The 116,892-nt window shown below is 47.2% G+C and overlaps 1 protein-coding gene across 1 annotated transcript; it reads right to left on the bottom strand.

The window, feature by feature from the left end:
* Nucleotides 1–69,558: 69,558 nt before the first annotated feature.
* On the bottom strand, nucleotides 69,559–115,828 carry NOSIP (nitric oxide synthase interacting protein). The gene is made up of 4 exons (XM_063941718.1): nucleotides 115,691–115,828; nucleotides 103,651–103,838; nucleotides 70,331–70,439; nucleotides 69,559–69,941 (listed from the first exon to the last, which is right to left on the bottom strand). Exons 1-4 carry the CDS (start codon nucleotides 115,826–115,828, stop codon nucleotides 69,870–69,872), a joined length of 507 nt encoding a protein of 168 aa, XP_063797788.1. The 3' UTR covers nucleotides 69,559–69,869.
* Between the last annotated feature and the right edge of the window lie 1,064 nt (nucleotides 115,829–116,892).

Here is a 116,892-nt window from a genome sequence, read left to right as displayed (position 1 = left end):
TCCACAAAAAAAAAATGCAGATGCACACTCTATAGTACTAAGCACTGCTAATCAGAATAATTATAATAAACTCTGCATCCTAACATAGAGCAAAATTGAGGGGCTTACCATAATTTCTCATACGTCCTAGAGGATGCTGGGGATGCTTCAAGAACGATGGGGTATAGATGGGATCCGCAGGAGACATGGGCACACTATAAGACTTTGAATGGGTGTGAACTGGCTCCTCCCCCTATGCCCCTCCTCCAGACCCCAGTTAGATTCTGTGCCCAGCGAGACTGGAGGCACACTGAGGAGCTCTCCTGAGTTTCTCAGAAAAAGACTTGATTTAGGTTTTTTATTTTCAGGGAGACCTGCTGGCTACAGGCTCCCTGCAGCGTGGGAGTGAGGATAGAGAAGCAGACCTACTTCTTTAGAGTTCAAGGGCTCTGCTTCTTAGGCTACTGGACACCATTAGCTCCAGAGGGTTCGATCACTATGGTACGCCTAGCTGCTTGTTCCCGGAGCCGCGCCGTCATGGGGGGCCGCAAATACACTGGCAAGCAATATAACAGTGCCGCAGGCACTCGTTAGGGACCCCCGCCAGTATAAAGATTTTTGAGCGGGACCTAAGCGCGCCATGTCGGGGGCGGGGCTTAGCCGCATAGCTCTCACCAGCGCCATTTTTTCTCTTCACAGAAGGCTGCAGAGACGCTGGCCCTGATCCGCCACACTGCTGTGCAAGTAACAGGGTGCAAAACGGGGGGGGCACTCATAATTGGTGAATTATATATATTGATAAAAGCGCTAGCAGGTCTGGGCATTATTATTGCTGACTTCAGAACCGGGATAGGCGCTGGGTGTGAGCTGGCAGAACTCTCTCTGTGTCTCTCTAACAAGCTCTGCTGTGGGTCTGTCGCCTATAGCCCAGTGTGTTTGTGGCTGTCGGTACGTGTGTGTGTCGACATGTCTGAGGCTGAATGCTCTTCCCAGGAGGAGGGTGGCGTGGGGACTGACAGTTCTGTGAGAGTGACAGTGTCGGCACCGCCGACAGATGATTGGGTCAATATGCTGAGTGTTTTGAATACGAATGTGACTAAGTTGGCTAAGAGGTTTGATAAATCTGAGTCTAAGAACCAGTCATGGAGGAAATCCATGGAGGATGCTTTGTCACAGGTCCAGACCCCCTTGGGGTCGCAGAAACGTGCATTTGCCCAAATAGCAGATATGGATACCGACATGGATTCTGATTCCAGTGTCGACTATAGTGATGCCAGATTACATCCAAAACTGGCTAAGAGTATTCAGTACATGATTGTGGCGATAAAAGACGTTTCTTTTTCATCCACTAGGGGTCACTGGAGTACTCTTGGGATATGGACGGCTTAGCAGAAACAAAGGCACTGAATATTTAAATTTAGAACTCTCCACCCCTCCATATCCCCGAGTACCTCAGTGTAGTATCTCAGTGTTTTTTCTGTGCTCACAGCACTAACAAGGCTTGTGTGGAGTTCCCACACTTGGTGGAAGATTTTATTAATTTTTCATTTTTACTTTTACATTTTACTTTTTTTCACTTAGCACATCCCTTCCCAGTTTCTGGAAAAACATGGGTCCGGGATAGTGCCGCTGCACGGACAGCGCATGGCGTGTCGGTCCTCACAAAGAGCACCCTCACAGCCACAGGCAGCCCACTGTCTCCTGCAACAGCTGGACGGGGCTTACAGATAGAAGCCCCGTCGCAGCTGTCAAAGTCAAAAATATTACATAGAGAGAACATACAAACCACACACACATTTAAGTCGCTATACTTGCAAATATGCGCAGCGAGCACAGCAATATATGGAAACGCACGCATTTGCTCGGACATGGCACGGAGATGGATTCGGCGCTTGTTTCATACAGTACATGGTTATAATAATGTCAAGCACCAGACATCATGGAGATTTAGAATTGGCTGATGAATTGATGTCATGAATATGTATTATCTGAACAGAACCAGATGCGCCCATCATGTTTGGTATTGAAGCAAGCAGAATGATGTGTGGGTTAGTTTGATGCTGGTTGTGAAGTTGTGGGACATTGCAGCGGATAGATATGATTATATGTATAAAAGCTGAGATCACTTTGTTGAGAACAATGGATGATCAAGCCAACCTTTTACTAAGATTTTCAGGGCTGAACCTGATTAACATATACAAAGGAGAGAGAGAGACCCCTCCCCTAGGAACAGACACAGGAGAATAGTTCCTGTCTGGGGGGGGGTTGGGGTCAGTGTTGTTGGTTGCCTCAGAGAGCAGATGTGATGTGGCTGCACTCAGAACAGAGGTCTCAGAAGCATGGCTGGATCATCGCCAGGCATCAAAGGCTAAGTACCATAATCTCAATATCTCATGGCTGATTGGCATAGAGTAGTTTTAAATGTGTGTTTTGTGGTGGGGTAGTTGTGGAATGATGGGTAAGCATAGAGTGGTTGGTTTGGAGAAACAAATGGCTTGGGGATGGTGAGGCTTGCGCAGCTGTGTGATTGTAACTTGTTTGTGCTGAATACTCTGTGAAGTCTGTGATGAAGTGGAACATTAGACAACCTGTAGCATAGCATTTGTGGTATTTGTTTGCCTATGGAGATTTAATAAGATGGTTCTAGGAAGTTGGATTGAAATTGTGAAAGGTGATTTAGATTGTTTGGAATTGTAAAATCAGAACATATGCATTGTTTTGAGGCTTGGACATTTTGGAATAAAATGGAGTCTTGTGTTTTCTGCTATGTGATTGTGGTGTAGTAGAGAGTGCCATGTGTTTGGACCTGCAAATCTAAAATGGCTGCTGCCGGGTATTTTCCCCTCCCCCTTTCAGCCATGTGGTGTAGTCTTTGGAATCAAGTGGAGTTTTCCCAAAATGGAGTCTAGCTTCTGCCCCATGCGGCATTGTAGGGACAATTGTGTTGCTGGGTGTTGTGTATATAGGGACAGGCAGCATGGGTAAGCTCAAGTACTTTCTAAACAAAGATTCTCAGCATTGACTGACTGCGCAGCGATTGTTCCTCACATGTGTAAGCTTTCTCTGCAATCATATTTGTCTTCTTGTTATTGTGAGCCATTTCTTTCTCTCTCTCTCTCTTCTCCTCTTCCCCTCTTATTTTCCCTTAAACGTAATTGTATTGTATTGTATTTCCCATGTAGTTATCTGGTTAGGTAGTCTATGTTATATTGTAGTGTATGACTTGTATTGTGTTAAATTCTTTTGCAAGTATATCATTCATAATATATATTTAGGCGTTGGACCCTGAGCACGGTATCTGTGTATTTCTTATAGTATTAAGTAATCTCAGAGCGTCAGTGACGCTCGAACAGCTTTAAAGGTAATAAGGTTATACTGTGTTGCATCTACACTCTCCCACTACACAGAGGTTTACAGTATAAGTACATTCCTTAAGGTATAGTTAAGGGAGTACCCTTGCGGTACTTTTTACGCCAATTGCGTACTGTGTTCTTTAACCTTTAACGTGTTTTTAATAGGACAAATATTATAGACATTGTCACAGCCATGACCTGAAGGGCTGGACGGAGCTTACAAATAGAAGCCCCGTCGCAGCCATGACCGGAAGAGCTCGGAGCTTAGAAGCCCGTCGCAGGCCTCCCTACAACAAGGTATGCTGGGGAAACGGGGCGGTCAGCGCAGGCTGCCGCCCCGCTGTGTGGGGTCACTGTTGTAATGCCGCCGCTCCCGCCGCTCATACAGCCGCCCGCCCCAGCCGCTCCGTCCGGCCGCCCCAGCCGATCCGTCCGGCCGCCCAGCCGCTCCGTCCGGCCGCCCCAGCACCGTCCGCCCGGCCAGACGCTCCGTCAGTGCTGTCTTGGTGCCAGCGCTGAGAGGGGGAGAACCGCCGCAGCTCGGCTAGCGACGCCGGAAGCCGCTACGCGCCGCTCCGGCCAGCCGACCTCCGCTGCTCGGCAAGAAGTGTCCCTCGCCTCCCTGCAACTTCCCGGCGCTCCCCGCGGAGACACAGCGCTACAGGGAGTACAGGGGGAAGGGGGGGGGGGAATCTGGCTGATTACAGCGGCAAGGGAATGTAAAGGGCTGCCATACCTATATAAACAGCAGGCAGGGTTAATGTATAATAGGCTATTGAGCCTATATTAATACTGGATCCATGTATTGTAGACTGCCTGTGATTTTCACTGTGTAATAGACTATTGAGCCTATATTAACACTACAGCATGTATTGTGGTCTGCCTGTGATTATCACTGTATAATAGGCTATTGAGCCTATATTAACACTACAGCATGTATTGTAACCTGCTTGTGATTTTCACTGTATAATAGGCTATTCAGCCTATATTAACACTGTAGCAATTGTAACTGTGATTATCAGTGTAAGCATGGCATGGGGGCCATTTTAACCATGCTTCCTGTTTCTTCCAGTTTGTAATTCCAGAACATTCCTGCCCTACATCACTACTCCACCGGAGGCGCAGGGGTGTTAGTGGGAATTTTGGTTCAGGTTTCACATAGGCTGGCCATGTGAACTGCATTTCGGCCATAAATAGATAGATAGATATTATACACCTTAAGTAATAATTTTACTGAGTCGTGCAAGTGTCTGTCCTTTGCCTATTGTGTTGTCTGTCGGCATAAGGAGTAATAGGCCCTACACACTTGGCGATATTCTGAAAGATATGAACGATCTCGTTCATAAATGAACGAGAACTCGTTCATATCTTTCAGTGTGGAGACTTAAGCGATGAACGATGCGCGTCCCCGGGCTCGTTCATCGCTGGTCTCCCGTCGGCTGTGCATGCAGGCCAATATGGACGATCTCGTCCATATTTGCCTGCACTTCAATGCAGCCGGGTGACGGGGGGAGTGAAGAAACTTCACTCCCCCCGTCACTGCCCCCCCGCCGCCGGGTCGCTCGTCGGCCGTATCGGCCGTCGGGCACCTCGGCGGCACATCGCCAAGTGAGTAGGGCCCATATGGCTCCAGCACAGACTAAAAATACTTTTAAACAAAAGTCTGGACATAAATCTACCACATGTTCAGTATGTTTTGTAGGTTTCCACTCCGGAAGCCGGTTCATCCCAGATCCTATGTTAAGCATTGGCAATTCAAATTGACTCCGCTCGACAGGAGCGGTAAGATCGGAGTCTCGGAAGTTACTCCGCCAGCTTTAACGGAGGAGTCTCAGTCCAATTTCACTTTGGATACCAGGGTGTTAATTTAACTGGTCTTATAATTTAAACATTTCTTCTATGTTGCAGTCCTGACAATTCTATGTCAAACCTCACAGCGCTAAATACGAGTGAGGAGGGCACATTAGACAGTCAGATAGTGCAGGTTTTGACAACCATACATTGCTAATGACCAGTGAGTCAGTCTCTGAAATTTACAGAGAATAAGGAGGCTCTAACATCTAAATTTACAGAGAATAAGGAGCCTCTAACATCTAATCCGTTGTATTTACTAAACGACAGATCTTCAATGGTTTTCTTATTTAGGATATCTTACTAAGATTTAAGGCTATTTACCCGTTTCCACACACTGACATCTAAATTGGAGAATCCGCCATTGGTGAATTCGTCTGTGTCAAACCTTATAAAGACCCAAGATACATATGGGTCATTAGGGCGCTCTGTGTATGGAAACAATGACGATCACGTTATACTTATCGTTAATGAGAAGCTGCTGAGTATCTCGGTACAGCGTCTGCTGCCGCCTGGTACCTTGCTTCTCGTTTTTCATCGTCGCTAGTTTCAGCACGACAAGGCCAGAAGTTGTTTGGTCCTAAATTTGACAAAATGGCCTCCTCCGGTATCAAGCCGGAAATACTCTGGTCCGGCGTTTAAAGCCTTTAGACTTCAGTCTTTTCAAGGCTGTGGTACAAAAACAGTCACGCCTTGTAACGCTAGGGCGCTAAAGTCACAACAAGCCAGTGGCTTGACGGGCTCTCAGCCCATCTCGAATTTCCAATTGTGGGAGTGCGCCTTACACGTTACATTTGCCGGGTTTCCAGCCATCCACTCATGGATGTATCCGCTATTTAGGGTTAAAAGACAGGACTGCCTCTGTCGGACGAAATAAGGCGTTTTGGCAGGTTGCCATTCAGTCTCTGCTGGTTTCAGCAGTTTTTATTTCCAGGCCTGGTACACCAACAGAGTCAGGGTTATTATTCCCGTCTGTTTGTGGTACCGAAGCCGGAGGGCTCCGTCGCAGTCTCAATCAGCAAGTCACTTACTACAGATTGAAGATGGATTTTCTGCGGTTAGTATTTGCATATTTGGAGCCACAAGATTGTATGATTGTGCTTGATCTCCAGGATGCGTACTTACACATTCCGGTTTGGTCACCTCATCACAGGTTCTTGCGTTTTGCAATACGCCACAACCATTAACCGTTTCAGGTTCTACCGTTTGGCCTCTTGTCAGCGCCTCGGGTATTCACCAAAGTGATGTTTGTGATGATAGCTCATCTCAGATCCCTGGCAGTGACAATCGTTCCATACTTAGACGATCTGCTCATAAGAGCTCCGTCTCAACAGATGCTCCTCCTACTTGCGCTGCTAACGTACACCACGGTTGCAGTGTCAACTTCAAAAACAATCGCATCTAATTCCGTCTTAACGACTTCAATTCCTAGGTATGATTCCAGATACGGTAAATCAAAGAATTTACCTACTACACCAGAAAGAACAGATTATACGCCATCTGGTACAATTAGTGCTCAAGCCACGCACACTATCGGTACATTGGTGTATTCGCCTATTAGGAACAATGATGGGCTTTCGAAGCGCTTCAGTTCGGAGGTTTTCACTCGCGTATCCCACAGGGGGGCGAGGGTGTCTCTACTCTGGGCGAGAGTCTCAGAGGTTGGGGAGTTGTAGTTTAAAATGGTCAGTGACAGGGTTTCTAAACGGATCACGACAGATTGCTGTCTATAAAGGTCCTGGAACTCCGTGCAATTTACTATGCACTACATGCTTCGCTCTCAGACTGTCCAAGGCCAGTCACACAACGCGACGGCAGTCGCATACACAACAACCAGGGAGGAACGAGAAGCCGCATGGCAATGCGGGAAGTAGCTCGAATCCTCAATTGCCCAGAATACCACAAGGTGATATTGTAGACTGGGTTCATTCCGGGAGTGGACATCTGTTAGACAGATGATCTCAGCCGTCGGGATTTTCATCCAGGAGACTGGGCATTAAATCCAGAGGTGTTTCACAGGTTGGTCCACAGGTGGGGTTACCCTCAGGTGGACATGATGGCATCTCGCCACAATTACAAACGCCCAGTATGTGTCCAGAACGACAGTTCCCAAGGGCAGTGGCGGTGGATGCTCTCACAATCGCGTGGCCGTACAGCCTCGTGTATCTGTTTCCACCGTTTTCCGCTGTTCTCTCCGTTGCTAAAACGGATCATAAGAGAGTCCGTCACAGTCATACTAGTGATATCTCATGGGTCTCTGAGAGTTTGGTTCTCGAATCTCCGAGGACTACTCGCAGACGATCCTTGGCCGCTCGTACTACGTCCAACCCGTTACAACAGGGGCCGTTCTTTTACCCCTATTTAGCGCGGCTGCGGTTGACGAGGTGGTTGTTGAGACCGCCCTCTTCAGAAGAAAGAGAGGGCATTACAGTATCGGTTATACCAACCATGTTACGAGCTAGGAAGCCGGTTACGGCAGCTCATTATTACAGAATTTGGCGTGCCTATATAGGTTGGTGTGAAGCTCGGAAGTTTCCGACATCATTTTTCAAGTTACCCGTATTCTGTTATTTTTACAGACGGGGTTGGATGGAGGACTGCGTTTATCTACACTGAAGGTGCAGGTATCTGTGTTGTCAATTTATTTTCAAAGACGATTGGTTCTATTGCCGTCGGTACACATTTTTCTGCAGGGTGTCCTCAGAGTACAGCCTCCATTTATCCCACCTACAGCGCCATGGGACTTGAATTTGGGTTCAGATTTCTTACAGTCTTCATATTTTGAACCCTTACAGCAAGTGGATATTAAGTTTCTGACTTGGAAAACGTTTTTTCTTCTAGCCTTAGCTTCGGCAAGGCGTTTTTCAAATTTGGGTGCCTTGTCTTGCAAGCCACCGTATTTGGTGTTTCCTGATGACAGAGCGTAACTTCGGACGATTTCCGATTTCTTACCAAAGCTAGTGTCATCTTTTCACATCAATCAACCAATAGTGGTTCCTCTGTTGACAGTACATTCTAGAATTCTGAATGTGGTACGCGCATTACGCGTTTATATGTCCCGAACGTCTACAGTTCGTAATACGGATACGTTGTTTGTTCTCTATGATGCTGCCAAGTGGGGTTGGCCAGCTTCTCAGCAGACCTTATCCAGATGGATAAAACTGACTATACGTCAGGCTTACCTTAAGGCTAAGTTACAGTCGCCTACATCAGTAATAGCTCATCCCACAGGTTCTGTGGGAACGTCATGGCCAGCTGGTCGTGGAGCTTCTACGACACAGCTTGACCGTGCGGCTACATGGTCTTCAGTGCACACGTTTGTGCGCTTTTACAAGTTTGATACGTTTGCGGCATCAGCATCTAGCTTTGGCCGCCTAGTGTTACAGGTGTCAAACATCTCTCCCGCCTACGGGGGAAGCTTTGGTACGTCCCAAGAGTACTCCAGTGACCCCTAGTGGATGAAAAAGAAAATAGGATTTTGGTACTTACCAGGTAAATCCTTTTCTTTGAATCCATAGGGGGCACTGGACGCCCACCCAGAGTAGTTTTACCTTGGTTGTATTAAGCTCAGGGGATCTTATGGTAACACATTTTCACCGACTGGTTCAATTATAAGGTTCTATCGGTTATGGTGTCAACTGTTTCGTTGTCAGTAACGTTATGTGTCAACTTTGTTGTTGTCCGTTATGTTATAGGAATTCTCCATTGTCAACCTCTCTATAGTTCCTGTTCGGCTCAGTAAAAAACACTGAGATACTACACTGAGGTACTCGGGGATATGGAGGGGTGGAGAGTTCTAAATTTAAATATTCAGTGCTTTTGTTTCTGCTAAGCCGTCCATATCCCAAGAGTACTCCAGTGCCCCCTATGGATTCAAAGAAAAGGATTTACCTGGTAAGTACCAAAATCCTATTTTTACATATCACTGAGGACCCTGCTGTTCCTGATACGAGGGTCTGTATGTTTAAAGGCAAGAAACCTACGATAACGTTTCCTTCCTCTCATGAACTGAATGCACTTTTTGAAAAAGCTTGGGAAAATCCTGACAAAAGGGTACATATTCCCAAAAGAATTCCAATGGCTTATCCGTTTCCCTCTGGGGACAGGGACAGCTGGGAGTCAATCCCCATGGTAGATAAAGCTTTGTCGCGTTTATCCAAGAAGGTAGCGCTTCCGTCCCCTGACACGGCAGCCCTGAAGGATCCTGCGGATCGTAAGCAGGAAAATACCTTGAAGTCCATTTATGTCACTACATGGTCGCTACTCAGACCCGCGGTTGCTGCGGCATGGGTGAGTAGCACTATTGAAAAGTGGACGGATAACTTGTCCTCTGAGGTAGATTCCCTAGACAGGGATAGTGTGCTTTTGACCTTGGGTCATATCAAGGACGCTGCAGCGTATTTAAAAGAAGCAGTAAGGAAGGGGCGTGGCCTGGACGGGCATGGAGTAGCACTTGCAGTGTGCAGCTCTCCAGCCACTTGATCCTGTATTATCATCCTATATTCCCCCCCTGGGTCTAAAGTTGAGACCATCGATTTGTGAATGTCTCCTGCCCCCCCTGGAGTGAGATTGAGCCGGCTGCAGCTGTTGCCCGATGCCCTGGAGCCCTGTTTACCCGGCGGGCCCTGATCCGTGCTGAGCCGGCGCTGCCTCGTGTCTCCCTGTACCCGGAAGTCCGGCTCCTGTGGTGCTCCGTCGCCCGCTACGGCCAGCCGTTCCCGCTGGGGGACGGGAGTGTGGGACTCTCCTCTGCCGCCCTATCGATCTGCGGGTACACCCGGGTCCAGTGTGGGCTGCCCGGCTGCCGTGGACTCTCGCCGCCCAGGAAACCGGAAGTGCGGCTCCCGCTATCCGCCGCCGCCCGCTGCAGCTGACAGGGGACTCGGTTGCCGGAGCTGCGAGGCCACATCACCCGGCCCTCTAGCTGTGGGGGAACCTTAGAGGACGCGCAGTGCAGCCGCCCTGTGTCATAACCCCTGCCTGTCTTCGCGGCCATTTTCCGGACTCCTGGCTCCTGTGTGTCCCCCTCCAGACTGGGACCCGGATATATGAGACACGAGCCACTACTGTGGGGACTATTGTTACTATTAATATTTGGAGCCGTGTCAGTGAGGTGCATATAACCTATCCTCCCTCCTCCTGCTTCGTTCCTCTGGCTTGTCGACCCTGCCTCCATTATATGTGACGTGAGTGGATCTGCTGCGCCTGAGGGTTGGCGTCGGGGGACTGATCCCTTGCAACCCACGGTTCTGTTTGAGGGGGACGGTCCCTGCCCCCCTGATACCTTCAGCGGACACTTTGCTTTCCTCTTGGAATCTCTGACCCTGCTGCCTATTTATACATATCTATATCCTCTTTCACGCCCGCTGGTCGGTTTGTGGGGTGGTGGAGCGGGCGCCCCCCCCTGCCTGTATTTGCTTTGATATACCCGGCTGACTGGAGGGAGTGACACCGTGCTGTCCAAAATGGTGAAAGGCCGCCAGACTGGAGCGGCGGCGGGAGCGATGGATAAATTTGTCCGTAATCCTGGTTCTCAGCAACAGAGGGGAGAGACTGTAAGATCTGAGGCATCACCCCCATCTCCTGCGTATAGTTCCGCCTCCTCTGACCCTCCAGATGCCGCATTACAGAGAGTGTTGGATGCAGTGACCGCCAGCGAGGCACGTCTGGCTGACAAAATTGGGCAGGTGCAGTCGGACCTCTCCATTATTCATCAGGACCTTCAGCGGGTTAGGGAGAGAGTGGGAGAGGCTGAGACCCGTATATCCAATGTTGAAGACTCTGTCGGTCCGCTGGGCCGTCGCACCGATGCTTTGGAATCTCATATGACTGATGTGCGCAAAAAGCTGACAGACATGGAGGGACGTCTGCGGCGTAATAATGTCCGCTTCGTTGGCCTGCCCGAGAAGGAGGAGGGCTCCGCTCTCGAGGAGTTTCTCGTAAAATGGCTCCGGGATGCATTTGGATCTGAGGAGTTCTCGCCATACTTCTCGGTTGAACGGGCTCATAGAGTTCCACTGCGCCCAATGCCCCCAGGGGCTCCACCCCGCACCTTTATTGCTAAGTTCCTTCATTTTCGTGACCGTGACATAGTGTTACGGCTGGCTCGTACCAAAGGCCCTTTGAAATGGAATGGGACGCCCATATCGGTGTTCCCAGACTTTGCGGTGGATGTACAAAAAGATAGGGCTCAATTCCTGCCTGTTAAGAGGAGACTCCGTGAACTTGACCTGCCGTATGCCATGCTCTTCCCATCTCGGCTGCGGGTGGTGGCTGATGGGGAAACAAAGTTTTTCGCAACTCCTCGTGAGGCCATGGTATGGCTGGACAGACGGTTCCCGGTGAGACGGGCCCTTGCGGATCCTTGAACACCCGTCCTAACTCTGGAGGCAGACTTTCTCCAGTTCCCCCCCTTTTTTTTTCCCTTGCTGTATATTTTACCTGTTGTGCTCATATAAGCTATGATAAAGCTGAATATTTATCTTATATAAAACCCTTTATGAGGTCTAAGAACACTGTACGCTATTTACGTATGGAGTACCGTAAGGGTACGCACGTTGCGTAGCAATCGCTTAGCCGTAGTCGAGACGCTCAAGCGTCACGTTCGCTCACGGCCAAGAGATCACAGGCAGGCACGCTATTGGCTGCTGACTAACGTAATGATTCGCTATAGCGTAGCGGACGCTCGGGACCAAGAGGAGATCACCAGCGGCGCTGACGCTAACAATGTTAAACCTTTGTATCTAAACCATAAACAGTGTATTGTGCAGTAAAACCTTAGTGTAATGATAGAGTGTAAATGCAACACAGTATAACCTTATTAACTCAAAAGCTGTTTGAGCGTCACCGACGCTCTGAGAATACTAAACACTATAAGAAATACACAGATACCTGGGCTTAGGGTCCAACGCCTAATAAATATATATTATGAATGATATACTTGCAAAAGAATTAACACAATACAAGTCATACACTACAATATAACATAGACTACCTAACCAGATAACTACACAGGAAATACAATACAATACAATACAATTACGTTTTAAGGGAAAAATAAGAGAGAGAGGAGAAGAGAGAGAGAGAGAGAGAGAAATGGCCCACAATAACAGTAAGAACAATATGGTTGCGGAGAAACACTTACGCACAAGGGGAAACGATCGCATGCGCCACTGGACATCCAGCTCCCGATTTTCAGCAATGATAACCGTTGAAGAGTGAGAGCTGGATGTGATCGGCTTGTCTATTTATGCCCCACACACAATACAATTCAATGGTCCCTACAATCTCATTGTTCATTGGACACAGGAATTCCTCCTCGCACTATAACAAAAGGTCATAGGTTGATTCATACAGGTGGGCTGTGACTATTTCCAACAGCTCAGGTGGGTGGGATACTGGGTTTCCCGCCGCATGACTAAGTAAGAGCAAATAATAGTAAATGGACATAAACTTCTTATGTCCATAACTATTCGCACGAGCGATTAATCCGCTCCAAACCAACACCGGAATATTGCTATTTAAATACTCTTCCGATGGGTACCAAACACCACTGTATGACCCCTGTTAGACCCTTCGTACAATACAAAGAGGGATCCCTCTGTCCAGGAACATGCTATATTAACTAAACTTTCAGAATCTATTAAAGGGACCATGATCTACAAAATACATTATATAGTGAAAATATGTAACGATTGAGTCGCACGCTACGATCACATAAACTCTACCGTAAATACGCATACCGTGCGCCTGCGGGTGCCCGCGACTGTGAGTATGCGCACGTACGGGAGAGCGTACGCATGCGCAGCACGGACCTGTGTGAGGTGCAAATATGGTAGTGTGCATAGAGATATTTTTCTGACTTTGACAGTCCACCCTTTGGCAGTCAATAATAACTGCCACTTCCTAAAACATTTCAAAAAGAGAAAAATATATGTCAGGGGTTAATACATTTCCATGGTTGGGTAGGGAGGAGAGAGGAGAAGGTGTGAAGAGGGTATGACCTAGTGAGATAGTAGAAGCATGTGTGTATGAATCCATGTTTGGGGGGGTCATGTATCATCGTGCCGTACGTGTTGTACATCAAGCTTCGAGGCATTGCGAAGTATACATTTGAATTCCTTCTTATCCCGTGGTACGGGTCTGTGGATGGGCTGTCAAACTTTACCGAGCTCTTTTCGGCTTAGGTTGTAACAAAATGGTGGAGCACATTTTAGTTGATGATACATGAATGGGGGGATATGTGATTGCTGATATCTGTGCCTGGATTCCCTATCGACTATGTGTGTCATTACCTGAGGGTTGTAGAAATGAAGATAAAGAACACTTATGGTAAATGCTGTGGTATTCTATGTCAGGTTAATGTACATTTGTCGGTTGAAGTCTTGTTCGGTGTCTGTTGGTTGCAGTCTTCTTTGTGCTTTTGCCCATAAGGTGCGAGCAAAAGCTGTCAATGTCCATAGATTTACAAAAGTGTTGGGCTAGCGTAATTTTAAAATTTCTAGGGAAACTGGGGATCTATGGCAAAGTTCATCAAAAATCTGTGCATCAGGTTGTCAAAACTTCTTCTTTAATCCATCTGTTGTCTGTATATCGGCTCATCAAATTCCTCGTCCAAGTGGGTCTTTTTACCTTGGAGGAAACGGAAAAACAGGTGAAAGAAACGGACCGTAGAAATCGCATTTTCATCACATCATTGTTTCTACATTTGGGTCATAAATCAGATCCATGGGAATTACAGTTTCCTCACTCCTTAAACTCATTACCCTAGTACGACGATTGCACTTCATTAAAGCCTGACCGCATCTAAATATCAAACCAATTGATATGACAACACCTAAGATACATAGGAGAAACTTCCCAACATCCATTATGACTCCTTGAGCCCACTCTCCTAAACCAGAGAACCAATTTCGCGGGTTCAACCATGACACCCAACCAGTCAGCTCATTACCTACAGCAGCAAGAGTGAGATTGTGTCTCCTGCGAAATTCCCACTTCAGTTGGAGAATATCGTCCATCTTTTGGTCTATGACCTCGACCGGGTCCTCGGTGCTATTCGTAATATATGTGCAACATTTCACGCCGTATTGTGTTGCCAGTGTGACACAATATCCGCCTGTCACTGCTGTGAGGTAATTAAGAACCATTCTATGCTGTACCAGTTCTGTTTTATAAGCTTGAAGTTCTCTTCCAGTATACCTAAACGTGTCATCATACATTTCAGTGATATTATCTAACAAATTTGCAAGCGCAGATATGTTTTTATAATTCAACACTCCTCTGGCGGTGCGAGTGATGTCTAACGCGATTAGAAACTGAATCCCGGTGAATTCATGGATCATGTCAGAGGCCGGATGCTCTGTTCTTTCTATCAGGTGCCGTTTAACTACGTGCTCGTAATGGGTGTGAGTATAAGGAGTTTGGGCAACACGGTGTATGTCTTTCATTTTGTCATGTGATACAGTCATTACTTCAGGCAGTACTTTTCCAATATAACACAATCCTTCAGAGTTTGGGGCAAGCCACTTATACGCCTTTCTCCCGCATATGAAATATGCATCATCGGGGAGAACATATGGGACGGAGTAGGACATAACCATATTACACACCTTCCATGTGAAATCTCCTAACCCTAATTCTTCCATCTGCTTAGTACACGTATCAGGTTGTACGATATGTGCACAGTATCCTGGTGATACCTCTCCAACTCTCGTAATCCTATTTCCTAAGGTATACCTATATCGGAAAGATTTTCCTCTACTGGCTATGTGGCGTATAAGCTCTGTATCTGTAGGCATTCTATCTGCTCTATGCGAAAAGGTCATGGTTTGGTTACTCCATGACACTTCCCAATTTCCCGGCTTTCGGGGATTGGAGATGTTAAAACATAATAGGGACCTATCCACATGGTATTGGTGGAGCTTCAAACTAGGAGGGCTGGAGATATTAAACCTCCTGTCCACCGGTCTCCCACCACTTAACTCAAGTACCTCCCCTAACGTTAAAGGAAATGGTACTAGCCCTGATTTGCTATGACCTTGAGGTACTTGAGAGCATACCCAACAATCTGTTTTATTTAACACACTACCCACTAAGGAGTTATAGTCACTCAATGGATGCCGGTCCATATGGATATTAAAACTGGATTGGCATTTCTTAATGCACCCATCCTCCACTACGTTGTCACAAAGCCTACAGATACAGTTTTCTTCAGCTAACAATCCTTCACAATTCCTTCTATGGTCAATGCTATCGGATCGTTTTCTGATACTCGCCTTTACTTGTTGGTTAAGTTGTTCTTGGAAAACTACGCCTCCATCTTTATCATCAGAACCCATTCCAGAACCTCTCTCGACCTCCATGGTACTCTCGCCGGAACAGACTGCTCTGGTCAACATCATGGTCAACAGGAAAATCCGGATCACAGTCTCTTGGGGCAAGTCCATCTTGTAGGAGGAAACAAAGAAGAATGAGAAGGGGGGAAAAAATAATTTGAGGGAGAGGGGATGGGAAGTTGGAGAAAAACAATAAAAGGGAACAGGGGATCGACAACTGCTTTTGGTCTTGTGATTTTCAATGCTCAGGTGCCGCCTCAATCCTCCTGGAACAGACACTCCAGTGATACAACCTCTACCGTCTGTTCCTTATCACGGGACCTCTCTGGATCAGCAACCTTCTTACAGTGGGACGAATGAACCCAAGTCTCTCTCTCAGCAACCTTCAATGCTGTAGTGCTAGTCAATTAGACCTGGTATGGTCCTTCCCATCTGTCAATAAGGCAACCTGAGCGTAGAAAATTCCGTATCATTACATAATCCCCAGGTTCAATGTCATGACAATTACTATCTGGTAAATCAGGAATCACCAACTTCAGATTATCATTTTGATTCCTTAACTGTTTACTCATGTTAATCAAGTATTTTACAGTCACTTCATTGTTACACTTCAAATCATCCTGAGGGTTAATCATAACATGCGGTTGTCGACCAAACAAGATTTCAAAGGGAGACAGATTAAGAGGGGACCTGGGAGTGGTTCTGATGCTGTACAGTACAATGGGTAAAGCTTCTGGCCATGTCAATCCTGTCTCTGCCATCACTTTACTCAGTTTATTTTTAATAGTGCTGTTCACTCTTTCCACTTTCGCACTCGCCTGTGGACGGTATGGAGTGTGCAGCTTGCTATCAATTCCCATCAATTTACACATTCCTTGAAAGACATCACCTGTAAAATGGGTACCCCTATCACTTTCGATAATTCTAGGGATACCATATCTACATACAAATTCCTGCACAATTTTCTTAGCAGTAAACATAGCGGTATTTGTGGCCGCAGGAAATGCTTCGACCCAATTTGAGAAAACATCTATACAAACAAGTACATATTTCAAATTTCGACAAGGGGGTAATTGAATAAAGTCAATCTGTATTACCTGGAAAGGGCCGCCGGCAGGTGGGATATGAGATGGTTCTGTAGGTATTGCCTTTCCGATGTTCTTTCTCAAACAGGTAAGGCATGACATTGCTCTTTTACTCGCATGAGATGAAAATCCTGGGGCACACCAATATGCTCTTACCAACTTGCACATCCCTTCCTTGCCCAGATGAGTCAGCCCGTGAGCTGCCTCAGCTAAACATGGAAGGTATGCTCTGGGGGCCACTGGTTTACCGTGTCCATCCGTCCAGAGTCCTGAGGACTCCTGGCCATATCCTTTTGCCTTCCAGACTGCCTTTTCCTGTGTGGAACACAAATTTTGCATCTCACACAACTTCTGTGTGTTGATGGTATTAAATACCATCAGTTGTGTGGTGTCTGTCTTGTCAAAGTCAGAAAAATGTCTCAATGCACGTTGCCATATTTGCACCGCACACTGGTCCGCGCTGCGCGTGCGTACGCTCTCCCGTGGAGGCGCATACCCGCAATAGCGTGCACTCGCAGGCGCGGTATGCGTATTTACGGTAGAGTTTATGTGGTCGTAGCGTGCGACTCATTCGTTACATATTTTCACAATTAATGTAGTTTATAGATCATGGTCCCTTTGATAGATTCTGAAAGTTTGGTTAAAATACAATGTCCCAGAGCTGAGGAATCCCTCTTTATATCGTACGAAGGGTCTAACAGGAATCATACAGCAGTGTTTGGTACCCATCGGAAGAGTATTTAATTAGCAATATTCCGGTGTTGGTTTGGAGCGTATTAATCGCTCGTGCGAATAGTTATGGACATAAGAAGTTTATGTCCATTTCTATTATTTACTCATACTCAGGTATGCGGCGGGAAACCCAGTTTCCCACCCACCTGAGCTGTTGGAAATCGTCACAGCCCACCTGTATGAATCACCCTATGACCTTTTGTTATGATGCAGGGCCGAATTCCTTCGGCCAATGGACAATGGGATTGTAGGACCATGAGATTGCATTGTGTGTGGGGCATAAATAGGCAGGCCGACCACATCCAGCTCTCACTCTCTCATCAACGGTTATCTGCTGATAGCCGGGAGCTGGATATCGAGGCGCAGGCGATCATACCCTTTGTGCGTAAGTTTCTCTCCGTAATCATTGTCTTTCTGTGAGCCAATTTCTCTCATCTCTCTCTCTCTCTCTCTCTCTCTCTCCCTGTTCTGTTCTCTCATATCTCCCCTAGACTAGGCTAGTATTGTATTGTATTAGATAGTATGGTATTGTATTGCATTTAGGTCAGTGTAGTATTGTCCTTTTGTATTTATTGTTTAGTTCTGTGGTTAGGAAGTCTCTGTTATATTGTAGTGTATCATTTGTACTGCTATCCCCTTTTTACAAGTATATTAGATATAATACAGTTAATAGGCTTTGGAACCTAAACCAGTATCTGTGTATTTTCTATAGTGTTAAGTGTTCACTTGAGCGTCGGTGACGCTCAAGCAGCTTTGTAGTTAGTCAGGTTACACAAGGTTGCACTTACACCCTGTACTCACATTAAGGTATTCAGTGTATTTCATTGGTATAAGGTTTTAACATAAAGGTATAGTGTTGTGAGCGTCTGCATCGCTGGTGATCTCCTCGTGGTCTCGAGCGTATGCTACGCCATAGCGAATCATTCCCCTAGACATAGCCAATAACGTGTCCTGTGATCACTGGGCCGTGAGCGAACGTGACGCTTGAGCGTCTCGCCTACGGCTGAGCGATCGCTACGCCAATAGCGTACCATTACGGTACTTCTTAAGTAAACAGCGTACAGTGTTCTTAGCTTCATAAAGGGTTGTTTATACGACAAGGAATTTAGCATTGTCAATTGGGGACTCGTCCTATACTTCTCACATCTGCACTAGGTAGATCAGCAGACATTATCCCCCAGCAAAGGGTGGGAGATTGTCTCATAGTGCTGGCGGGATAAGCGTCTGCTTCGCTTAGATAAAGAGTGCTGAAGGAATCCGGGAACCGGAAGTAAGAACAAAACGCTTGTGTCTTTTTAAAACTGTTTATTTTTCTCTTGTCTTGCGTACGCACGCATATATCTGCATTTCTGTTTCATTTTCGTATATCACTATTCCTGTATGCCAATTTTATAGTTGATAGAAAGTGCTAAAAAGAGATTTGCTGTTATTTCATAGTAAAGGTAATAGTTAAAGTATAGAACAACACACGATCTGCCTGGGAGATAAGGCAGTCAGTGTGGATTGCGGTAGATGATCAGGGATCATTTACATTGATAAAAGTATATATTGTGTTACGGTGGATCTTTGCATTGCGTACACGTGTCACTAACAAAGACTAGCGTACGCAATCCAAAGGCAGACGCACGCAGCGTTCATTACGCAACGTAGCGTCCGGTTACGCCCACGTAGCTCAAGTTGTGATAAAGTGAAGTAACGCAAAGGCGATAATTAACGCACAGCGGTAGATAACGCGACGCGGTAAATAACGCAAATCTATTTTTGGAAAAATCTGAAATTTAGTTTAACAGATCCTGCTCCTAATTGGTAACACTTTTGGCCTAAAGACAATTTCTGCGCAGAAATAGATATAGAAACAAAGTGTACATGTGTTGAGTGAGTGTGTTTTGTATACAAAAGTTTATACAATTTTAAAGGTGGAACCACAAGGAAAGCCGAGTACTCGTCAAGGGACATACGTGTAAGTGACATATACGGTGGCTAGGGAGGCATCCCTGGTTAAATAATATTTGAGCATTAGAGTATAGCGGACCATAAGGTAACAAGACCAGGAGGTCATAAGGTAACAAGACCAGGAGGTCATAAGGTAACAAGACCAGGAGGTCATAAGGTAACAAGACCAGGAGGTCATAAGGTAACAAGACCAGGAGGTCGTAAGGTAAAAGGTCCGCTATAAAAGTCCAGTGGCACAACGCCTGGGGTGTTGGTGCAGAACCCATATAGGCCATAAGCTCTTGCTGAAGGAATCGCGGCCGGAAACATCGATTCCATTGATCTTTCAGTACATGACAAGTAGTGCTCGTGTACTGAACGATTGGACCGCACGTAATTGTGTGCAGTAGTTAGTAATCTGACCTAATACCATTAGAGTAAAGTGGTCACAAACGCTATTTGTACATTCTGACGTGATTTGTGTAATTTTTTATTTTTGGAAGGGAAGTTCGCTGGTCACTCAGGAACTATCCAACAACCGATACTTGCTGGGGAACGCGCCCCAGTAAATAAAGGTTCACAGGGGCCCTGGGTTGGGTACCGCAGCTCTGGATACAGTGATTGCAGTACTGGCCAACGTGGGCGAGAAGTAAGTGGGGTACTTGATAAACCACCACCGCCGGCCTGCCCAAGGACATCTTGGTTTGTTTGTAAGGGTTCGCTGAAAACCTTGAGATAAAGATCCAAGGAGGAATAAGCAACGCCTGCAGATTATGGGGGCCATTTGTTCCGGTAGGGGGCGATCAACCTCGGTTCGGGTTGATTCAGAGAACCGACCAGTTGGGTCGGCACGATATGTAATGTGTGAAAAATACGGTAGTCACACAGAGGTTTTATGTGATGAATGGGAGAGAATGACTGTACAAGACAGGGACAAATTCCCAAGAATAGGTAGCTTCAGTCCAGAAGTGTTACAAAATTTAAGGAGGAGGATATGTCTCGTAAAATCAACAAAGAGACGAATTCAGCATCATGATTGTTTACAGTTATGGCACCAGGAAGGTGAGATACAGAGAGGTTTGGCTCTGGCGGCAGGATCTGGGGCAGTCAGGAAGTTGATTGCCACAGCTCCTCCCCCACCATACATTGCAGGAGAGAAGTTGATTGCGGAGAGAAACGCACTGGGTTGTAAAACACAAACTCTTAGTAACACTGTAAATGTTAATGATGTTAACCAAATAACTCATGCAAGTATTAACCCGTGCAAGTTGTACCCTGTTTTGAACCTTCCTCAGGAGTGTGATCAAGAAGACGATTCAGCAACAATTTCAGCTCTCTCTCTTGCGGCCACCATAGCAGAGACCACAGTAGGCACAGCAACACCCACGAGATTAGTGAAAGCCCCTAGCGGAGGGATAGGTGAGGTCGTGTCAACGGGTAAGTACGGCACCATGCACTACACTGAAACAATTGTACCACAACAAGCTGTAGAATCTACACAGGAAGAGGCTGTTAGAATTGCTCCTGTAAGGGTAATAGCAGTTCCCAATGGAAAAACAGATGTGTCTGGAGCCACTCCCATAAGGAACATTGCCATGTACACTCCATTTTCCCGAATGGAATTAAGAACAATAGTGTCCGAATTTCCTGACCCCAGGAAGGATTTAGTTGCTAGCCAAAAATACATCAGGGATTTAGGTAACACTGTAGAACCCAACAACAAGGATTGGCAGATACTGCTAAGAGCTTGTTTACCTTCCAATGTTGATGCAACTCAGTTTTTAGCTGATTGTGCATTGGATAAAGATGTACCGCTTACAGACGTGTACAACAAGGATAATGTAAAAAGGATAAATTTACAGCTAAAAGAGTATTTCCCAGCCGTTGTTAAATGGAATAAAATATTTTCCATTAAGCAAAAGGAGTCCGAAACGGCAATAGAATATTTCCACCGGGCACTATTAGAAATGGCAAAGTACACTGGTATAGAAGACATTAAGACCAACCCAAACCATCGAGAAGTAGCAGTATCTGTACTGATGGATGGTTTAAAGGAAACATTAAAGACTAGGGTTCAGACCACGCAACCATGCTGGCGAGGTCTGTCAGTGTCCACATTGAGAGAGGCTGCTATTGATCACGACAGAAACATCACTAGGCACAGAGAGTCGCAAAGTGATAAGTTGATGTCCGTAAGTATACAGGCGCTGACCACAAGGCAGCCTGCGTATGTACCACCGAATCCTGTGGGTAAGGCAAGTGTAATAACATGTTTTTCTTGTAACAGACCGGGACACTATGCACGAGAATGTAGAACAAAGAATGTACAAAGATCTTTTCAACCCCCTAGACAACAACACAACACATGACATTGGGAGCAGGGTCCACAGAGGCGGAGTTTTGAGCCACATACAGGGGAAACAAAAAGATACCCCCCGAACAGAGATTGGCATGCCTCTGGTAGTTCCCAGCTAACTCCCCCACAAGTAGTTGCTGCCAATGGGATTCAGGGAGGTCAGCATACCCAATAGGGGTGTGGCCATACCTGTAATCTGCAGCCAGTTAAGTTGATTGCCAGTCTTGGAAGCGAACCAGAGATTGCAATCAATGTAGCTGGTAAAACTTTAAACTTTCTTGTAGACACAGGGGCGGCCAAGTCAGTGTTAAATTCGACAGTGGGCATGAGAACCACTGGTAGGACAATTCCAGCCATGGGAGTAACAGGAGTAGTCCAGCACTACCCTGTTAGCAAACCAGCCGAGATTACAATAGGGCCTTTGCATACCAAGCATTCCTTTTTGCTGGCTGCATCTGCACCAACTAATCTCCTGGGAAGAGACTTACTATGTAAAATGGGTTGCGTCATTTATTGTACTCCTGAAGGTGTATTCTTGGACATTCCTGAGAATCACGCTCAGGAAGTACGAGACATGTTAGACTCCCCATCAAAATTAATGTCACATTCCATTATGACAAATAGGAATCCATCCCAAGTAGAAGAGATGACATCTCAGATACCAGAGTCGCTTTGGACAAAAGATGGACAGGACACTGGATTAATGGCAAACGTAGCTCAAGTAGTTGTACAAGTAAAAGATGGTAGGATAGCTCCAAAAATCCCACAGTATCCTCTGAAGCCAGAGGTGGAGTTAGGAGTTTTTCCCGTAATAGAGCGCTTGCTACAACAGGGCATTCTAGTAAGAACGTCCAGCACAGCAAATAGTCCCATCTTCCCTGTTAAAAAGAGTGGGGGGAGGGGTTACAGGCTAGTGCAGGATCTAAGGGGGATTAACAAAATAGTTGAGAGTCAGTTCCCCGTAGTGCCTAATCCAGCTGTCATCCTAATGCAAATTCCTCCCACTGCCAAATTTTTCACTGTTATTGACCTCTGCTCCGCATTCTTTTCGGTACCTCTGCACCCTGACAGCCAATATTTGTTTGCATTCACATACAGAGGAGTCCAATACACGTGGACTCGGTTACCCCAAGGTTTCATAGATAGTCCAAGTATATTTTCTCAGGCTTTGCATGATTGTTTACAGTCTTTCCAACCGGAAAGTGGATCAGTGTTGATACAGTACGTGGATGATCTACTACTGTGTTCTGATTCATTGGAGGCATCCCTGAAGGATACGAAACAGCTCCTGTTTCATCTTTCAGACACAGGTCACAAGGTTTCCAAAGACAAGTTGCAATTATGCCAAGCTAAGGTAAAATATTTGGGACACTGTCTAACACAAGGACTGAGACACCTGACCGCTGATAGAATCCAAGCCATTAGAGACATGACACTGCCACAAACCCAGCAACAGATCAGGACGTTTTTAGGAATGTGTGGGTATTGCCGTAATTGGATCCCAGGGTTTTCCATATTGGCGCTACCTTTGCAGGAAATGGTCTCTTCAAACAAACCTGATCGGATTTCGCATACAGACGAATCCGAAACAGCATTTGAGAGACTCAAACAGTGTCTAACGCAGGCACCAGCACTAGGTATGCCAGACTATGGGAAACCCTTTGAACTATACGGAACAGAAAGTGCTGGGTGCGCAGCAGGTGTACTAACACAAAAACACGGTGATGCCAGCAGGCCAATTGCATACTACAGCGCTCAGCTAGACACGGTAGCGCGATCCCTCCCCACATGCTTGCGTAGCGTTGCGGCAATAGCATTGCTAGTGACGAAAAGCGAAGATGTCGTGCTAGGCCACAATCTCACAATCCATACACCGCATGCGGTATCTGCCTTATTGAATTCTGCCCAAACCAGACACGTCTCATCAGCAAGGTTTACAAGATGGGAATTGGCATTAATGGCCCCAGTAAACATCACCATAAGGAGATGCAGTGCATTAAATCCTGCAACATTTCTCCCAGGTGTGCCTGGTCAGACACAAAGGGTGGGAGGTGAGAGTGATGGGGAAGGAGGATTTAATGCAAAGGAAGATACACATGATTGTATGGAATATTTGACCCAAAATTTTACCGCAAGACCTGACATCAGTGACAATCCACTAGAAGATGCAGAACTCACGTTCTACACGGACGGTAGTTGTCACAGACAGTCAGACTCGGGAGACTTGTGTACTGGATACGCAGTCGTAGATGACCAAGACACCATAGAAGCGGAACCGCTAGGCCCACCTCACTCAGCCCAGGTTGCTGAACTGGTCGCCCTAACCAGAGCATGTGAATTGGCTAAGGGTAAGTCTGCCAATATCTACACCGATTCTAGATACGCGTTCGGGGTAGTACATGATTTCGGAGCGCTATGGCGTCTCAGAAATTTCATGACGGCGGCTGGTACACCGATAGCGCATGCAGCTTACATAAAAAGGCTTCTAACAGCGATACAGGAACCCGACAGAGTGGCTGTTATCAAATGTAAAGCACATACATATAGTCAAGACCCAGTATCCCTTGGTAACAGCCGAGCAGACGAAGCCGCAAAGCTTGCAGCTGCTACCCCCACACGGACAAACACCACACAGTTGATGGTATTTAATACCATCAACACACAGAAGTTGTGTGAGATGCAGAATTTGTGTTCCACACAGGAAAGAGCAGTCTGGAAGGCAAAGGGATATGGCCAGGAGTCCTCAGGGCTCTGGACGGATGGACATGGTAAACCAGTGGCCCCCAGGGCATACCTTCCATGTCTGGCTGAAGCAGCTCACGGGCTGACTCATCTAGGCAAGGAGGGGATGTGCAAATTGGTAAGAGCATACTGGTGCGCCCCAGGATTCTCCTCTCATGCGGGTAAAAGAGCAATGTCATGCCTTACCTGTCTGAGAAAGAATATTGGAAAAGCAATACCTACAGAACCATCCCATATCCCACCTGCCGGCGGCCCTTTCCAAGTAATACAAATTGACTTCATTCAATTACCCCCATGTAGAAATTTGAAGTATGTACTTGTCTGTATAGATGTTTTCTCGAATTGGGTCGAAGCTTTTCCAGCAGCTACAAATACCGCTATGTTTACAGCTAAGAAAATTGTGCAGGAATTTGTATGTAGATATGGTATCCCTAGAATCATTGAAAGTGATAGGGGTACCCATTTTACAGGTGATGTCTTTCAAGGAATGTGTAAGTTGATGGGAATTGATAGCAAGCTGCACACTCCGTACCGTCCACAGGCGAGTGCGAAGGTCGAAAGAGTGAACAGCACTATTAAAAATAAATTGAGTAAAGTAATGGCAGAGACAGGATTGACGTGGCCAGAAGCTTTACCCATTGTTTTGTATAGCATCAGAACCACTCCCAGGTCCCCTCTTAACCTGTCCCCTTTTGAAATTCTGTTTGGTCGACAACCGCATGTCATGATAAACCCTCAGGATGATTTGAAATGTAACAATGAAGTAACTGTAAAATACTTGATTAACATGAGTAAGCAGTTGAGGAATCAAAATGATAATCTGAAGTTGGTGATTCCTGATTTACCAGATAGTAATTGTCATGACATTGAACCTGGGGATTATGTAATGATACGAAATTTTCTACGCTCAGGTTGTCTTATTGATAGATGGGAAGGACCATACCAGGTCTTATTGACTAGCACCACAGCATTGAAGGTTGCTGAGAGAGAGACTTGGGTCCATTCATCCCACTGCAAGAAGGTTGCTGATCCCGAGAAGTCCCGTGACAAGGAACAGACGGTAGAGGTTGTATCACTGGAGTGTCTGTTCCAGGAGGACTGAGGCGGCACCTGAGCCTTGAAGATCGAAAGCAGCTGTTGACTCCCCTCTCCCTTTTATTGTTTTCTTCACTTCCCATCCCCTCTCCCTTAAAATTTATTTTTCCCCCTTCTCATTCTTCTCTATTTCCTCCTCAAAGATGGACTTGCCCCAAGAGACTGTGATCCGGATTTTGATGTTAACCATGATGTTGACCAGAGCAGTCTGTTCCGGCGAGAGTACCATAGAGGTCGAGAGAGGTTCTGGAATGGGTTCCGATTATGATGATGGAGGCGTAGTTTTCCAAGATCAACCAAACCAACAAGCAAAGGCGAGTATCAGAAAACGATCCGATAGAAGAAATTGTGATGGATTGTTAGCTGAAGAAAATTGTATCTGTAGGTTCTGTGATAATCTGGTTGAAGATGGATGCATAAAGAAATGCCAATCTAGTTTTAATATCCATATGGACCGGCATCCATTGAGTGACTATCACTCTCTAGTGGGTAACGTGTTAAACCAAACAGATTGTTGGGTATGCTCTCAAGTACCTCAGGGTCACAGTAAATCAGGGCTAGTACCATTTCCTTTAACGTTAGGGGAGGTACTTGAGCTAAGTGGTGGGAGACCGGTGGACCGGAGGTTTAACATCTCCAGCCCTCCTAGTTTGAAGCTCCACCAATACCATGTGGATAGGTCCCTCTTATGTTTTAACATCTCCAATCCCAGAAAACCGGGAAATTGGGAAGTGTCATGGAGCAACCTTACCATGACCTTTTCACACAGAGCAGATAGAATGCCTACAGATACAGAGCTCGTACGCCACATAGCCAGTAGAGGAAAATCTTTCCGGTATCGATATACCTTAGGAAATAGGATTACTAGAGTTGGAGAGGTATCACCAGGATACTGTGCACATATCGTACAAACCGATACGTGCATTAGGCAGATGGAAGAATTAGGGTCAGGAGATTTCACCTGGAAGGTTTGTAACATGGTCATGTCCTTCTCCGTCCCATATGTTCTCCCCGATGATGCATATTTCATATGCGGGAGAAAGGCGTACAAGTGGCTTGCCCCAAACTCTGAAGGATTGTGTTATATTGGAAAAGTATTGCCTGAAGTGATGACTGTTACACATGACAAAATGAAGGACATACACCGTGGTGCCCAAGCTCCTTATACTCACACTCATTACGAGCACCGAGTTAAAAGACAACTGTCAGAAAGGTTAGAGCATCCGGCCTCTGATCTTATCCATGAATCCACCGGGATTCAGGTTCTGGTAGCGTTAGATTTCACTCGCACCGCTCGAGGTGTGATGAATTATAGATACATTTCCGCACTCGCCAATTTGTTAGATAATATCACTGAAATGTATGATGACACGTTTAGATACACTGGAAGAGAACTTCAAGCTTACAAAACAGAACTAGTTCAGCATAGGATGGTTCTTAATTATCTTACAGCAGTAACAGGCGGATATTGTGTTACATTGGCAACACAGTACGGCATAAAGTGTTGCACGTATATCACAAATAGCACCGAGGATCCGGTAGAGGTCATAGACCAAAAGATGGATGATATTCTCCAATTGAAGTGGGAATTTCGTCGAAAACACAATCTCACCCTTGCTGCTGTAGGTAATGAGCTGACTGGTTGGGTGTCATGGTTGAACCCGCGAAATTGGTTCTCTGGTTTAGGAGACTGGGCTCAAGGAGTCATAATGGATGTTGGAAAGTTTCTCCTATGTATCTTGGGTGTCGTTATATCGATTGGATTGATATTTAGATGCGGGCAGGCTTTAATGAGGTGCAAACAAAGTACAAAAGTGATGAGCTTGAGGAGCGAGGAAACTGTAATTAACCTGGATTTGATTTATGACCCAATGATAGAAACCAGAATGTGATGAAAATGCGATTATACGGTCCGTTTCTTTCACCTGTTTTTCTGCTTTTCTCCAAGATACAAAGACCCCCTTGGACGAGGAAGTTGACGAGACGCTATACAGACAACAGACAAGCACCAAAGAAGAAGATTTGACAACTTTAAATATGGACACTTGATGAACTTTGCCATGGATCCCCAGTTTCCCTAGTACTTTTAAACTCACGCTAGCCCAACATTTTTTGTAAATCTGATGGCTCAGACAAAGCTATTTGCTCATGCCCAAGGAGCAATACAGCGCAAAGAAGACGACTCTCAACAGATACCGAACACAACTTCAACAACAGATGTACATTTCCCTGACATAGAATATCATTGCATTTTTCGTAAGTGTTCTTTATCTTCATCTCTACAACCCCCAGGTAACGACACACATAGACGATAGGGAATACAGGCACAGATAGCAGCAACCACATACCTCCCCCATTCATGTATCATCAACTAAAATGTGCATCCCCATTTTGTTACAACCACAGCCGAAATGAGCTCGGTAGAGTTTGACAGCCCATCCACAGACCTGTACCACAGGACAAGAAGGAATTCAAATGTATACTTCGCAATACCTCGAAGCTTGATTTACCACACGTACGGCACGATGATACATGACCCTCCAAACATGGACTCATACACACATGCTTCTACTTTCTCACTAGGTCATACCCTCTTCACACCTACTCCACTCTTCTCCCCTACCCAACCATGGAAATCAATTAACCCCTGACTTACATTTTTCTCCTTAAATGTTTTGTGGCAGTTATTATTGACTGCCAAAGGGTGGACTGTCAAAGTCAGAAAAATGTCTCAATGCACGTTGCCATATTTGCACCGCACACTGGTCCGCGCTGCGCGTGCGTACGCTCTCCCGTGGAGGCGCATACCCGCAATAGCGTGCACTCGCAGGCGCGGTATGCGTATTTACGGTAGAGTTTATGTGGTCGTAGCGTGCGACTCATTCGTTACATATTTTCACAATTAATGTAGTTTATAGATCATGGTCCCTTTGATAGATTCTGAAAGTTTGGTTAAAATACAATGTCCCAGAGCTGAGGAATCCCTCTTTATATCGTACGAAGGGTCTAACAGGAATCATACAGCAGTGTTTGGTACCCATCGGAAGAGTATTTAATTAGCAATATTCCGGTGTTGGTTTGGAGCGTATTAATCGCTCGTGCGAATAGTTATGGACATAAGAAGTTTATGTCCATTTCTATTATTTACTCATACTCAGGTATGCGGCGGGAAACCCAGTTTCCCACCCACCTGAGCTGTTGGAAATCGTCACAGCCCACCTGTATGAATCACCCTATGACCTTTTGTTATGATGCAGGGCCGAATTCCTTCGGCCAATGGACAATGGGATTGTAGGACCATGAGATTGCATTGTGTGTGGGGCATAAATAGGCAGGCCGACCACATCCAGCTCTCACTCTCTCATCAACGGTTATCTGCTGATAGCCGGGAGCTGGATATCGAGGCGCAGGCGATCATACCCTTTGTGCGTAAGTTTCTCTCCGTAATCATTGTCTTTCTGTGAGCCAATTTCTCTCATCTCTCTCTCTCTCTCTCTCTCTCTCTCTCTCTCCCTGTTCTGTTCTCTCATATCTCCCCTAGACTAGGCTAGTATTGTATTGTATTAGATAGTATTGTATTGTATTGCATTTAGGTCAGTGTAGTATTGTCCTTTTGTATTTATTGTTTAGTTCTGTGGTTAGGAAGTCTCTGTTATATTGTAGTGTATCATTTGTACTGCTATCCCCTTTTTACAAGTATATTAGATATAATACAGTTAATAGGCTTTGGAACCTAAACCAGTATCTGTGTATTTTCTATAGTGTTAAGTGTTCACTTGAGCGTCGGTGACGCTCAAGCAGCTTTGTAGTTAGTCAGGTTACACAAGGTTGCACTTACACCCTGTACTCACATTAAGGTATTCAGTGTATTTCATTGGTATAAGGTTTTAACATAAAGGTATAGTGTTGTGAGCGTCTGCATCGCTGGTGACCTCCTCGTGGTCTCGAGCGTATGCTACGCCATAGCGAATCATTCCCCTAGACATAGCCAATAACGTGTCCTGTGATCACTGGGCCGTGAGCGAACGTGACGCTTGAGCGTCTCGCCTACGGCTGAGCGATCGCTACGCCAATAGCGTACCATTACGGTACTTCTTAAGTAAACAGCGTACAGTGTTCTTAGCTTCATAAAGGGTTGTTTATACGACAAGGAATTTAGCATTGTCAGTCTGTCTGGGGGTAGCAGCTGCTAACTTAGCAGCTTCGTCTGCTCGGCTGTTACCAAGTGATACTGGGTCTTGGCTATATGTGTGTGCTTTACATTTGATAACAGCCACTCTGTCGGGTTCCTGTATCGCTGTTAGAAGCCTTTTTATGTGAGCTGCATGCGCTACCGGTGTACCAGCTGCCGTCATGAAATTTCTGAGGCGCCATAGGGCTCCGAAATCATGGACTACCCCGAATGCGTATCTAGAGTCGGTGTAGATATTGGCTGATTTGCCCTTAGCCAATTCACATGCTCTGGTTAGGGCGACCAGTTCAGCAACCTGGGCTGAGTGAGGTGGGCCTAGCGGTTCCGCTTCTATGGTGCCTTGGTCATCTACGACTGCGTATCCAGTACACAAGTCTCCCGAGTCTGACTGTCTATGACAACTACCGTCCGTGTAGAACGTAAGTTCTACATCTTCCAGTGGGTTGTCACTGATGTCAGGCCTTGCGGTAAAATTTTGGGTCAAATATTCCATACAATCATGTGTGTCTTCCTTTGTATTAAATCCTCCTTCCCCACCACTCTCATCCTCCACCCTTTGTGCCTGTCCAGGCACACCTGGGAGATATGTTGCAGGATTTAATGCACTGCATCTCCTTATGGTGATGTTTACGGGGGCCATTAGTGCCAATTCCCATCTTGTAAACCGCGCTGATGAGACGTGCCTGGTTTGGGCAGAATTCAGCAAGGCTGACACTGCATGTGGTGTATGAATTGTGAGGTTGTGACCTAGCACGACATCTTCGCTTTTCGTTACTAGCAATGCTATCGCAGCAACGCTTCGCAAGCATGTGGGGAGGGATCGCGCTACCGTGTCTAGCTGAGCGCTGTAATATGCTACTGGCCTGCTGGCATCACCGTGCTTTTGGGTTAGTACGCCTGCCGCGCAACCAGCACTTTCTGTTCCGTATAGTTCAAAGGGTTTCCCATAGTCTGGCATACCTAATGCTGGTGCCTGCGTTAGGCACTGTTTAAGTCTCTCAAATGCTGTCTCAGACTCGTCTGTATGCGAAATCCGATCAGGTTTGTTTGAGGAGACCATCTCCTGCAAGGGTAACGCTAGAATGGAAAACCCTGGGATCCAGTTACGGCAATACCCACACATTCCTAAATTCGTTCTGATCTGTTGCTGGGTTTGTGGCAGAGTCATGTCTCTAATTGCTTGAATTCTATCAGCGGTCAGGTGTCTCAGTCCTTGTGTTAGACAGTGTCCCAAATATTTTACCTTAGTTTGGCATAATTGCAACTTGTCTTTGGAAACCTTGTGTCCTGTGTCTGAAAGATGAAACAGGAGCTGTTTCGTATCCTTCAGGGATGCTTCCAATGAATCAGAACACAGTAGTAGATCATCCACGTACTGTATTAATACTGATCCACTCTCTGGTTGGAAAGACTGTAAACAATCATGCAAAGCCTGGGAAAATATACTTGGACTATCTATGAATCCTTGTGGTAATCGAGTCCATGTGTATTGGACTCCTCTGTATGTAAATGCAAACAAATATTGGCTGTCAGGGTGCAGAGGTACCGAAAAGAAAGCGGAGCAGAGGTCAATAACAGTGAAAAATTTCGCAGTGGGAGGGATTTGCATTAGGATGACAGCTGGATTTGGCACTACGGGGAACTGACTCTCAACTATTTTGTTAATCCCCCTTAGATCCTGCACTAGCCGGTAACCCCTCCCCCCACTCTTTTTCACAGGGAAGATGGGACTATTGGCAGTGCTGGACGTTCTTACCAGAATGCCCTGTTGTAGCAAGCGCTCTATTACTGGGTAAACTCCTAACTCCACCTCTGGCTTCAGAGGGTACTGTGGGATTTTTGGAGCTATCCTACCATCTTTTACTTGTACAACTACCGGAGCTACGTTTGCCATTAATCCAGTGTCCTGTCCATCTTTAGTCCAAAGTGACTCTGGTATCTGAGATGTCATTTCTTCTACTTGGGATGGAGTCCTATTTGTCATAATGGTATGTGACATTAATTTTGATGGGGAGTCTAACATGTCTCGCACTTCCTGAGCGTGATTCTCAGGTATGTCCAAGAATACACCTTCAGGAGTACAATAAATGACGCACCCCATTTTACACAGTAAGTCTCTACCCAGGAGATTGGTCGGTGCCGATGCAGCCAGCAAAAAGGAATGCTTGGTATGTAACGGCCCTACTGTAATCTCGGCTGGTTTGCTAACAGGGTAATGCTGGACTACTCCCGTTACCCCTATGGCTGGAATTGTCTTACCAGTGGTTCTCATGCCCACTGTCGAATTTATCACTGATTTGGCCGCCCCTGTATCTACAAGAAAGTTTAATGATTTACCAGCTACATTAATTGCAACTTCGGGTTCACTTCCAAGGCTTGCAATCAATTTTACTGGCTGCAGATTACAAGTATGGCCACACCCCTATTGGGTATGGTGACCTCCCTGAATCCCGCTGGCAGCAACTACTTGTGATGGAGTTAATTGGGAGCTACCAGAGGCTTGCCAGTCTCTGTTCGGGGGATATCTTTTTGTTTCCCCTGCATGTGGCTCATAACTCCGTTTCTGCGGACCCTGATCCCAATGTCGTGTATCGTGTCGTTGTCTAGGGGGTTGATAAGATTTTTGTATATTTCTCGATCTACAGTCTCGTGCAAAGTGTCCCTGTTTGTGACAAAAATAACATGTTACCACATTTGACTTACCCACAGGGTTTGGTGATATTAACACAGGCTGTTTTGTGGTCAAGGCCTGTATACTTACTGCCATTAACTTATCACCTTGTTGTTCCCTGTGTCTGGTGATGTTCCTGTCGTGATCAATAGCAGCCTCTCTCAAAGTAGCCACAGACAGACCTCGCCAACATGGTTGTGTGGTCTGTACCCTAGTCTTTAATGACTCTTTTAAACCATCCATCAGTACCGATACTGCTACTTCTCGATGGTTTATGTTTGTTTTAATGTCCTCTATGCCTGTGTATTTTGCCATCTCTAATAATGCTCTGTGAAAATACTCTGTAGCTGTTTCTGACTCCTTTTGTTTAATGGAGAATATCTTGTTCCATTTAACTACCGCTGGGAAATACTCTTTTAACTGTAAGCTTATTCTTTTTACATTGTCTTTGTTGTACACTTCTGTAAGAGGTACATCCTGATCTAATCCACAGTCAGCTAAAAATTGAGTTGCGTCAACATTGGGGGGTAAACATGCTCTCAGCAATATCTGCCAGTCTTTGTTGTTGGGCTCTAACGTGTTACCTAGGTCTCTGATGTATTTTTGGCTGGCAACTAAGTCTTTTCTAGGGTCAGGGAATTCAGACACTATGGTCCTTAATTCCATTCGGGAAAATGGGCTATACATGGCAATGTTCCTAACAGGAGTGACTCCTGAAGTGTCTGTTTTCCCATTTGGAACTACTATTACCTTAAAAGGATTAACTCTAACAACCTCATTCTGTGTAGATTCTACAGGCTGTGGTGAAATAGTTTCAGCATAGTGTATGGTGCCGTACTTACCCGTTGATACGACCTCACCTATCCCTCCGCTAGGGGCCTTTGTTACTAATCTCGGGGGTGGAGCTGTGCCTACTGTGGTCTCTGCTATGGTGGCTGCTAGAGAGAGCGCTGAAATTGTTGCCGATTCGTCCTCTTGATCACACTCCTGAGGAAAGTTCAAAACAGGGTACAACTTGCACGGGTTAATACTTGCATTGGTTAATTGGTTAACATTATCTTTAACATTTACACAGTTGCTAAGTGTTTGTTTGTTACACCCTAGTGCGTCATTCTCCGCAACCAATTTCTCTCCTGATATGTATGGTGGCGGTGGGGCCGTGGCTATCAGTTTCCTGATCGAGCCAGATCCCGCCGCCTGAGCCAATCCTCTCTGTATGTCACCCTCCTGTTGCCACAACTGCAAATAATCATAATGCTTGATTCGTCTCTTTGCTGATTTAATGAGACATATCCTTTTCCTTAAATTCGTTAACACTTCTGAGCTGAAGCTACCTACTCTTGGGAATTTCTCCCCGTCATGTACTGTCATTCTCTCCCATTCATCACATAAAGCTTCTGTGTGACTTCCGTACTTTTCACACATTACGTACCTTGCCGACCCGACTGGTCGGTTTATGGAATCAACCCGAACCGAGGTTGATCACCCCCTTCCTGAACAACTGGCCCCCATAATTTGCAGGTGTTACGGACCCTTACAAAAACCCAAGATATTCACGATAGGTTGACGGTAAGGTTTACCGAGCACCTTACTCACTCTGCCCACGCCGACCAATACGACCTGATCACACCGATATGGTGCTGGCGTACTCGACCCAGGGCACCTATTAACCTTTGTTTACTGGAACATGCGAGGGATATCCGCAGAACACTTACTCTTTCCAGTAAAGGTGAGGTTGTTGGATAATTCCTGAGTGACCAGCGAACTTCCCTTTGTAAAAATAAAAAATTACACAAATCACGTCAGAATGTACAAATAGCGTTTATGACCTTCGTACACAAATAGTACTGGTCAGGTTTACTAATGCACACAATTACGTGCGGTACAATCGTTCAGCACATAAGCAACTAATCTTATGTACGGAGCGACCAGCGGAATCGAAAATTGCGGCTGCGAATTCCTTCAGCAAGAGCTTGTATGGCCTATATGGGTGTTGCACCAACCCTTTTAGGTGTTGTGCCTGTGGACTGTATAGCGGACTTCCTTGTCTGCTGTACCTGAACCTGCTGGTCTGCTATGACCTCCTGGTCTGTTACAGTATGACCTCCTGGTCTGCTATACTCTAATGCTCAATTTTTTTATGTTTAACCAAGGATGCCTCCCTAGCCACCGTGCATGTCACTTACACGTATGTACCTCACGAGAACTCGATGATTTCTTTTGGTTCAACCTCAAAATTGTATAAATGTATGTAAAAACACTCACTCACCACATGTACACTTTTGTTTCTATTTCTATTTCTGCGCAGAAATTTCTCTTTAGACCAGATGTGTTACAAATTAGGAGAAGGATCTGTTAATTTAAATTTCGAATTTAAAATAGATTTGCGCTACTTATCGCCTGTTGCGTTATTTATCGCTTGTTGCGTTACTCAAAAATCAACACTATCGTGTGACTTGAGTTACGTGGGCGTACCCAGACGCTCCGTTGCGTAATTTACGCTGCGTGCGTAGGCCTTTGCGTACGCGAGTCTCCCTTTGTTAGAGACACGTGTACACCAGTCTTTGTCCACCGTAACACAACTAACACGTTTTATCAATGTAGATGATCCTCGATCATCTACCGCACACCACACCAATCTCTCCTTTTACCTTTAGGTAGAGCTGTGTGTATTTCTATACCTTAACTGTATTACCTTTACTCTTTAACTATGAAATAGCGGCAAATCTCTCTTAGTACGTTTATCAATTATACAATGGCTAACAGGAGAGTGATATATGAAAATACACGAATGAAAAGAAATGCAGATATGCGTGCGTGTGTACGCAAGACAGAAATAAACAGTTTTAAAAAGACACTATCGTTTTGTTCTTACCTCCGGTCCCGGATTCCTTCAGCACCCTTTACTAAGCGAAGCAGACGCTTATCCAAACAGCACTACGAGGAATATGACCTCCCGCCCTTTGCTGCTGGATAATGTCTGCTGAAATTACCTAGTGCAGATATGTGAAGGACGGGCGAGCCGCCAATTGATAAAGCTGAATATTTATCTTATATAAAACCCTTTATGAGGTCTAAGAACACTGTACGCTATTTACGTATGGAGTACCGTAAGGGTACGCATGTTGCGTAGCAATCGCTTAGCCGTAGTCGAGACGCTCAAGCGTCACGTTCGCTCACGGCCAAGAGATCACAGGCAGGCACGCTATTGGCTGCTGACTAACGTAATGATTCGCTATAGCGTAGCGGACGCTCGGGACCAAGAGGAGATCACCAGCGGCGCTGACGCTAACAATGTTAAACCTTTGTATCTAAACCATAAACAGTGTATTGTGCAGTAAAACCTTAGTGTAATGATAGAGTGTAAATGCAACACAGTATAACCGTATTAACTCAAAAGCTGTTTGAGCGTCACCGACGCTCTGAGAATACTAAACACTATAAGAAATACACAGATACCTGGGCTTAGGGTCCAACGCCTAATAAATATATATTATGAATGATATACTTGCAAAAGAATTAACACAATACAAGTCATACACTACAATATAACATAGACTACCTAACCAGATAACTACACAGGAAATACAATACAATACAATTACGTTTTAAGGGAAAAATAAGAGAGAGAGGAGAAGAGAGAGAGAGAGAAATGGCCCACAATAACAGTAAGAACAATATGGTTGCGGAGAAACACTTACGCACAAGGGGAAACGATCGCATGCGCCACTGGACATCCAGCTCCCGATTTTCAGCAATGATAACCGTTGAAGAGTGAGAGCTGGATGTGATCGGCTTGTCTATTTATGCCCCACACACAATACAATTCAATGGTCCCTACAATCTCATTGTTCATTGGACACAGGAATTCCTCCTCGCACTATAACAAAAGGTCATAGGTTGATTCATACAGGTGGGCTGTGACTATTTCCAACAGCTCAGGTGGGTGGGATACTGGGTTTCCCGCCGCATGACTAAGTAAGAGCAAATAATAGTAAATGGACATAAACTTCTTATGTCCATAACTATTCGCACGAGCGATTAATCCGCTCCAAACCAACACCGGAATATTGCTATTTAAATACTCTTCCGATGGGTACCAAACACCACTGTATGACCCCTGTTAGACCCTTCGTACAATACAAAGAGGGATCCCTCTGTCCAGGAACATGCTATATTAACTAAACTTTCAGAATCTATCAAAGGGACCATGATCTACAAAATACATTATATAGTGAAAATATGTAACGATTGAGTCGCACGCTACGATCACATAAACTCTACCGTAAATACGCATACCGTGCGCCTGCGGGTGCCCGCGACTGTGAGTATGCGCACGTACGGGAGAGCGTACGCATGCGCAGCACGGACCTGTGTGAGGTGCAAATATGGTAGTGTGCATAGAGATATTTTTCTGACTTTGACAGCTAGTTACTGCAAGGCGGTAGGAGGTGGGAGGGTCTGATTGATACTGATGACCATTTTATTCCCCGCTATTCTGATCCGAAATAGGGACGGGTTATGTGGTTGTTCATTTGCCTGCTCGGATATCTCTGTTAGGTGTTTTTTTTATTTTTATTTATTTATTTAGTTTTTTGTTTTTATGCTCGTCTCTCCCAGGGGGGGGAGGGTGGGAGAGGGCTGCATATATGGTTTGATATGTTTGGTTCTTTGATATCCGTATATGTTTCGCTTTCTGTATTAGGTTGACCCAGGGGGTGGACCTCTATGATTTCCCCTCAATTTTATGGGAGGGGCGGTAATCGGTGGCTGGTGGCTACCTCTATTTTTTTTTTCTCTCCCGAGGGTCATTATATTCTTGGCCCCGATTGCGGTGCGTTTGCACTAGCTAATGGTGCTACGGAGTATTGTTTATTTTTCTCTTTAGGTGTTTGTATTTTGTTTTGGGATCCAAGTATGCTGCATGTTGGGGGTGGTATACAGGGAGGGGGGCAGGGAATAGTTTCGGGTTGTACTTATTTTATGTGTGGTAGTTTATGTTTTGGATGTATATGGATCGCAGCTGTACTATTTAAGCATTGGCACGCGGCGACTGCACTTCTGCGTGGCGGGCGTGGCCGGCCGCGGGGGGTTGCGCTCATTACGCTTCTGACGTCCTATGGCTGAGCTTAAAATGCTATCATGGAATGTGAGAGGGCTCAATGATAAAGTTAAGAGGTCCCTGGTACTCCGACAGATTAAACATTATGCCGCTGATATTGTCTGCCTCATGGAGACTCACCTGGTGGGTAGTAAGATTTTATCCTTGAAAAGACCCTGGGTGGGATGGGCGTACCACTCCACGCACACTTCTGCCTCTCGTGGTGTTTCAGTCCTTATTAGGCGGACCGTCCCCTTTGTGCTGGAGTCTATACAAACGGATCCCTGGGGGAGATATGTGTTTTTGAAATGTAGACTATTTTATGTCCCTGTCCTCCTTCTAGCTGTATATGTGCCCCCTCCTTATTCCCCTGATGTTCTTACGAAAGCTGCTGGGTTCATGGCCTCATCCCCCGGGATCTCCGTTATTTGCCTGGGGGACTTCAATAATGTGTTAGATGCGGCGAAGGACAGGCTCTCTATGTCTTCATTCGTAGCATGTCCTGGGAACTCCGTTTTTGCAAATGTGGTGTCGGGGTTGGGCCTGGTTGATCCTTGGAGATTGAGACACCCGTCTCTTAAACAATACTCCTGTTTCTCTCACTCTCATTCTTCGTTCTCCAGGATTGACCTGGCCCTCCTCTCGAGCGACATGGTGCCCCGGGTTAGTGGTATTAGGTACGAGACTAGGGGTATCTCTGACCACTCCCCCTTGTCCTTTACCTTAGACTTTAACTGCTCTAGAGGCCAAGCTGTATGGAAATTTAATCCATTCTGGCTTGTACATATGGGGGACGGCTCGGACTTGGAGGCTGCATGGCGGGAATTCTTTGAACTAAATAGTGCTGAAAAATCTATCTCTATTCTATGGGACACGTTTAAGGCCTTTCTGAGGGGGAGTTTGATTAAAAGGGTGTCTAGTCTGAAGTCATTTTATAGGCGGCGGGAGGTTGAGCTGGAGGCCCGGAGTGTCGCTGCAGAATTACAATATTTACAAGATTCTTTGAACAGTTCCAAGCTAGCCTGGTTGTCGGCTCAGAGGGAATGGAAAGATTATCTAATGGAAAAGACTCAGCATAGACTCCTTTTCTCCTCCCATACATTTTACGCTACTGGTGATAGGCCCGGGTCATACCTGGCCTCCCTGGCCCTGGGTGATAGACCTACTGGTGTTGTGCTAGAGATTGTGAACTCTGTTGGTGTTCCCCTGACTCAGACTCCGCAAATGGCGGCTGAATTTGTATCTTACTATAGCCGTTTATATGAATCCAAACTGGATTGTACTTTGTCACAACTGAATGATTATCTAGACGGGGTTTGCTTCCCCACTTTGTCCAGTGAGGCTTGTGCTATGTTAGAGGCGCCTATCTCCTCTGATGAAATTGTGGCCGCCGTGAGGGCCTCCCCTGGTGGGAAAGCCTCAGGTTTGGATGGCATACCTTCTGAGGTCTATAAGCATCACTTGGATTTCTTTGTCCCTCGTTTACTTGAGTTGTATAGCCAAATCTTCACACAGGAATCTCTCCCTCCGTCCATGGCGGAGGCAGTGATTGTGGTTCTCCCCAAACCTGACAAGGATCTTAGGAAAGTCGAGTCCTATCGCCCTATATCCCTCTTACCCACTGATACTAAAATTTTGGCCAAGGTGCTGGCGGGCAGATTAAATGCAGTTATTTCCCATATAATACACCCGGATCAGACTGGATTTATGCCCACTAAATCGACTTCCATTAATCTTAGACGTCTGTATACCCTCCTACAGATTCCCCATAGGGACCCCTCTTCCTCCATAGTCGTTTGTTTGGATGCCGCTAAGGCTTTTGATTTTGTGGAGTGGGATTATTTGTGGGAAGTTATGCGCAGATTTGGCATAGGCCCAAACTTTATTAAATATGTTCAATTACTGTATTCCTCTCCTTCGGCGAGGGTTGCGGTAAATGGCTTTGTATCCCACTCCTTTCCCCTATCTAGGGGTACACGACAGGGTTGCCCACTGTCTCCTACTCTGTTTGCCATGGCCATTGAGCCCCTTGCGTGCCTCCTGAGGGCGGATGTGGGGATCTATGGCTTTAAAGTGGGTGCCCGTGAGGATAAGGTGGCCTTATACGCCGATGATATTTTGATGTTTGTGGATCGCTATGCTGAGTCTATGCCTAAGATTTTAGAAGTTATTACTGGATTCGGGCGATACTCTGGGCTCCTGATTAATTGGGAGAAATCCTCTATTACCCCACTTCAGGGCGAAGTTCCCTCCGCCCCGTTAGTAGCTCTCCCGCTGCGGTGGGTGGACTCAATCAAATATCTGGGCATCTGGGTGTCTAATGATCCTCAGAAATTCTCCTCCCTGAATATCACTCCTCAAATTACGTATCTCCGTACCCGGGTGAAGGCCTGGGGGAAGTTACCTTTAACGGTTACGGGAAGGGTTAACATGGTTAAAATGGTTTTTCAGCCCAAACTTCTGTATGTTTTGCAGCACTCTCCCGTTTATATTCCGCAGAAGATTTTTAAACAAATAAATGGGTTGCTTTCCTCCCTGGTGTGGGCTAGCAGGCGGGCACGTCTGAGACTGGATACCCTGACCAGGTCACGGGAACTGGGGGGTCTGGCTCTTCCCAACTTCCGTTTTTATTACTATGCAGCACAGCTGGCACATGTCTGGGAGTGGGTTAACGACCTCGATGCCCTGGCCTTGCACTCGCTGATGATGCGCCATGACTATCCCGGTGGCTCCCCATTACAGCTACTCCTTTGCGGTAGCGTCAAAATGTCCTCATTGCCACTGATTAAACAATCCATCCTAATATGGAAATTGGTGCACTCTGTGATGCGAGGTCACGGTGTTGATCCTGATGCCCCACTGGATAATGCTCATGGGCTGCCAGAGCTGTGCCGGCTTCAGGTCCGGGAGGTCTGGGGACACTGGGGAGTGTATTCTTTAGGCCATTTATATAGCGATGGGACCCTTAACTCATTCCAACAACTCCAACGGGCACACAATGTCCCCTCTGGGTTTTTCTTTCGTTTCCTTCAGCTGAGACACGCTCTGGCCGCCCAATTTCCAAATGGCCATCCGGTCTTTGTTGATTCCCCGGTCAAATTAATGCTGCGAACACTGGACTCGGGACACTTGGTCTCGAAGATATATGGTCGCATTCTTCAGATGCACCATGGCGACCCTCTGACTTGTCTCCGGGGTAGATGGGAGTCGGATGTAGGTGTGCTATCCGATGACGCGTGGAACACTGCCTTGGGATCCCATCGGATCTCCACTTCCTCTGTCAGATACCAGCAAATACAACTATATATTCTGCATAGGGTGTATATGACCCCGGTGAGGCTAACACACATTGGGGGATCTCATAGCTCACGGTGCCCTAAGTGTGGAGCCATGGGTGCTGACTTTTGGCATCTGCTTTGGGTGTGCCCTAGCGTGTCTCTGTTCTGGAAGGTTGTTATACGCACCATAATTGATACCGGTATTCCCTCTTCTATATGTACGCCTGTGCTGTGTACATTGCTGGTTGTGGACGAGGAGGCTCTAGATCCGTCCAGCAGGCGATATGTCATCAATCTATGCGCCCTGGCTAGGGTCTGCATAGCCCGGCTGTGGCTGGCTGCTGAGGCTCCGGCACCTAAGGCTTGGATATCCCTGGTCAATGAAACTATTGCACACGACAAATTTGTGTTCCTGGCTAGGAAGGTGGAGAAGAAATTATTCACAATATGGGGCAGGTGGTTGGAATCTAAATATTTTCGGGATAGATAATGTTTAGACTTGTATCCCTTTTCTTTTTTCTTTTGGTCTGGGATGTTTTGGGGGTGGGTGCCCTCGCGGCCGGCCTTGCTACGCTATGTTTCAATATACTGCGCTTACTGTGCTATGCTTCTGCTACTATGGATAGTGATGTGTTTGGGTATGCCACGCCCAGACACCGACGAGCTGCGACTGTGTGTTTTATGCAATATGTTATCCACTGGTTGTTCCATGTGCCCTGTGAATGTACAGCTGTTTCTGTGTAATGTGGGTATGTTTGTAGTCTTAGGTTTGTTTTGTATGTAAGTTGTTAATGCAAAATCAAAACTCAAATAAAAAATTATTGAATTTAAAAAGAAGCAGTAAGGGATATTGGCCTTTTGGGATCAAGGGCCAATGCCATGGCAGTCTCTGCTAGGAGAGCATTGTGGATTCATCAATGGAATGCTGATGCGGACTCTAAGAAGGCGATGAAGTCTTTACCGTTTAACGGTAAGGTTTTGTTTGGTGACGGACTCACTGACCTGGTCTCTGCGGCTACAGCGGGTAAGTCGTCTTTTTTACCTTATGTTCCTGCACAGCAGAAGAAATCGCCTCACTATCAGATGCAATCCTTTCGGCCCAACAAATTCACAAAAGGACGTGGGTCCTCCTTCCTCGCTGCGAGGGGGAGAGGAAGAGGAAAAAGGTCACAGGCTGTGGCAAGTTCCCAGGAGCAGAAGTCTTCTCCGGCTTCTACCAAATCCACCGCATGACGCTGGGGCTCCGTTGCGGGAGTCCGCTCCAGTGGGGGCACGTCTCAAGCTCTTCAGTCAGGTCTGGGTGCACTCGGACCTGGATCCTTGGATAGTAGACATAGTATCCCAAGGGTACAAGTTAGAGTTTCAAGACGTGCCCCCTCACCGATTTTTCAAATCGGCCTTACCAGCTTCTCTTCCGGACAGGGAGATAGTAAGCGCTGCGATACTAACGTTGTGTCAAAATCAAGTAATTGTCGCGGTACCCCCGTCTCAGCAGGGGGAAGGGTTTTATTCGAGCCTGTTCGTGGTCCTGAAGCCGGATGGCTCAGTCAGACCGATTCTAAACTTAAAATCCCTCATTTTATTTCTGAAAAAATTCAAGTTCAAGATGGAGTCCCTACGAGCAGTGATCTCCAGTCTGGAGGAGGGGGATTTTATGGTGTCGGTCGACATAAAAGATGCCTACTTACATGTCCCCATATATCCTCCACATCAGGCTTACCTGAGATTTGCGGTGCAGGATTGTCATTACCAATTTCAGACGTTGCTGTTTGGTCTGTCCACGGCTCCGAGGATTTTCACCAAAGTAATGGCGGAACTGATGGTTCTCCTGCGCAAGCAGGGAATCACAATTATCCCGTACTTGGACGATCTCCTCATAAAGGCGAGATCTCGGGAGAAGTTGCTGGACAGCGTGTCGCTGTCGGCGAGGATGTTGCAGGGGCACGGCTGGATTCTCAATATACCGAAGTCCCAGCTAGTCCCTACAACGTGCCTGACCTTTCTGGGTCTGATTCTAGACACAGACCAGAAAAAGGTTTTTCTTCCGATGGAAAAGGCTCAGGAGCTCATAGCCCTGGTCAGGAACCTATTAAAGCCAAAAAAGGTTTCAGTGCATCACTGCACGTGTGTCCTGGGGAAGATGGTGGCATCGTACAAGGCCATCCCCTTCAGAAGGTTCCATGCGAGGACCTTTCAATGGGTTCTACTGGACAAATGGTCCGGGTCCCATTTACAAATGCATCAGAGGATCACCCTGTCTCCCAGAGCCAGGGTATCTCTCCTGTGGTGGCTGCACAGTGCTCACCTCCTAGAAGGCCGCAGGTTCGGAATTCAGGACTGGATCCTGGTGACCACGGACGCAAGCCTCCGAGGTTGGGGAGCAGTCACACTGGGAAGAAATTTCCAAGGTCTCTGGTCGAATCTAGAGACTTGTCTCCACATCAACGTCCTGGAGTTGAGGGCCATATACAACGCCCTACGCCAGGCGGAGGCATTGCTTCGGGACAAACCGGTTCTGATTCAGTCAGACAATGTCACAGCAGTCAAGAATAACAGAAATAAGACAGCGCTGACTGAGTTGGATTGTCAATAAAATTACAATAATATTTAATGAATTAAAATTGCAATAAAATAATTAAATGAAATAGGTCTCACTGCACTAATGAGCTCATAGTCACCATACATATAGAGATTATTCACTTGCCGCTTGATCCAATGTCCCCATGGGACCCGCACAATTGAAATGTCCCTTATCCTGGGGTTGTAGCACAATCCGCGGGCCGAATGCTTATAGTAACAACGCTGGAGGAATAACTGTCCCAGTAGTGTGGCAATACAACAGGAAAGTCCTCACCGGTAATGCGTAGTTGTGATGATGTTCGGTCCTTGTTATATGGATGTGGGTACAATTAGCGCTATTTTGGCAGAGTCCTTTACCTTTGATAAAGCAGCAGCTAGCTGTGAAATGCGTCAGGTGTGAGCCTGTGTCACCTCTTCACTGAATACTTATCATCGCTTGGACCCCTGAGGACTCTGCCAAGCGGTGATAAGTCAGCGCTGTCTTATTTCTGTTATTCTTGTTTGTATGTATGATGTTATAGGTGTGACTAGCCTAACCAGACAGCTGCTAAATACACATTAATTGGAGCCACAGCTTGAGCGCCCCTTCCAACTTGGTTGGTTATTTCTGCAAATGTCACAGCAGTGGCTCATGTAAACCGCCAAGTCGGCACAAGGAGCAGAGCGGTCATGGCAGAAGCGACCAGGATTCTTCGCTGGGCGGAAGGCCATGTAAGCGCCCTATCAGCTGTATTCATACCGGGGGTGGACAACTGGGAAGCGGACTTCCTCAGCAGGCACGACCTGCATCCGGGAGAGTGGGGACTTCATCAAGAAGTCTTCGCACAGATCGTGGGTCGGTGGGGACTGCCTCAGATAGACATGATGGTGTCCCGTCTCAACAAAAAGCTAAAGCGGTATTGCGCCAGGTCAAGGGATCCTCAGCCGGTAGCGGTGGACGCTCTAGTGACACCTTGGGTGTTCAGATCGGTCTATGTGTTCCCTCCTCTACCTCTCATACCCAAGGTGTTGAGAATAATAAGACTACGAAGAGTAAGAACAATCCTCATTGTTCCAGATTGGCCACGAAGGACTTGGTATCCGGATCTGCAAGAGTTGCTCACAGAAGATCCGTGGCCTCTTCCTCTAAGACAGGACCAGCTGCAGCAGGGGCCCTGTCTGTTCCAAGACTTACCGCGGCTGCGTTTGACGGCATGGCGGTTGAACGCCGGATCCTAGCAAAAAAAAAAAGGTATTCCGGAGGAGGTCATTCCTACCCTGATCAAGGCTAGGAAGGACGTGACATTGAAACATTATCACCGTATATGGCGAAAATATGTTTCTTGGTGTGAGGCCAGGACTGCTCCTATGGAGGAGTTCCATTTGGGTCGTCTGCTTCACTTCCTGCAAACAGGAGTGACTTTGGGCCTAAAATTAGGGTCCATAAAGGTCCAAATTTCGGCCTTATCCATTTTCTTTCAAAAGGAATTGGCTATGCTTCCTGAAGTACAGACATTCGTGAAGGGGGAGCTGCATATTCAGCCTCCTTTTGTACCTCCGGTGGCGCCGTGGGATCTTAATGTGGTATTAAGTTTCCTCAAGTCACCTTGGTTTGAACCACTCACAACAGTGGAGTTGAAATATCTCACTTGGAAAGTGGTCATGTTGTTGGCCTTGGCTTCTGCGAGGCGTGTTTCGGAATTAGCGGCTTTGTCACATAAAAGCCCCTATCTGGTTTTCCACGTGGATAGGGCAGAATTGAGGACTCGTCCTCAATTTCTGCCTAAAGTGGTCTCTTCTTTTCATATGAATCAACCTATTGTCGTGCCTGTGGCTACACGGGACTTGGAGGATTCAGAGTCCCTTGGTGTGGTCAGGGCTTTGAAGATTTATGTGGCCAGAACAGCGAGGGTTAGGAAAACTGAAGCGCTGTTTGTTCTGTATGCAGCCATCAAAGTTGGCGCGTCTGCTTCAAAGCAGACTATTGCTCGCTGGATCTGTAACACGATTCAGCAGGCGCATTCTACGGCAGGATTGCCATTGCCTAAATCGGTTAAGGCCTATTCCACTAGGAAGGTGGGCTCGTCTTGGGCGGCTGCCCGAGGGGTCTCGGCATTACAGTTGTGCCAAGCAGCTACTTGGTCGGGGTCAAACACCTTTGCAAAGTTCTATAAATTTGATACCCTGGCTGAGGAGGACCTCCTGTTTGCTCAATCGGTGCTGCAGAGTCATCCGCACTCTCCCGCCCGTTTGGGAGCTTTGGTATAATCCCCATGGTCCTTACGGAGTCCCAGCATCCTCTAGGACGTTAGAGAAAATAAGATTTTACACTTACCGGTAAATCTATTTCTCGTAGTCTTTAGAGGATGCTGGGCGCCCGTCCCAAGTGCGGACTTCTTCTGCAAGACTTGTATATAGTTTTTGCTTACATAAGGGTTATGTTATAGTTTCATCGGTTTAGACCGAGACTATGTTGTTTGTTCATACTATTAACTGGGTAGTTATCACAAGTTATACGGTGTGATTGGTGTGGCTGGTATGAATCTTGCCCTGGGATTCCCAAAAATCCTTTCCTCGTACTGTCCATCTCCTCTGGGCACAGTTTCTCTAACTAAGGAGGGGCATAGAGGGAGGAGCCAGTGCACACCCAGAGTCCAAAGTCTTTCTTAAAGTGCCCATGCCTCCTGCGGAGCCCGTCTATCCCCATGGTCCTTACGGAGTCCCAGCATCCTCTACGGACTACGAGAAATAGATTTACCGGTAAGTGTAAAATCTTATTTTTTCTTCCAGTGGAAAAGGCTTTGGAAATACAGAACATGGTAAAACAGATTCTGAAATCGGCAAGGGTGTCAGTTCTTCACTGCACTCGGTTGCTGGGCAAGATGGTGGCGGCCTACGAGGCCATTCCGTAGGGCAGGTTCCATGCCAGGGTGTTTCAGTGGAACCTGCTGGACCAGTGGTCCGGGTCTCACCTGGACATGCACCGGAAAATAATTCTATCTCCCAGGGACAGAATTTCCCTTCTGTGGTGGCTGCACAGTTCTCACCTTCTGGAGGGACGCAGGTTCGGGATTCAGGATTGGATCCTGGTGACCACGGAGGCAAGCCTCCGAGGATGGGGAGCAGTCACACAGGGAAGAAACTTTCAGGGAAAGTGGTCAAGTCAGGAAACTTGTCTACACATAAACATTCTGGAATTAAGAGCCATCCACAACGGCATTCTGTAAGCAGAACATCTTCGAGGTCTGCCGGTCTTGATTCAGTCAGACAACGTGACAGCAGTGGCGTACATAAACCGCCAAGGCGGAACAAAGAGCAGGGCGGCGATGGCCGAGGCCACGAAGATCCTTCGCTGGGCGGAAAGACATGCCAGCGCTCTGGCAGCGGTCTTCATTCCAGGAGTGGACAACTGGGAAGCAGACTTCCTCAGCAGACACAATCTCCATCCAGGAGTGGGGTCTTCATCAAGAGGTCTTTGCAGAAGTGACAAGTCGTTGGGGAGTTCCTCAAGTGAACATGATGGCGTCCCGCCTCAACAAGAAACTTCAGAGATATTGTTCCAGGTCAAGGGACCCTCAAGCGATAGCGGTGGACGCCCTAGTGACACCGTGGATGTTTCAGTCGGTCTATGTGTTCCCTCCACTTCCACTCATTCCAAAGGTGATAAAAATTATAAGAAGAACAAGGGTTCAGGCGATCCTCATTGTTCCGGATTGGCCAAGATGGGCCTGGTATCCAGATCTTCAGGAGTTGCTCATAGAAGATCCCTGGCCTCTTCCTCTTCGGGAGGACCTGTTACAAAAGGGGCCGTGCGGGTATCAGGACTTACCACGGCTGCGTTTGACGGCGTGGCGGTTGAACGCCAAATCCTAGCCCGAAAGGGTATTCCCAGTGAAGTCATTCCTACACTTCTTCAGGCTAGAAAAGAAGTAACGGCAAAGCATTACCACCGTATTTGGAGAAAATATGTGTCTTGGTATGAATCCAAGAAGGCTCCTACGGAAGAATTTCACCTGGGGCGTTTGCTTCATTTCCTACAAGCAGGTGTGGATGCGGGCCTAAACTTAGGCTCTATTAAAGTACAGATTTCGGCCTTTTCGATCTTTTTTCAAAAAGAATTGGCCTCCCTTCCAGAAGTTCAGACCTTCGTAAAAGGCGTGCTGCACATCCAACCTCCCTTTGTGCCCCCAGTGGCATCATGGGACCTTAATGTGGTGTTGCAATTCTTGCAATCACATTGGTTTGAACCTTTGCGCAAGGTTGAGTTAAAATTCCTTACTTGGAAAGTGGTCATGTTGTTGGCCTTGGCGTCTGCAAGGCGAGTGTCTGAGTTGGCGGCTTTTTCTCACAAAAGCCCCTATTTGATTTTCCATGCTGATAGAGCAGAGTTGAGAATTCGTCAGCAATTTCTGCCAAAAGTGGTTTCATCATTTCATGTTAACCAGCCAATTGTGGTGCCAGTGGCTACTGACACCTTGGCGGAGTTAAAGTCTCTCGATGTGGTCAGAGCTTTGAAGATCTATGTCGCCAGAACGGTGCAGATTAGGAAAACAGAGGCTCTGTTTGTCCTGTGGGCTCCCAACAAGATTGGGGCTCCTGCTTCTAAGCAGACTATTGCGCGCTGGATTTGTAATACGATTCAGCAGGCTCATTCTACGGCAGGATTGCTGTTACCAAAATCGGTGAAAGCCCATTCTACCAGAAAGGTGGGCTCATCCTGGGCGGCTGCCCGGGGAGTCCCGGCGTTACAACTTTGCCGAGCTGCTACTTGGTCGGGTTCAAACACCTTTGCTAAGTTTTACAAGTTTGATACCCTGGCTGAGGAGGACCTCTTGTTTGGTCAATCGGTGCTGCAGAGTCATCCGCACTCTCCCACCTGTTCTAGAGCTTTGGTATAAACCCCATGGTTCGTGAAGCATCCCCAGCATCCTCTAGGACGTATGAGAAAATAGGATTTTAATACCTACCGGTAAATCCTTTTCTCTTAGTCCGTAGAGGATGCTGGGCGCCCGTCCAGTGCGGGCTGTATCTGCAGTTTGGTTATAGTTACGCTCATGTTGAGTTGAGTTCAGTCAATCTGTGACTGTTTTTGGTCATGCCGTTGCATGCGTTGTTGTTGAATGCCATGTTGTACGGCGTGTTAGTGGTGTGAGCTGGTATGTATCTCACCTTAGTTTAAAATAATTAAAAAAATAATTTTCCTCGAAATGTCCGTCTCCCTGGGCACAGTTCCTATAACTGGGGTCTGGAGGAGGGGCATAGGGGGAGGAGCCAGTTCACACCCATTCAAAGTCTTATAGTGTGCCCATGTCTCCTGCGGATCCCGTCTATAGCCCATGGTTCTTGAAGCATCCCCAGCATCCTCTACGGACTAAGAGAAAAGGATTTACTGGTAGGTATTAAAATCCTATTTTTTGGCAAAAATATATGGGCCCTCCAACCGTGACCAGGTAACCTCATCTGGTGGGTCCCTAACACTAAGGTTCAAGTCTACGGCATGGGACCCCCCAAATCAGCACTGGCCAACCGCATCAAGGCATCACACTAGTGAGAGGTTAAAGTGTTAATAAGTGTTACATAAATAAGAAGCAGAAGCTATTTGTTAGGAGTGTTACATTTGTGAGAAGTAATAATTAGAATGTTAAAAGGTGTTATGGGTAGAAAAATAGGTATGCAGTTGTTAGGTCGACAGTCAATAGGTCAACCACTATTGGTCGACACTGACAAAAGCTCAACATGAGTTTTTAACTTTTTTTCTTTTTGGAACTTTTTCTTACTGTACGATTCACATGGACGATGATTGGGAATAGTAACCTGCATATCGGGGTTCCCGCTGATTTTACAGAGTAAAGGACACCAAAAAAAAGTTACAAAAAATCCTCATGTTGACCTTTTCCTATTTCGACCTTCAGTCCATGTCAATCTTTTTCTGTGTCGACCTAGTGCATGTTGACCTAGTGACTGTCAACATAGATGAAGTCGACCCAATAATCCACACCCAGAAATATAAGTAGGTGCTAAAAACGTGCTAGTTTAAGAATTACAGTGTGATTCCCCAAAGCAGCCAGGCCACACTAACCCAGGAGGCCCCGTCCCCTGAACTCATCCCTACAACTGACAAATGGTGTACATTTATTCCAAACATATTAAGAGGTGCTATCATGCTGAGACTTAAAGTTTACTCGGCTTGCCTTCTACGTCTTAATTTCCACAAAACCATCCATCAATCTAAAACACAGGACCCCCCTCCACACACATACTAAGGGGGTCATTCAGACCCGATCGCTGCTGTGCATTTTCGCACAGCAGCGATCGGGTCTGAACTGCACATACGCCAGCGCCACAGTGAGCTGACGCCAGCGCCACAGTGAGCCGACGCATGCCAGACAGCCAGCGGCTGTCTTTAGCTAGCGATCGCCTCTGCCTGATTGACAGACACAGGCGGCCGCTGGGCGGGCCGGCGGCGTTTGGCCTCCGTTCAGGGGGCGCAGTCCGGGCAACGCAGGTGTGCCCGGAACATTGGGGGGGGGGGGTCGCTGTGACCCGGGCTGTGATGGGTAGCTCCCTGCTAGCGCGCAGGAGTTGCACTGACAGGGAGCTACTCATCCAGTACAAAAGCATCGCCGCTGTGCGATGCTTTTGTACTTGTGCAGGGGAAGGGGGCGGCCCTAACATGCGGGGCGGACTAGCCCTGTGCTGTGCATCCCCCCGCATGTCAGGGAAACTGATCATAAATGTGCTAAATTTAACACATCTACAATCAGGTCTGAATCACCCCCTAAGAGTCAAAACCTTACGAAGAACGACCTTAGGAATGTTACGGCCCCACCTGATGAGGTCACCTGGCTGAGGTAGCACAGCTCCTACACCAGTGCATGGCAGCCAGAAATCCCTCATTCCTGTGGCCCCAAGCTCTCCAAAACACTGTGATGCCAAAGGGAAGGGAAAGGGAAGTTGCTCTAACATGAGGAATATAATATCTTGTAATAGCACACATTTATATGTACGAGGTCTTATACTTTATGTGAGTGACTCATCGTGGTATCCTTTAGTAGATACGGATAAAATAAGTATGGATAAACAGGAAATAATGTGTCCGCTGTGATCAAAGCCTATTTCTATTATCTGTATAGCATCTCAAGAGTTTTATGACCTCTTATATGTGTAACTGTTATTAATAAATGCTTTGTAACTTATCAGCAGAAGAGAAGCTTCTTGAAATTTAGAGGTTTAGCAAACCATTTACTATGTTAATAAAAAGATAAAAAACCCTCAAACTTATCCTGGGAACCAAATGATTTCCCCCCAGCTATGGATTGAAAGTTAACAAAATTTAAAGTGAATTGGAAGACAGCAAAAACAGACAGAAAACACAATGCCCTACACCGTGGCGAGGTGTTGCAAGGGCGGAACGTTCTGCAATAAGAAAATGGATTGTCTCAATCCAGAGTGTAAAATTGTCAATATATACATTTTACCTATGAAATAGATGTCTCTTTATTTTGTTTTGCAACTACTGGAGAAGTAGTTTGAGCCATAATTGTGATATGTGGCATATTTTAAGGTTTCAAATAGGATACATTTGAATGTTAAGAAATACCTGCTAGCAGATATAGAATCTGAAAATGACCTCCTTGCGCCATCTTCTGGCAAACATTATTAGTTAATTTACCTTTTTATTGCTATCAGTGTTTGTGTATTGGTAGCATGGTGAGAGAGAGATATGGGGGTAATTCCAAGTTGATCGCAGCAGGATTTTTGATAGCAATTGGGCAAAACCATGTGCACTGCAGGGGAGGCAGATATAACATGTACAGAAAGAGTTAGATTTGGGTGGGTTATTTTATTTCTGTGCAGGGTAAATACTGGCTGCTTTATTTTTACACTGCAAATTAGATTGCAGACTGAACACACCCCACCCAAATCTAACTCTCTCTGCACATGTTATTTCTGCTTCCCATGCAGTGCACATGGTTTTGCCCAACTGCTAAAAAATTTCCTGCTGCGATCAACTTGGAATTACCCCCATGGTAAGGCCAGGTACACCCTAGTATGATGATGATTTTTCCATATAGCAATGTTAAACGTATACATCGTCAAGTGTGTACCCGCAATTGCGTACACCCGCGAGTCGTTAATGGTATCTTCTGGTTTGCTGTGCTGCATGGCCCACTAGAAGATATCATTAATGATGCTATACTGCTATCGGCAGGGAACACAGCACTCTGATATGTACCCGGCCTAAGGGAGAGTGAGCCAGAGAGAGAGAGAGAACTTATATATACACTGCTCAAAAAAATAAAGGGAACACTTAAACAACACAATGTAACTCCAAGTCAATCACACGTCTGTGAAATCAAACTGTCCACTTAGCAAGCAACTCTGATTGACAATCAATTTCACATGCTGTTGTGCAAATGGAATAGACAACAGGTGGAAATTATAGGCAATTAGCAAGACACCCCCAATAAAGGAGTTGTTCTGCAGGTGGTGACCACAGACCACTTCTCAGCTCCTATGCTTTCTGGCTGATGTTTTGGTCACTTTTGAAAGCTGGCGGTGCTTTCACTCTAGTGGTAGCATGAGACGGAGTCTACAACCCACACAAGTGGCTCAGGTAGTGCAGCTCATCCGCGATGGCACATCAATGCCAGCTGTGGCAAGAAGGTTTGCTGTGTCTGTCAGCGTAGTGTCCAGAGCATGGAGGCGCTACCAGGAGACAGGCCAGTACATTAGGAGACGTGGAGGAGGCTGTAGGAGAGCAATAACCCAGCAGCAGGACCGCTACCTCCGCCTTTGTACAAGGAGGAACAGGAGGAGCACTGCCAGAGCCCTGCAAAATGACCTCCAGCAAGCCACAAATGTGCATGTGTCTACGCAAACGATCAGAAACAGACTCCATGAGGGTGGTATGAGGCCCCGACGTCCACAGGTGGGGGTTTGTGCTTACAGCCCAACACCGTGCAGGACGTTTGGCATTTGCCAGAGAACACCAAGATTGGCAAATTCGCCACTGGCGCCCTGTGCTCTTCACAGATGAAAGCAGGTTCTCACTGAGCACATGTGACAGACGTGACAGAGTCTGGAGACGCCAAGGAGAACATTCTGCTGCCTGCAACATCCTCCAGCATGATCAGTTTGGCAGTGGGTCAGTAATGGTGTGGGGTGGCATTTCTTTGGGGGGCCGCACAGCCCTCCATGTGCTCGCCAGAGGTAGCCTGACTGCCATTAGGTACCGAGATGAGATCCTCAGACCCCTTGTGAGACCATATGCTGGTGCGGTTGGCCCTGGGTTCCTCCTAATGCAAGACAATGCTAGACCTCATGTGGCTGGAGTGTGTCAGCAGTTCCTGCAAGATGAAGGCATTGATGCTTTGGACTGGCCGCCCGTTCCCCAGACCTGAATCCAATTGAGCACATCTGGGACATCGTGTCTCGCTCCATCCACCAATGCCACGTTGCACCACAGACTGTCCAGGAGTTGGCGGATGCTTTAGTCCAGGTCTGGGAGGAGATCCCTCAGGAGACCATTCGCCACCTCATCAGGAGCATGCCCAGGCATTGTAGGGAGGTCATACAGGCACGTGGAGGCCACACACACTACTGAGCCTCATTTTGACTTGTTTTAAGGACATTACATCAAAGTTGGATCAGCCTGTAGTGTGTTTTTCCACTTTAATTTTGAGTGTGACTCCAAATCCAGACCTCCATGGGTTAATAAATTTGATTTCCATTGATAATTTTTGTGTGATTTTGTTGTCAGCACATTCAACTATGTAAAAAACAAAGTATTTAATAAGAATATTTCATTCATTCAGATCTAGGATGTGTTATTTTAGTGTTCCTTTTATTTTTTTGAGCAGTGTATTTATCTATATATACCAGTGCTTCTGCTTGTCAAATATTACCAAAGAAAAGTGGTCCGTATAGATGGGCCATGCTTAAGAAGGGATGCGGTCACAATTCCGAGGCTCGGATCCCGAACTCTGAATATCCCGGATGGTGTAATGGTTAGCATTACTGCCTCACAGCACTGAGGTCATGTGTTCAATTCCCACCATGGCCCTAACTGTGCGGAGTTTGTATAGTCTCCCCGTACTTGCGTGGGTTTTCTCCAGGTACTCTGGTTTCCTCGCACAATCCAAAAATATACTGGTAGGTTAATTGGCTCCCAACAAAAATTAACCCTAGCGTGAATATGTCTGTGTGTACATGTGATAGGGAATATAGATTGTAAGCTCCACTGGGGCAGGAACTGATGTGAATGGGCAAATATTCTCTGTACAGCGCAGTGGAATAGGTGTGCGCTCTATAAATAACTGGTAATAAATAAATATCCCATGCCAACCGAGAGGGACTATTCCCACTCATGGGAAATAGAACCTGTGACGAGCATAGCAAGCACGCCGTGTGGCAAGCGCAGCTGCCCCCCCTCCCTCCCCACCGGCCATCTAACAGCCATGATCCCGGCGTCGGTATGGTGACCGCTGGTCTCCAGGCCGCCGGAAACACAAACCCAACCCATTAAGAATGTACTACCAAGGATATTTTGGACTTTTGGCCTATTTCTACAGACCACCTTTTTTTTAGTATACTTGTAAAATACAAAAATATATGTAGCAATCTAGACACAGGGGGTGGGATGTATTGAAGTCCAAGTTCAGCGGCCATACAGGATGCCAGCCAAAAAAAGAGACCAGCACACCACCTTTTAGCTTTAAAGTGCTTCTTATTCAAAAATTAGCAGTATGTCAATGATAATAGTAAATCATCCAAAAGCAGGTTGGCTGGAGGGGATATGCTGTTATTCTAAAGCCCCCCATGTGGACATGTGCAGCTAATTTTTTAATATGAAGCACTTTTTTGAATAAGAAGCACTTTAAAGCTAAAAGGTCGTGTGCTGGTCTCTTTTTTGCCTGCTACACAGCATGCTGATAAATGTTGGATATATGCGTATTATCGGACTACAGCACGCAGATAGTTAAAGAATGAAGTGTGTGCAGTGTTTCTTCTGCTATATATATATAAAAAATATATATAGTAAGTGTGCTAGAGCAGTCCACCTTAAAAAGTTCTTGTGGAACTAGCAGATGCAGAATAACTTCATGGTAAAAGTCTCAGTGGATTTCACAGCCGGACTACATGCACAGTGAACTCCTAAAATTAAGTTGTGTCCTTCCCACAATATCCTGAATCCACGTCTCAGGTACTGTAGCAGTATCTCTACAAGGTTGAAAGAACAAGGGGAGCCTCATAGTGCATTAACAATGTTAGTACATTCGAATAAACAGATCAAAAGCTTGCGTACCAATCGTTGCAGTCAAAACACCTCGGGTTCAACCTGACCGGAGAACTGTATGGCCAAAGTGGGTGCCAGTGGTGTGTTTAAATGAATAAACAACTTTCAGCTGGAGTGTAGGAGAAATACGGAGAACCGCTTTATCGTCATGGAAGACAAGAAAAAGGCAGCTTGCAAGACAAAACCCCCAACATGGTAACACACTAGGCTGAGGCAATAGCCATAAGGAAAATAGCTTCCCCATAACGAATTGAAAATCTGCTGGAGCCTGTTTGAGAGCCAATTGGACCAGATAAAGAACCCACGGCGCTACTGGCAGGTTGAAACTGTAGTGGAATATACCCACACCTCGTAAAAAGGTACGGACCAATAGTGGCCGAGCCAACGCTGTTGGAAATGAAGTGACAGGGCCAAAATCTGTACTTTCAAAAAACAAAGCTTTAAACTAGCTCCCCCCCCATACCTCCCCTTATACTAACCTAAACACCTGGGGGGTAATTCCAAGTTGATCGCAGCAGGATTTTTTTTTAGCAGTTGGGCAAAACCATGTGCACTGCAGGGGAGGCAGATATAACATGTGCAGAGAGAGTTAGATTTGGGTGGGTTATTTTGTTTCTGTGCAGGGTAAACACTGGCTGCTTTATTTTTACACTGCAATTTAGATTGCAGATTGAACACACCACACCCAAATCTAACTCTCTCTGCATATGTTATATCTGCCTCCCCTGCAGTGCACATGGTTTTGAGCAACTGCTAAAAAAAATCCTGCTGCGATCAACTCAGAATTACCCCCCTGGTGCGACCGGCTGAATGGAGCCAGGTGACAGAACATCATTAACCTCTATAGCGATTCCTGGGAGTCCTGATTTCATGCCATAAGTATGAATACTACACTCAGGGGCGGATTGGGAACAAAAAGCGGCCCTGGAAAATTTGTACTAGTGGCCCCACATGGGCAGCACCAGAGGTGTAAGGTCTAGCCATGGGCCATGGCAGCTGCACCCTCCCCCCCCCCCCCCCCAAGACTTTCCAGATAGTGGGCATGGCCAGCATCAAGGGGGAAGTTAAAAATAAATAAAATTAAATATTATGAGCACATTATATGATACACCTTCAGAATTTAGGAAACTATATCATTCTTTAGAAATATATATTTTCTTGCTTATTACACCAACTGTCAGTGCCAGCCGCAGGTGGCGACAAAATTATAGGGGCATGGCTTCATGGGGAAGGGGCTTTGCCACAAAATAATACCAATTTAATATTACGCTGTACAGTAGCCTCCATAATTTTAAGGTATGCAGCACAGTAGCACCACTTACACACATTAGAGGTAGACACCAGGTAGAGCCCCTGTCACACATTATGCCAGGTAGAACCCCCTTCTACACGTTACAGCAGGCAGAGTCCCCCTTTTACACATTAGGCAGCAGAGTCCCTCTTTTTTACATATAACGGCAGGCAGAGTCCCCTTTTTACACATAACGGCAGGCAGAGTCCCCTTTTTGCAAATAACGTCAGGCAGAGTCCCCCTTTTATATACATTACGGCAGGCAGAACCCCCTTTTTACACATTAGGCAGCAGAGTCCCCCTTTTTTACACATTAGGCAGGCAGAGTCCCCCTTTTTTACACATTAGGCAGGGTCCCCCTTTTTTACACATTACAGCAGTAGTGTCCCCATTTTTTACACATTACAGCAGAGTTCCCCTTTTTACACATTACAGCAGGAGTGTCCCCATTTTTTACACATTACAGCAGAGTCCCCCTTTTTATACATTACAGCAGCCAAGTCCCCCTTTTTACACATTAGGCAGGGGGAGAGGGAGGGAGAGAGAGACTAGCTTGCCATTGGGGGAGCCGCCATTCTTTTCCGGTGAGCCCACAGTACGGGGGAGTCACCGCTCCTAGAGCCCGGCGCCATTGGACAACAGGGGGAGCAGATACCCCTGACACAGCGGGGGAGACCAGCATGGAGACCACAAGCTGCAGTGCCCGGCAACAAATCTATATCACACGATGACAAGGTTGCCGGGCGCTGGTCTCCCTTGTGCAGCGCAGCCCTATGTGGTACGTGTGTGACAGCGGAATGCGCCCACAGTGCAGATGCGCTGTGGACAACACACCGCAGGCACACACCTAGTTACGGCTATGCAGCATTTTTACATTTATTTTCTTGCTGTAACTCAACTTATAAATAAAAATAAATTTGGGACTCTTTGACTTGCTGTATAAGCGAGATGTGAATTGCATATTTTATGCCTCTGAAATAATCTGTAAAGGATCAGAGCAAAAGTACCTTCTCTGAAGAAAACGATTTATGTCAAAAGCTGCAGAACAACTCACGATGCTGCTCCATGAGGAATGAGCTTGTATTAGATATTACACTGTGTGCAGGCTATTAGTGGAATTACGGTATCAGGAAGTAAGTGCAATGGACGGAATCTCCGCCTCTCTGTTGAAGAGTCAGAGTGACTAGCAGCTGCAGAGCGGGGGTTCTGTGGGTTGGTTCTATATCGGAGTGGCTGAAGGGACCTTGTGACGTATTGAGGGGAGGAGCTACGTCACCAGGGGGAGGAGCTACGGGCAAACAGGGTACCCGAAAAGTACCCTCGCGGGCTCGCTTCGCTCACCACCTAATTACTAAAGGTAATAGTTGGTGGCGTGGATAGTAGAGGAACTATCCCGCTGTCCTAGCTCCTCCCCTTTGCGTCGTAACTCCTCCCCCTTACAAAAAAGGTCCCTTAGCCCACTTGATTCTAGCATCTACCGGTTCTGTGCGCTGCCAGGCACACACTCACTGATTTATATACAGTCACCCAGGTCCTCCGTCTCCACACTACATATATATAGCTGTATGCATGCGACTGCTGGAGTCAGGAGGTAGATGTAACAGAAGGGTAATGTCGGATCACTGCAGTGGCTGGTTGCACCCCCAGACAAAGTGCGCTGTGTGCAAGGCGGGTGTGGTATTGAAAGTCGACAGTAACTAGGTCGACAGGGTCTTTAGGTCAACATGTTCTAGGTTGACAGGTCAAAAGGTCGACATGAGTTTTTAATGTTATTTTGGTGTCGTTTTCTTCGTAGAGTGACCGGGAACCCCAATTAGTGCACCGCGTCCCCTTGCATGGCGAGCGAATGGTGCCTTCGCTTCGCTCGGCACAGATTACCGTTCCAATCGTAGTCCACGTGGATCGTTAAGTATGAAAAGGTTGAAAAAAAGAAAAAAATTGTGAAAAACTCATGTCGACCTTTTGACCTGTCGACCTAGACCCTGACAACCTAGTTACTGTCGACTTTCAATCCGGATCCCGTGCAAGGCACACTGCTAGTTACGGCACTGTCAACTGTATCCCAATCACTATTCACTCAATCTTATATGTCAGCCAAGCAGGCAGAGCATACACTAGATCATCTGCAATCACAGGCTAAGTGGCAAAGTCATTTTCATATATGCAAATTATTTTGTATCATTCATTATGTCTATAAAAAGGACCACATGTCCACAAACAAAACAGGCCCCACGGGTGCGTCAGCCCACCGGGAATCTTCCCTGTAAAACCTATGGCCAATCCGCCTCTGACTACACTTATATAAATATACAGAGTAGTCCTCTGATTTTACTTTTAAAAAACATAAAAGTATACACAAGTTTGTATATGCGTAGAGATGTATGTAATGTATAGGTGTGTTACTATCTCTCTCCCTCTCTCCCTCTCTCTCTCTCTCTCTCTCTCTCTCTCTCTATATATACACACACACACACACACACACACTATATACTTCATGCATGATACTACTCCACTTGCTACTTTTACCCATTACTTCATAACACTGAGTAGTATTACTATTTCTGCAATCTTTCCTCCTCATTGTGCAGTATATCAGCCGTGTAATCTGTTGTTCCCCTGCAATATGCTGAAGACGTTCCACATTGGTGTACTGTATGCTGCCCCCTCCCCGCCTTTGTACCATCCTTCCTGGGTGCTACATGCGTTTGGACTGCCTTATTGTTTTTTCTCTTGCTGATCTGGGATTCCCCACTGTGTATTACACTTCTACAAACTGCTCATCCTGCTCACTATAACCTGTGTAGTGCGCCCCAGATGGCTGCCTTGGCTGGTACTTCCATGGGCAGGAAGAACAATATGTGGAACTATTTATTCAGTGGTAACCTTGGTAGTTATCCTTATAAAGATTGAGTCACGATTAGCGTGGCTCCATCTGTGCCTGGGCGGGAGCGCCTATCGCCGGAGCGACTCCATCCGCACGTCCTTGACAGAGACGCTCCCCATTCACTAGAATGGGAGAGCGTCTCTGTCCTGGGCGCGCGCACGTCCGTGATGGAGACGCGCCCCATTCACTAGAATGGGAGAGCATCTCTGTGCACTCCCGGCGGGGCTAGGCGGACGGATCGCCTAGTCACGCCGGGAGTGCACGCCTGCGATGGAGCCGCACTGGATGAGTGCGGCTCCGTCTGTATGTCTTACTTCCATGATGTACTGCTTCTCTCACACACTAACATATGTAGTGCACCCAACATGGCTGCCTCAATTGGTATGTCTCGTGTGTAGAGATGAACAATGCATTGAACTGAGAATTTTGTAAGGATCATGTATCTCGCTTTATTATTCTTTAGTACTGTATTATGTGTCATATTACCCAGGCATTGCCTATTCAGCTCAGGGTAACCTATGTAGTGCTCCCAAAATGGCTGCCTCGTCAGGCACCTTTATGGGCAGGATAAAAGGGGTGTAGTATGGTCTCCCGGCAACCAGCATACCAGCGCCGGGAGCCCGACCGCCGGCATACCGACAGCGTAGCGAGCGCAAATTAGCCCCTTGCGGGCTCGATGCGCTCGCCACGCTGCGGGCACGGTGGCGCGCTACGCTATTTATTCTCCCTCCAGGGGGGTCGTGGACCCCCACGAGGAAGAATAGCTGTCGGTATGCCGGTTGTAGTAATTCCAGCGCCGGTATACTGTGCGCCGGGATTCCGACAGTCGGCAACCTGAAGACCACCCGGATAAAAGATCCTTGGAATTTATGATCCAAAATGTCTGCCTCATCTCTAAAATGTTTAAGCTTGTCTGTATTTTCTTTAATTCTAAACCTCTGTATTATGTAAATGGTTTCTGTATTTGCTGTAAAGTTCACTTATGTATTATTTAGATGATTTCTGAAAAGTACCGCAAATCCTTTTGGAGAAAAGGGTGATATAAATAATAAGATTTTAAACCTACCAGTAAATCTTTTTCTCCTAGTCCGTAGAGGATGCTGGGGACTCCGTAAGGACCATGGGGTATAGACGGGCTCCGCAGGAGACATGGGCACTATAAAGAACTTTTAGTATGGGTGTGCACTGGCTCCTCCCTCTATGCCCCTCCTCCAGACCTCAGTTAGAGAAACTGTGCCCAGAGGAGATGGCCAATATGAGGAAAGGATTTTGTTAATCTAAGGGCAAGATTCATACCAGCCCACACCAATCATACCATATAACCTGGAAAATACGCAACCAGTTAACAGTATGAACAAAAAACAGTATCAGTCAAAGACCGATTCCAACTGTAACATAACCCTTATGTAAGCAACAACTATATACAAGTCTTGCAGATTTAGTCCGCACTGGGACGGGCGCCCAGCATCCTCTACGGATTAGGAGAAAAAGATTTACCGGTAGGTTTAAAAATCTTATTTTCTCTTACGTCCTAGAGGATGCTGGGGACTCCGTAAGGACCATGGGGTTTATACCAAAGCTCCAAACTGGGCGGGAGAGTGCGGATCACTCTGCAGCACCGACTGAGAAAACGCAAGGTCCTCATCAGCCAGGGTATCAAACTTGTAGAATTTTGCAAAAGTATTTGAACCCAACCAAGTAGCTGCTTGGCAAAGCTGTAATGCCGAGACGCCTCGGGCAGCCACCCAAGAAGAGCCCACCTTCCTAGTGGAATGGGCCTTTACCAAATTTGGTAACGGCAATCCAGCCGTAGAATGAGCCTGCTGAATTGTGTTACAGATCCAGCGAGCAATAGTCTGCTTAGAAGCAGGAGCGCCAACCTTGTTGGCTGCATACAGGACAAACAGAGCCTCTGTTTTCCTAACCCTAGCCATCCTGGCTACATAAATTTTTAAGGCCCTGACTACATCCAGGGACTTGGAATCCTCCAAGTCCCCCGTAGCCACAGGCACCACAATAGGTTGGTTCATATGAAATGAAGAAACCACCCTAGGCAAAAATTGAGGACGAGTCCTCAACTCCGCTCTATCCACATGGAAAATCAAATAAAGGCTCTTGTGGGACAAGGCCGTCAATTCGGACACCCGCCTTGCAGATGCCAAGGCCAATAACATGACCACCTTCCACGTGAGAAATTTTAATTCAACCGTTTGAAGAGGTTCAAATCAGTGAGATTTTAGGAAACATAACACCACGTTAAGGTCCCACGGTGCCACTGGGGGCACAAAGGGGGGCTGGATATGCAGCGCTCCCTTCACAAACGTCTGGACTTCTGGGAGAGAAGCCAATTCCTTCTGGAAGAATATAGATCGGGCCGAAATCTGTACCTTAATGGAGCCTAACTTTAGGCCCATATCCACTCCTGTCTGTAGAAAGTGGAGAAAACGGCCCAGGTGGAAATCTTCCATAGGAGCATTCTTGGCTTCACACCCAGATACATACTTCCTCCAGATACGGTGATAATGTTTTGCCGTCACCTCCTTCCTAGCCTTTATCAGAGTAGGGATGACTTCCTCCGGAATACCTTTCCCCGCTAGGATTCGGTGTTCAACCGCCATGCCGTCAAACGTAACCGCGGTAAGTCTTGGAACACGCAGGGCCCCTGCTGTAACAGGTCCTCCCTGAGAGGAAGAGGCCATGGATCTTCTGTGAGCATTTCCTGAAGATCTGAGTACCAGGCCCTTCGAGGCCAATCTGGAACAATGAGTATTGTCTGCACTCTTTTTCGTCTTATGATTCTCAATAAATTTGAGATGAGAGGAAGAGGAGGGAACGCAAAGACCGACTGAAACACCCATGGTGTCACCAGGGCGTCCACCGCTACTGCCTGAGGGTCCTGTGACCTGGCACAATACCTCCGAAGCTTCTTGTTGAGGCGTGACGCCATCATGTTTATTTGAGGAATTCCCCAAAGACTTGTTATCTCTGCAAAAACTTCTTGATGAAGTCCCCACTCTCCTGGATGGAGATTGTGTCTGCTGAGGAAGTCTGCTTCCCAGTTGTCCACTCCCGGAATGAAGACAGCTGACAGAGCGCTTACGTGATTTTCCGCCCAGCGAAGAATCCTGGTGGCTTCCGCCATTGCCACTCTGCTCCTTGTCCCACCTTGGCGGTTTACATGAGCCACGGCTGTGACGTTGTCTGATTGAATCAGAACCGGTAGGTCGCGAAGAAGATTCTCCGCTTGTCGTAGGCCGTTGTATATGGCCCTCTATTCCAGTATGTTGATGTGTAGACAAGCCTCCTGGCTTGACCATAGTCCCTGAAAATTTCTTCCTTGTGTGACTGCTCCCCATCCTCGGAGGCTCGCGTCCATGGTCACCGGAACCCAGTCCTGAATGCCGAACCTGCGACCCTCTAGAAGGTGAGCACTCTGCAGCCACCACAGGAGAGACACCCTGGCCCTGGGGGACAGGGTTATTTTCTGATGTATTTGTAGAAGGGACCCGGACCACTTGTCCAGAAGGTCCCACTGAAAAGTCCTCGCATGAAACTTGCCGAAGGGGATGGCCTCGTAGGTTGCCACCATTTTTCCCAGAACTCGAGTGCATTGATGAACTGACACTCTTTTTGGTTTTAACAGGTCTCTGACCATGTTCTGGAGGTCCTGGGCTTTTTCCAATGGGAGAAAAACCTTCTTTTGTTCCGTGTCCAGAATCATGCCTAGGAATGATAGCTGAGTCGTCGGAACCAATTGTGACTTTGGCAGATTAAGAATCCAACCATGCTGTTGGAGCACTCTCAGGGAGAGCGACACGCTCTTCAGCAATTGATCTCTTGATCTCGCCTTTATCAGGAGATCGTCCAAGTATGGGATAATTGTGACTCCTTGTTTGCGCAGGAGCACCATCATTTCCGCCATCACCTTGGTGAAAATCCTCGGGGCCGTGGAAAGCCCAAACGGCAACGTCTGAAACTGGTAATGACAGTCCTGTACAGCGAATCTCAGGTACTCCTGATGAAAAGGATATATGGGGACATGAAGGTAAGCATCCTTTATGTCTAGTGACACCATAAAATCCCCCCCTTCCAGGCTGGATATTACAGCTCGGAGCGATTCCATCTTGAATTTGAATTTTTTTTTTTTTTTTTTTAAGTACAGGTTTAGGGGTTTTAGATTTAAAATGGGTCTGACCGTACCATCCGGCTTCGGGACCACAAACAGGGTCGAATAATACCCTTTTTCCTGTTGGACCAGGGGAACCCTGACAATCACTTGCTGGTGACACAGCTTTTGAATTGTTGCTAACACTACTTCCCTCCCCTTGGGGTGAAGCTGGTAAGGCAGACTTGAAAAATCGGCGAGGGGGCACCTCCTCGAATTCCAGCTTGTAGCCTTGGGAAACAATTTCCATCGCCCAAGGATCCACGTCTAAAAGACCCCAGACCTGGCTGAAAAGTCGAAGGCGTGCCCCCCTGGTGCGGACTCCCTTAGGGGAGCCCCAGCGTCATGCGGTGGATTTTGCAGAAGCCGTGGAGGACTTCTGCTCCTGGGAACTAGCCGAAGCAGGTGCTCTTTTTCCTCTACCCTTACCTCTGGCATGGAAGGAGGAACCCTGACCTCATCTGGACTTTTGCGACCGAAAGGACTGCATCTGATACTGTGGAGTTTTCTTTTGTTGTTGGGGAAAAGGTAAATTTACCCACGGTAGCTGTGGAAACCAGGTCCGCGAGCCCCTCCCCAAACAACACTTCACCCTTGTAAGGCAAAACCTCCATATGCTTTTTTGAGTCCGCATCACCCGTCCATTGGCGGGTCCATAGGGCTCATCTCGCAGAAATAGCCATGGCATTGGCTCTGGAACCCAGCAGTCCAACGTCTCTTTGAGCGTCTCTCATATATAAGACTGCGTCCTTAATATGGGCTAAAGTTAATAAAATGGTATCCCTGTCTATGGTATCAAGGTCAGCTGACAAGGTATCTGTCCATGCTGCCACTGCGCTACATACCCATGCCAACGCTATTGCCGGTCTGAGCAAAGCACCCATATGCGCATAAATAGATTTTAAAGTAGTCTCCTGCCTGCGGTCTGCAGGATCCTTGAGGACCGCTGTGTCCGGAGACGGTAGCGCCATCTTCTTCGACAGGCGTGTTAAAGCCTTGTCCACCCTGGCAGAGGATTGCCAACGTACCCTGTCCTGTGTAGGGAAAGGATACGCCATAAGAACCCTTTTGGGAATCTGCAGTTTCCTATCTGGAGTTTCCCAAGCTTTTTCAAATAACTTGTTAAGTTCATGAGAAGGGGGAAAGGTTACCTCAGGCTTCTTTCCCTTAAACATGTGTACCCTTGTGTCGGGGACAGAGAGTTCATCAGTGACATGCAAAACATCTTTTATGGCAATAATCATACACTGAATACTTTTCGCCACCCTAGGGTGTAATCTTGCTTCATCGTAGTAGACACTGGAGTCAGACTCCGTGTCGGTATCCGTATCCACTATTTGGGATAAGGGATGTTTCTGAGACCCTGCAGGGCCCTGTGACTCGGTCCAATCCGTGGATTGACCCCCTGTTGTGTCCCTGGACTCTGCTTTGTCCAGTCTCTTATGTAATGATGCCACACTCGCATTCAACATATGTCACATGTCCATCCACTCATGAGTCGGCACCGCCGACGGGGACTCACCACTCATCTGCTCCACCTCCTCCTTGGACGAGCCTTCCGCTTCAAACATGCCGACACGTACGTACCGACACCCCACACACACCGTGATATGACTATAAGGGGACAATTCCCCAACAAAGGCCCTTTGGAGCGACAGAGAGAGAGTATGCCAGCACACACCCAGCGCCAACTGACACTGGAATAAAACCAGATAGCGCTTTTATGATATATCACAATGTTATACACGCACTGCGCCAATAATTGTGCCCCCCCCCCCCCTCTTTTTCAGCCCTCTGTTACTGTGTTCAGCAGGGGAGAGTCCGGGGAGCCAGCGTCTCTGCAGCTTCTGTGGAGAAAATGGCGCTGTTAGTGCTGAGGGATCAAGCTCCGCTCCCCACCAGCGGCGGGCTTCGGTCCCGCTTCAATATTCAAAAAATGGCGAGGGTATATGTATTTACTGCCTCCGCAGCCTAATATGCCCAGAAATGCCAATCCAGAGGTTTATTGCTGCCCAGGGCGCCCCCCCTGCGCCCTGCACCCATCTGTGCCTGTTCTGTGTGTGTGTTGTGCGGGAGCAATGGCGCGCAGCGTTACCTCAGTGAAGATCTGAAGTCTTCTGCCGCCTTGAAGTCTTCTTTTCTTCTAATACTCACCTGGCTTCTATCTTCCGGCTCTGCGAGGAGGACGGCGACGCGGCTCCGGGACGAACGGCAGGGTGAGACCTGCGTTCCGACTCCCTCTGAAGCTAATGGTGTCCAGTAGCCTAAGAAGCAGAGCCTATCAGTGAAGTAGGTCTGCTTCTCTCTCCTCAGTCCCACGATGCAGGGAGCCTGTTGCCAGCAGTGCTCCCTGTAAAATAAAAAACCTAACAAAATTCTTTCATCAGAGAAACTCAGGAGAACTCCACTGTAATGCACCCTATCTCCTCTGGGCACAAAATCTAACTGAGGTCTGGAGGAGGGGCATAGAGGGAGGAGCCAGTGCATACCGCCCGTCTATACCCCATGGTCATTACGGAGTCCCCAGCATCCTCTAGGACGTAAGAGAAAAGATTATTATGTTACAGACACCAATGGCTAAGACTTTCACTTACATTTGTCTATTGTCTACACAAGTTCCACAAAGTCTCTGTTATATAATTTATACATAAAATATACATTGAGAACCTACTTTGTCAATGTAATACATTTGCTGATTATGTAGAATATGGAGTTATAAAATAACACATTAAAATAGGCCATTTTGTCCAGGTGTCATTTTTATTGTATTATGTTCTGTGAACTTGGACAGCTTATATGTAGAATACAAGTAAATAGCTGGAAATAATGATGAATATAGGTTTCAGCATCTTCAAGAAAAAAAAAAAAAAAAAAAAAAAAGTGTTTCAAGGCTATTACTACACAAGTTACTGTTTCCCCATAACAATACTTAGGAGCAGAGCTGTCAAGGGCAGGGACAGGCCAGGCTATTGGGAGGGCGTGGCCAAAATATGGAAAGTTTGGCCATGTCCCTACCCCATAAAAATAGTTCAAAATACACGCTATGGGGATTGCCGTGAGCGCTTCACGGGGAGCTGTGGAGTGGTGGCCCTTGTGCGTTAGATCTGTCTTGCTCTCAGTCGGTTACGTGATCCCCAATCCCCGATTAATCAGGTCCCTGGGGGAGGAGCTGAGCTGTGCTGGAAAGGGGAACAATTTAATTAATGCAAAAATCCCCCTCAGCAGCTCAGCCCCTGCCAGCAGAAGCACCCCCAGGGCAGTGGAAAGATGCCCAATAATCAAAAAAGTAAGCAGGAGTCTTGGGGTAGCTATGAGGGTTGTGCAATAAGTTTCTGGATGTGCAGTGAATAGGTAGCGTAGACACAATATCTGACTGTCTGGTTGTGAACTGTAATCTCTGACTAAAGTTCTTGGTAAATGTCAAGGCACAGAACCGTATATAAGCAGCACTGCACACCGAAGAAGTCAGCATGTTCACTTCCTTCGCAAACTCATTATGAAGCTCAACAGAGGGGAGGGTTTTGACCAACTGCTCAGCACAGGAGACGGTCCCTGGAAAATGATATGCGCTGCGTAAGACTTGTGTCTACCATCAATGAGGACAACGTTGCTGCCGTGCGAGCCATAGCCGAGGTGGACCCCAGGGTGACCGTGGCTCAGTTAGAGATATCTCATCTGGATCCACCTGCTTGATACGCCATGAAAAGCTTGGCCTGAACAAGGTTTATGCACAATGGGTGCCCCATCAGCTGACAGAGCAGAGGGATGCTCTGTTGACTTGGTGATGCAACATGCTGGCCAGGTTTGATGGTGGTCACTCATACTCTGTCTGGAAGATCATCGGTGCCAATGAATCCTGTATCTACAGTCTCGACCCCGACTAAACAACAGTTGGCCCAGTGAACCTCAGTTGGTGGTGCACGACCACAGAAGTTCTGACGTGAGCGCAGCGTGGCCAAGCAGATGGTGGCTGTTTTTGTGGCCAAAACTGGTCATGTAGCTACCATACCACTTGTGCAGCAGCGCACCCTCACTGTGGACTGGTACACTTCCCAGTGCAGGAAACCATTTCCAGGCGCCGTCCAAAAATATGCACTTGTGGTGCCCTTCTCCTCATCAGTGCACCTGCCTACAAGGCCAGGAAAGTGGTAGATTTTCTGGCCCAGGAACGCATCCAGGAGCTTGGTCATCCGCTGTACAGTCTAGACCTGGCCCCCTGCATCGTTTTTGTGTTTCCACAAATCAAGCGCTAGGTGCATCACCGAAAGCTGCAGTGGAGACCTTCACCCAGCACGTAGAAGACATACCACCATCAGACTGGCCCTGGTGAATACTTTGAACAAATGTAATGTTTATTTTGTTTGTAAATAAAATACTTTTATGCATCCGGAAATTTATTGCACACTCCACATACAGGATGAAAAACAGGATAATCATGGTTTGCCCAGGTGCAGTTACTTGCTCTATTTTGTTTCCAACTCAGAATCAGCCCCTCTTTCTCAATATCAGTGTGATGTATATTGACAGTGTCTCCTTGAATTCACTGTACTCAGAACAATGGCTCCGAATAACATTACAATAGCAAAAGTCTGAAGTGTAACATGTTATTACGTAAAGAGAAGGTAGGAAAGTACAATGATAGCATGATGTATGGTAGATGTATGATCCCACCCCTCAGAGAAGGCAGGGATCTTCGTATCACTCCTGGTCATAGCAGTCAGATAACTCCCTGGTATATTTATCAGGCATTTCTAAAGGCTACTGTGTAAATAACACTTATCTGTATGGTGAAGCACGATCTACCTCTGTGTAAGTGATCTGTATGGTTACACATAGCAAAGATGGAGTCTAGACCTTTACCAGACGTGTGTGGCAAGGGGATAAAATGTCAGCTGCGCCTGTCTACGTCTATCCTTAATTCACCATAATTATAACTCTAAATACATTAGAAAAGTACATTAGTAAATATGGTGTATACAGAGTCACCACAATGGTTGCCACCATGTAACAGACGACTCTTACATCGAGATCTAGAAAACTACAACAGCAGGGAACTCACCCTGACAAAGCTCATGTGTGATGCATACATTTATCATTCACCCAAAGCTCCCATCAAGGGCCTCTACAGCAGCCCATCATTAATAGAACCTCCATACAGGTAGTATTTGCATTGATTACCCCCACTCCTGTTCCTTTTATCGCAATGTTCTGACTGGACCTCACCAACATCTTCTACCGCTCTTTTGGCGTCAAAGCATAAAGGGAATTATTTGTCAGACTTGAATTAGTATAGCAGGAAGGCAGTATGAGGTAATTGCTGCAGTCACGGGACAGATCTAGTGACCAGCATTCTCCAGTCAGAGACATCTGTGAATCAGACCAGGAAGTATATTGCCGGATGCACACCTCATTGTAAGTTCAGTCATGGCACACATGCCACTTGTGTCATGAACATGTCTATGCCTGTGGGTGGCATGCCGCTCATGAGATTAGGTGAGGACAGGTCTGGGCATATTTGTTGTGGTCTACATGAGCTGCATTTGAATGAACACACAGTTACTGTACTCACCCTACGCTTGCATGCTCCCCTTCTCCATTCTGCCTCTCTCTAAAGATGGCGTTGCGGGCACAAGCACAATACACTTTCTATGTGCACGAGCAATGCAGAATTACGTCTTCCACAACTAAAAATCTGCTTACTCCATCATCCCTTAAGACGGAGCAGGATCTGCTTATGTCTCCTGGCAAAAATTGTTCCAAAGCTGTCAGGTTGGAGAGCGGTAAACCGCAAATATGAGAGTGTTCGGCCACATGTGGACAGAACTCTTGCCATGACCACTCAATGACATGGTCATTATTAAACCCGATCAAGTGTTGCTCCTGAAGTGTGCTTTGCATCATTATCATTGTACTTTTCATCCAACCGCATTTATGTGAGCAACTGAGATCCTGGAGATGGTTTTACACAGGTAAACCTCTTGGTGACATTACCATGTGCTGCCATTACAAAGCAGTGTGCCACAAAGAGCTGTATTACTCTAGAGACGGATGGTGAGAACCACGCGACTGGCAGGGAATCACATCTACACTAGTGTCTAACAGAGGATTTCCTGCACAGTCTGTACCGAGTCTGTCTGACATGTATATCAGCAGGACAGGAGCTTCATATCTACATATAAATTCTACATTAGTGTCTTTTTACAAAAAACAAATGCAACACTCATCTGACACCAGCCAGACTGCTCCATGTACTGGCACGGGAGGAAGACTGACAAGTAAATACCATTATGACAAAAAAACAGACTTACCAAACACACAGGGGATGTAAAACAGTTTATCGTTTTCTGGACAAATATGTAGAGATGAAGGGAACCAGTCAATTTAACAAATGGGAAAACATCTCATATGTAGGGGGGTTGTATGGTTGTTATTATTATGACTAAATAATGAATACAGCAGGTATGCAGCAATGGTTCTCTTTTGTTTCTGTAGTCACGAATAATGGAGCAGATGTATTAACCTGGAGAAGGCATAAGGAAGTGATAAACCAGTGATAAATGCAAAGTGATAAATGCACCAGCCAATCAGCTCCTAACTGTTAATTTACATATTGGATCTGATTGGCTGGTGCATGTATCACCTTGCACTTATCACTGGTTTATCACTTCCTTATGCCTTCTCCAGGTTTTTACATCTGCCCCAATACATGCAATAAGGGGACGAAGCACAGAGATGGTGCAATCAGACACTTTCCATCATCATAACGTAATAGTGCAAAAATAAGCCCACACAGAAAACAGAAATGTGACCATTCTTCCTTGCTTGTTTGTTTTCAGGGTACATGGGTCTCCATCCATTTCTGGACAAGAAAAGCAACGTGTAAATCCTGTCTGAAGAATGAGGATTGGTACACGAGTGACAGAGGAAACAGAGAGGAACTGGCTGTAGACGTACAGATTATCCGGGATCACGCCTGCATAACTGGCCGAGCTTCTTTGGCTTCCAGCTGTACTCCAGACCCGGAAAACCCTGTCCCACCCTGTAACAGAGCCCAGAATCAATATACAATATTATACCTGCATTTCTGATCTAGCTGCTCACACAGATATGCAAGTGATCTACAAAAGACTAATAAGACCCAAAAAGCAATACAGAAAAGAACTGCTTATATACTGTTTGGGCTACAAAACACATCATCAGATGAGAATTCAAGAGTGTAACATGTACAGAGTAGTATAAATCAGCAGGCTACACGGACCTGTGCCGCTACGGATGCTATTGCCCCCATTCCATCTCCCACATGTGTTATAAAGCCCTATGAAGAAGTTACTCTACAGCTAGACAGGACTATATCTGGAGTCACTAAAAGCCTGGACTGCTAAGCTCATGTTATAGGGTGGCAGTGTTAGGATGGGCAGATACACATACCCTTTGTAACACAATGATGTCCTTCTCACTCAGCTTGTCTCCACTGACCGGATCAGTCATATCTTTTTTGAGGAGTTTCTCTACACATTCCAGTGTAACGACCGCTCCTCTGAGAACAAAAGAAAATTGGACACTTCAACAATGAAAGGATATCTCAAAAGGGCACGTTACATACAGTGCAATTCCTTCATAATGAAACTTGCACAACTGGAAGAGAATCTGCAGAGAGATGTGAATACTGAAAAAGTTCCCGGCTTCAGCAGACACTGAAAATCCTTTATCAGAATTACATGCAGGAAGATTTTATTTAAAAAAAATGTAATAAATAAAAAACAAAAACCTAGTTTCTATACTTCCGTTCCATCACAATGAACCCTGGTGCACACAGAGGCTCTGTATCCTGTTTAAACGCCTCCCTCTTCTATAGCATCATTCTGCAGGGATCTCCGCTATTGTTCTAACCAAGCACCACACGACAGAAGCAGAGAGACACAAACATCAACCCACAAAAGAACAAACCTTAAAAACATAACAGGGAAACTAAAGCAAGAGAAAATATTGGTGACAAGTTGTTCCCAATGGATTCAGATAATAAGAATTTACTTACCGATAATTCTATTTCTCGGAGTCCGTAGTGGATGCTGGGGTTCCTGAAAGGACCATGGGGAATAGCGGCTCCGCAGGAGACAGGGCACAAAAAGTAAAGCTTTCCGATCAGGTGGTGTGCACTGGCTCCTCCCCCTATGACCCTCCTCCAAGCCTCAGTTAGGTACTGTGCCCGGACGAGCGTACACAATAAGGGAGGAATTTTGAATCCCGGGTAAGACTCATACCAGCCACACCAATCACACCGTACAACTTGTGATCAAACCCAGTTAACAGTATGATAACAGAGGAGCCTCTGAAAGATGGCTTCCTAAACAATAACCCGAATTAGTTAACAATAACTATGTACAATTATTGCAGATAATCCGCACTTGGGATGGGCGCCCAGCATCCACTACGGACTCAGAGAAATAGAATTATCGGTAAGTAAATTCTTATTTTCTCTATCGTCCTAGTGGATGCTGGGGTTCCTGAAAGGACCATGGGGATTATACCAAAGCTCCCAAACGGGCGGGAGAGTGCGGATGACTCTGTAGCACCGAATGAGAGAACTCCAGGTCCTCCTTAGCCAGAGTATCAAATTTGTAAAATTTTACAAACGTGTTCTCCCCTGACCACGTAGCTGCTCGGCAAAGTTGTAATGCCGAGACCCCTCGGGCAGCCGCCCAAGATGAGCCCACCTTCCTTGTGGAGTGGGCCTTTACAGATTTAGGCTGTGGCAGGCCTGCCACAGAATGTGCAAGTTGGATTGTGCTACAGATCCAACGAGCAATCGTCTGCTTAGACGCAGGAGCACCCATCTTGTTGGGTGCATACAATATAAACAACGAGTCAGATTTTCTGACTCCAGCTGTCCTTGCAATATATATTTTTAATGCTCTGACAACGTCCAGTAACTTGGAGTCCTCCAAGTCACTTGTAGCCGCAGGCACTACAATAGGCTGGTTCAGATGAAATGCTGACACCACCTTAGGGAGAAAATGCGGACGAGTCCGCAGTTCTGCCCTGTCCGAATGGAAAATAAGATATGGGCTTTTGTAAGATAAAGCTGCCAGTTCTGACACTCTCCTGGCCGAAGCCAGGGCTAGTAACATGGTCACTTTCCATGTGAGATATTTTAAATCCACCTTTTTTAGTGGTTCAAACCAATGAGATTTTAGAAATTCCAAAACCACATTGAGATCCCACGGTGCCACTGGAGGCACCACAGGAGGCTGTATATGCAGCACTCCCTTAACAAAAGTCTGGACTTCAGGAACTGAAGCCAATTCTTTTTGAAAGAAAATCGACAGGGCCGAAATTTGAACCTTAATAGATCCCAATTTGAGACCCATAGACAATCCTGATTGCAGGAAATGTAGGAATCGACCCAGTTGAAATTCCTCCGTCGGAGCACTCCGATCCTCGCACCACGCAACATATCTTCGCCAAATGCGGTGATAGTGTTGCACGGTTACTTCCTTCCTTGCTTTAATCAAAGTAGGAATGACTTCTTCCGGCATGCCTTTTTCCTTTAGGATCCGGCATTCAACCGCCATGCCGTCAAACGCAGCCGCGGTAAGTCTTGAAACAGACAGGGATCCTGCTGAAGCAAGTCCCTCCTTAGAGGTAGAGGCCACGGATCTTCCGTGATCATCTCTTGAAGTTCCGGGTACCAAGTCCTTCTTGGCCAATCCGGAACCACTAGTATCGTTCTTACGCCTCTTTGCCGTATAATTCTCAATACTTTTGGTATGAGAGGCAGAGGAGGAAACACATACACCGACTGGTACACCCAAGGCGTTACCAGCGCGTCCACAGCTATTGCCTGCGGATCTCTTGACCTGGCGCAATACCTGTCCAGTTTTTTGTTGAGGCGAGACGCCATCATGTCCACCATTGGTCTTTCCCAACGGGTTACCAGCATGTGGAAGACTTCCGGATGAAGTCACCACTCTCCCGGGTGAAGGTCGTGTCTGCTGAGGAAGTCTGCTTCCCAGTTGTCCACTCCCGGGATGAACACTGCTGACAGTGCTATCACATGATTCTCTGCCCAGCGAAGAATCCTTGCAGCTTCTGCCATTGCACTCCTGCTTCTTGTGCCGCCCTGTCTGTTTACATGGGCGACTGCCGTGATGTTGTCCGACTGGATCAACACCGGTTTTCCTTGAAGCAGAGGTTCTGCCTGGCTTAGAGCATTGTAGATTGCTCTTAGTTCCAGAATGTTTATGTGAAGAGACGTTTCCAGGCTCGTCCACACTCCCTGGAAGTTTCTTCCTTGTGTGACTGCTCCCCAGCCTCTCAGGCTGGCGTCCGTGGTCACCAGGATCCAATCCTGTATGCCGAATCTGCGGCCCTCCAATAGATGAGCACTCTGCAACCACCACAGAAGAGATACCCTTGTCCTTGGAGACAGGGTTATCCGCTGGTGCATCTGAAGATGCGACCCTGACCATTTGTCCAACAGATCCCTCTGGAAAATTCGTGCATGGAATCTGCCTAATGGAATTTCTTCGTAAGAAGCCACCATTTTTCCCAGGACTCTTGTGCATTGATGTACAGACACCTTTCCTGGTTTTAGGAGGTTCCTGACAAGCTCGGATAACTCCTTGGCTTTTTCCTCCGGGAGAAAAACCTTTTTCTGAACCGTGTCCAGAATCATCCCTAGGAACAGCAGACGAGTTGTCGGCATTAACTGGGATTTTGGAATATTCAGAATCCAGCCGTGCTGTTTTAGCACTTCTTGAGACAGTGCTAATCCCCTCTCTAGCTGTTCTCTGGACCTTGCCCTTATTAGGAGATCGTCCAAGTATGGGATAATTAATACGCCTTTTCTTCGAAGAAGAATCATCATCTCGGCCATTACCTTTGTAAAGACCCGAGGTGCCGTGAACAATCCGAACGGCAGCGTCTGAAACTGATAGTGACAGTTTTGTACAACGAACCTGAGGTACCCCTGGTGTGAGGGGTAAATTGGAACGTGGAGGTACGCATCCTTGATGTCCAAGGACACCATAAAGTCCCCTTCTTCCAGGTTCGCTATCACTGCTCTGAGTGACTCCATTTTGAACTTGAACTTCTTTATGTACAGGTTCAAGGACTTCAGATTTAGAATAGGTCTTACCGAGCCGTCCGGCTTCGGTACCACAAATAGAGTGGAATAATACCCCTTTCCCTGTTGTAGAAGAGGTACCTTGACTATCACCTGCTGAGAGTACAGCTTGTGAATGGCTTCCAAAACCGTCTCCCTTTCTGAGGGGGACGTTGGTAAAGCAGACTTCAGGAAACGGCGAGGCGGATCTGTCTCTAGTTCCAACCTGTACCCCTGAGATATTATCTGCAGGATCCAGGGATCTACCTGCGAGTGAGCCCACTGCGCGCTGAAATTCTTGAGACGACCGCCCACCGCCCCCGAGTCCGCTTGAGAAGCCCCAGCGTCATGCTGAGGCTTTTGTAGAAGCGGGGGAGGGCTTCTGTTCCTGGGAAGGAGCTGCCTGTTGGTGTCTCTTCCCCCTTCCTCTGCCTCGTGGCAGATATGAATATCCCTTTGCTCTCTTGTTTTTAAAGGAACGAAAGGGCTGCGGTTGAAAAGTCGGTGTCTTTTTCTGTTGGGGAGTAGCTTGAGGTAAAAAGGTGGATTTCCCGGCTGTAGCCGTGGCCACCAAATCTGATAGACCGACTCCAAATAACTCCTCCCCTTTATACGGCAAAACTTCCATATGCCGTTTTGAGTCCGCATCGCCTGACCACTGTCGCGTCCATAAACTTCTTCTGGCCGAAATGGACATAGCACTTACCCGTGATGCCAGTGTGCAGATATCCCTCTGTGCATCACGCATATAAAGAAATGCATCCTTTATTTGCTCTAAAGACAGTAAAACATTGTCCCTATCCAGGGTATCAATATTTTCAATCAGGGACTCTGACCAAGCTACTCCAGCACTGCACATCCAGGCTGAGGCGATTGCTGGTCGCAGTATAACACCAGTATGTGTGTATATACTTTTTTGGATATTTTCCATCCTCCTATCTGCTGGATCTTTAAGTGCGGCCGTCTCAGGAGAGGGTAACGCCACTTGTTTAGATAAGCGTGTGAGCGCCTTGTCCACCCTAGGAGGTGTTTCCCAGCGCGCCCTAACCTCTGACGGGAAAGGGTATAAAGCTAATAACTTCTTTGAAATTAGCATCTTTTTATCGGGGGCAACCCACGCTTCATCACATACATCATTTAGTTCTTCTGATTCAGGAAAAACTATAGGTAGTTTTTTCACACCCCACATAATACCCTGTTTAGTGGTACCTGTAGTATCAGCTAAATGTAACGCCTCCTTCATTGCCAAAATCATATAACGTGTGGCCCTACTGGAAAATACGGTTGATTCGTCACCGTCGCCACTGGAATCAGTGCCTGTGTCTGGGTCTGTGTCGACCGACTGAGGCAAAGGGCGTTTTACAGCCCCTGACGGTGTTTGAGGCGCCTGGACAGGCACTAACTGATTGTCCGGCCGTCTCATGTCGTCAAACGACTGCTTTAGCGTGTTGACACTATCCCGTAATTCCATAAATAAAGGCATCCATTCTGGTGTCGACCCCCTAGGAGGTGACATCCCCATATTTGGCAATTGCTCCGCCTCCACACCAATATCGTCCTCATACATGTCGACACACACGTACCGACACACAGCAGACACACAGGGAATGCTCTTAACGAAGACAGGACCCCACTAGCCCTTTGGGGAGACAGAGGGAGAGTTTGCCAGCACACACCAAAAGCGCTATATATGACAGGGATAGCCTTATAATAAGTGCTCCCTGTATAGCTGCTTTTATAATATAATTTTTGCCACTATTTTGCCCCCCCTCTCTTGTTTTACCCTGTTTCTGTAGTGCAGTGCAGGGGAGAGACCTGGGAGCCGTCCTGACCAGCGGAGCTGTGTAAGGAAAATGGCGCTGTGTGCTGAGGAGATAGGCCCCGCCCCTTTTCCGGCGGGCTCGTCTCCCGCTCTTTAGTGTATTCTGGCAGGGGTTAAATATCTCCATATAGCCCCCGGAGGCTATATGTGAGGTATTTTTTAGCCAAATAGGTTTTCATTTTGCCTCCCAGGGCGCTCCCCTCCCAGCGCCCTGCACCCTCAGTGACTGCCGTGTGAAGTGTGCGGAGAGGAAAATGGCGCACAGCTGCAGTGCTGTGCGCTACCTTTAGAAGACTGAGGAGTCTTCTGCCGCCGATTCTGGACCTCTTCATGTTTCAGCATCTGCAAGGGGGCCGGCGGCGAGGCTCCGGTGACCATCCAGGCTGTACCTGTGATCGTCCCTCTGGAGCTGATGTCCAGTAGCCAAGAAGCCAATCCATCCTGCACGCAGGTGAGTTCACTTCTTCTCCCCTAAGTCCCTCGTTGCAGTGATCCTGTTGCCAGCAGGACTCACTGTAAAATAAAAAACCTAAGCTAAACTTTCTCTAAGCAGCTCTTTAGGAGAGCCACCTAGATTGCACCCTTCTCGGCCGGGCACAAAAATAGGATTTTGGTACTTACCAGGTAAATCCTTTTCTTTGAATCCATAGGGGGCACTGGAGTACTCTTGGGATATGGACGGGCTTCCGTAGGAAACAGCACTGAATATTTAAATTAGTAACACTCCACCCCTCCATATCCCTGGTCACTACCCAGTGTTTTTTACTGAGCCGAACAGGAATTAAGAGAGGTTAATAATGGAGTATTACATATAACATAACTGACAATAACGAAGTTAACACATAACGTTAGTGACAACTAACAGTTGACACCCTAACCAGCACTTGTAACTTGAACCAGTCGGTGAAAGTGTGTTACCATAAGATTCTCAGAACTAACCACAAGTAGGTAAAACTGCTCTGGGTGGGCGTCCAGTGCCCCCTATGGATTCAAAGAAAAGGATTTACCTGGTAAGTACCAAAATCCTATTTTCTTTTTCATCCACTAGGGGTCACTGGAGTACTCTTGGGACGTACCAAAGCTTCCCCCGTGGGCGGGAGAGCTGTTTGGCACTTGTAACACTAGGCGGCCAAAGCTAGATGCTGATGCCGCAAAAGTATCAAACTTGTAAAAGCGCACAAACGTGTGCACTGAAGACCATGTAGCCGCCCGGCAAAGCTGTGTCGCAGAAGCCCCACGACCAGCTGCCCATGAAGTTCCCACAGAACGTGTGGAATGAGCGGTTACTGACGTAGGCGGTTGTAACCTAGCATGAAGGTACGCCTGGCGTATGGTCAGTTTTATCCATCTGGATAAAGTTTGTTTAGATGCTGGCCAACCCATCTTGGCAGCATCATAGAGAACAAATAACGTATCCGTCTTACGAACTGAAGACGTTCGGGATACATAAACGCGTAATGCGCGAACCACATCCAGAGTTCCGGAATGTGCTGTCAACACAGGAACTACTATTGGTTGATTGATGTGAAAAGATGACACTACCTTTGGTAAGAAGGCGGGATTCGTCCGAAGTTCCGCTCTGTCATCATGAAACACCAAATACGGTGGCTTGCATGACAAGGCACCCAAATCCGAAACACGCCTTGCCGAAGCTAAGGCTAAGAGAAAAATTGTTTTCCAAGTGAGAAACTTTATATCCACTTGTTGTAAGGGTTCAAAATATGAAGACTGTAAGAACTCCAAAACCAGATTCAAGTCCCATGGCGCTGTAGGTGGAATGAATGGAGGCTGTACCCTGAGTACACCTTGTAGAAAAGTGCGTATAGACGGCAATAGAGCCAATCGTCTTTGAAAGTAAATTGACAAAGCAGATACCTGCACCTTTAGTGTAGATAAACGCAATCCTCCATCTAACCCTGTTTGTAGAAACAACAAAAGGCGGCATAACTTGAAAGCTGATGTCGGAAATTTCCGAGCTTCACACCAACCTATATAGGCACGCCATATTCTGTAATAATGAGCTGCCGTAACCGGCTTCCTAGCTCGTAACATGGTTGGTATAACTGAATCTGGCATGCCCTCTCTTTTTAAGAGGGCGGTCTCAACAGCCACCCCGTCAAACGCAGCCGCGCTAAATCGGGGTAAAGAAACGGACCCTGTTGTAACAGGTCTGGACGTATCGGGAGCGGCCACGGATCGTCTGCGAGTAATCCTCGAAGATCCGAGAACCAAGCTCTCCGAGGCCAATGCGGCGCCACTAGTATGACTGTGAGCGACTCTCTTTTGATCCGTTTTAGCACCAGAGGGAGCAGCGGAAACGGTGGAAACAGATACACAAGACTGTACGGCCACGCGACAGTGAGAGCATCCACCGCGACTGCCTTTGGATCTCTTGTTCTGGACACATACTGGAGCGTTTGATGATTGTGTCGAGATGCCATCAGGTCCACCTGAGGATAACCCCATCGCTGAACCAACATGTGAAACACTTCTGGATTTAATGACCATTCGCCTGGGTGAAAATCCCGACGACTGAGATAATCCGCTTCCCAGTTGTCCACTCCCGGAATGAACACGGCCGACAATATCACCTGGTGGCATTCCGCCCAATTGAGGATTCGAGCTACTTCCCGCATTGCCATGCGGCTTCTCGTTCCTCCTTGTTTGTTGATGTATGCGACCGCCGTCGCATTGTCCGATTGCACTTGGACAGGCTGAGAGCGAATCATGTGCACTGCTTGTCGTAGCGCATTGAAAATTGCGCGGAGTTCTAGAACATTTATCGACAGCAATTTCTCGTGATCCGCCCAGAGACCCTGGAGCTGACAATTTTGAATGACCGCTCCCCAACCTCTGAGACTGGCGTCCGTAGTTAGAATTATCCAATTGCAAACTCCGAACCGTCTTCCTGCGGTTAAATTGTGTTCCTTGAGCCACCATAGCAGAGAAACTCTTGCTATTGGTGACAACCTCACTCTGTGGTGAATCTGCAGATGCGAGCCCGACCACTGGGCAAGCACGTTCAGCTGAAATGGACGAGAGTGAAATCTCCCGAACTGAAGCGCCTCGAAAGCTGCCACCATTGTGCCTAACAGGCGAATGCACAAGTGTACCGACACTGTGCGTGGTTTGAGTACTAATTGTACTAGATGGCGTAGCATTTGTACTTTTTGTTGTGGTAGGTAAATCCTTTGATTGACCGTATCGAGAATCATACCTAGGAACTGAAGGCGTTGAGACGGAATCAGATGTGATTTCTTGAAATTTACAATCCAACCGTGGTGAACCAGTACATTGTAAGTTAGCAGCGCATGTTGGGTAAGTATCTGTTGAGACGGAGCTTTGATGAGCAGATCGTCTAAATACGGAACTATTGTCACTCCCAGGGATCTGAGGTGAGCTATCATCACCGACATTACTTTGGTGAATACCCGAGGCGCTGATGACAGGCCAAACGGCAGAGCCTGAAACTGGTAATGGTTCTGGCGTATTGCAAATCGTAAGAATTTCTGATGAGGCTGCCAAATTGGAATGTGTAAGTACGCATCCTTGAGGTCTAGCGCAATCAGAAATTCCTTGGTCTCTAACCCCGCAATCACCGAACGTAGAGACTCCATTTTGAATCTGTAGTAAGTTACGTACTGATTGAGGCCCTTTAAGTTCAATATTGGTCTGACTGAGCCATCCGGCTTCGGGACCACAAATAGACTTGAATAATAACCCTGACCCTGTTGGTGTACAGGGACTGGAATCAACACTGCCGAATCCAGTAAGGACTGAATGGCAATTTGCAAAACTGTCCTCTTGTCGTCCGACAGAGGCAAGCCTGTCTTGAAAAACCGCAGAGGCGGCAGACAGTCGAACTCTATTTTGTAACCTTTTAACACTAAATTGCGAATCCAGCCCTCCGCGGATGTGCGGAACCACGCCCCCTGGAACGTCTGAAGGCGTGCTCCCACAATTGGAGAACCGAGATGGGCTGGTAACCCGTCATGCCACTGGCTTGTCGGTAACCTTAGCGTCTTGGCGAGTTGTGTTGGTTTGATGGAAACCACGTCCTCGACCACGTCTAGCAGGCGTGGCTGATCCTCTGCCACGTCCTCGAAAGGGCTGAGGTCTAAAGGATCTGAACGAAGGTCCAGCGTACCTTCTTCTTGGCGCAGGTGGAGGCAATGGTAAGAACACAGACTTACCTCCCGTAGCCTCCTTAATCCATGCGTCCAATTCTGGCCCAAACAACTTCTTGCCATCGTAAGGCAACGCCTCTATACTTCGTTTGACCTCTGCCTCCGCCTGATAAGTACGCAGGTAGAGTGCTCTTCGTGCCGTAACTAGCGAAGATGAAATACGAGAAGTGAGCTGACAGACGTCAGTGGACGCTGTACAGAGATACTCTACAGCCTCAATCATTTGATTTACCTGAATTATCTGGTTTTCGTCCTGTAAAACAGATTTGAGTTCTGTAAGCCATATTATGAGCGCCTTAGTTACCCAAATGCCAACCAATCCAGGTCTTAGCATCACACCTGCTGCTACATACATGCTTTTTAGCATAGTTTCTATCTTGCGATCTGAAGGATCTTTAAGCGTAGTAGCTGCTGGCACTGGTATGGTTAATTTCTTGGTAAGCTTTGACACTGAAGAATCAACTATTGGTGGATTCTCCCATGTACACGTTACCGAGTCTGGAAAAGGATAACTAGACTTAAATCTGCGAGGTATAGAAAACCGTTTATCTGGATTCTGTCTTGTTTCTACTAACATCTGATTTAGAGAATCCGACACAGGAAAACTTACTGGCGTCTTCCGTCGTTTAGTAAATACGACCTGATCATTGGTGAGAGGCTGTTCAGCTTCAGGAAACCTTAGCGACTGCCGTACCGCTCTGATGAGATCATCAATGCCGGAACTGTTAACATCCTCGCCATCTGACTCCACTTCGCCCTCCTCCCCCTCATCGTGTTCCGTGAGGTCTGGGATGGAATCGTCAGAATGCAACATAGCAGACACTGGAAAATCATAAGACATATGAAAATTATCACGTTTGCCCAAAATGGATTTGGACCGTACGCAAGGTTGAGACGCCTCCGGTAGTTCTGGCGGTCTCACCCTAGACTCAGATCTTAACGTTTCTCGTTCCAGACGAGCCGCGGTCATTTCTGTCTGAAATCTCTCCAGTACATTTACTAACATACCCCACGGAGGGTCCGGTGAGGAAATTGGTTGTAAAACAGGAGGAGAAATGGTATTCTGAACGGAATCCACAAAACATACTTTACATGTGGCAGATCCATCCGGTAACACACTGCCACATACTTTGCAAATATGCTTTTTAGTTTTTGCTGGTGCCTTACTCATTATGGCGACAGACAATACAATACACAAAAAACAGACACTTGCACGACTCAGTAAAATAGCAGTAAGGTGTCTCTGTATATATATCTGGCCAAGTGCAGTACACGTGGCCAGTACTATGAAATTTGATCCCAAATTCCCACTAACACCCCTGTGCCTCCGGTGGTGTAGAGATGTAAGACAGGAATCTTCTGGAATCACAGAGGAAGACACAGGAAGCATGTTAAAAATGGCTGCCATGTTATACTTATACATATAATCACAGTGCTGTTACATTCACTGATTATACTGTAACATTCCTCTGCTGCTTATTATTATTGTCCCCCATGTAAAGGCTGCCTGCTCTTTTAGCTTATTACCGCAGCAGCGCAGCGTGTGGGCCCCCAGCGGGTATCGTAGAGCGCTATGTGCCTCGTGTTTCCCAGCGGTGGGCTCCTGTATAATAGCGTCAGCTAATCAAGTTAGCGCTGCGGCGGGCGGCGGCCTGTCGATCAGCGGTGCCTGCACGGAGCCTGAGCGGGGAGATCTGCGGTGCCTGCACGGAGGTCTGTGGCCGAACGTGCGGGCGCCTGAGCGGGGAGAGCCGCGGTGCCTGCACGGAGGTCTGTGGCCGAACGTGCGGGCGCCTGAGCCGCCTGAGAGGGGAGAGCTAGCGCGTCATCAAACACTATGTCCCCACACGTCGGGGCGGCAGCGGGAGCTGACCGCCCCGTTTCACATACCTTACTCCTGCAGACGTGCGGAGGCTCCGACGGGGCTTTTCAGTAAGCGCCGGCCAGCCAGTGCAGGAGGATGTGAGGGCTGTGAGGGAGCTCTTTCAGAGAGGCCCGACACGCCCGTGCTGCTATCAGCAGCTGCACTATCCCTGACCCTGCCTTTTGGAAGGGGGAAAGGGATGTGTACAAATAGTAGAAAAAATAAAAATAAAAATAAAAGTTTCTTCAACAAAACCGTGACTTCAGGTATTAAGCTGCTACCACGTTCAGCACAGAAAAAACACTGGGTAGTGACCAGGGATATGGAGGGGTGGAGTGTTACTAATTTAAATATTCAGTGCTGTTTCCTACGGAAGCCCGTCCATATCCCAAGAGTACTCCAGTGACCCCTAGTGGATGAAAAAGAAAATCTAACTGAGGCTTGGAGGAGGGTCATAGGGGGAGGAGCCAGTGCACACCACCTGATTGGAAAGCTTTACTTTTTGTGCCCTGTCTCCTGCGGAGCCGCTATTCCCCATGGTCCTTTCAGGAACCCCAGCATCCACTAGGACGATAGAGAAAAAGGGATTAACGACATAAAAACACAGATTTGTCATTCATCCAACTGTGCGGCACTTCTACCATGGGGACATCCCAATTCTGCCCTTATCGGTTGGGTGTGTTCATTGAGCATCTCCTGCCAAACAATGGCAGCCCTAGACACAACCACATCAGACCTGTAGAACATTGTAATTCGCAGTGTTCATTCAAGCACCCTGTACCTGTCACAACCTGTGCAGTTCACCTGTACTGCCAGGGGCTGTCGCTCTCTGCTCTGGTGTTTTTAGCACACTTTGGTCGGTATCTTAGTGTTAAGATACAGACCAGAGTGTGCTAAAAGCACCAGAACAGAGAGCAACACCCCAGGCGTAAAAGAGGAACTGACAGGTACAGGGTGCTAGAATGAGTATGTACTGAAGACTATGATGCCACTTAACAACTGCTCAGCTGGCGCTCCAAAACCCAAGATTGTACTCAATGATCTGGCGCAATGAGCTTTCACGTTATAAAAAGAAAAGGTTTCCCAGCCTCAATGTAATAGTGTGCGGAATCATAGTAACAATCCAACTGGCTACAGTAACAAGGGCCTGAAGGGGGACTGTTTACTGGTGTCAAATGCGCTACACACTGCAAGAAGGTCCGAACCTCTACTAGGAGATCTGAACTGTGGGCAAACGCTGTCACAAACCATTATACTGGAAGAAGTCATTGAGGGAACTTCCCATTCTTACATGAGAAACACAAGTCTCACAGAAGATCATTTCTGGCACCAAGCATGGCTTAGATCACTTTGTTAGAGAATCCCTTCTGTCTAAGAATCTCCAACAGTTACAGCAGTAAAAGGCAAAATGATCCCCAGGTTAGCAGATACTCATTTAGAGGAAGACCCCACAGTGGGAACTCTGACATCAACAATACTCGTGTACCACGACCACCTTGGCCAGTCCAGATCCACCAACATGACGATTTTTATTATTATGTTTTGGAATATGCACAGGGAGCCAGCGTAGGGACATGTAAACACAGTAGGTGATGCCCAGGTGCTGTTGTGCTTTGAAAAGGATGGCCAAAGACAGACGGGCTCTGAGCGGAAGTTATGTGATTAAGAAGAAAGAAAAAAAAGCAACCACGGAATAATGAAAAATGATGAGCTTTGCAAACCCAATTACTAACACCAACATAGATACTAAGGAAATGTATTTTTAATAGTCATCACTTAACATTTACATTAGATAAACGCAAGGGTAAAATAAATATGGGGTTAGGGTCACCTCGGCTCTTTTATCGGCTATCAATACTTATTCCGAACACCAGGTGTCAGCATAAATCGTCAAAGCTGACCTGATCCCAGACAATAACATACATTCTAGATAAACAGAAAAGGAACTGGATGTCTAGACTGCAGACAAAAGAATGTCAGAATATCTTATGGAAATAAAATCATGCAGGGAATCAGGGCACCATGCTAGCAGGGCACCATGCTAGCAGAAACCAAAAATCAATATATATATATATATATATATATATATATATATATATATATATATATATATATATATATATATATATATATATATATATATATATATATATATATAGTCCAGAGGTGAAGCGCACACACTTAAAGGATGTTAGAAGGGTGCCGTGTCAATTGTTCAGCAGTATTCAAGCAGAACAGCTTGGGATGGCTGCTCTGCTTGAATACTGCTGAAAGCCTCATGATGAGTACTAAAAACTTTTTTCAAAAGGCCTGATAATGCTACTGATTCATTAAATGTTTTTCATATTTTTTCATATGGTGGTGTGCTGGTCTCCTTTTGTCTAAACCCTTTCAGGGTAAGCATTGGGAACTATGGTATATATATATATATATATATATATATATATATATATATATATATATATATATATAATAAGAATTTACTCACCGGCAATTCTATTTCTCGTAGTCCGTAGTGGATGCTGGGAACTCTGTAAGGACCATGGGGAATAGACTGGCTCCGCAGGAGACTGGGCACTCTATAGAAGAGATTAGGTACTATCTGGTGTGCACTGGCTCCTCCCTCTATGCCCCTCCTCCAGACCTCAGTTAGGGAAACTGTGCCCGGAAGAGCTGACATTACAAGGAATGGAAATTTTGAATCCAGGGTAAGACTCATACCAGCCACACCAATCACACCGTATAACTTGTGATAACCTTACCCAGTTAACAGTATGAACAACAACTGAGCCTCACTCAACGGATGGCTCATAACAATAACCCTTAGTTAAGCAATAACTAAATACACTTATTGCAGAAAATCCGCACTTGGGACGGGCGCCCAGCATCCACTACGGACTACGAGAAATAGAATTACCGGTGAGTAAATTCTTATTTTCTCTGACGTCCTAGTGGATGCTGGGGACTCCGTAAGGACCATGGGGATTATACCAAAGCTCCCAAACGGGCGGGAGAGTGCGGATGACTCTGCAGCACCGAATGAGCAAACACAAGGTCCTCCTCAGCCAGGGTATCAAACTTGTAGAACTTGGCAAATGTGTTTGAACCCGACCAAGTAGCTGCTCAGCAAAGTTGTAAAGCCGAGACCCCTCGGGCAGCCGCCCAAGAAGAGCCCACCTTCCTTGTGGAATGGGCCTTCACCGATTTTGGATGCGGCAATCCAGCCGCAGAATGAGCCTGCTGAATCGTGCTACAGATCCAGCGAGCAATAGTTTGCTTTGAAGCAGGAGCACCCAGCTTGTTGGGTGCATGCAAGATAAACAGGCGAGTCAGTCTTCCTGACTCCAGCCGTTCTGGAAACATATATTTTCAAAGCCCTGACTACATCCAGCAACTTGGAGTCCTCCAAGTCCCGAGTAGCCGCAGGCACCACAATAGGTTGGTTCAAATGAAACGATGACACCACCTTTGGGAGAAATTGGGGACGAGTACGCAATTCTGCCCTTCCATATGGAAGATCAGATATGGGCTTTTACATGACAAAGCCGCCAATTCCGACACACGCCTAGCCGATGCTAAGGCCAACAGCATGACCACTTTCCACGTGAGATACTTTAGTTCCACGGTCTTAAGTGGCTCAAACCAGTGGGATTTCAGGAAATCCAACACAACGTTAAGATCCCAGGGCGCCACTGGCGGCACAAAAGGGGGCTGAATATGCAGCACTCCCTTAACAAATGTTTGAACCTCAGGCAGTGAAGCCAGTTCTTTTTGAAAGAAAATGGATAGGGCCGAAATCTGGACCCCAATTTTAGGCCCATAGTCACCCCTGACTGTAGGAAGTGCAAGAAACGACCCAGTTGGAATTCCTCTGTAGGGGCCTTCCTGGCCTCACACCAAGCAACATACTTCCGCCATATACGGTGATAATGTTTTGCTGTCACGTCTTTCCTAGCCTTCATCAGCGTAGGAATAACTTCATCCGGAATGCCTTTTTCCGCTAGGATCCGGCGTTCAACCGCCATGCCGTCAAACGCAGACGCGTTAAGTCTTGGAACAGACAGGGCCCTTGTTGCAGCAGGTCCTGTCTGAGAGGCAGAGGCCATGGGTCCTCTGTGCGCATTTCTTGTAGTTCCGGGTACCAAGTCCTTCTTGGCCCGTCTGGAACAATGAGTATTGTTCTTATTCCTCTCTTTCCTACCATTCGCAGTACTTTTGGTATGAGAGGAAGAGGAGGAAACACATATACCGACTGGTACACCCATGGTGTCACTAGGGCGTCCACAGCTATCGCCTGAGGGTCCCTTGACCTGGCGCAATATCTTTTTAGCTTTTTGTTGAGGCGGGACGCCATCATGTCCACCTGTGGCAGTTCCCATCGGTTTGCAATCAGTTGGAAGACTTCTTGATGTGTCCCCACTCTCCCGGGTGGAGGTCGTGTCTGCTGAGGTAGTCTGCTTCCCAGTTGTCCACTCCCGGAATGAACACTGCTGACAGTGCTTGCACGTGATTCTCCGCCCATCGAAGAATCTTTGTGGCTTCCGCCATTGCCATCCTGCTTCTTGTGCCGCCCTGGCGGTTTACATGGGCGACCGCCGTGATGTTGTCTGACTGAATCAGCACTGGCCGGTTTCGAAGCAGGGGCTCTGCTTGACTCAGGGCGTTGTAAATGGCCCTTAGTTCCAGTATATTTATGTGGAGAGAAGTCTCCAGACTTGACCACAGCCCTTGGAAGTTTCTTCCCTGAGTGACTGCCCCCCATCCTCGGAGGCTTCCATCCGTGGTCACCAGGACCCAGTCCTGTATGCCGAACCTGCGGCCCTCGAGAAGGTGAGCACTCTGCAGCCACCACAGAAGAGACACCATGGCCCTTGGAGACAGGGTGATCAGCCGATGCATCTGAAGATGCAATCCGGACCACTTGTCCAACAGATCCCACTGAAAGATCCTTGCATGGAACCTGCCGAAGGGAATGGCTTCGTATGAAGCCACCATCTTTCCCAGGACTCGCGTGCAGTGATGCACCGATACCTGTTTTGGTTTCAGAAGGTCCCTGACCAGAGATGCTAATTCCTGGGCCTTCTCCACCGGGAGAAACACCTTCTGTTCTGTGTCCAGAATCATGCCCAGGAAAAGCAGACGCGTCGTAGGAATCAGCTGCGACTTTGGAACATTCAGAATCCAGCCGTGCTGTAGTAACAATTCCTGAGAGAGTGTTACGCTGATCAACAACTGCTCCCTGGACCTCGCCTTTATGAGGAGATCGTCCAAGTACGGGATAATTATAACTCCCTTCTGCCGAAGGAGTATCATTATTTCGGCCATTACCTTGGTAAATATTCTCGGTGCCGTGGACAGGCCAAACGGCAACGTCTGGAATTGGTAATGACAGTCCTGTACCACAAATCTGAGGTACTCCTGGTGAGGTGGGTAAATGGAGACATGCAAGTAAGCATCTTTGATGTCCAGCGACACCATAAAATCCCCCTCTTCCAGGCTTGCAATAACCGCTCTGAGCGATTCCATTTTGAACTTGAATTTCTTTATATAAGTGTTCAAGGACTTTAAATTCAGAATGGGTCTCACCGAACCGTCCGGTTTCGGTACCACAAACATTGTGGAATAGTAACCCCTTCCCTGTTGAAGGAGGGGGACCCTGACAATCACTTGCTGGAGGTACAGCTTGTGAATTGCCGCCAGCACAATCTCCCTTTCCATGGGGAAAGCTGGCAATGCTGATTTGAGGTAACGGCGGGGGGGAGTCGCTTTGAATTCCAGCTTGTATCCCTGAGATACAATTTGTATAGCCCAGAGATCCACCTGTGAGCGAACCCACTGGCTGCTGAAGTTTCGGAGACGCGCCCCCACCGCACCTGGCTCAGCCTGTGGAGCCCCAACGTCATGCGGTGGACTTAGTGGAAGCAGGGGAGGACTTTTGTTCCTGGGAACTGGCTGCATGGTGCAGCTTCTTACCTCTATCCCTGCCTCTGGCAAGAAAGCATGCGCCCCTGACCCTCTTGCCTTTTTGGGAACGAAAGGACTGCATTTGATAATACGGTGCTTTCTTAGGCTGTGAGGAAACCTGAGGCAAGAACGTCGACTTTCCAGCTGTCGCTGTAGACACGAGGTCCGACAGACCGTCCCCAAACAATTCCTCACCCTTATAAGGCAAAACCTCCATGTGTTTTTTAGAATCAGCATCTCCTGTCCATTGCCGAGTCCATAAGACCCTCCTGGCAGAAATGGAAATAGCATTAATTCTAGAGCCCAGCAGGCAAATGTCCCTCTGAGCATCTCGCATATATAAGACGACGTCTTTGATATGGCCCAGGGTTAGCAAAACAGTATCTCTGTCGAGGGAATCTATGTCGTCTAACAGAGTATCTGTCCACGCTGCTACAGCACTATACATCCAGGCTGAAGCAATAGCAGGTCTCAGTAGAGTACCAGAGTGTGTATACACTGACTTCAGGATAGCTTACTGCTTTCTACCCGCAGGCTCCTTTAGGGCGGCCGTATCCTGAGACGGCAGGGCCACCTTTTTAGATAAGCGTGTCAGCGCCTTGTCCACCCTAGGGGATGTTTCCCAACGTAACCTGTCCGTTGGCGGGAAAGGGTACGCCATCAGTAACCTCTTAGAAATCACTAATTTCTTATCAGGGGAACTCCACGCTTCTTCACACAATTCATTTAATTCATCAGATGGGGGAAAAGTCACTGGCTGCTTTTTCTCCCCAAACATATAAACCCTCTTAGTATTAACCGGGTTACTCTCAGAAATGTGTAATACATCTTTCATTGCAATAATCATGTATCGGATGGCCTTGGTCATTTTAGACTGTAAATGTGCCTCATCATCGTCGACACTGGAGTCGGACCCCGTGTCGGCATCTGTTACAACCATCTGAGATAGAGGGTGTTTATGAGCCCCTGACGGTTTCTGAGTCGCCTGGGCAGGCGCGGGCTGAGACCCCGGCTGTCCCAAGGCTGCAGCGTCATCAAACCTTTTATGTAAGGAGTTTACATTGTCATTTAAGACCTTCCACATATCCATCCAATCAGGTGTCGGCCCCGACGGGGGCGATACCACACTTATCTGCCCTTGCTCCGCCTCCACGTAACCTTCCTCATCAAACATGTCGACACAGCCGTACCGACACACCGCACACACACAGGGAATGCTCAGACTGAGGACAGGACCCCACAAAGTCCTTTGGGGAGACAGAGAGAGAGTATGCCAGCACACACCACAGCGCTATATAACACAGGGATTTTCACTGCTAATAAGTGATTTACCCAATAGCTGCTTTTTTTGTATTGTTTTGCGCCTAAATTTATGTGCCCCCCCTCTCTTTTTAACCCGTCTTGTACCTGGATACTGCAGGGGAGAGCCTGGGGAGCTGCTTCCAGTGGAGCTGTGAAGGGAAAATGGCGCTGGTGTGCTGAGGAAGAAGGCCCCGCCCCCTCAGTGGCGGACTTCTGTCCCGCTTTCCATGTAAAAAAATGGCGGGGGGTTTTACATATATACAGTGCTAGACTGTATATATGTATGTTTTTATGCCAAAGGTACTTCAATTGCAGCCCAGGGCGCCCCCCCCCAGCGCCCTGCACCCTACAGTGACCAGAGTGTGTAAGTGTGCTGGGAGCAATGGCGCACAGCTGCGGTGCTGTGCGCTACCTTAATGAAGACAGGAGTCTTCAGCCGCCGATTTCGTCGTCTTCAAGCTTCTGTTCTTCTGGCTCTGCAAGGGGGAAGGCGGCGCGGCTCCGGGAACGGACGATCGAGGACAGGTGCCTGTGTTCGAACCCTAATGGTGTCCAGTAGCCTAAGAAGCACAAGCTAGCTGCAAGCAGGTAGGTTTGCTTCTCTCCCCTTAGTCCCACGTAGCAGTGAGTCTGTTGCCAGCAGAAGCTCACTGAAAATAAAAAACCTAATAAATACTTTCTTTACTAGTAAGCTCAGGAGAGCCCACTAGGAGCACCCAGCTCTGGCCGGGCACAGATTCTGACTGAGGTCTGGAGGAGGGGCATAGAGGGAGGAGCCAGTGCACACCAAATAGTACCTAATCTTTTCTTTAGAGTGCCCAGTCTCCTGCGGAGCCCGTCTATTCCCCATGGTCCTTACGGAGTTCCCAGCATCCACTAGGACGTCAGAGAAATATATATATATATATATATATATATATATATATATATATATATATATATATATATATATATATATATATATAAGAATTTACTCACCGGTAATTCTATTTCTCGTAGTCCGTAGTGGATGCTGGGACTCCGTAAGGACCATGGGGAATAGCGGCTATAAAGAAAGCTTTAGGTCTAACTGGTGTGCACTGGCTCCTCCAACTATGACCCTCCTCCAGACTTCAGTTAGGACACTGTGCCCGGAAGAGCTGACACAATAAGGAAGGATTTAGAATCCCGGGTAAGACTCATACCAGCCACACCAATCACACCGTATAACTCGTCATACTGTTAACTGGGTATTGTATCACAACAACTGAGCCTCTCAACAGATGGCTCAACAATAACCCTTTAGTTAAACAATAACTATATACAAGTATTGCAGACAATCCGCACTTGGGATGGGCGCCCAGCATCCACTACGGACTACGAGAAATAGAATTACCGGTGAGTAAATTCTTATTTTCTCTGACGTCCTAAGTGGATGCTGGAACTCCGTAAGGACCATGTGGATTATACCAAAGCTCCCAAACGGGCGGGAGAGTGCGGATGACTCTGCAGCACCGAATGGGCAAACTCTAGGTCCTCCTCAGCCAGGGTGTCAAACTTGTAGAATTTAGCAAATGTGTTTGACCCCGACCAAGTAGCTGCTCGGCAAAGTTGTAAAGCAGAGACCCCTCGGGCAGCCGCCCAAGAAGAGCCCACCTTCCTCGTGGAATGGGCTTTCACTGATTTAGGATGCGGCAGTCCAGCCGCAGAATGTGCAAGCTGAATCGTACTACAGATCCAGCGAGCAATAGTCTGCTTTGAAGCAGGTGCACCCAACTTGTTGGGCGCATACAGGATAAATAGCGAGTCAGTCTTTCTGACTCCAGCTGTCCTGGAAACATAGATTTTCAGGGCCCTGACTACGTCCAACAACTTGGAAGCCTCCAAGTCTGTAGTAGCCACAGGCACCACGATAGGTTGGGTTAGATGAAAAGCGGATACCACTTTAGGAAGAAACTGGGGACGAGTCCTCAATTCTGCCCTATCCATATGGAAAATCAGATAAGGGCTTTTACATGACAAAGCCGCCAATTCTGATACACGCCTGGCCGAAGCCAAGGCCAACAACATGACCACTTTCCACGTGAGATATTTCAATTCCACGGTTTTAAGTGGCTCAAACCAATGTGACTTTAGGAAATTCAACATCACGTTGAGATCCCAAGGTGCCACTGGAGGCACAAAAGAGGGATGAATATGCAGCACTCCCTTCACAAAAGTCTGAACTTCAGGTAGTGAAGCCAGTTCTCTCTGGAAGAAAATCGATAGAGCCGAAATCTGGACCTTAATGGAACCCAATTTTAGGCCCATAGTCACCCCTGACTGTAGGAAGTGCAGGAAACGGCCCAGCTGAAATTCCTCCGCTGGGGCCTTCCTGGCCTCACACCACGCAACATATTTTCGCCATATGCGGTGATAATGGTTTGCGGTTACTTCTTTCCTAGCTTTAATCAGCGTAGGAATGACTTCCTCCGGAATGCCCTTTTCCTTCAGGATCCGGTGTTCAACCGCCATGCCGTCAAACGCAGCCGCGGTAAGTCTTGGAACAGACAGGGCCCCTGCTGCAGCAGGTCCTGTCTGAGCGGCAGAGGCCATGGGTCCTCTGACATCATTTCTTGAAGTTCCGGGTACCAAGCTCTTCTTGGCCAATCCGGAACAATGAGTATAGTTCTTACTCCTCTTCTCCTTATTATCCTCAGTACCTTTGGTATGAGAGGAAGAGGAGGGAACACATAAACCGACCGGTACACCCACGGTGTCACTAGAGCGTCCACAGCTATTGCCTGCGAGTCTCTTGACCTGGCGCAATATCTTTCTAGCTTTTTGTTTAGGCGGGACGCCATCATGTCCACCTGTGGCCTTTCCCAACGGTTTACAATCAGTTGGAAGTCTTCTGGATGAAGTCCCCACTCTCCCGGGTGGAGGTCGTGCCTGCTGAGGAAGTCTGCTTCCCAGTTGTCCACTCCCGGAATGAACACTGCTGACAGTGCTAACACGTGATTTTCCGCCCATCGGAGAATCCTTGTGGCTTCTGCCATCGCCGTCCTGCTTCTCGTGCCGCCCTGTCGGTTTACATGGGCGACCGCCGTGATGTTGTCTGACTGGATCAGTACCGGCTGGTTTTGAAGCAGGGGTTTTGCCTGACTTAGGGCATTGTAAATGGCCCTCAGCTCCAGAATATTTATGTGCAGGGAAGTCTCCTGACTTGACCATAGTCCTTGGAAGTTTCTTCCCTGTGTGACTGCCCCCCAGCCTCGAAGGCTGGCATCCGTGGTCACCAGGACCCAGTCCTGTATGCCAAATCTGCGGCCCTCTTGAAGATGAGCACTCTGCAGCCACCACAGCAGAGACACCCTGGTCCTTGGAGACCGGGTTATCAGCCGATGCATCTGAAGATGCGATCCGGACCACTTGTCCAACAGGTCCCACTGAAAGGTTCTTGCATGGAACCTGCCGAATGGAATTGCTTCGTAGGAAGCTACCATTTTTCCCAGGATCCGCGTGCAGTGATGCACCGACACCTGTTTTGGTTTTAGGAGGCCTCTGACTAGAGATGACAGCTCCTTGGCCTTCTCCTCCGGGAGAAACACTTTTTTTTGTTCTGTGTCCAGAACCATCCCTAGGAACAGTAGACGTGTCGTAGGGACCAGCTGTGACTTTGGAATATTTAGAATCCAGCCATGCTGTTGTAGCACCTCCCGAGATAGTGCTACCCCGACCAACAACTGCTCCCTGGACCTCGCCTTTATCAAGAGATCGTCCAAGTACGGGATAATTAAAACTCCCTTCTTTCGAAGGAGTATCATCATTTCGGCCATTACCTTGGTAAAGACCCTCGAAGCCGTGGATAGACCGAACGGCAACGTCTGGAATTGGTAATGACAATCCTGTACCACAAATCTGAGGTACTCCTGGTGAGGATGGTAAATGGGGACATGCAGGTAAGCATCCTTGATGTCCAGTGATACCATGTAATCCCCCTCGTCCAGGCTTGCAATAACCGCCCTGAGCGATTCCATCTTGAACTTGAATTTTTTTTATATATGTGTTCAAGGATTTCAAATTTATAATGGGTCTCACCGAACCGTCCGGTTTCGGTACCACAAACATTGTGGAATAGTAACCCCGTCCTTGTTGAAGTAGGGGCACCTTTACTATCACCTGCTGGGAATACAGCTTGTGAATTGCCTCTAACACTGCCTCCCTGCCTGAGGGAGTTGTTGGCAAGGCAGATTTGAGGAAACGGCGGGGGGGAGACGTCTCGAATTCCAGCTTGTACCCCTGAGATACTACTTGAAAGATCCAGGGATCCACCCGTGAGCGAGCCCACTGATCGCTGAAATTTTTGAGATGGGCCCCCACCGTACCTGGCTCCGCCTGTGGAGCCCCAGCGTCCTTCTGTGGACTTAGAGGAAGCGGGGGAGGACTTTTGCTCCTGGGAACTGGCTGTATGCTGCAGCTTTTTCCCTCTACCTCTGCCTCTGGGCAGAAAGGACGCACCTTTAACCCGCTTGCCCTTATTGGGCCGAAAGGACTGTACCTGATAATACGGTGCTTTCTTTGGCTGTGAGGGAACATGGGGTAAAAATGTAGACTTCCCAGCTGTTGCTGTGGAAACGAGGTCCGAGAGACCATCCCCGAACAACTCCTCACCCTTATAAGGCAAAACTTCCATGTGCCTTTTAGAATCTGCATCTCCTGTCCACTGCCGAGTCCATAACCCTCTCCTGGCAGAAATGGACATTGCACTTATTTTAGATGCCAGCCGGCAAATATCCCTCTGTGCATCTCTCATGTATAAGACTGCGTCTTTAATATGCTCTACGGTTAGCAATATAGTGTCCCTGTCTAGGGTATCAATATTTTCCGACAGGGAATCTGACCACGCAGCTGCAGCACTGCACATCCATGCTGAAGCAATAGCTGGTCTCAGTATAATACCTGTGTGTGTATATACAGACTTCAGGATAGCCTCCTGCTTCCTATCAGCAGGCTCCTTTAGGGCGGCCGTATCCGGAGACGGTAGTGCCACCTTTTTTGACAAGCGTGTGAGCGCTTTATCCACCCTAGGGGATGTTTCCCAACGTGACCTATCCTCTGGCGGGAAAGGGTACGTCATTAGTAACCTTTTAGAAATTACCAGTTTCTTATCGGGGGAAGCCCACGCTTCTTCACACACTTCATTTAATTCCTCAGATGGAGGAAAAACTACTGGTAGTTTTCTCTCTCCAAACATAATACCCTTTTTTGTGGTACCGGGGGTAACATCAGAAATGTGCAACACATTTTTCATTGCCTCAATCATGTAACATGTGGCCCTATTGGAAGTTACATTAGTCTCATCGTCGTCGACACTGGAGTCAGTATTCGTGTCGACATCTGTGTCTGCCATCTGAGGTAGCGGGCGTTTTAGAGCCCCTGATGGCTTTTGAGACGCCTGGGCAGGCACAGGCTGAGAAGCCGGCTGTCCCATATTTGGTATGTCGTCAAACCTTTTATGCAAGGAGTCGACACTGTCGCGTAATTCCTTCCACAGAACCATCCACTCAGGTGTCAACCCCGCAGGGGGTGACATCACATTTATCGGCATCTGCTCCGCCTCCACATAAGCCTCCTCATCAAACATGTCGACACAGCCGTACCGACACACCGCATACACACAGGGAATGCTCAGACAGAGGACAGAACCCCACAAAGCCCTTTGGGGAGACAGAGAGAGAGTATGCCAGCACACACCAGAGCGCTATATAACACAGGGATCCCACTATAAATGAGTGTTTTTTCCCTTATAGCTGCTTATATTATATATATATACACACTGTGCCTAAATTTAGTGCCCCCCCTCTCTTTTTTACCCTTATGTAGCTGACACTGCAGGGGAGAGCCAGGGAGCGTCCTTCCAGCGGAGCTGTGAGGGAAAAATGGCGCCAGTGTGCTGAGGGAGATAGCCCCGCCCCTTTTCCGGCGGACTTCTCCCGCTTTTTCTGGAATTCTGGCAGGGGTATTTTTACACCTATATAGCCTTCCTGACTATATATGGTGTAGATTTGCCAGCCAAGGTGTATTATATTGCCCTCAGGGCGCCCCCCCCAGCGCCCTGCACCCATCAGTGACCGGAGTGTGAGGTGTGCATGAGGAGCAATGGCGCACAGCTGCAGTGCTGTGCGCTACCTTGTTGAAGACAGAAGTCTTCTGCCGCCGATTTTCCGGAACACTTCTTGCTTCTGGTTCTGTAAGGGGGCCGGCGGCGCGGCTCCGGGACCGAACGATCGAGGTCGGGTCCTGTGTTCGATCCCTCTGGAGCTAATGGTGTCCAGTAGCCTAAGAAGCCCAAGCTACCACCAGTTAGGTAGGTTCGCTTCTTCTCCCCTTAGTCCCTCGCTGCAGTGAGTCTGTTGCCAGCAGATCCCACTGTAAAATAAAAAACCTAAATATACTTTCTTTCTAGGAGCTTAGGAGAGCCCCTAGTGTGCATCCAGCTCAGCCGGGCACAAGATTCTAACTGAAGTCTGGAGGAGGGTCATAGTGGGAGGAGCCAGTGCACACCCGTTAGACCTAAAGCTTTCTTTATAGTTGTGCCCAGTCTCCTGCGGAGCCGCTATTCCCCATGGTCCTTACGGAGTCCCAGCATCCACTTAGGACGTCAGAGAAATTATATATATATATATATATATATATATATATATATATATATATATATATATATATATATATATATATATATATATATATATAGCAGAACAGGCAACCTACATAGTCATAATATAGCTGCACAAGAAATACGGGTCACCTCATACTGGTCTATAATACGGACTACATCAATCAGCAGCAAAGTTAATGAAAGCAGAGCCTGCTTTTGGTCAATATTTTGTCTCCTAGGGGGACAGTATACCAACCCTCTGGAAATGTAATAGATCAGCTTTTATGAAATGCAGATGTGCAGGGAAATGAAGAACTCTCCAGTCAGTCAGTTGCCAGGCCACATAAATCCACAGCACTACAACTAGCTGGTGTATTGCTACCATCTGTATACAGCTGCCAGGCCGCACAAATCCACAGAACTGCAACTAGCCGATGCATTGCTACTGTCCGTATACAGCCACCAGGCCACATAAATCCACAGCACTACAACTAGCTGGTGTATTGCTACCATCTGTATACAGCTGCCAGGCCGCACAAATCCACAGAACTGCAACTAGCTGTCTGTATACAGCTGCCAGGCCGCATAAATCCACAGCACAGTGTAACTATCCGATGCATTGCTACTGTCCGTATACAGCTGCCAGGTCACATAAATCCACAGCACTGTGTAACTAGCCGATGCATTGCTAATGTCCGTATACAGCTGCCAGGTCACATAAATCCACAGCACTGTGTAACTAGCCTATGCATTGCTACTGTCCGTATACAGCTGTCAGGTCACATAAATCCACAGCACTGTGTAACTAGCCGATGCATTGCTACTGTCCGTATACAGCTGCCAGGTCACATAAATCCACAGCACTGTGTAACTAGCCTATGCATTGCTACTGTCTGTATACAGCTGCCAGGTCACAAATCCACAGCACTGTGTAACTAGCCTATGCATTGCTACTGTCTGTATACAGCTGCCAGGTCACATAAATCCACAGCACTGTGTAACTAGCCTATGCATTGCTACTGTCCGTATACAGCTGCCAGGTCACAAATCCACAGCATTGTGTAACTAGCCTATGCATTGCTACTGTCCATATACAGCTGCCAGGACACATAAATCCACAGCACTGTGTAACTAGCCGATGCATTGCTACTGTCCATATACAGCTGCCAGGTCACATAAATCCACAGCACTGTGTAACTAGCCGATGCATTGCTACTGTCCATATACAGCTGCCAGGTCACATAAATCCACAGCACTGTGTAACTAGCCGATGCATTGCTACTGTCCGTATACAGCTGCCAGGTCACATAAATCCACAGCACTGTGTAACTAGCCTATGCATTGCTACTGTCTGTATACAGCTGCCAGGTCACAAATCCACAGCACTGTGTAACTAGCCGATGCATTGCTACTGTCGGTATACAGCCGCCAGGTCACATAAATCCACAGCACTGTGTAACTAGCCGATGCATTGCTACTGTCCATATACAGCTGCCAGGTCACATAAATCCACAGCACTGTGTAACTAGCCGATGCATTGCTACTGTCCGTATACAGCTGCCAGGTCACATAAATCCACAGCACTGTGTAACTAGCCTATGCATTGCTACTGTCTGTATACAGCTGCCAGGTCACAAATCCACAGCACTGTGTAACTAGCCGATACATTGCTACTGTCCGTATACAGCTGCCAGGACACATAAATCCACAGCACTGTGTAACTAGCCGATGCATTGCTACTGTCCGTATACAGCTGCCAGGTCACATAAATCCACAGCACTGTGTAACTAGCCTATGCATTGCTACTGTCTGTATACAGCTGCCAGGTCACAAATCCACAGCACTGTGTAACTAGCCGATGCATTGCTACTGTCCATATACAGCTGCCAGGCCACATAAATCCACAGCACTGTGTAACTAGCCGATGCATTGCTACTGTCGGTATACAGCCGCCAGGACACATAAATCCACAGCACTGTGTAACTAGCCGATGCATTGCTACTGTCCGTATACAGCTGCCAGGTCACATAAATCCACAGCACTGTAACTAGCCGATGCATTGCTACTGTCCATATACAGCTGCCAGGACATGTAACAGGTCATGTAAATCCTGCCGTCTTATTACAATAACTATTGTAAGGACATTTCAAGTATTTTAATCATGTGAACTTTAGTCGTTCAGGAAGCAGAAAAAAATAAGATTTTACTTACCGATAAATCTATTTCTCGGAGTCCGTAGTGGATGCTGGGGTTCCTGAAAGGACCATGGGGAATAGCGGCTCCGCAGGAGACAGGGCACAAAAAGTAAAGCTTTTCCGATCAGGTGGTGTGCACTGGCTCCTCCCCCTATGACCCTCCTCCAGACTCCAGTTAGGTACTGTGCCCGGACGAGCGTACACAATAAGGGAGGATTTTGAATCCCGGGTAAGACTCATACCAGCCACACCAATCACACCGTACAACTTGTGATCTAAACCCAGTTAACAGTATGATAACAGCGGAGCCTCTGAAAGATGGCTTCCTTCAACAATAACCCGAATTAGTTAACAATAACTATGTACAATTTATGCAGATAATCCGCACTTGGGATGGGCGCCCAGCATCCACTACGGACTCCGAGAAATAGATTTATCGGTAAGTAAAATCTTATTTTCTCTATCGTCCTAGTGGATGCTGGGGTTCCTGAAAGGACCATGGGGATTATACCAAAGCTCCCAAACGGGCGGGAGAGTGCGGATGACTCTGCAGCACCGAATGAGAGAACTCCAGGTCCTCCTTAGCCAGAGTATCAAATTTGTAAAATTTTACAAACGTGTTCTCCCCTGACCACGTAGCTGCTCGGCAAAGTTGTAATGCCGAGACCCCTCGGGCAGCCGCCCAAGATGAGCCCACCTTCCTTGTGGAGTGGGCCTTTACAGATTTAGGCTGTGGCAGGCCTGCCACAGAATGTGCAAGTTGGATTGTGCTACAGATCCAACGAGCAATCGTCTGCTTAGACGCAGGAGCACCCATCTTGTTGGGTGCATACAATATAAACAACGAGTCAGATTTTCTGACTCCAGCTGTCCTTGCAATATATATTTTTAATGCTCTGACAACGTCCAGTAACTTGGAGTCCTCCAAGTCACTTGTAGCCGCAGGCACTACAATAGGCTGGTTCAGATGAAATGCTGACACCACCTTAGGGAGAAAATGCGGACGAGTCCGCAGTTCTGCCCTGTCCGAATGGAAAATCAGATATGGGCTTTTGTAAGATAAAGCTGCCAATTCTGACACTCTCCTGGCAGAAGCCAGGGCTAGAAGCATGGTCACTTTCCATGTGAGATATTTCAAATCCACCTTTTTTAGTGGTTCAAACCAATGAGATTTTAGGAAGTCCAAAACCACATTGAGATCCCACGGTGCCACTGGAGGCACCACAGGAGGCTGTATATGCAGCACTCCCTTAACAAAGGTCTGGACTTCAGGGACTGAAGCCAATTCTTTTTGAAAGAAAATCGACAGGGCCGAAATTTGAACCTTAATAGATCCCAATTTGAGACCCATTGACAATCCTGATTGCAGGAAATGTAGGAATCGACCCAGTTGAAATTCCTCCGTCGGAGCACTCCGATCTTCGCACCACGCAACATATTTTCGCCAAATTCGGTGATAATGTTGCACGGTTACTTCCTTCCTTGCTTTAATCAAAGTAGGAATGACTTCTTCCGGCATGCCTTTTTCCTTTAGGATCCGGCGTTCAACCGCCATGCCGTCAAACGCAGCCGCGGTAAGTCTTGAAACAGACAGGGACCCTGCTGAAGCAAGTCCCTCCTTAGAGGTAGAGGCCACGGATCTTCCGTGATCATCTCTTGAAGTTCCGGGTACCAAGTCCTCCTTGGCCAATCCGGAACCACTAGTATCGTTCTTACGCCTCTTTGCCGTATAATTCTCAATACTTTTGGTATGAGAGGCAGAGGAGGAAACACATACACCGACTGGTACACCCAAGGCGTTACCAGCGCGTCCACAGCTATTGCCTGCGGATCTCTTGACCTGGCGCAATACCTGTCCAGTTTTTTGTTGAGGCGAGACGCCATCATGTCCACCATTGGTCTTTCCCAACGGGTTACCAGCATGTGGAAGACTTCTGGATGAAGTCCCCACTCTCCCGGGTGAAGATCGTGTCTGCTGAGGAAGTCTGCTTCCCAGTTGTCCACTCCCGGGATGAACACTGCTGACAGTGCTATCACATGATTCTCTGCCCAGCGAAGAATCCTTGCAGCTTCTGCCATTGCACTCCTGCTTCTTGTGCCGCCCTGTTTGTTCACATGGGCGACTGCCGTGATGTTGTCCGACTGGATCAACACCGGTTTTCCCTGAAGCAGAGGTTCTGCCTGGTTTAGAGCATTGTATATTGCTCTTAGTTCCAGAATGTTTATGTGAAGAGACGTTTCCAGGCTCGTCCATACTCCCTGGAAGTTTCTTCCTTGTGTGACTGCTCCCCAGCCTCTCAGGCTGGCGTCCGTGGTCACCAGGATCCAATCCTGTATGCCGAATCTGCGGCCCTCCAATAGATGAGCACTCTGCAACCACCACAGAAGAGACACCCTTGTCCTTGGAGACAGGGTTATCCGTAGGTGCATCTGAAGATGTGACCCTGACCATTTGTCCAACAGATCCCTTTGGAAAATTCTTGCGTGGAATCTGCCGAATGGAATCGCTTCGTAAGAAGCCACCATTTTTCCCAGGACTCTTGTGCATTGATGTACAGACACCTTTCCTGGTTTTAGGAGGTTCCTGACAAGCTCGGATAACTCCTTGGCTTTTTCCTCCGGGAGAAAAACCTTTTTCTGAACCGTGTCCAGAATCATCCCTAGGAACAGCAGACGAGTTGTCGGCATTAACTGGGATTTTGGAATATTCAGAATCCACCCGTGCTGTTTTAGCACTTCTTGAGACAGTGCTAATCCCATCTCTAGCTGTTCTCTGGACCTCGCCCTTATTAGGAGATCGTCCAAGTATGGGATAATTAATACGCCTTTTCTTCGAAGAAGAATCATCATCTCGGCCATTACCTTTGTAAAGATCCGAGGTGCCGTGGACAATCCGAACGGCAGCGTCTGAAACTGATAGTGACAGTTTTGTACAACGAACCTGAGGTACCCCTGGTGTGAGGGGTAAATTGGAACGTGGAGATACGCATCCTTGATGTCCAAGGATACCATAAAGTCCCCCTCTTCCAGGTTCGCTATCACTGCTCTGAGTGACTCCATTTTGAACTTGAACTTCTTTATGTACAGGTTCAAGGACTTCAGATTTAGAATAGGCCTTACCGAGCCATCCGGCTTCGGTACCACAAAAAGAGTGGAATAATACCCCTTCCCTTGTTGCAGAAGAGGTACCTTGACTATCACCTGCTGAGAGTACAGCTTGTGAATGGCTTCCAACACCGTCTCCCTTTCGGAGGGGGACGTTGGTAAAGCAGACTTCAGGAAACGGCGAGGTGGATCTGTCTCTAATTCCAACCTGTATCCCTGAGATATTATCTGCAGGATCCAGGGATCTACTTGCGAGTGAGCCCACTGCGCGCTGTAATTTTTGAGACGACCCCCCACCGTCCCCGAGTCCGCTTGAGAAGCCCCAGCGTCATGCTGAGGCTTTTGTAGAAGCCGGGGAGGGCTTCTGATCCTGGGAAGGAGCTGCGTGTTGCTGTCTCTTCCCTCGACCTTTGCCTCGTGGCAGATATGAATAGCCCTTTGCTCTCTTATTTTTAAAGGAACGAAAGGGCTGCGGTTGAAAAGTCGGTGCCTTTTTCTGTTGGGGAGTGACTTGAGGTAGAAAGGTGGATTTCCCGGCTGTAGCCGTGGCCACCAAATCTGATAGACCGACTCCAAATAACTCCTCCCCCTTACACGGCAAAACTTCCATATGCCGTTTTGAATCCGCATCGCCTGTCCACTGTCGCGTCCATAAAGCTCTTCTGGCCGAAATGGACATAGCACTTACCCGTGATGCCAGTGTGCATATATCCCTCTGTGCATCACGCATATAAAGAAATGCATCCTTTATTTGTTCTAACGACAGTAAAATATTGTCCCTGTCCAGGGTATCAATATTTTCAATCAGGGACTCTGACCAAACTACCCCCGCACTGCCCATCCAGGCAGTTGCTACAGCTGGTCGTAGTATAACACCTGCATGTGTGTATATACTTTTTTGGATATTTTCCATCCTCCTATCTGATGGATCTTTAAGTGCGGCCGTCTCAGGAGAGGGTAACGCCACTTGTTTAGATAAGCGTGTTAGCGCCTTGTCCACCCTAGGAGGTGTTTCCCAGCGCTCCCTAACCTCTGGCGGGAAAGGGTATAATGCCAATAATTTCTTTGAAATTATCAGCTTTTTATCAGGGGCAACCCACGCTTCATTACACACGTCATTTAGTTCTTCTGATTCAGGAAAAACTATAGGTAGTTTTTTCATACCCCACATAATACCCTGTTTAGTGGTACCTGTAGTATCAGCTAAATGTAACGCCTCCTTCATTGCCAAAATCATATAACGTGTGGCCCTACTGGAAAATACGGTTGATTCGTCACCGTCACCACTGGAGTCATCGCCTGTGTCTGGGTCTGTGTCGACCGACTGAGGCAAAGGGCGTTTCACAGCCCCTGACGGTGTTTGAGTCGCCTGGACAGGCACTAATTGATTGTCCGGCCGTCTCATGTCGTCAAACGACTGCTTTAGCGTGTTGACACTATCCCGTAGTTCCATAAATAAAGGCATCCATTCTGGTGTCGACCCCCTAGGAGGTGACATCCCCATATTTGGCAATTGCTCCGCCTCCACACCAATATCGTCCTCATACATGTCGACACACACGTACCGACACACAGCAGACACACAGGGAATGCTCCTAATGAAGACAGGACCCACTAGCCCTTTGGGGAGACAGAGGGAGAGTTTACCAGCACACACCAAAAGCGCTATATATATATCAGGGATAGCCTTATAATAAGTGCTCCCCTATAGCTGCTTTGTTATATCAAAATATCGCCATAAATGTGCCCCCCCCTCTCTGTTTTACCCTGTTTCTGTAGTGCAGTGCAGGGGAGAGACTTGGGAGCCGTCCTGACCAGCGGAGCTGTGAGAGGAAATGGCGCCGTGTGCTGAGGAGATAGGCCCCGCCCCTTTTCCGGCGGGCTCGTCTCCCGCTATTTAGAGAAATCAGGCAGGGGTTAAATATCTCCATATAGCCTCTAGGGCTATATGTGAGGTATTTTTAGCCTTTATAGGTACTCATTTGCCTCCCAGGGCGCCCCCCTCCCAGCGCCCTGCACCCTCAGTGACTGCCGTGTGAAGTGTGCTGAGAGGAAAATGGCGCACAGCTGCAGTGCTGTGCGCTACCTTTAGAAGACTGCAGGAGTCTTCAGCCGCCGATTCTGGACCTCTTCTGACTTCAGCATCTGCAAGGGGGCCGGCGGCGCGGCTCCGGTGACCATCCAGGCTGTACCTGTGATCGTCCCTCTGGAGCTTGATGTCCAGTAGCCAAGAAGCCAATCCATCCTGCACGCAGGTGAGTTGACTCCTTCTCCCCTCAGTCCCTCGCTGCAGTGATCCTGTTGCCAGCAGGAATCACTGTAAAATAAAAAACCTAGCTAAACTTTCTCTAAGCAGCTCTTTAGGAGAGCCACCTAGATTGCACCCTTCTCGGCCGGGCACAAAAATCTAACTGGAGTCTGGAGGAGGGTCATAGGGGGAGGAGCCAGTGCACACCACCTGATCGGAAAAGCTTTACTTTTTGTGCCCTGTCTCCTGCGGAGCCGCTATTCCCCATGGTCCTTTCAGGAACCCCAGCATCCACTAGGACGATAGAGAAATAAGAAGACTCCCTTAGTCAGACTTACGAGGGCCGCAGGACGGCACATGGTACAGAGTTCCCCAGCATGTCTCGTGTCACTGCACACACGTATCGGTCCTGCCGATTTATGAGACCCACGCGATCCACCGCCGCATCTACCAGAGTGAACTTCACAGTAACCAAGTCTTTCATCTTCAGAGGCCTCCCGCTCATAGGGCAGTAAACGGTCTTGTCCTGTAACAAATGAAGAAGAGTCAGCATAGCACATACTTTATAAATACATAGTACAATGATGTGTAAATGGCACATTAGTCTCTGTATTGGGTATTTTACCGTTTCAAGTGTGTCCTAAATATATCAGAAAAAAATTCTGACTTGGATATAGACCAGGGGCTCCCAAATGTGGTCTTCAAGGCTCCTCAGCAGTCCAGGTTTTAATGATTATCCCTGCTTGTGCACAGATGGTATAATCAAATTGACTGAGGTACTAATTAAGTCACCTGTGCCTAAGCATATATCCTTAAAACCTGGACAGTTGGGGGAGCATTGAGGACCGCGTTTGGGAACCACTGTCATAGACAGAAGGCATTAAGATGACAAACACACTTATGGAACCGAATGACAGAAGTCTGGATGGATCCTAGACAGGTGCTAACTATAACGGTCTCAGGTAGATGGTTACAGTAATGGTAATTTGGTAGGTGAAGGTGGATTTGCCAGATTAAATACGGATTTGATCTACTTCCAGAAGTTGGTTAATACTTGCAAAGTGTTATAAACTGCAGGGGTAAAAAAGCATGTTTAGGTATTTGGGCAATTTGTCTAGAAAGCTCTTGAAATACGAACCAGCTAGATGTACACTCTACCTACTCTCCAAACTAACCTATATCTGATAACGTGTCACAATAGGGGTTTTTTTTTTACTTTTTTTTTCTTTTAATAGCTCGACACTAAAACAAAGGAAAGGACGCGTTGTACAATGTACAAAGCCTGCAAAAGGTGAATTTTGGATGGGGGCGGGCTGTACTATAAAATGCACACACATAGGCTACAGTACACATCAGCATCAACTGCTGTATGATTGACAATGAAAAAATTCAGTTGAAAGACTAATTAGTAAAAGGAGTCTGCGTCAGTCAGGAAACTAAATGGTTTAAGTCTAGTTGAATTTGTTTGCTGCGGAATTTAAACACAACAACAGAAAACGCCTTTACTACCCTCTTTGATTTTCCTAAAAACAAAACTCATGTGACAGCAGTAGATTCATTTCCAATCTAATGCTTTCTGCAGGAATCAGAACTTCAGGTTTATGTATAAAGAACTAAGGGGGTTACTAAGTAAGGATTGCAGATTCTGCTAAAAAGCAGAATGTGCAATCCTATTGCCTACTGTAGGCCACCCATCGCAGGGCAAGGCCGCCCAGCATGCTAAATGGCCTGCCCAGCGACTGCAATTTAATTGTAGTCGTAGCAACTGTGGGCGACCCCCTGCAGCTGCAGCTAACTGCATATGCAGACAGCGCACTGCCATTTTCTTGATCTGAGCGGCTGTGTGTGACGCCATGCAGCCGCCCCGCGAACGCCTCCGCCTGTCAATCAGAAAGACGCATTTACAGCCAACGTGATTAGATCGTGCAGGACGGGACCTGTGCGTGCGCACTAGTGCCAATGGGGTTACTGCGGTCGCGGATAACCCCCTAAATTCTTAATTTGCGTGGTTTACATATTACACTACAAACCTATACACATACAACAGAGGGAGCTAGAAAGGAACGCAGCCAGCTGTATTGGCATGTAGATTATGGAAAAAGCCAGGATTCAGTAGCAACACAATGCAAACACTTGCCACTAACATTCGTTGCACAGCGCTGTTTACCTAGTTATTATAGAGTGAATAAATACAAAAAATAAGATTTTACTTACCGATAAATCTATTTCTCGTAGTCCGTAGTGGATGCTGGGGACTCCGTCAGGACCATGGGGAATAGCGGCTCCGCAGGAGACAGGGCACAAAAGTAAAAGCTTTAGGATCAGGTGGTGTGCACTGGCTCCTCCCCCTATGACCCTCCTCCAAGCCTCAGTTAGGATACTGTGCCCGGACGAGCGTACACAATAAGGAAGGATTTTGAATCCCGGGTAAGACTCATACCAGCCACACCAATCACACCGTACAACTTGTGATCTGAACCCAGTTAACAGCATGATAACAGCGGAGCCTCTGAAAAGATGGCTCACAACAATAATAACCCGATTTTTGTAACAATAACTATGTACAAGTATTGCAGACAATCCGCACTTGGGATGGGCGCCCAGCATCCACTACGGACTACGAGAAATAGATTTATCGGTAAGTAAAATCTTATTTTCTCTGACGTCCTAGTGGATGCTGGGGACTCCGTCAGGACCATGGGGATTATACCAAAGCTCCCAAACGGGCGGGAGAGTGCGGATGACTCTGCAGCACCGAATGAGAGAACTCCAGGTCCTCTTTAGCCAGGGTATCAAATTTGTAGAATTTTACAAACGTGTTCTCCCCCGACCACGTAGCTGCTCGGCAGAGTTGTAATGCCGAGACCCCTCGGGCAGCCGCCCAGGATGAGCCCACCTTCCTTGTGGAATGGGCCTTGACAGATTTAGGCTGTGGCAGGCCTGCCACAGAATGTGCAAGTTGAAATGTGCTACAAATCCAACGAGCAATCGTCTGCTTAGAAGCAAGAGCACCCAGTTTGTTGGGTGCATACAGGATAACAGCAAGTCAGTTTTCCTGACTCCAGCCGTCCTGGAAACCTATATTTTCAGGGCCCTGACAACATCTAGCAACTTGGAGTCCTCCAAGTCCCTAGTAGCCGCAGGTACCACAATAAGCTGGTTCAGGTGAAACGCTGACACCACCTTAGGAAGAAACTGGGGACGAGTCCGCAGCTCTGCCCTGTCCGAATGGACAATCAGATATGGCTTTTGTGAGACAAAGCCGCCAATTCTGACACTCGCCTGGCCGAGGCCAGGGCCAACAGCATGGTCACCTTTCATGTGAGATATTTCAAATCCACAGATTTGAGTGGTTTAAAATGTGATTTGAGGAATCCCAGAACTACGTTGAGATCCCACAGTGCCACTGGAGGCACAAAAAGGGGGTTGTATATGCAATACTCCCTTGACAAACTTCTGGACTTCAGGAACTGAAGCCAATTCTTTCTGGAAGAAAATTGACAGGGCCGAAATTTGAACCTTAATGGACCCCAATTTGAGGCCCATAGACACTCCTGTTTGCAGGAAATGCAGGAATCGACCGAGTTGAAATTTCTTCGTGGGGCCTTCCTGGCCTCACACCACGCAACATATTTTCGCCACATGTGGTGATAATGTTTTGCGGTCACCTCCTTCCTGGCTTTCACCAGGGTAGGAATGACCTCTTCCGGAATGCCTTTTTCCCTTAGGATCTGGCGTTCCACCGCCATGCCGTCAAACGCAGCCGCGGTAAGTCTTGGAACAGACCTGGTACTAGCTGAAGCAAGTCCCTTCTTAGCGGCAGAGGCCATGAGTCCTCTGTGAGCATTTCTTGAAGTTCCGGGTGCCACGTCCTTCTTGGCCAATCCGGAGCCACGCGTATAGTTCTTACTCCTCTACGTCTTATAATTCTCAGTACCTTGGTTATGAGAAGCAGAGGAGGGAACACATACACCGACTGGTACACCCACGGTGTTACCAGAACGTCCACAGATATTGCTTGAGGGTCTCTTGACCTGGCGCAATACCTGTCCAGTTTTTTGTTCAGGCGGGACGCCATCATGTCCACCTTTGGTCTTTCCCAACGGTTCACAATCATGTGGAATACTTCCCGATGAAGTCCCCACTCTCCCGGGTGGAGGTCGTGCCTGCTGAGGAAGTCCGCTTCCCAGTTGTCCACTCCCGGAATGAACACTGCTGACAGTGCTATCACATGATTTTTCGCCCAGCGAAGAATCCTTGCAGTTTCTGCCATTGCCCTCCTGCTTCTTGTGCCGCCCTGTCTGTTTACGTGGGCGACTGCCGTGATGTTGTCCCACTGGATCAATACCGGCTGACCTTGAAGCAGAGGTCTTGCTAAGCTGAGAACATTGTAAATTGCCCTTAGCTCCAGTATATTTATGTGGAGAGATGTCTCCAGACTTGATCACACTCCCTGGAAATTTTTTCCCTGTGTGACTGCTCCCCAGCCTCTCAGGCTGGCATCCGTGGTCACCAGGACCCAGTCCTGAATGCCGAATCTGCGGCCCTTTAGTAGATGAGCACTCTGCAGCCACCGCAGAAGAAACACCCTTGTCCTTGGAGACAGGGTTATCCGCTGATGCATCTGAAGATGCGATCCGGACCATTTTTCCAGCAGATCCCACTGAAAAGTTCTTGCGTGAAATCTACCGAATGGAATCGCTTCGTAAGAAGCCACCATTTTTCCCAGGACCCTTGTGCAATGATGCACTGACACTTTTCCTGGTTTTAGGAGGTTCCTGACTAGCTCGGATAACTCCCTGGCTTTCTTCTCCGGGAGAAACACCTTTTTCTGGACTGTGTCCAGAATCATCCCTAGGAACAGCAGACGTGTCGTCGGAAACAGCTGCGGTTTTGGAATATTTAGAATCCACCCGTGCTGTCGTAGAACTACTTGAGATAGTGCTACTCCGACCTCCAACTGTTCTCTGGACCTTGCCCCTATCAGGAGATCGTCCATTTTCTTTGAAGAAGAATCATCATTTCGGCCATTACCTTGGTAAGGACCCGGGGTGCCGTGGACAATCCAACCGGCAGCGTCTGAAACGGATAGTGACAGTTCTGTACCACGAACCTGAGGTACCCTTGGTGAGAAGGGCAAATTGGGACATGGAGGTAAGCATCCCTGATGTCCCGGGACACCATATAGTCCCCTTCTTCCTGGTTCGCTATCACTGCTCTGAGTGACTCCATCTTGATTTGAACCTTTGTATGTAAGTGTTCAACTATTTCAGATTTAGAATAGGTCTCACCGAGCCGTCTGGCTTCAGTACCACAATATAGTGTGGAATAATACCCCTTTCCTTGTTGTAGGAGGGGTACTTTGATTATCACCTGCTGGGAATACAGCTTGTGAATTGTTTCCACTACTGCCTCCCTGTCGGAGGGAGACGTTGGTAAAGCAGACTTCAGGAACCTGCGAGGGGGAGACGTCTCGAATCTCCAATCTGTACCCCTGGGATACTACTTGTAGGATCCAGGGGTCCACTTGCGAGTGAGCCCACTGCGTGCTGAAACTCTTGAGACGACCCCCCCCCACCGCACCCGAGTCCGCTTGTACGGCCCCAGCGTCATGCTGAGGACTTGGCAGAAGCGGTGGAGGGCTTCTGTTTCTGGGAATGGGCTGCCTGCTGCAGTCTTCTTCCCTTTCCTCTATCCCATGGCAGATATGACTGGCCTTTTGCCCGCTTGCCCTTATGGGGACGAAAGGACTGAGGCTGAAAAGACGTTGTCTTTTTCTCCTTTATACGGCAATACTTCCATGTGCCGTTTGGAATCTGCATCACCTGACCACTGTCGTGTCCATAAACAACTTCTGGCAGATATGGACATCGCACTTACTCTTGATGCCAGAGTGCAAATATCCCTCTGTGCATCTCGCATATATAGAAATGCATCCTTTAAATGCTCTATAGTCAATAAAATACTGTCCCTGTCAAGGGTATCAATATTTTCAGTCAGGGAATCCGACCAAGCCACCCCAGCGCTGCACATCCAGGCTGAGGCGATCGCTGGTCGCAGTATAACACCAGTATGTGTGTATATACTTTTTAGGATATTTTCCAGCCTCCTATCAGCTGGCTCCTTGAGGGCGGCCCTATCTGGAGACGGTACCGCCACTTGTTTTGATAAGCGTGTGAGCGCCTTATCCACCCTAAGGGGTGTTTCCCAACGCGCCCTAACTTCTGGCGGGAAAGGGTATACCGCCAATAATTTTCTATCGGGGGAAACCCACGCATCATCACACACTTCATTTAATTTATCTGATTCAGGAAAAACTACAGGTAGTTTTTTCACACTCCACAGAATACCCTTTTTTGTGGTACTTGTAGTATCAGAAATATGTAACACCTCCTTCATTGCCCTTAACAAGTAACGTGTGGCCCTAAAGGAAAATACGTTTGTTTCTTCACCGTCGACACTGGAGTCAGTGTCCGTGTCTGTGTCTGTGTCGACCGACTGAGGTAAAAGGACGTTTTAACGCCCCTGACGGTGTTTGAGACGCCTGGACAGGTACTAATTGGTTTGCCGGCCGTCTCATGTCGTCAACCGACCTTGCAGCGTGTTGACATTATCACGTAATTCCTTAAATAAGCCATCCATTCCGGTGTCGACTCCCTAGAGAGTGACATCACCATTACAGGCAATTGCTCCGCCTCCTCACCAACATCGTCCTCATACATGTCGACACACACGTACCGACACACAGCACACACACAGGGAATGCTCTGATAGAGGACAGGACCCCACTAGCCCTTTGGGGAGACAGAGGGAGAGTTTGCCAGCACACACCAAAAACGCTATAATTATACAGGGACAACCTTTATATAAGTGTTTTTCCCTTATAGCATTTTAATATATATAGTCATATCGCCAAATAAGTGCCCCCCCTCTCTGTTTTAACCCTGTTTCTGTAGTGCAGTGCAGGGGAGAGCCTGGGAGCCTTCCCACCAGCATTTCTGTGAGGGAAAATGGCGCTGTGTGCTGAGGAGAATAGGCCCCGCCCCCTTTTCGGCGGGCTTCTTCTCCCGTTTTTCTGAGACCTGGCAGGGGTTAAATACATCCATATAGCCCCCAGGGGCTATATGTGATGTATTTTTAGCCAGAATAAGGTACTATCATTGCTGCCCAGGGCGCCCCCCCCAGCGCCCTGCACCTTCAGTGACCGTTGCTATGAAGTGTGCTGACAACAATGGCGCACAGCTGCAGTGCTGTGCGCTACCTTATGAAGACTGAAAAGTCTTCTGCCGCCGGTTTCTGGACCTCTTCACTTTTCGGCATCTGCAAGGGGGTCGGCGGCGCGGCTCCGGGACGAACCCCAGGGTGAGACCTGTGTTCCGACTCCCTCTGGAGCTAATGGTGTCCAGTAGCCTAAGAAGCCAATCCATCCTGCACGCAGGGGAGTTGAAATTCTCTCCCCTAAGTCCCTCGATGCAGTGAGCCTGTTGCCAGCAGGACTCACTGAAAATAAAAAACCTAACAAAACTTTTACTCTAAGCAGCTCTTTAGGAGAGCCACCTAGATTGCACCCTTCTCGGCCGGGCACAAAAATCTAACTGAGGCTTGGAGGAGGGTCATAGGGGGAGGAGCCAGTGCACACCACCTGATCCTAAAGCTTTTACTTTTGTGCCCTGTCTCCTGCGGAGCCGCTATTCCCCATGGTCCTGACGGAGTCCCCAGCATCCACTAGGACGTCAGAGAAAGTATGAACCCGAGAGTAGGTTCCAAAATTAGAACACAGGAAGAAACAAAAAAGTAGCGGGAGACAATTTCAGGAATACAGATTAAACCGAACAATAAGCAAGACTTCCGTCCAGGGGATTGGCAAGCATTTGGAAGTGTCTGGCCAGTGGAAACCAGAGGTGAAAAAAATGAACTCACAAGTGAGTGAGTGTTTCAGGTCATCTTGCAGCTGCATTTCCAGTTACAGATTTCACCTCCTCTTCACATACTGTTTAATGCTGACTCATTTATAGATCACTACTCAAAACCATTACACTTGTTAAATACTATTTACTAATTTTATTGCAGGCCTGTGTCATGTGACGTCATTGGAAGAGCAATTCTGGATCTTTGGTTTATGCGGATGAAGTAGAAAAGAGATAACTTTGGCATTTACTCTGAAGTTACTGTATATTTGGGTTCTGTAAAGCTAAAACTTTTCTGAGTGAAAATGACAAATCTTTTATTAGAATATATTTTCACAGAGTACATATGCTGCAATATCATGCAGGGAAAAAGGGTCTAAACTCTATGCTCCTATTCATGAAAACTATTCTGCTAGCCAAGGGCTCATTAATCCCCCTGTAATGAATACCATAGCCAATAAAAGTCTTGGGCATACAAAAAACGGGATCCGGTCTCTAGGTCGACAGTAACTAAGTCGGCAGTAACTAGGTCAACAGGTCAAAAGGTCGACATGAGTTTTTGAAAAAATGGTTTACATTTTTTTGACCTTTTTCATACCGAACGGTCCATGCGGACTACAATTGGGAATAGTAACCTTGCCTGATCGCTCGCCATGTGAGGGGACACGGTGCACTAACTGGGGTTCCCGGTCACTGTACGGAGAAAACTAAACAAAAAAATAGGATTTTGGTACTTACCAGGTAAATCCTTTTCTTTGAATCCATAGGGGGCACTGGAGTACTCTTGGGATATGGACGACTTCCGCAGGAACAGGGCACTGAATATTCAAATTCAGTAACACTCCTCCCCTCCATACTCCCAGAGTACCTCAGTGTTTTTTACTGAGCCGAACAGGAGCGATAGAGAGGTTGACAATGGAGAATTACCTATAACATCACGGACAACCATAAAGTTGACACAACGTAACTGACAACGAAACAGTATAACCGATAGAACTAGAAAATTTGAACCAGTCGGTGAAAATGTGTTACCATAAGATCCCCTGAGCTTACCACAAACCAGGTAAAACTGCTCTGGGTGGGCGTCCAGTGCCCCCTATGGATTCAAAGAAAAGGATTTACCTGGTAAGTACCAAAATCCTATTTTCTTTTTCATCCACTAGGGGTCACTGGAGTACTCTTGGGACGTACCAAAGCTTCCCCCGTGATGCCGCAAAACGTATCAAACTTGTAAAAGCGCACAAAACGTGTGCACTGAAGACCATGTAGCCGCACGGCAAAGCTGCGTCGTAGAAGCTCCACGACCAGCTGCCCATGAAGTTCCCACAGAACGTGTGGAATGAGCTGTTACTGATGTATGCGGCTGTAACCTAGCATTAAGGTAAGCCTGACGTATAGTCAGTTTTATCCATCTGGATAAGGTCTGCTTAGAAACTGGCCAACCCATCTTGGCAGCATCATAGAAAACAAACAACGTATCCGTCTTACGAACTGTAGACGTTCGGGATACATAAACGCGTAATGCGCGTACCACATCCAGAGTTCCAGAATGTGCTGTTAACACAGGAACTACTATTGGTTGATTGATGTGAAAAGATGACACTACCTTTGGTAAGAAAGCGGGATTCGTCCGAAGTTCCGCTCCGTCATCATGAAACACCAAATACGGTGGCTTGCATGACAAAGAACCCAAATCTGAAACATGCCTTGCCAAAGCTAAGGCTAGAAGAAAAATTGTTTTCCAAGTGAGAAACTTAATATTCACTTGCTGTAAGGGTTCAAAATATGAAGACTGTAAGAAATCTAAAACCAGATTCGAGTCCCATGGCGCTGTAGGTGGAATGAATGGAGGCTGTACTCTGAGGACACCTTGTAGAAAAGTGTGTAGCGACGGCAATAGAGCCAATCGTCTTTGAAAATAAATAAATTGACAACGCAGATACCTGCACCTTTAGTGTAGATAAACGCAGTCCTCCGTCTAACCCCGTCTGTAGAAATAACAAAAGACGGGATAACTTGAAAGATGATGTCGGAAACTTCCGAGCTTTACCCCAACCTATATAGGCACGCCAAATTCTGTAATAATGAGCTGCCGTAACCGGCTTCCTAGCTCCTAACATGGTTGGTATAACCGATACTGTAATGCCCTCTCTTCTTAAGAGGGCGGTCTCAACAGCCACCCCGTCAAACGCAGCCGCGCTAAATCGGGGTAAAAGAACGGACCCTGTTGTAACAGGTCTGGACGTAGTAGGAGCGGCCAAGGATCGTCTGCAAGTAGTCCGCGGAGATCCGAGAACCAAGCTCTCCGAGACCAATGAGGCACCACTAGTATGACTGTGACGGACTCTCTTTTGATCCGTTTTAGCAACCGAGAGAGCAGCCGAAACGGTGGAAACAGATACACGAGGCTGTACGGCCACGCGATTGTGAGAGCATCCACCGCCACTGCCCTTGGATCTCTCGTTCTGGACACATACTGGGGCGTTTGGTAATTGTGGCGAGATGCCATCAGGTCCACCTGAGGGTAACCCCACCTGTGGACCAACATTTGAAACACCTCTGGATTTAATGCCCATTCTCCTGGATGAAAATCCCGACGGCTGAGATAATCCGCCTCCCAGTTGTCCACTCCCGGAATGAACCCTGCCGACAATATCACCTGGTGGTATTCTGGCCAAATGAGGATTCGAGCTACTTCCCGCATTGCCATGCGGCTTCTCGTTCCTCCTTGGTTGTTGATGTATGCGACTGCCGTCGTGTTGTCTGACTGCACTTGGACAGTCTGAGAGGGAAGCATGTGTACCGCTTGTCGTAGTGCATTGTAAATTGCGCGGAGTTCCAGGACATTTATAGACAGCAATCTGTCATGATCCGCCCAGAGACCCTGTCGCTGACAATTTTGAACTACAGCTCCCCAACCTCTGAGACTCACGTTCGCCGTTACAATTATTCAATTCCAGCCGCCGCCTGCGGTTAAATTGTGTACCTTCAGCCCCAGAGTAGAGACACCCTCGCCCTTGCAGACAACCTCACCCTGTGGGGAATCTGCAGACGCGAGGCCGACCACTGTGCGAGCACATGCTGTTGAAATGGACGCGAGTGAAATCTTCTGAACTGAAGCGCTTCGAAAGCCACCACCATTGTTCCTAATAGGCGAATACACAAATGTACAGAGAGTGTGCGTGGCTTGAGCACTAATTGTACCAGATGGCGAATAATCTGTACTTTCTGTTGTAGTAGGTAAATTCTTTGATTTACCGTATCGAGAATCATACCTAGGAATTGAAGTCGTTGAGACGGAATTAGATGCGATTTCTTGAAGTTGACACTCCAACCGTGGTGTACGTTAGCAGCGCAAGTTGGAGGAGCATCTGTTGAGACGGAGCTTTTATGAGCAGATCGTCTAAGTACGGAACGATTGTCACTGCCAGGGATCTGAGATGAGCTATCATCACAGACATCACTTTGGTGAATACCCTAGGCGCTGACGAGAGGCCAAACGGTAGAGCCCTGTTAATGGTTGTGGCGTATTGCAAAACGCAAGAACCTCTGATGAGGTGACCAAATCGGAATGTAAGTACGCATCCTTGAGATCAAGCGCAATCATGCAATCTTGTGGCTCCAAATCTGCAATTACTGACCGCAGAAATTCCATCTGCAATCTGTAGTAAGTGACTTACTGATTGAGACTGGGACGGAGCCCTCCGGCTTCAGTACCACAAACAGACGGGAATAATAACCCTGACCTTGTTGGTGTACCAGGGCTGGAATTAAAAACTGCTGAATCCAGCAGAGACTGAATGGCAATCTGCCAAAACGCCTTCTTGTCGTCCGACAGAGGCAGTCCCTGTCTTGAAAAAGCGCAGTGGCGGGAGACAGCTTTCTTTTAACACTAAATAGCGGATACATCCATCAGTGGATGTCTGGAATCCCGGCAAATGTAACGTCTGAAGGCGCGCTCCCACAATTGGAAATCCGAGATGGCCTGGGAGCCCGTCAAGCCACTGGCTTGTTGGTGACTTTAGCGCCCTGGCGTTACAAGGCGTGGCTGTTTCTCTACCACAGCCTTGAAAGGACTGAAGCCTAAAGGCTTTGAACGCCGGACCAGAGTATTTCCGTCTTGGTACCGGTGGAGGCAATGGCAGGAAACTAGACTCTCCCTCCTCCCTCCCCCCCCCCCCCCCCCCCCCCCCCCCCCCGCCTTGGCCTGATAAATGCATTTGTCCAATTTAGGACCAAACAACTTCTGGCCACCGTTCTTTTGACCTCTGACTCCGCTTGCCAAGAGCGCAGCCAGAGTACTTGTCGTGCTGTAACTAGCGACGATGAAAAGCGAGAAGCGAGCTAACAGCCGGCAGCAGAAGCTGTACATAGATACTCAGCAGCTTCTCAGATTTGATTAACGATAAGTATAACGTGATCGTCATTGTTCCCATACAAAGAGCGCCTTAGTGACCCAAATCTATCTTACGTCTGAAGGGTCTTTATAAGGTTTGACACAGACGAATCCACCAATGGCGGATTCTCCAATGTAGATGTCACTTTGTGGAAAAGGGTAAGTAGAAGGTATAGAACCGGTTATTCGGTTATTTTGTGTTTCTACTAACATCTTATTAAGATATCCTAAATAAGAACCCCATTGGAGATCTCTGTAGTTTTGTTAGAGGCTCGTTAGTCTCTGTAAACTTCAGAGACTGACGCACTGGTCATTATCAATGTCTGCCAAAGTGAAGTTGGACCTTTGCAACGGCTGAGACTCCTCCGTTAGATTTGGCGGTCTCATCCGAGACTCCGATCTTGCCGCTCGTGTCGAACGGCGGCCAATTCTAATTGCAACCCAGCCATTACATTTGCTTAACATAGGAATGAAACCGGGTTCCGGAGTGGAAACCTACAAAACATACTGAACATGTGGTAGATTCGTGTACAGACATTGCAGTAAAACTTATTTTTTAGTCTTTGCTGGTGCCGTACTCATTATGCAGACAGACAACACAATAAACAAAGACAGACACTTGCACGACTCAGTAAAATTGTTACTAAGGTGTGATATATATATATATATATATATATATATATATATATATACAGGAAGAAATCAGCGGCACTCCAGGGCTTGTCAATCAAAAGACTTGTTTAAAGCATCACAAAATACAATGCATAACCGACGTTTCGGGGCTCGCAGCCCCTTCTTCAAGAAGAAGGGGCTGCGAGCCCCGAAACGTCGGTTATGCATTGTATTTTGTGATGCTTTAATACACAAGTCTTTTGATTGAAAAGCCCTGGAGTGCCGCTGATTTCTTCCTGTATACTATTACCTAAACCTCGGAGGGCACCCAGGCTAATTGCATTTCGTACTCAGGGAGTGCCGGGCTGTTCTACAGTATATAAATTATATATATATATATATATATATATATATATATATATATATATATATATATATATATATATATATATATATATATATATATATATATATATATATATATTTATTATATATATATATATATATAGCGCCGCAGTGCAGTGCACGTGGCCAGTACTATATGAAACCTGATAGGAAATATTCACTAAGTGTGGGAGCCCCCACACCAGCCCTGTTGCTCCGACGAGCACAGAAAAACACTGAGGTACTCTGGGAGTATGGAGGGGAGGAGTGTTACTGAATTT

The sequence above is a fragment of the Pseudophryne corroboree genome, chromosome 10, assembly GCF_028390025.1.
Source record: "Pseudophryne corroboree isolate aPseCor3 chromosome 10, aPseCor3.hap2, whole genome shotgun sequence".
Classification (NCBI taxonomy): domain Eukaryota; kingdom Metazoa; phylum Chordata; class Amphibia; order Anura; family Myobatrachidae; genus Pseudophryne; species Pseudophryne corroboree.
The sequence above is the reverse complement of the archived record's forward strand: the minus strand, read 5'-3'. Positions and strand labels throughout refer to the sequence as shown.

Excerpts from the sequence above, each read along its gene's own strand:
- NOSIP (XM_063941718.1), bottom strand. The coding sequence starts at position 115,828 with ATGTTAGTAGAAACACAAAATAACCGAATAACCGGTTCTATACCTTCT. Across the intron at positions 70,440-103,650 it reads TGTGCCGTCCTGCGGCCCTC|AGGAGCGGTCGTTACACTGG; the intron begins GTAAGTCTGACT and ends TTTTGTTCTCAG. Across the intron at positions 69,942-70,330 it reads ACATCATTGTGTTACAAAGG|GGTGGGACAGGGTTTTCCGG; the intron begins GTATGTGTATCT and ends GCTCTGTTACAG.